The sequence below is a fragment of the Crassostrea angulata genome, chromosome 7, assembly GCF_025612915.1.
Source record: "Crassostrea angulata isolate pt1a10 chromosome 7, ASM2561291v2, whole genome shotgun sequence".
NCBI lineage: Eukaryota > Metazoa > Mollusca > Bivalvia > Ostreida > Ostreidae > Magallana > Magallana angulata.
Window position 1 is genome coordinate 59,658,886 of NC_069117.1, and position 106,187 is coordinate 59,765,072.

At 33.8% G+C, this 106,187-nt stretch overlaps 9 protein-coding genes and 2 pseudogenes across 10 annotated transcripts; 3 read left to right on the forward strand and 8 right to left on the reverse strand.

Moving 5' to 3' along the window:
* Positions 1-9,235: 9,235 nt before the first annotated feature.
* Positions 9,236-10,597, reverse strand: LOC128157495 (uncharacterized; annotated as a pseudogene).
* Positions 10,598-10,732: 135 nt separating this feature from the next.
* LOC128157494 (uncharacterized) lies at positions 10,733-27,808 on the forward strand. The gene is made up of 2 exons (XM_052820073.1): positions 10,733-11,159; positions 25,647-27,808. The coding sequence occupies exon 2, from the start codon at positions 25,662-25,664 to the stop codon at positions 27,654-27,656; it is 1,995 nt and encodes a 664-aa protein (XP_052676033.1). The 5' UTR covers positions 10,733-11,159; positions 25,647-25,661; the 3' UTR covers positions 27,657-27,808.
* On the reverse strand, positions 20,405-21,503 carry LOC128191419 (putative protein TPRXL). Its single transcript, XM_052863475.1, has 2 exons — positions 21,204-21,503; positions 20,405-20,677 (listed from the first exon to the last, which is right to left on the reverse strand). Exons 1-2 carry the CDS (start codon positions 21,501-21,503, stop codon positions 20,405-20,407), a joined length of 573 nt encoding a protein of 190 aa, XP_052719435.1.
* A 2,483-nt stretch (positions 27,809-30,291) lies between the features above and the next one.
* Positions 30,292-35,980, forward strand: LOC128157057 (outer dynein arm-docking complex subunit 3-like). The gene is made up of 12 exons (XM_052819412.1): positions 30,292-30,453; positions 31,140-31,261; positions 31,543-31,620; positions 31,978-32,157; positions 32,455-32,559; positions 32,708-32,956; positions 33,126-33,269; positions 33,388-33,548; positions 33,728-33,884; positions 34,104-34,259; positions 34,590-34,674; positions 35,529-35,980. The coding sequence occupies exons 1-12, from the start codon at positions 30,375-30,377 to the stop codon at positions 35,654-35,656; spliced, it is 1,644 nt and encodes a 547-aa protein (XP_052675372.1). The 5' UTR covers positions 30,292-30,374; the 3' UTR covers positions 35,657-35,980.
* A 950-nt stretch (positions 35,981-36,930) lies between these two features.
* Positions 36,931-47,162, reverse strand: LOC128193125 (rab-like protein 6). 2 transcript variants are annotated; one of them, XM_052866385.1, is made up of 16 exons: positions 46,986-47,162; positions 46,383-46,573; positions 46,149-46,255; positions 45,898-46,020; positions 45,498-45,589; positions 44,774-44,914; positions 44,539-44,644; positions 44,282-44,385; positions 43,928-44,052; positions 43,578-43,796; positions 43,086-43,239; positions 42,171-42,894; positions 40,886-40,903; positions 39,017-39,086; positions 38,708-38,787; positions 36,931-38,242 (listed from the first exon to the last, which is right to left on the reverse strand). In XM_052866385.1, the coding sequence occupies exons 2-16, from the start codon at positions 46,525-46,527 to the stop codon at positions 38,039-38,041; spliced, it is 2,412 nt and encodes an 803-aa protein (XP_052722345.1). In that variant the 5' UTR covers positions 46,528-46,573; positions 46,986-47,162; the 3' UTR covers positions 36,931-38,038. The 2 variants fall into 2 exon arrangements, with proteins under 2 accessions (XP_052722345.1, XP_052722346.1); XM_052866386.1 differs by lacking the exon at positions 40,886-40,903.
* Positions 47,163-49,182: 2,020 nt separating this feature from the next.
* LOC128193127 (uncharacterized) lies at positions 49,183-51,350 on the reverse strand. Its single transcript, XM_052866389.1, has 4 exons — positions 51,297-51,350; positions 50,811-50,944; positions 49,648-49,763; positions 49,183-49,450 (listed from the first exon to the last, which is right to left on the reverse strand). Exons 1-4 carry the CDS (start codon positions 51,312-51,314, stop codon positions 49,371-49,373), a joined length of 348 nt encoding a protein of 115 aa, XP_052722349.1. The 5' UTR covers positions 51,315-51,350; the 3' UTR covers positions 49,183-49,370.
* Positions 51,351-53,200: 1,850 nt separating this feature from the next.
* LOC128193126 (uncharacterized) lies at positions 53,201-62,725 on the forward strand. The gene is made up of 10 exons (XM_052866387.1): positions 53,201-53,500; positions 53,836-53,890; positions 53,978-54,100; positions 54,433-54,536; positions 56,117-56,201; positions 56,468-56,613; positions 57,062-57,109; positions 57,715-57,844; positions 59,626-59,748; positions 60,080-62,725. Exons 1-10 carry the CDS (start codon positions 53,336-53,338, stop codon positions 60,898-60,900), a joined length of 1,800 nt encoding a protein of 599 aa, XP_052722347.1. The 5' UTR covers positions 53,201-53,335; the 3' UTR covers positions 60,901-62,725.
* A 487-nt stretch (positions 62,726-63,212) lies between these two features.
* LOC128156551 (cell adhesion molecule 2-like) lies at positions 63,213-66,003 on the reverse strand. Its single transcript, XM_052818725.1, has 8 exons — positions 65,875-66,003; positions 65,430-65,765; positions 64,963-65,226; positions 64,610-64,876; positions 64,018-64,320; positions 63,647-63,742; positions 63,504-63,528; positions 63,213-63,359 (listed from the first exon to the last, which is right to left on the reverse strand). Exons 1-8 carry the CDS (start codon positions 65,936-65,938, stop codon positions 63,278-63,280), a joined length of 1,437 nt encoding a protein of 478 aa, XP_052674685.1. The 5' UTR covers positions 65,939-66,003; the 3' UTR covers positions 63,213-63,277.
* A 1,062-nt stretch (positions 66,004-67,065) lies between these two features.
* LOC128191420 (uncharacterized) lies at positions 67,066-67,910 on the reverse strand (annotated as a pseudogene).
* A 2,405-nt stretch (positions 67,911-70,315) lies between these two features.
* Positions 70,316-99,017, reverse strand: LOC128155769 (uncharacterized). The gene is made up of 14 exons (XM_052817620.1): positions 98,082-99,017; positions 87,093-87,207; positions 86,349-86,354; positions 83,940-84,042; positions 83,298-83,487; positions 83,018-83,173; positions 76,427-76,482; positions 75,116-75,208; positions 74,924-75,025; positions 74,630-74,819; positions 71,306-71,461; positions 71,131-71,216; positions 70,520-70,590; positions 70,316-70,415 (listed from the first exon to the last, which is right to left on the reverse strand). Exons 1-14 carry the CDS (start codon positions 98,965-98,967, stop codon positions 70,331-70,333), a joined length of 2,295 nt encoding a protein of 764 aa, XP_052673580.1. The 5' UTR covers positions 98,968-99,017; the 3' UTR covers positions 70,316-70,330.
* LOC128155768 (uncharacterized) lies at positions 91,855-93,537 on the reverse strand. Its single transcript, XM_052817619.1, has 2 exons — positions 93,397-93,537; positions 91,855-93,104 (listed from the first exon to the last, which is right to left on the reverse strand). Exon 2 carries the CDS (start codon positions 93,078-93,080, stop codon positions 92,190-92,192), a length of 891 nt encoding a protein of 296 aa, XP_052673579.1. The 5' UTR covers positions 93,081-93,104; positions 93,397-93,537; the 3' UTR covers positions 91,855-92,189.
* Positions 99,018-106,187: the final 7,170 nt, after the last annotated feature.

The following is a 106,187-nucleotide window of genomic DNA, read 5'->3' on the forward strand; positions in this document are numbered from 1 at the left end:
ATTCCTATTCAAAGCACCACTGCGAATGTCATTGTTATTTAAATTTAGATCACATGGTTTTATTTTTACAGATTCGCAGTCAAAATCGCAGGGAAAAAGTTCTTCGTGGTTATAGTCCTTTTTTCGAATCATGGTTCGTGTAATTGAAAAAAAGATTTTACTTTGTTAAATCTTCCTAGAATGAATAAGTGGAAAAAGAAGGAACCAACCAACACAAACGAGAAAAAGGAAAGAAAAACAGAGAGAGTATAACACCTTTATTTGAATATGTTAAGTTGCCTCTAGGGAACAATTTTGGATCCGCGCCTGACCTAGTCAAAGCATTAATTATGAAACAGACTATAATTTGTATACATAATGTTGCTTAAATTTTACACAATAAACTGAGGTTTAATTAATATTCAAGGGTATAAATTTTCGTGGATACATAGAACATCACAGTTTCAAGGAGACTTAAAGGGACTTGGACACGATTTGAGCTCAAAATTTAAAATTTTATTTTTCCAATTTTAATGTTTAAAATGGTTAATATGGGTACTTTTAATGCTTTGTCAAAAAATTTGAATGTTAAATATTGAGTCATTAGCAAGATACAGAGTTTGAAAATCTTTGTTTTGTAAATAAAGCCCGAGCTTTGTTATGGTTTACATTTGTGTTTTATTGGTAAAAGTCTCAATCAAATGTCATATTATATAAATAGTGCCTGTTTGGGAAGGTAACAGTTGAAATTGACACCCCGAGAAAACCATTGTCAACCGACGCGAAGCGGAGGTTGACAATGGTTTTCGAGGGGTGTCAATTTCAACTGTTATCCTCCCAAACAGGCACTATTTATTTTGTTATACTGAATGTCTTTTTTAAAAATTTTAAGAAAATTTTACTGCTTTTATATAGGAATAACGTGAATTCTACAGCGAACTGTACGCGCATAATTTTCGCGCATGTAATATTTTTTAATGTTACCCGTTGCCAAGTGCGTTGCTAACGCTGAGGGTAATAGCAAATATTATTAACTGCGTCTTAACCAATCAGATTTCAGTATTTAACATGAAAGTATAACAATATCTATTGTTATACTTTCATGTTAAATACTGAAATCTGATTGGCTAAGACGCAGTTAATAATATTTACTATTACCCTCAGCGTTAGCAACGCACTTGGCAACGGGTAACATTATATAATTAGTGCCTGTTTGGGAGGGTAACAGTTGAAATTGACACCCCGAGAAAACCATTGTCAACCGACGCGAAGCGGAGGTTGACAATGGTTTTCGAGGGGTGTCAATTTCAACTGTTATCCTCCCAAACAGGCACTATTTATTTTGTTATACTGAATGTCTTTTTTAAAATTTTTAAGAAAATTTTACTGCTTTTATATAGGAATAACGTGAATTCTACAGCGAACCGTACGCGCATAATTTTCGCGCATGTAACATTTTTTAATGTTACCCGTTGCCAAGTGCGTTGCTAACGCTGAGGGTAATAGTAAATATTATTAACTGCGTCTTAACCAATCAGATTTCAGTATTTAACATGAAAGTATAACAATAAAAAATGTTACATGCGCGAAAATTATGCGCGTACGGTTCGCTGTAGAATTCACGTTATTCCTATATAAAAGCAGTAAAATTTTCTTAAAAATTTTAAAAAAGACATTCAGTATAACAAAATAAATAGTGCCTGTTTGGGAGGATAACAGTTGAAATTGACACCCCTCGAAAACCATTGTCAACCTCCGCTTCGCGTCGGTTGACAATGGTTTTCTCGGGGTGTCAATTTCAACTGTTACCCTCCCAAACAGGCACTATTTATATATGAACACATTGAACTAGTTTACCTTGTTTCCCCACGAGTTATTTGCTAAAAACATGTTTATTCCATACTTTACATTATTTGTAAACAAATATAAGACTCGAGCTTTGTTTACATAACAATGTAAATTCTTACCCCTGTATCTCTCTTATAACATGACTCTTAACATTCAAATTTTAATCAATCATTCAAAATGAGCAAGTTACCAATTTTATACATAAAAAGGAAAAGGAAAATTAGTTTATTATTAGTTTTTTATTAGTTTTTATACAAATCAGACACATATGCTTGAAATAACATACTAGATGAATAAAACAACTTGGACTCGTCTTGAGGCAAGTCTCGTGAACTGTACTGCAGGCACCTCTGTATTTAATACAGACTTTACAATGATAAAGAAAACATTTCGAACATATTTTCAGAGATGTAAAGGGAAACTATTAAACGGTCGGAATGCTGTCCAATGAAATTTGGAGCTATTCAAGCCAATCTTATTTAAGAACAAAAAATTCAATTAAATAAAATAAATGATGCTTAGCCAATATCAGATTACTAGTATGAACTGTCTGTGACAATAGGGAAAGGTGTATCCTATACACTCATTAAGACTTTTAAGTGTTCATTCTGATAAATAGAATAACTTGAAAATTACGAAATAAAATTATGTGAAATTTTCAACTTTTCGTAACTGATATGTCTTTAAATTAATAATTTAAATTAATTTTGTGTATTTCTGCCCGTGTTCAATATGATTGACAATTTTAATGGGATTGATATAAGCCTTTAATGATAGTTTGGAAAGAACAAAACTTATTATGGCCAAAGTTATCATTTAAAAAAGTCGTTGGAATATTGATGTCCGCATTGTTTCCACGACACATTGCACTAATCCAATTTGCTGTTTATTTTTTACTCGTCTTTGTTTTTAAATATTAAGCTATCCAAAGGAACGTTATTTTGGTATCATTTTTCTCTTCCAATAGTGTAACCTCATTTCCATCGGCAATTTAAACAATCCAAAAGCCCTTAGCGAAATTAAACCAAACCGGAAGTGTATATGATACTAGTATTTAGCAAAGGTCAAGGTATTGGGTCTCAACCCAAGGTCACGGTCAATGCATTGTTCTTACCTATTTGAAAGTTCAGTGGAAATAGTCACCTCGACGACAAGACAAATAAATGTCCTTATTTCATATTGTTATTACATTATACTGGGTGAACACTTGAAGTTATGTTGAGTTCATACGTACATACGTAGGATGATTTCTAAGCGTCTGACCTGGATAGAGATGAAATAGTGAATACACCTCACTGCTTGTCTGGGCAAAAGAATCTAGGGTAAACCCTGGCTCAGGTAGCTGCAGGTCTGCCGCCTTGAAAAAATTCGGATGGACGACCTAGGAGCTACAGTGTCTCCAATTGTAAAAATCTGCAATTTTGAAAAAATGCTTTAGATTTTGGACCGATTAATCTTATTTTTGAACTCATTTATACAAATATTCGATTTCAAAAGATTCCTCAGACTTTTTACTACAACTATCATCACTGTACCTGCTCCTGATATATCCGCGGTCGGTTTGCGTGTTTAAGAGAAAGTCTGAGGCAAGTGATAACGATACATGTCTCTGTACTAAATTGGCTGAAGAATTTAATTATAATTTTTTCAACAGAATTCGTATAAAAATAAGAATAATCAGTCCAAAACTAGCGCAGTTTTGTGCGCCATAAATTGCAAATTTTTATTTTGGGAGGTACATAGCTCCCAGGTTGTCCATCCCAATTTTTTCAGACCGGGAGCTACAGACCTACAGCTAAGGCTAACGTTGCTGCATCTCATTCTCATGACAATTTGTTTAAATGATTCTGAAGAAAAATTGACATGTCAGAGAACATTTTGAATTGTTTTATAGATATACATATTTAATCGATTTTTTACTATCTTTCCATAATTAACCAATATGGCTTGGTTTAACCACAAAAAATACAAAAGGTAAACTGTAAGGTATAAAACGAAATTAATTTTACAGTTGGACAAATGATACAAAAATTGTTGAATCAAGAAAAGCATTTTGGGGGAAAATATTTTTAATACCATAATATTAAGAATGGAAAATCTATAAATATTGTTTTTTCTGACTTGTCATTAACAAGAGGCCTATCTATTTTGATCTATTTTGTTTTCAAAAAGGGTTGAATATCAATATTATTTTTATACGATGACCAATGATGGCCGAAAAGCACTGGTCAATTTCAAAATTAGTGTTATTTCTTATTACTTAGCGAATGTTTGTGCGCTAAACAAGAATAGCCAGATCGATCCCTGCACGTTTCCAATGAATGTTAGTGAAAATGCTATCTTAATTTTGGTTTCGCCATCCAATGGATCGGTCACACCGTTAAACATCTTAAAAATTATAGCGTATACTTATACAAAGTATACTGTTTCCTGTCTAGTGCAATATATACCGAAATCCACCTTCCTGTGTAAAATAAACTTAAATGATGTTAAACTGAGAGTACAGAAACGAGGCTTAATGGTAACATGTATATATATGAAAATCAGTGAAAATTTAAATTTTAGTAAGGGGTATTGTAAGCTAAATAAAGCTTATTAAGCTTGTATGGCAACCTTTTTTGTTCCTCAAAGTAAACTCGATCATCAAACGATGCACTAACGATGTATTTGCCCTTTAATGCTAATATGTTTCAAATTCTGACCGCTCAAAGGGTTAAGCCAATAATTATCACATTTTCACTTACAGATTCATAGGAAACGTGAACAGTAAGTGGAATTCACCTATGTGTTTTTATGTTTATTTCGTCCCTTAAAATATAAAGTATTAATATTTGTACTAAATATAGAAATAACAGTGAGAGAAACATTATCATTTCTATATAATAGACCAAACAAATATTTTTAGACGATTTAATAGCCCTCTAGGCCCCTCATTTGAAGTGTCAGCTCCTTTGCCTTGCATGATGTCAAATGAAAAATCTTGTAATACGGAAACATTTCGTATTATAAGTTGATCTAAATGGTGTTACCTAAAAAAGAATACTTTGGGGGCCGACCCTTTATCGCCTTTTTTAGGACGTTTCACAGATTAATAAAGGTTGTTTGCAACCAACCGGAAGACGTTGTAGATATTAAACTGAAAATAAAAAAAATTGTCATACAAATTTTAAGATAACGGTAGACATTGTTTGGATACATTTTGATATTTTTCAAAGATAAAGCAGCTTTTTAGCAAAACTCATAGAGTAAACCTCTCAAAAATTGGGTATCTCCAGATCGGTTGCATGCAGAAGATTTTAGATTTTCAGTTAATTGGGATGCAGGGTTAAAGATTTGTCTGATAATTGTATGTTCAAAATTTGATATGCTAAGGTATTGACAGTCCGATCTAAAAAAAATCGTGCTGATTTTTATGTTACATAAGATGTACCCGCTGAATGTATTGACAGATCAATATGTTATTTTAATGTTGGTATGGGAGACAATCGATGCATTGTGTGGGAACATCCTCAGAAAGTCAGTTTAATGATTAGTGTTTAAAAAGGTGTCCTTAGTAAAATAGCAGATAATACGCTTTATATTTTGTTTAAAATATAAAATTAAAAAACGTTAGTCAAATTTATAAATGACTGTTTTTTGCACATATGTGCAGATGGCTAAGATGAGGGTTTTTATGGTATTAATTTGTCATCGTTATCGTTTTTGGGGTTACGTTTTACTTTGACTTCATCGGAAAAAAGGTTTAAACCAACTTTAAAGCGAGCTCTGCTGTATGTACACTGTAGAGACATTTTTACCATACTTTAGGAAGTATCTATCAGAGAAGGGCGGACTGCGCCAATTTTATATGGAGACATCATAACATGTTTTACGATGCAACTGTTTGGGTGAGCGCAGCAGGACGGACTTGTATCATGGTCAACAATGTCACCCATTATCAATTGACGTAAGAGAATGGTTGAGAGAGAGAGAGAGAGAGAGAGAGAGAGAGAGAGAGAGAGAGAGAGTGTTTCTAAGTCTTAAAAAGATCTAACAAAATACATATATATTCTACAGATTTGCTCCACACCAAAACAGACCTTTACATTTGAGATAATTGATCAGTGTGATTGTCATTTGTAATTTGCATGTCTTTAATTTGATCAAATCTGTGAACGTTACATTTCATTTTTCTTTTGTTCCTTTTTTGTTTTCTGATTCTTTATTCGCTGGTTCATAGGTTTTGTTTTCTAATATACATGTAATAGTAATTTGTTTCTTTTTGCATGCTAAATATACGTTCTATTTATGCCCCCTCTCCCCAAACTTGTAGGTGTATAGTTTCCTTTTTTTATAAGGGTATATAGGAATCACCTTGTCCGTCTGTCCGTCCGTCTGTCCGTCTGTCTGTGCAATCGTGTCCAGTCCATATCTTTTTTATGGAGAAACCTTGGAAGTTCTTACTTCACACAAAGATTGCTTATGACCTAAGGGTGTGTCATGACCTTGACCCAAGGTCATTCGGGCAAGGCCAAGGTCACTGGCAAGAAAAATACAAAATTCGTGTCCATTCTATATATTTCGTATGGAGAATTATTGGAAGTTCTTACTTCACACAAAGATTGCTTATGACCTAAGGGTGTGTCATGACCTTGACCCAAGGTCATTTGGGCAAGGTCAAGGTCACTGGCAGGAAAAATACAAAATTTGTGTCCAGTCCATATCTTTTTATGGAGAGTTATTGGAAGTTCTTTATTCACACAAAGATTGCTAATGACTTCAGTGTGTTATGACCTTGACCCAAGGTCATTTGGTCAAGGTCAAGGTCACTGGCAGAAAAGTGCAAAATTTATGTCCTGTCCATATCGTTGTTATGGAGAAACATTGGAAGTTCTTAATTCACACAAAGATTGCTTATGACCTAAGGGTATGTCATGACCTTGATCCAAGGTCATTTGGGCAAGGTCAAGGTCGTTGGGGAAAATAGTGCAAAATTCGTGTCCGGTCATTATCTTTCTTATGGAGAAGCATTGAATGTTCTAACTTCACACAAATATTGCTTATGACCAACAGTTTTAAAAAAAAAGAGCAGTTGTTATTTATAGAAAATGGACGGTGAAATAGATTAATCCAATATTTTTTATAATTGGAAAAATACACGCAATATGATTTTTATCTTAGCGGGGGGTATCAATTGTGAGCTTGCTCACAGTACCTCTAGTTTTTAATTTAATGGCTTGACAATTTAAATATCTTTATAGATATTTAACTGTTTTATTTTTTCTCTCGTATAAAACTAAAAAATATTGAATTTATTCGCGGTTTATAAAAAAGCATAAACTGTCCCAAACCATTTTATATCGTATAAAACGAAAAAATATTGAATTCATTCCTTATAATTTAATTTTTTTCTATCAATTGTAGATAGAAACAGTCATTTAACATTTAAAATGACATCAAATTGTACAAAATTCAAACATAACGTCAGGCGGATTAATACATTTTTGACGTTAGTCTTACTATGACGTAGGCAACATTCTTTTTACAATATAAAATTATTTTTTAGCAAATCAAAAAGCGTGTTACAACCAGAATTAAATTATTTTCATTTAATACAAAATGACGAGACTGTAAGATTGATATTAATAATATGTTAGGTTTCTTCCCAACTTATACTAACTGTACTGGTATGTGCAAAATTAGCTTTGATCGATATGGCAATAGTGTATTGTGGTTTGGAGCAGATCGTGACCTTCCCTTTTCATCTAAGCGATACACTGGAAATGTTTTTATCGAACCGACCGAATCTTGTCAACTGATGCACCTTCATGCCATGTTTATCAGATCACGATGCAACAGCTGTGGCAAAACTAGAAACAGCTGTAAAACGTAAGATCTATCGATGGAAGAAAACTGTGTAAAAAAATGAAGTCAGAATTCAATGAATTAAAGAAAACTAGTTTTTTTAACAACTGTGATTTTTCATTGTCAAAAGAAGGAATATGGAACAACATAATTACCACACTCAACAACATCCTTGAATCATCCGTACATCCAAAGATGACAAGCAGCAGGTTTAAACAACAATGGATAAACCGTGATATTTGCCACTGAGAAAGAAGAAATATTTCAACAAGGCAAAATCAACGAAAAACTAGAACTTTTTTGTCTTCAACAAAAAGTAAGGGCTTTTCGACAGCCCCAGTATCCCCTTTTTATTTAAAAGGTCAAAAAAATATCTCTAATCTATTTCCAAATTTTCTGAACACCTTGGTATCCCCAGTTGCTTAGATAGGAATTCATGAGTAGTTAAATGTCAAAAGAAAGATAACTCCAGAACTTTACAAGAAGCTACACTTCTAATTTCCAGAGGAATATTTTCAAAAAATCATATTGAAGTAAGTATTCATCCCTCGGACACAAAACTTAGTATGCCTATAGTATTTATGCTCTACATTTTTACAGCAAAGGGAAATAACTCTTACTAATTTGTTTTTTTGAAATTTAAACAAGTGATGATCTTTAGGCCTTCCAAACCCCTATAAGGAGTCAAAAAGTGGCCCCTCGAACCATAAGTTTGTAATCTTTATTTAAAACAATAAACAGAAAAGATTTTGAAAATCGGAATAGAAATAAAAAAGTTACAGCAAAAGGGCTGTTTTGCAGATCCCTAAAGTTCCAAAATTATGTACCCAAAACCTTTTTCGGTCTGCGCATTGTTTGTGTCATTATACTAGTGAAATATTGTAATGTTAACTTGAAAACTTTTTGAGAAAACGTGGAACGCGTGATTTCAATTTAACATTGAAACTCCTATAGACAAATTATATCAATCCATAAAACCGGAAGTACTACATATTTTTTGTTAAGACTCTAAATGTATGCTAACTACTACTACGTTAACAATATTAAGGCGTCTTCTTAAATTTCTAAGGTCATTTGAATTTTTTTGTTTTTTATCCCCCCTTTTCTCAGGTTTGAGGTCAAATATCTTAAACACGATAAGATATAGAAAAACGTTTATACCGACAAATTTGTAAAACTTGACAAGATACATCTTATTCTAAAATTTGAATGCTCTAACTCAAAAAGTAAGTAAGATTTTGTGTTTCATTCAATTTTTAGTGATATCCTTGTAAAAACCGTAAGTAACGGAACCGGAAGTCTAAAACCTTACATACGCGTGTCATCAACAATTGCTTTAAGACAGTTGCATAATTGTTTCAATATGTCTTTCCGTTTTCAAAAAATCGCTGACACAAATCCTGTCGAGAATAATAATAAAAAAAAGACGAAAACAATAGGTCTTTTCGACCGAAAGTCGAAAAGCCCTAATTCGAAGGTCATAAGAAGATACCATTATCTAAGAGCCCAAACCAGAGATGCATGCAAGAAAAGATAAAATGAATATGAGTTGCGTCAAGCGAAAAGGGACCTTCGTGACAAAATTTTGGAAAATGGATTTTTGCTGGTTTATTAATAAGCACGTCTTTCTGAGTATTTTGATGCCAAATGTTTAATCAAATACTCAGTTTAAGACTAGATAAAATGCATTTGAAATGCACTAACTAATGCAAGATAACGTCACAAAAACGTTGCATAACGTCATAGAATATCAATGTCATTAGAACGTCATCAAAAATAAAACAACGGCATTTCTTGTCCTGAAGAAATATATTTCACTAAACTAATTGACATTTTCAAATGTTTAAAATGTTAGTATTCAATAAAACAAAATTAAAACGTGTTGGAAAACGAAAATAAATACACTTTCAATGTCATTAAATGAATCCTAACAATACATTATGTTTGCATTTAAAACCGTTCATTTTATCATCATCTTCATCACTCTTCAGCCTCTGGACAGGTAGTGTCCTTAAAAGGATCTCGTACAAAAGGACGAACAACACGGAACAGATAACGTTGCCTCTCTGAGGTCATCCCGCCGGGAGGTAAAATGTCGGGCATCACTGACCCTGTTGTTATGTCTTCCGGACTGATACTGGATTTCAGAAGCGTGATTTCTCGTCATCGGCGTGACTTTTGACGAACAGTTTTCCTGTATAAAAAAGAATAAATTTATTTCAGTACATGTACCTCTCACAGTGAATATACAGACATTATACATGTATTTTTTTACAATTTAATTGACTGTATTGATATTGATTAAAAAGAAATATATATAAACTTCAAGATACATAAATAGTCTGTCAATCCGATGGAATTATATGTTTTACATACATGTAACTAAATACATACCCGGTGATAATGATGGAAATCTAAAATGTAGCATTTTCCGGATGCCTTTCACATTTGTGAAGAACGTGCTGGTAAACGACTTCCAATCATACCACTCCCAGCTGTGTTCTCCAGCGTCGTTGGTGTAGGTAACGGGAGAGTTTGATCTGGCGCTTTTCCTAACCACCTCAACAAGACCGGAAAGGCTATCTACATCCGTCCTGTGGTACAGCCGCTTTATGTTAGCAAATCCGGCATCAACAAGACATCGGCCATTGTATGAAACCTGCATTGACAGCTGAATATCGTGATGCAAGCCCATGAGAGTTCGCCACATCAGATATCCCAGAACATATCTGTTTTTGTTTTCACCTAAAAAAAAATATTAATGTTTGATACCAAACGACAAATAATTTAGCATTGAATCCTTATTTTTTGAATGATGTGGTCTCATAACTGCAACGTTGTGTGCATACAAATTGAATAACGCGCGCTAGCGCGTTATGAAAATTTGGTTATTAACGGAAGAGTCGTTGGAACAGCCGAATTATGCTGACAAATATAGTGCACAGCGTTTTAAATTTTAATAACACAATTTATTTTTCCTTCTGTAATTTGATGAATTTATTTTGGTATACTAAGAAATTAATCAATTGAATTCATTCAAATCTTGAAAAATATTTACTTCCATGAAATATTAATCAGCCCACGTATAATATCAGGTCGTGATCCGGTTTAAAGTCGGAAGGAGAGTCAGTCATGTTCTGAAGGAAGACTGAATGTATACATACGCACCAGATTTAGTGATTGGGTCTTCTGTGTTATGCGTAAATTTCACCTAAATCAATCAATGCAATTTAATAGGAGGGAAGAAAGTAAATGTAAATATTACCGTATATCAGGTTTTTTTCCGCGTGTATCCAATTTCCGCTTTGTTCGCGACGATTTCTGAATCGCAGAAATTATATCAGCGTAAATTTGAAACAAAGTTTTGTTTTTATAATAAAGTTTTTTCTTTCCTTATGAGGTAAACAGGTATGTAAGAGTACAATGAACTGTTTTCATTAAGTTTATAGTAGAAATTGAAGGATCGGAGGACAAGCGGCAGATAACAGGTTTGTAAGCCTCGTAGTTTATTTAATAATTTGACAAGATAATTGTGATTTAGCTTCATTTCTTTTCTCGCATTCTTTACTGCATTGTGATACACCTGCAATGGATAAATAATGTCAAACAATAACATAGACAAATTTACAGAGAAATACAAAAACAGTGTTGATATATTATCAAAATGTTTAACTACCTGACGCTCTTTCTCCACCATTAACAAATGTTCAGTGAAAGCCTGCAGATGCTCCTGTTTTTCCTGTTGTCCAGCAGCTGTAGATATGTTGGCCCGATGATTCGCAAATTTTGGACAGATGTCGGAACGTGGAGTCATATACTTGATATGGGGACAGCAGTCTCTCCACAGAAGCTTAAATGTTGTAAGACCAACGTGGCGTTTGTTTGCTTCAGTACATGATGTGACGTAGGTTCAATGCAGAGATGACTTGTTACCAGATGACGGCAGAAAGATGTGAGGATGTCCTTGGTTTTTCACATTGGGCTGAGGGAGTCCAAACTCTTCTGCGTAATTCTGGATAAAGTCTATTGCATTTTTCAGGTCATCAAAGCAGAAAGCATTGCTAGGGCGTCTATTCTTGTTTTTGTGCGTTGTTGGTATGCACCCATTCTCGTTCATGTGGGACACAATATTCTTCACATATTTTGAACCAACACCATATGCAAAAATAAAAGACCCCCTGCAAATTTCCTTATTCCTGAAGAAGTATGTGTATCTCATCCTTTTTCTTTCCTTTCCTCTCTGTGTACAGCTATTCGAATTTCACCGAAATTTCCCCATGATTACCATGTCTCTTTCCTCTCTTGAAAGTTCTCTTAATGCCAAGATCGAGCTCTGGATATCATCTAACGGGACACTGTCTAAGCAATTTTTTCCACATGAACAAAATGTCAAAACCTTTTCTTTCAAACTCTGTATATCACTGTTTCCATTACATGATACGTTGTCGTCGTCTTCACTTTCAATCTCTTCGCTAAAGTCATCGCCATTACTTCGAGTAAAAAGGTCTATTCGTTCTCTTAAAACATCATCATGAACGAGGTTACTGTGTATTATGTCACCCGGGATTTTCTTTGTTTATCTGATGACAACTGAAATAATGACCAAGGCTTCTTTAATAAAGTTTACGTCGTTTATTCTTGAGTGTCCAGCAAAAAGTGACGCGCTGGGCACTGGATACAAAAATCAGCCTGGTCGAGGTAGGGTTCAACAAAGGGGTAATTATCAAAACAACAAAAACATATACAGATACATATACCCAATTACCTATCGGGGGCCTCTCACAGAAAAGATACCTAAAAGAGCAGGTCTAACAAAGAAACTTAATCCGATGAACTGACACTAATTGAGTCAAGAGGACATCAAACGAATTTGTTAATCGCATTGCGTGGCTTGGCGTAAAGGCTATTTGTTGATAAATAAAATGGAATTTAACGTGCAATCAAAATGTGTGAATATGTACCTAACTTCTTAACTTTTTGGCTTTAAGCTAAAATACGTGTTAATCATTATTCTGCGATAAAGAAAGGATTAACTTAGGGATTTTCTTGAAGATGTTAGATTAAAATTGCTGATTTTAAGATAGAAAGAAAAAATTATTTTTATATCAAATTTATTATAAAATATAGAAGAGGGTCGATTAGACCTGATGATAAGTCCCTCCTGGTTTGAAAAATCTTTGTCCTCAAAGATGAAAAAAAATAGGGATGTAAAAGTAAAAAAAAATAATGAGAGGTGGGTAATGTAATCACATATAAACAAAATCTAAGCTAAAGAACTATAACATTAAAGAAATAAATTGCATTAAAATATGTACAGAGGTAGGTATGAAATGACACACAGTATGAATACATGGGGAAGAAAAAAAAACCAAAAAAAGGAAAACATAGGCTTTGTACTCAACTTAGGAAGTGGACGACCAAGTGACATGATACAGAACATGGGAGTACAAAACAAAATATATTGTGGACAAAATACATGACATTAGTTAATACAAACCAAGCATATTTGGTACAATAACATGGTATTCTTGCACACTCCTTTCACACAAAGTAAGCTCTGCACTTCCAGATCTAATGCAGTGAATAAAATTTACTGTAGTAAACGAAAATATTGGTGGTGGGATAATAAAAAGTAAACTGTATATGGTTGAGCTAACAAATTTCGCAGTCTGTGAGCCTTAAGTGGTGAAATGAGAATGGTGGTGGGAATGTTGATGCGTTTGTTTGTATGGGTATTTTCAATAATTAAGTTGGGTGCATCTAATGAGAGGTTTGCCCAAATAAGGTATGTTCTGCGTATGTTGATGTGTTGGATGTCTTGTGGAGGTTGAATGTTCCAGTTGTCTGGACAGAGTGGGAGTGTTAGTAGTGGGATTAGGATGCAATCAGTTCCAGAAGGGAGTTCCATGTGAAGTGTAGTTTTGTGTGTTTGTTTGAATTTGTTCCATAGCCTGTGTGCATAGAAACAGATAAGTAAAGTAGTGAAAGCTGAAAGTGTAACATATGGCCATGGTGTCGTGAATGAAGTGTAGATGTTTTGAAGGATAGGTGATGGTGAGTCAGTGTTTGGACCATTATTGTAATAGGATATGAGGTTATGATGTGGGGTAGGGAAGGCTGAAGTTTGGTTAGGAATGTGGGTTACAGCAACAATAGCTGTTAATTTTCTAATTTTGAAGAAAGACCAAATACAGTATAGCATGCATAGTGTTGTTAACGCAGAAGCTACCATAGCAATTGTACCACTAGTATCAGGAAAAGAATCAACAGTGAAGTCAATTTGACCTGCTAACATGGATTCAGCAAAAGATTGAAATACAGTCTCGTCTTTCTTAGCTAATTTTGCCATTTTCTTTAAACTTAAAAGATGTTTCAGATCTGCAGCCAAATACTGAGAAAATGAATGATTAAAAATTTTCAATTTAGGAATTTTTAGATCAAGATATTGTTGGAATGTTGTATCGCCAAAGATTGTTGAATAAAATTTTGGATCAAAGAATTCTTGGATAAGAGCAAGGTTGACAGGGTGTAGCACAGTTATGGAATTAGAGATGTTTTGACATTGACCAATTCTAGGGGGTAGATATAAATCTCCTGAAGTAACTGAACACAAACATGGTAAATGCATTACACAAAATGGGCAACCTTTAATTATTCTTTGACCTGTTGAGCAATCGAGGGCGAGCATTGAAGTTTGATAAAAAAGGATACTAGAGGGAGATAATTCAATAATTGATGGTTTTATCTTGTTTGGAAAAAATCTGAAGTCACATAATTTGTATACAGAAGATTTTTGGTTGTTAAATAATGATGATATGCTGGTTGATGAGGCAGAGGAAGTAAGTGCGAGGTGAAAAGTGCAAAATTTGATTGATGTACCTTTGCAGTTTGGAATTTGATTTAGTAACATGTGTGAAGTGTTGGTTATCATGTGTTTGTGCAAAGTAAGTTGGGACATCTGCAAGTTGTGTGGCATGTGAAGTTGATGAATTGATGGGTAGAGGAAATGAGTAGACTCTGTACAAAAGAAGTGGTAGCTTAAATGGAGAGATTGGGATTTTTAAAGTCAAAAATAATGTAGAATGGGTCCTAGCATATAAAAAATCACCAAATGAAAAAAAATATAAGGGGTCTTTATGAATAATATTAAATTTGGGATATTTTTGGTCGATTATGTTTTGAATTTGATTTAAAGATGATTTAATAACATGCGGGGTAAGCAAAAAGGGAGATAACTTGCCTTTTATCAATTCATTAATGCTAATTTTGATGTGTTCTAATGCAAGGTTTAAAGTAGCTGTAGCATTTGTTTGTTTCAAAATTAACTGTTCTAAAAGAGCAAACTCATTTTCCACAGAATCTACAGAACGATGAAGTAGGTCAGTGAGGGCAACTGTGTCATCATGATTTTTCTTAATTGCATCCATAACATTGTTAAATCGAGCATCAACAGTAGAGATGAAAGAAGATAAATGTTTTTCTTGAACAGCCATAGCTTTAGCAATTTTAACATTGTTACGATAAGGAGTTGCATATGACGCTGTAAAGTATCAATATCGTCTGAAGTAGCAGTGCCAAAAAGAGATTTGGAGATTTGGCCGACAAAGTCAAATATTGCACGCTTAGATCTGGAAGAGCCAATGAATTGATTTCTATGGGGGATTTGGGATTGGGGTATAAGGGCGTGGACTTACCGGACAGTGGAATTGACACTTGCCATCGTTTGGGTTCTTAAAGTATTAAGTGTTTTAATAATATGTTTGCTGTACTTGCACTGTGGGGCGTTGTTACAGTACAGTTCTCGGTTTAAGTAAACTGCTTTCGGTTGTGGGATCTGGAATGTGTGGGCCCAGTATTCCTGTCCCAGGTAAAGTTGATGGGTTGGTTCAAAGAGGACTCCATAATTCAGTCTTTGGACTGCAGCAGCATCACCGGTGGACACAAAACAAAGGAGAGACAAAAGACTCATGATGAGGAAGACGTTGGATAGTCCAGGAGTACCTTTGGGAAGGAAGCAAGATTCAGGATTATGTTCTGTACACTTTGTTAGCACTTATAGGTAACATGTTTATGGCATGAGCTACATATAAAAATACTAACAATGGTCCATAACGAGTGGCTCAGGGAGCAGAGATAGAAATGGGATTATAGGAAAGGTTAGGTAAAGAGTCTTGGACTAGTCGATGTCAAATCTACTTGTTGAAGCAAGTCAGCCTTTTGTTCTTCTTTCGGGAAGTCCCTTTTTGTGTCTTGGTGATGTGAAACTTGCGTACCATAGAAGGAGGAAGAGTTTCCTCAAGTTCCCATGTTCGTTCCGCGTGTCCGAGCCATTTTACTCGGAACAGTTTCTTGCCTTTGTGAAATTTGTATCGTAGGAGTTTCTCGACAAAGAAGGTTTCACTCGAGTCATTGGTTTGGGTGGGGTTGGGTGTGTCTGCAGTTGGCGTTGTGGGCGTAGGGGTTGATTTGTCATCTAAAGTTAGATCCTCATCGAGTGCTGGATTTGGTTGACCAAAATTGGCTCTGACCGTGCATCTAAAGTTAGATTTTCATCCAGTGTATTTGGTTGAGACAAAGTTGGCTCAATCATGGTTGGGGGTTGTCCGGGATCTGCATCTTCAGGGGGCAGATGGTTATCAATGAAGGTTCAGTGGGGGGTGGGGGGTCGAGACTTGGTCGGTCATCTGGGTTTTCATACCTTTTAAGTCTGTTGACATGAATGAAGGATTTCAGCTCTTTGTGGTTGGAGCATCTTCACAATTTGTATGTGTTGTTAGGCCCAATAGCTGTTATGTAGAATGGGCCATCCCAAGGATTGTGAAGTTTGGGAGATAGACCTACTGGTACTTTTGTAGAATAGAGAAGTACGGACTGTCCAACACGTAAGTCTGGCACATCTGTAGATTTCTTGTCATACTGTTGCTTTTGCTTGATTTGTGCTTGATTTATGTTCTCTTTTGCTATATCCTTAACGATTTTCAAGTGGGACATAAGATCAGTCCATGAGATTTTGCATCTTTATTGAGACCATTTCTTGGAATGAGTAAGGTATCAAAGGGAAGATTCATTTCCTTTCCAAAGACAAGATGGTAAGGGGAAAAGTTTGAAGCTTGTGTACATGGGCTCATCCTTATGGCCATCATGACTCCTGGTAATAGCTTAGACCAATTGGTTTGTGTTGAGTTGACATAAGTTCTCAGACATTGGGCGATTGTGCTATTCATTCTCTCACAAGTTGAATTGGTTTGAGGATGATAGGAGCTAGTTAAGTGTCTTGTTACTTGGAAAATTTCACAAACAGCTGTGACAAGTTTACTAAGAAAGTTTTGTCCTCTATCGCTGACAATAACTTTTGGGGCACCATATCTAGCAAAGATTTCAGAAAACAGAACATTAGCAATTTCTTTTGAGTCTTGTGATTTTAAGGGAAAGGCCTCAGGAAATTTGCTGAATGAGTCGACAATTAACAATATGTACTTGTACCCTTCATTTGAAGTTGTAAGTGGACCAAGAATGTCCATGTGAAGGCAAACGAAAGTGTCCTCTACAGGCATATTGACTAAAGGGGCTCTATGAGGATTTGTGCTTTTCTTAGAATGTTGACAAGAATCGCAAGTACGAATGTAATCTGCTACATTTTGGTACATTTTGGGCCAGAAATACTTCAACTTGATTGCTCTGTAAGTTCTATCTAAACCAAGATGGGCTCCTCCCGCAATGCTGTCATGGTATGAACGAAGGACGTCATCCCGTAGACATCGTGGGACAGCTAGTTGTTTCAGGACGGGTTGTACTTGAGAAACTTTTTTAGAACGGGGCTCATAGAAATGAAAGAGAGTGCCATCTAACAAGACAAAGTGATTACTTTCTGAAATTAATTTATCTCTTTCCAGTTTTGTAGAAGGTACTGTGCCATTCGACAAATATGCGTACATCGCTGCAAAGTCTGGGCATTCACTTTGTAACTGTCCAACATCATCAACAGTAGAAATGGGACATACATGAGGTGTGTCTGACATAAGAACTTGTTGCTTTTCATTTTTGTAGAAAAATGTGACTTGATTATGTTCTTGAGAAGTTGATAGCGCAGAGATAGAAGTGCTCGGGATTACATCCTCTGGGTCAGGTGCATTTGCTGGTTGGTCAGGGTAAGTGCGTCTTGAAAGTGCATCGGCAACCTCATTTTTCTTTCCCTTTTTATGAACGACTTGAAAGTTGTAACTTTGAAGGAGAATGGACCAACGAGCTAAGCGGCCTGTGTCATGTTTGACTGATTGTAGCCACTTAAGAGCAGAGTGATCAGTGAAGACTGTAAAGGGTTTGTCAGCAAGATACACTTGATAAGTTTTGATACCCTCAACAATAGCTAAAAATTCTCGCTCTGATATAGTGTAATTTCGTTCAAATTTGTTAAGGGAGCGACCGCCGAAAGCTATGACCCTTTCAACACCATTGTCATCAAACTGTCCGAGAATGAAACCTAGTGCTGTACCTGAAGCATCAGTAGTAAGAACAAAAGGTTTTGAATTGTCAGGATAAGCTAAGACAGGTGGGGATGTTAGAGCTGTTTTTAATTGTTCAAAAGCAGCTTGACATTCTTCAGACCATTTGAACTTAACATCTTTCCGCAGCAGAGCAGTAAGGGGGCTAATGAGGGAGCTATAACCCTGGATAAACTTCCGATAATAATTGCAAAGACCAAGGAATGACCGAACATCTTTGGTAGACTTAGGGGTTGGGAAAGTTTTCACTGCATCTGTTTTTGCAACATCAGCTTTCACTCCAGCTTTTGTAATAACATGACCCAAATAGTGGACTTCCTTTAGGGCAAAGGAACATTTACTTGGTTTCAAAGTAAGTCCTGCAGATTCGAGGCGAGTAAAAATGTCATGAAGATGTTGTATGTGTTGTTGAAAGGAATTTGAGAAGACTAATATGTCATCAACATACACAAGACAAGTTTTCCAATTAAGACCTTTAAGGACTTGGGTCATGAGAGCTTGGAAACTAGCTGGGGCATTAACAAGACCAAAAGGCATTCTTTTCCACTGATAGATTCCTGTAGGGGCCACAAAGGCTGACTTATGAGCAGTTTCAGGGTCCATAGGAATCTGCCAGAAGCCTGATGCAAGATCTAAAGTAGAGAAAATATTGGCTTTAGAAATGCCGATAGTATCAAAGACATCTTCAAGTCTGGGGAGAGGAAAGGTGTGTTGTTTTGTTACAGCATTGAGTTTCCTGTAGTCAACAGCAAAACGAAGTTGTCCGTTCTTTTTCTTGACCATAACTACAGGGCTCTGCCACATGGAAGTTGATTCCTCTATAATGTCTGCATCTAACATTTCCTCCAGTTGTCGGTTTGTTTCTGCATTTACCTGTGGGGATTGGCGGTAAAAACGCTGACGAATTGGATGAGCATCACCTGTTTCAATTCTGTGTGGCTGAAGAGAACACTTATCCAATTCTTTGAGATCTGATGCAAAGACTGACCTATGTTTTTGGAGAAAAGCATGGAGAATTTGTTTTTGATCACCTGTTAAGTCCGAAGAGGATAGGTCAAAGGAGATAGGTTCCTTAATGTCCTGCTTTTCTGAAAGGGGTTTGGCACTAGTGGGGGTGTCAAGAGATACTACCATGTTTGAATTAATACAACAAGCTGATGCAACACATGTATCTGCTGAAAGAGTAACAGGGTCATCGGTTGGGTTGATGATCTGAATAAAATGAGTGTCATTGTTGATTGTGTCTATCAAGCATTTAGCACCAACAAGTCCAAGTTCTGGTAAGTCTGGTGATGGTTCAAGGAGAACTGATTGGTCATTGGGGAGGTTTGAAATGAACACCTCTACAGATGTAATTGACTTTGGATTGATTTTGATAGAATGGGACACACGGGCAATACCTGTGTTAATTTGAAGGGAAAGGACTTGCTCTGAAATGGGGTCTTTGAGAGAAAGAGTGTTTTGATTAACATCTAAGACAGCTTTGTTGAGTGTTAGAAAATCTAGTCCTAGAATGATGGGATGTTGAAATTTTTCAAAAACTTGGAAAGTGTGAGAAATAATACAATTTTCAAAAGAGACAGGTAGGGAAAAAGCACCAAGACTGTGGTGTTTCTCACCACCAACAGCCACAGCATCAGTTTCATCCATCGACTGTAGCTCGTTCCTATCTATACCTAATCTAGTTAAGACAGACGCTGCTACACAAGAGATACTTGCACCCGTGTCGACCAATGCTCTTATGGGATGTCCATAGATTTCAATGCTAACAGTATTTTTCATAATAGGCATGATCAAATTGACATTGCTGAATGATTTCTTACGTTTTGATTTGGTTTTGGGTTTTGGGGTAGGTTTTTGGTTAGATCTTGGGGGATGGTTAGGTTTGGAATCATTAGAATGGATATTCGAAGCATGCTTAGTATGAGCTGTTAGCAGGGATGAGTCATTGTTAGCTTGGTGCCTATCCTCAAGAAGGATAGGCGCGTGCCCCTAGTATGATGAGTTTTGGAAGGTGGGCTGGTTAGAGTGGTTGTTAGATTGCTGGTGGTTAGTTGTCACTTGTTGAGATGTATGTGGTGGTGTTGGATTTGTGCGACAGACTGAGGCAAAATGACACCAATTTCCGCAGTTGGAACATTTAACACTAAATGCAGGGCAAGCTGATCTGGAAAAACAGAACTTACCAAATCCGCTGCATGTCTTTCTCCCTCTCCTATTCATGGGTTGGTTCATCGGTTGAAACCATTGCTGCTGGGGCCAAGGTGAGGGTGGTACCATCCATTGGAAGGGTTGACCGGGTTGGTTGAACTGGGTGGGGTGGCTGAAGGACTGGTTTGGTTGGCTGAAGGACTGGGCGGGGTGGCTGAAGGTCTAAGCGGGGTTGCTGAAGGACTGGCCGGGTTGGTTCCAAGGTGCCTGGGCCTGGGGTGTTTGGGAGAAGGATTCACGTCCAGGGTTGTGTTGCTTCCTCTTTTGATTTTGGAATGGTCTCTCTTGTGTGGCTGTTAGAGCACTAATTTCACTCTTAAGTGTCTCCCTTATTGATGTGAGAGATTGAATGTCAAAGTCCTGTTTGTTGTCACATTCTAGTTCTTGTTTTGCCAGGTCAACAGCGTGACGTAATTCCTGGAAAGTTTTGGGCTCTTTCGAGATGACACATTTTTTTATAGTGTTGATTAATCCATTTGTTGTGAATTGGACTTTGTATATTTCTGGGAGGTCATGTCCCAAAGACGTTTTTCTGCTCTTGAGAGGTAGTCATTGGTTGACTCTCCAGGGTACTGTCTAAGTCCTAGAAGGGAATTTGTTTCCTTATTTGCAAAGCGACTTTTCAAGCAGTCTTTGAATGTTGTAAGATTGTTTTTCTGGGCTGGTGATAAGGTTTGGAGCCATGTGGCTGCTTGGCCTTCAAAATTACACCCTATGGCAAGGAGGGCTTCTGAATCGGAAACATTGTGGAATTTCTGCCAGTTTTCGAGTACAGTTATCCAAAGATGTACATTTTCACTGCCAATTAATTCCTGTGGCCATAATTCTATTTCTAATCTGGTGTTCTAGTGGTTGATGATCTGTTGATGATTGTGTTATGTGATCCTTAGGGATTTGCTCCTCATCTAAAGTTTCAATTTCTTGATCCTCTGATTCAGATGCTGGTGCTTCGGTTGTTGATTGGGGGTGTTGTTCCTCTGAATCAGATGGTGCTATTTCTAGTGTTGATTGGTAATGTTGTTCGTTTGACTTGGAGATTTGCACTTGTGGTGGTAATGTTTCGTCTTGATGCTGGTTCTCTGTTGATCGCAGGTAGTAGTTGATTTGCTTTGTCTTCATGTGGGATCTTGAGCCTTTCTCCACCAACTTGTCACCCGGGATTTTCTTTGATTATCTGGTGACAACTGAAATAATGACCAAGGCTTCTTTAATAAAGTTTACGTCGTTTATTCTTGAGTGTCCAGCAAAAAGTGACGCGCTGGGCACTGGATACAAAAATCAGCCTGGTCGAAGTAGGGTTCAACAAAGGGGTAATTATCAAAACAACAAAAACATATACAGATACATATACCCAATTACCTATCGGGGGCCTCTCACAGAAAAGATACCTAAAAGAGCAGGTCTAACAAAGAAACTTAATCCGATGAACTGACACTAATTGAGTCAAGAGGACATCAAAAGAATTTGTTAATCGCATTGCGTGGCTTGGCGTAAAGGCTATTTGTTGATAAATAAAATGGAATTTAACGTGCAATCAAAATGTGTGAATATGTACCTAACTTCTTAACTTTTTGGCTTTAAGCTAAAATACGTGTTAATCATTATTCTGCGATAAAGAAAGGATTAACTTAGGGATTTTCTTGAAGATGTTAGATTAAAATTGCTAATTTTAAGATAGAAAGAATAATTTATTCTTATATCAAATTTATTATGAAATATAGAAGAGGGTCGATTAGACCTGATGATAATTAACTCGTCCCTATCCGAATCGCTATCACTTTCTTCATCAGACGGTGCACTTGTCACTTGTCTATGACGAGGGAGGAACTCATCAATCAAGTTGTCTAAAGCCTGTTGATTTTAAAAAGTTTATTTAGTTTGTGTATTGAAAAATTAAATTAGGATAGTACCCTTTACATAATTCATCAGATTGCCATTAATCAACTGACAGCCCCCCTTTTTTATATATTCTTTGTATCAAAACAATAATATCTTCATAAGAATGAAAGTAAAGCAGTTAACTGATAACGGCATTAATAAGAAGAAAATAGTTGCAAAAGGGAATTTAACTTCTTCCACTGCTAACATGTTCACTATTCATCACGCTGCGACAAGGGCTCGATTCCGGTACCTCTGACATTAGAGATAAGACACATACCCCTACGCTTATGGGATCTTAGAAGTTAGGATAGTAAATATTGTACATATCTATCGAAAGGAATAGTTCATGATCGTTGTCATGACAAACTATTCCGCTATTAAATATATTATTTTAGCAAGAAGGGAAAATAAATATTTCATACCAAAACATTGCATTAATGACTAAGTCTATAGATGCCGCTAACAATTACTTAAGCTAAAGTGCGTTACATTACGTGTTGACAGTGCGTACTTTACTTCTTGATCAACATGCATTATTTAAATGACAGCAAAATGTCCACGATTTCTGCTGACAAAGCCTCTGAATGGAAGGAGCTATTACTTGCTATTTTATTGGAATTGCATTTGTTTGAAATGAGTAATGTTGCTTCTAACGATTTATGTACAGTAAGTTAACGTCTGACAACTATATAGGCGTATAATTATCATATAGGCCCTATACATGTATGCTGTATTTATGAAGTGTCATATAAAATAAATGCACATGTAATAAAAATAAATAAGTTACCTGTAAATCCATGAAAGTTGAATACAGCAGGATCGATGGTCACGCTTTTATTTACATTACATATAGATATGATACGATCTTTAACGTTGTGCGTTTTCTTCACCTTTTCCCGGTAAACAAGCAGACGAAAGGTCAAGTCTTTGCAGCGTTATTGTGACGTATTTATTCTATGTCACGAAGGTCCCTTTTCGCTTGACGCAACTCATATACTAGTATAAAGAACACAATTTCATCATACTGTACATCCAATCCAAAGCAACTCTGGGGATTCATCAACAACAAAAACGAGAATCGTGAAGGGATAGCAACATTAAAAGCAGGAGACAGACATATGCAGAAAATACATCTAAGACTACAATCCTTAAGAAGCAGTTTTCTTCGGTGTTCAGTTTTAATGAAACAGTGAACAACATTAAAATCCATGGGTCTAAAACACATCTTGCAATGAATTGTATAATATATCAGAGGCTGGTGTAAACATGCTAATTCAAAGTCTACAAACCCTTAAAGCCACTGGGGCTGACGGCATTCACGCATGGTTGCTGAGGTTTCTTTGGACGGACCTTGCTCTAGTTCTCACAATTTTCTTCCAGTTCCTCCAGGGGTCAATAAACCAAGGAGTCATCCCAAGGGAATGGACAATGGCAAATGTGGTACCAGCATACTAAAAGAAGGCAAAAACAAAGTAGAGAATTACAGGCCACTTTCACTCTATAACATGTAAGTTGCTTGAGACAAGGTAATTCTAACGGATGTAAAACATCGTCATAAGGCTTCAGAAAACAATGATCCTCTGATACCCAAGTTATTGTTGCTGTACAGAATCTTGCCAAGTCTTTTGACGACAAAAGCCAGGCGGACGTGATACTGTTGGATTTTTCTAAGACCTTTGATAAAGTTCCGCACACTATGCTGATGAACAAACTTCATCTCAATGAAATTCGGAAAAACCTATACAGTTGGATTAAAAACTTTCTGCGAGACCGGACACAAATAATAATCCTTGAGAATGGAAAACCTGAGTCAGACTTTAGACCCCTCTTGGCCGCTTATTTGAAGGACAAACCATTTTCCTTAATTCTAATGAAAGCTCTTGTTATTTCAAACATAATTTGTTGTGTTTAAAAACATGCTAATGAGAAATAACATTGAGACATTATTGCTTCTATAAAGTAAAACAAAACCTTTCACAGAAAAAAGTTATTAGAACACTTTGGAGCCCTCTCGACCCCTATTTTGAATGATCAACCCCTTTGTCTTGATGTCAAAAATTTAAGCTCTTGAAATTTTATACTAATTTTACAATTTCTTAAATAAGTGTTTAGAAATTATGTGCCATGTTGAGATATCAAGAAAGGATTGTTTTAGTAGCCGACCCTTTATCGTCTTATGAGGGCCTTTTAAACAAAATTATCATGATTGTTTATAGTTTACATGCGCAACTGAATAAGACAAAGCCAAAAGACGTTATAGATCTTAAACTAAACGAAAACTTGTCATACTTAGCATTCTAGATTATGGAAAACAGAACTTGGATAAATTTCGATTTATCGAGCTACAAAGCAGCCTTTGAAGCTAAAATCGAGGGAAACTCTCAAAAAGAGTTTAATATGTCTAAACACATTTACTAAAGTGCGGTTAGGTTCATACATTTGCGAGATATTTAAAAAAAACCTTCCGCATAGGGGAGTTGCATGCAGGAGATTTTAAATATTTAAGTCTTTTGCCGGAGTGTTATAGGTATGTCTGATGGTTGTGTGACAAATATTTGTCCTGCAAAGGACAGTTTAATCCCAAGAACCATGCTGATTTTTTGCAAAATTAAATGAACAAAATGGTTATTATGACAAATCAATATGTCATTTGATCATTGGTATAAGAGACAATCTATTACTAGTCTTTTGCAAAGGATTGCAGTGCATTGGGAAAATCCTGAGAAGGTTAGCTTTATGGTTTGTACTCCAAAATGTGTTGTAATTAAAACAGCAGAAGCTGTGGTTTAATAACTTAATTAAAATTTAAAATATAACTGCTTTAGTAAATCAAACTTTCTCATTCACCCTTTGTTCTCCGTATGTTTACGAAATAATGTTTAGAAAAAGATAATAAAATAAAACCACGTAAAATGACTAGTTAATATTTTAATTTCCAAGCCCTATTGAGCTTCATCGCTTTCTGTGCTTGACAGGAATGATCGAAAGTCTTATTTGCAATCTTTCGTCTCCCAGCCCTGAAAATGTGCATGCTATATCTTTCGAAATGACATTATCAACAAATAATTATCGATTTCTGATAAGGTTCAAAATATTATCAAACCAATAAAATTTCATGCAAATCAGTCGAGTCATTTCCAAGAAAACTTTTGCACAACTTTGGCTACAAGAGAAGAAGACGTATAGAAAAACGATAACGTCTTCTGTTAAAACGGGAGACCTTATATATAGTTATAATTCCTCTTTTCATGAGCAACCAGCATAACCAACTTCAATCAGTATTCATTGCCTGCATTTTGCCATTAAGGGTAAATAGATTTTTCGTCATATCTTTGTTATTTTTATTCTAATATTAGTCGTTATTACTTTTAATCTTTTCAGGACTAGGTTGTTGTCATGTACCTGTATTTGAGACATGGGGACTCGCTGGAGCTGCTGAAGGTGGTGCTGAAGGATGGGTACCGCCCAATGATAGACGACGTGGGAAATGATCTACAGCTAGAGCCCGCCATCTGGTTCAAGTCTCTTTTCATTGACGCCATCTTCATTGACGGCAATTGCCGCGAAGTTCGTGTTCGAATGGAACCAGGTGACAGCGTCAGAGAAGTATTGGTTTTTGAAGACTATGATTACAATGAGTTAGACCCAAAAGCTCAAGAACTATTTGAAGCTACAAGAGAGTTGTTAATCAGCATGGGAAGGAGAGAATTTAGCAAGAAACAATTTAAGACTGAATTGTTGCGGTTGCTCCATTGTTATATCATGCCATCTATCTTGCTAACAGTAGACGACATGTCTAATCTCCATAACGCCCTTGGCATAGTTGAAAAGCAACTCAAAAGCATTGAACAAACTATTGAGGAGAAAGGCGTGGATGTGCATTTAAAGGAATCCTCCTTGGCCAAAAAACGAAAGGAAATTCTTGAGAACGAAGATTTTACAAGTGAGACGTACATACTTTCATGCAATCCCAAATTTCTTCAAGAGTTCGAAAAACACATAGAAAAAGATGTCAAAGAAGCCTGCCATGTATTTGATGCCATCCAAAGAAAGGTAGATGAATTGAAACTGAGTAATTCTACGGCTGATGAACTTGGTCTGGTCCGAAAAGAACGAGATGCCTGTCATGAGAATTTGGTAAAGATTAAAACAATTCAGGAAACCATAAAACATGCAAAAAAGTCAAAACAGTTGTTAGAAGCCGATACTACGAACGACTGCCATCAGATTTACATTGAGATTAACGAACAGCTACAAGAAGAAATGGAAGAATTACATCGGCTCTGCTTGCATAAGGCCAAGATTTCCTCGGTTCGAGAGGCTATCAAACAAGCCTTAGATGACTTGAAGACAGATGGCCAGACTTTTGGTTGGCAGATGAAATATGATGGAACGGCCGAACACGATACTGACGTCATTGGGATGAACTGCAAGCCAAAGGCCTGGTACACGCTAGAGGAGACGATCTTTTCCATTTTCGCAGACATCACCAATGACGTCACAGATCGACATTTTCGTTTCTGTTCTGGTATACACGATAAAATTGCTGCAGTCTTGAAAGAAACTGAAGATCAAGCTTCCGGAGATATGATCGGGCACCGTACAATGGACATCCCTGAAGATGAAAAAAACGATCCAAGAAGACAAGAAACCGTTTTTCAGTCTCCTACAGATGCAATAAAACGAGAGGTGAATGATCATTTGTTGAGTATGGTTAAACTTCTTTCGCTAGCCATCTCTGAAAACAGCTTCCATGGAACCGCCAAATCAAACATAAGCGGAAAAATAGCTATTTACTATCATAATATCTTATGTCACAAAATCATGGAACCCTTAGAATCGTTGTATGATAAAACATATGGTAGAATATGTGTTAATGTGTTTAACAAAACCAAGGACATGTCTTTCGAGGAGCTAGGTATTGACGAACCGTGGATACGCTATCTGAATGACCCTTCCGCTTCCGTTAATGTCACAGGAGTCAAACGTCCGGAGGTCCAAGAAGGAGAAAGTCTGTACGACATTCTACAGCCTGGACTAGATTTGGTTCACACCCTTGTGAGGGAAACCACCATTACTGGGAAACTGAAGATGATCACCAAAACTTACCGCTTTGTTGGAAACCAAGTGTCTGCTCTGAAGTCTGCAGCCTCGCTTCAGGATTTTAAGAGCAGCCATGACGAACTTCTCACGTTACTTATCGTGTTGTTTACGTTCCTTGATGAACGGGATTTCAAACGCCTCTTTATTCAGATGTACTTGATGGAGGACTTCAAACCAGGGTGCATACTGGGGGGCGTTCATGACTTTTCACTGACCTACTTCTTCACAGCGTTTCGGTATTTTCAAGACAGACTACCAAGCAGGCATACAACATTGTACCAACGTTGAAAATATGTTGATTATGGTTAACGACGTTTAGTAACCAAAAAACAACTAACTTTATAAGACGTTGAAAAAAAAACGTGTTGAACTTAGACAAATATTGAACAAACCATGATTTATGAAAATGAAATACAGCTTTCTGATTTGTTTTTTTGTTTGTTTGTTTTTTTGGTAATGAATAAATCATTTGAATGGATTAAGACTGTATACACAGTGATCGAACTTTGTACTTCTAAAATTATATACTTAAAAAATTAAAACCAAAAGGCTTAGAGTTAATTTACAATTTATAAAATGCATGCTTGAAAACAAAATGCAAGTGAGCCCGGGTGCGTTAGCCAAGAGCCTCACACCTCTCCTCAAACTGCACTGCGTGACGTGAGCTGACCAATTCGTATCAAATTACTGGCGCGAACAAAACAAAGAAATAGAGTCCAGCTGTAGAAATCGAGACCACAATTTGAATTTGAATGTGTGTGTGAAGCACCACTTAGCCCATTTGTTTTTAAAAAGTAAAAATCATGAAAAAAGAAATATTGTTTTACAACATAGATTTACACCAACCGACAAATTCTCGCGTAAATACGAGGGCTGTCCAGAAAAAAATCGATCGTGGACAATCGCGTTCTTGTCATTTTAAATCATGGGTTTATACATGAACATACATAGTGTATACCGAAATGTTTGTCATAAAATTTGAAATCAAACCAGAGTGATTTTCAATGTTTTCCCTAAAATTAAACTACACTTTTACTGCATTAAAGGGTCGCGGAAAGTACGCACGACCCAGTGTAAAAGTTACCCACACTTCGTTATTGAGGTTAAAGATATAAATATTAACAATTTTTCTTAAACATGTTAAAACATCATAATCTTCAATTGTTAAGTAATTAGTAATGTACAATGTATGTCATTTTCATACGTCATTTGAAAACCGTTTCCAAGGATTTTAAAACCAATTGCGGCAAGAACATATTTTAAAAAACGCCAGAAAAAAGCGACGTCGGCCTACGGCACGGAACAACGCTACATCATAAAGTTATGTGCCAACTTGGGTTAAACGACGATAGAAACGAAATAAACGATAAAGGAATCAAGACAACATCGATATCGGAATATTTCAAAATTAATTCTCTCAAAAAAAAACACAAGCGATTTTCTGGTGGAGCGTGCAATTGTACCCTTTGACCAGACGGTGAATGCGGCATGACTCTCAGTAGGACTACGACGTTATAAAAAACGTCGTTATAGCTCAACGTCAGACTGGGCTGTGCGGCCTGCTTAGGCAATGTATATATAATGATAAATCCAATGTAAGAATGTACATTCCTCCGAATTTTATACATATACATTATTATAATCTATATTAAAATATTATGATACTTTCCTGAATATTGCGTGGTTATCTATAATATAAAAAACAATCGCCATGTGTCCACGAACTTTAAGGACAACCTTCGTATGCATGACGTTGCGTTTAAATATACGATAAAATTGCGACGTCTTGCTAAAAACGGAACAGTTTTCAGCGTGAATTTCATGATGTATATGTTTAAGCCACACATATAAGTTATATACCATTGGATTTGATAAATTCAAGGCTTTAGAAAATGTTTTGTGCTCTGCATATTTGAAACGCGGCAAATTTTGGCAAATAACGTCTCTTGTTCTTTGGACTTTATCATTGCAACAGTATACTAAAGTAAGTTGTCACTTCTTGCACTTTTTGATAACATTGATTTTTCTTTTTTTGATTTTTTTTTGCTTTTCAAGATTTCTGAGGATTAGTCTAGCCCCCCCCCCCCCTTTCAATTTGCTTCCGACGCCACTGTTACGGGTATATGGGAGGCATTTTAACTGTGGTGAATGCCTGTCCCGAGACAAAAACTAAGCAAAGTGTAGTAAAATTAATCGCATTTTTTTAGGTTTAAAGCTTGGTTATGTAAATGTCAACACTACGGTGTGTTAAAATATCCATTTTGTAAATGTCCGATATCATATATGCATTTGTCAACCCGTGCACGCACGGGTAAAAGTCTAGTTCTGAATCACGACGGTCATTTACATTTTGAAATTGGTCCCTGTTTCTTGAGTATCAGTAGTTGATAATATATTTTCTGTTCGGCATTATTTTTTATATGCTGCAAATTTATAAAAATTGTGTTCTGAGACGATTACCCGACATTACTGCTTTGAAGTCGCAAGACCCGAAAATGGATGAAAATGATTCGAAAGTGGGAAACCATGTTGAAATGCCTCTGTAAATCATTGTTTCCGGGATTTTATTTTCAAAAACAAAATGAATGCTTAATAACTCACAAAATGTTCTTTCAATATACATATAGTATAAAATTTAAATAGAACAGCTTTGCAAAAAATCAAAGAAACAGTCTGACGTGACCCGGAATTGGCGACTTCATTGTACTAGTCTACATTAAAATAACACGGTATTCAGTTGTTTTTACAGAATGTTTTCTTTTTTCTAACGTTACAAGATCATTTTGTATAACTTAATACCAAAATTTGATATGCCTAATTATAGTAAGGGTAGTGTCGGTTAAGATCACTGGTAACTCTAAAATGTCGGTATAAACCATAAAGGTGAAAGAGTAACCGTTCTTGTTTGATCGCGCATGCGTATATGACACGCACCTTGGATACGTACAAACACCATATTGACTGTCAACATTGTATTGAGTTAAATAAAACAAGGAGGTTTACAAGATGCCGTCCGGTGCAGGCTTGCTTCAGCGGCCTATTAATGAGCAAATTGATGAACTCAAGTCAAAGATCGCCCTCTTGGGTAAGTTGAAGCATAATGCTGATCTGAAATTAACAGGTTGGGCACAGTTACCCTATTGAGGAATAACAAAATGTGAATGTTAAAACGTTCAAAATCCTGCATTAGCGGAAATGTTTTTATTACTGAAAAGGGGAATGTATCCCATTTAACGTATTCATTTCTCAATAGAGTAACTGTGCCCAACCTGATTAACTCCGAAAGCCACCGGGTACCTCATACGTACAAGGGCCGTTCATAATGACTAACGTCCCTCCTAATACTAACATTATAGATATTTATTATACACAAGATACAAAATCCATCATAATACTGATTTCAACGGTTGGTATTATCAGCATTACTTAATGCTTAGTTTGAAATTTATACATATTAGCAATTAGGCTTAGATTGTTCATTTTTTTTTCAACTTTGAAAAATATAAGCTTTTTAACATAAGTGATTAGGAGATCTACTGATCTAATTTTCTGTTTAATAAAAATGGATAGACACCCCCCCCTCCTCCATTCAGTTGCTGATTAAAAATTGATTAAATAAGATGCATCATCCCAATATACAAAACATTTCTGCTCTTCCAATTTGAATAAATCCCATTTTGTATGATTAATTGAATAACTGTTTATAGAAAACACAATTCACAGAAGCCTTCTTTAGCTCCTAATTCTTTATCTAATATTATTTGTTTACAGAGGGTGATCGTAAGGCTTACTATGAGACGTCACAGTTTGCAATGAAAAAGAATAGGGAGACAATATTGAAGCTGAGAAAAGAGAACAAAGAAGTTCGCAAGAAGCTCAGTGACTCCCTGTCTGTAAGTACATGGTCTTTGTTTGACTGTATTAATTTTTATCCCTAGTTACAAATATATGAATATATATTTATATATATGAATTAATAAATATCAACTCATGTATGTTCATAAATAACAAGTTTTTTGTTGGTTTATTGAGCATTCCTAATAATTAATGATATCAATTTGTTATACATCTTGGATGCTTTTCTTTAGCATCAGGTACATTTTATTAGTGAATTAAGTTACAGTATGTATTTATATATAGCATACTTAAATGGTAAGAAACACTCTACTTGTAGCAAGATCAACATGTCATCAACAAAGCTTTCCAAGATCGCCCAGTGGAGAGAGCCTCCATGAAAAACAAGTCTGGCAGGGTAAGAGACCAACTTAAGTACCCCGTTTTGGACCCTCAAAGAGAGAGCTCTAGCATACATAATGTAGATCTCACAGGTCAAGACCAATTAAGTATTTCAAAATGTCATGCATACAGTGGAAATTATGGTGTGTATTGCAAAAAATTTGTTTATCTATTCTAATGTAGAAAAAGGAGAAAATGTCAAGTTTGTGTTTTTTAACTTGAAAAAGAAAAAAGATTTTTTTACCCTCTTCATTATACCAAACTTTTTTCCCTTGGCTGAATGTTTCATGAAAAAAAACCTAATTCGTAATTTCTTTTTGGACATGATTGTCAGCTCTCTATATTAAATATAATTTAAAATTAAAATTTCTAGCAAGCCATCACGGTGATGGATCACAAGGTCTGTGACACGATGAAGCGGCTCAACGCCCTCAAACACCAGACCGCCCAGAAACAGAAGAGGCTGGAGAAGTTACAGACGGAGTACCAGCAGATGGTGGACGACAGCTCCGAGGCCGTGGCCACGGACAAGGGCGAGTCCAAGGACGCGCAGGTCGGTCATCATCAAGTACAGTCAACCACTGTAGATTTATGTACTGAAGACTGAAGTTCTGTTATAAAATGTTATAAATACCTGTTCAGAAGTGAAAATGGTACTCCTAATTTTAACATTTACATATAAAAGAGGATACTGGAAAGATATTGTTAGCCCTTGGTTTTTTAAATGCGAATCATGTCATTATTTAATATTTTGAAAGTACTCATTATTTTACATGTGAAAATAGAACTTTTGTTCAATTTTGTTTTAATTGTCATTTTAATAACTGCATGTGTGTTTTCCTTTTTTCAGTCAATGCGGTATCTTGAGAACAGTTATGATAAAACTAAACTCAAGATTGATGAGGCCTCCCACTTGAAGAGAATTTATGAAGACATCAAGAGGAAACTGGAAGTTGTAAGTCAAGCTCATCATTGTTTAGAATGAAGTTCAAATGAAAATGTTGGAATTGGTATTATTCTACACTGTATAAAATTATATCTATCTGGCAATGACAATAAAGACATGATGGGAATGATTATCAATGGTGATCATATTTATTCAGGAGGCCGGAAACTTCCCCAGTATCCTGGATTGTATGGAGGCGGAGATCCGCAACACCAAGGCCGAGCTGAAGGAGTTACGGGCCATGCATGACGACGCCCACATCTCCAAGGAGGCCGCCCAGCAGGAGTTAGCCAAGCACGAGAAGGTTGTGTACACTGAGCGTAAACAGCGTGAGGTCGAGCTCCAGAAAATGAAGAAAGAAGCCGAGGAGAAGAAAATGCAGCATGAACGCATTGAGCGAAGAATTGTATGTAAAACAAAAATGTCTTCAGTTTTATTCACAAAAAGATTATAATCTAAAGGCACCATGACCTGTTGATAAGAAATATAACTCTCATTAAGATAGTAAATAACAACTATTTTATGAACACATTTGAAGAACTCATTGAAGTCATTTCTAATTATTGTGTCTTCAGGCCCAGCGTGGTTCAATCCAGCAGGATGAGCTCTCTCCCCAGGAGAAACAAGCGCTGCAGGGCGAGGAACAGCAGCAGAAAATCACCACCTACGAGGAGGCATTCAAACGTATCAAGGAGGCCACCGGCGTCTCAGACACCATGGTAAAGTTTACAGCAAAATTATTAAGCGCTTACTTTTCAGTATGTTCACTATCAAGGTTATACTAATATTTGCTGGAGAGTAGATCAGATTTTGAGAATAGTATTGTCTGCATAACAGGAAGTGGTGCGACGATTTGAGGGACAGGACGAAACGACCAAGCACCTGGAGGCGCTACAGAAGGACAACGAGAAACAGATCACACGGCTGAAGGAAGACAAGGAGAAACTCCAGATGGAGTTTGAGGAGATGAAGTACACTGGCGATGCCAAACTCTCAAGGTCAGTACACAGGTCATGCCAGACTCTCAAGGTCAATACACAGGTCATGCCAAACTCTCAAGGTCATACATTGCTTTTTCACAAAGTCCTGATAGTTCCTTGAAAATTATCAATGGAATAGGTCGATTTGCAATACATGTATTTGTGCATGACTGCATGTGCTTGTTTTGTTTTGTTAGTGGAGAGAGAATGCTTGAGGAATTCCAGAGTCATCTTCAGAAGGAGGAGGACAGAAGATCTCATGCTGAGGATAACCTTAACCGCAACAGTAACATCATGGTGTCAGTGAAGGCCGGAGTGGAGCACCTGTCTGACAAACTTCACCACCTCAAAGCTGTAAGTTTAAATCATTTTCGTGTGTATATATGTAAATTTTATTCCAAAAAATCATTTTAGACATGCAGTATTGAAATAAGTTTTCATACTATTGTTTTTGTTATTATTTACAAATGTAAGTTTAAATAACACTTTTATATATAATTATGCTTGTACATGTATTAATTTAACATGCTACCTTTGAGGTATATGACTCAATTTTGCTTTTATTCGATGCAGAGTAAAGGACACGTTCCCACAGCACAGATCGCCCCGACCTCGGACGAGTACGTCCTGGATCAGCTGTCGACGTGCGAGGAGAAGCTGCTGAAATTACTGGAGGAACTGGACGGCAAGGAGCTCCAGGAGATAATGAAACAGATGGAGGAGGAAGAGGTAGGGGCTATTGAACCCACTGTAGGCATTTCATATACACTACTGTGGGAAGTATATAGACACTCCTATAGGCGATCCTGTGACTATAAGTACATGTATTTAGACACTCCTTTGAGGACCTTGTAGACACTTTTTCGGATATTCCATGAGGTGAATTTGTTCACACTGAGAAATTTCTAGACATTCCATAAAGGATTTTTAAGACACTTTTATGGGGAGTTTTTATAGACTACTCCTTTAGGAAATTAAAGACAATTAATCCTGTATTCAATTAAGGACAATTTTGTCAGCTTCGGTGAATCAATAACCGTTGTATGTGTTATTTTACAGTTCCATGCTAGTATAGAGGGAAAGCTTCCACAATACAACACGCGTATCAAGCTCCCCACCACACAAAGGGACATGGTTTATGATGGTAAGAATATTTCACAGTCCACTGAAATGCTAATGTTTTCTCTTTCTTATTAATACTGAATTTGACTAACAGATTTTAGTTTTTCCCCTATAAGAATATGCTTTCACTTTGTATGGAGTGCGTAAGTGATTACAAAATTCACGGATCATATTCACCACTTGATTCCAGAATGGGTTCAAGAACACGATAATTGGTTACATATGACACACAGAGGCAAAATTCACTCTTTGATATTGTTTATCTGTCAAATATCATTTGTCTGATTTCAGATGATTTTCCTGTCATTTCAGTGCATAAAAATTAAATTTCAAAAACATTTTGAAATCTTGGATGTACCTACTTCAAATTATTGATATTAATTAATCTTAGACATCTGAAATCAAATATAAAATATTTAAATTATTTAAAAGTTGGAAATTAAGTAATGTACGTGTCTAAACTGATGATTTAATTATTGTTTGCATAAAAACTGCATGTACTTTTCATACCAGTTCACACAAACATATCCTAAAAATGTAAGAAAGTATGTATGTCACATACTGGTCAATTTCTCACTGCATGCATGGTTGGATAAACATCACTTATATATGTATCTGCTTCGTATTGAATTCATGTTATGTCAACTGAATAATAATATTTTTATTTTTAAATTGGTTTAAAATCGGTATATTCCTGACAATTAGCATTTCACATGCTTCAGTATATGTGTATGATTTTATTGATTCCATGCATCTATAACATTTCATTTTATTTCAAGTGATTTCTTTTACAAATGATATAACATTATAAAGCTGTTTAAACCTCCACATGATGTTGCTTTGATTTATTTAATGATTAAGTCGACGATATTTTAGATGACGAGGACAGCGGTGATGATGATACTGACGTACCCAATCGTAATGCAATCAAGAAACAGTCACAATTTATCGTGGACTCTAAAACCAAACGACGTACCACCAAGAAAAAGAAGAAGACCAAATAAAAAGATGACGGGACTCCAAAACGAGACTTATTAGATCGATCAGTCAGACATTATCTCCTCTCCCCAGGTCCGATGCCCTAATCCATCATCTATATACTGACAGTGCTCCAGCGGTGTAAATATGTAATCAGCTTCACTGACATTTGGAATCTATAAACTACCTAAATTTAAAATTTGTGTTTTGTTACGAGCTGGGAGAGCTGTTCGACTGCCTGAAATATGACTTGATCATGAATTAAATCCGTGTTATGATGTTAATCCTTTTATTTCTTTGTTCTGGTTATTTATAAAATTATGTATAATAAATATTTAAATTTAAAATAATGATTTTTCAGAGTCTTATTTATCTTTGTTACATTGCTACAAGATGTGGAGGTGCATGTTATAGCGTGTAGTACATTAGTGTACCAAATGACAAACAACATGGAAATAGCAAAACTGTTCACGGTTAATTCAGTATACCTATCATAACTGACCATTTTTAGATGTGCCCAGCCACCCAATAAGACCATTATCCACAATATACACTGTAGTCCCACATTAAGAGGGCTCCACAGTAATGGCCATTTTTAGACTGTATCAATTTCCTTTACATAAAGAGCTAAATATAGAAAATACACAAATTTAACAGAATATGATGTATGAATTTACTCTTAACTAAATAATAGTTCATAGCTAAACAAACCATAACTTATAATAATTTTACAAAGATCTGATGGTTATTTTATTGACCACCCAACCTCCCTAAAATCGGTACAGCACTGCCGATTACAAGGACCCACTGCCGATTACTAGGACCCACTGCCGATTACTAGGACCCACTGCCGATCACTAGGACCCACTGCCGATCACTAGGACCCACTGCCGATTACTAGGACCAAGGCTTTTGGTGGTGGATCACATGTAGCATCATATTACAGGTATCCGAGTCAATCAAAAGTATCACCAACTGGGTCTTCATATTATGTTGACATTGATGTGGTTTAGATCCACAAATATCAAGTAATCTTCATCAATTAATCTGTTGGCTAACAAGTAATAACTACTGTTTGTCACATCAGGGAGACAATTAAGTCCTACACAAGGATCTCCACTGCTGTCGGACAAGCGGCTGGGTTTAGGTGTGATCTGTCAATTGTCCTCAACATCTTTCAGGAACCTGGTCCAAGCAACTAACATGGAAAAGTAATAATAATTATGTGTATGATTGGTACTGTCTGAAATATCCCTGACTAACACGTCATCATGTCCATAAATATAACAAAGACATTAGCTTCATTTAATTCATATTTTTTATTGAATAACATTTGAATACAATGTATTTTGTTTAATTCATTCACAGTACCTCATCAATAAATAGCGCATACACTTTGTGGCATGATTTTGCTTGAAAATCCTATAACCTATGATAATAAATAATGTAGCTTTGTATACAGTGGTCAGAAAATTTGAAAACTGTAGAACTACTGTAAATGTCAGCAGTGCACACAGAATTTCAATCTCCAAGACCTCAAATACATGAGGATATGTGTGTGCACACGTATAGACTGAAATATTGAAACATACATGTACATACATGGACAAAGAATGCAATGCTAGGCACGGTACAAGAACTGAGACAAACACACATACAGAAAAAAACATCTAAAAACTTATTTTTTATCGTTCAAAACTTCATGATGCAAGATCCGCGTAATGCCTAAAATCCTGATATCAAAATCTATGAGACATATTGATCTATGCCTTGAACACAACAACAAAATAAAAATATTCATAACAAATATGTTTTTAAAGATAAACAAAATGAAACTGATTAAAATAAAAGTCACACATCCTTTTTGATATCACTATTAGTTCACTGTTTGGACATTCCGAACTTTACACAATACAATACTATGATTTTATACATGTTTACATTTATAACAAATCTGCATTGCAAAAAACAATTTTCAAAAATCCCTACACACACACAAACACAAAAAATGGTAAAACAGAAAAAGTGGTCACAAATTTTCAGAATGATTGAATCTCTACAGTCTTAAAGAGGAATTTGTAAAATCGAAATGGAAGTTGGACACATGAGAAGAATTAAAGCAGTCTGTATGAGTGAGTCACTAACCACTGCAATGAAAAGCAATGAACAAAGTTGAATTTTTTGCTGCATAATTAAAATTAGAGTCATTGCATTGTTAGGAATCAGAAAGTTGCATGTACATGAATGATGTCTTGTACTGCAAGCCCCTGATACGGTGTGTGTGTGGGTGGTAGGAAAGCTGCACTGGTTGTAAAGCAGGTTGTTTATTTTCATCATTACACGTCCCTCATTGACTAGTCATAGTAACGTTATCCGTCTCCGAGACCCTCCATTCATTGCCTCTCTGTCTACAGAGACTCGTACCCCCCACCGTCATTCAGAAACGCCTCCAGCTCGTTCCGACCCTCGTCGTCTACAGCTGATTCCTTCTTCTTTTTCTTCTTTTTTTCTTTCTTTCCTGACTCCCCTCCCCCCTTGTCAGGTTTTTCTTTCTTACTTCCATCTTTATCTCTTGAGCTTTTCTCCTTTTTCTTTTTTGTCCCACTCTCATCCTGATCAAAACATTTAAACATATTAAGTTTTCAAGAAAAACATTTTTTTTTGCTATGGAATACAATAAATTCAATTATCTTGATAAAATGTACAGTAGGGCCATCCTTTAAAAAATGTTTGTTTGGAATTGCCGCCTGTGGGGGGGGGGGGGGGGGGGGGGGGAGGGGGAGGGGGTTTCAGACCAGGAGGGAGGGAGGGAGGGATTTTTTTAAAATTATTACTTCAATGAGGCAGGAGGCAATTCCACACAAAAACAATGTTAAATTTGGACTTCAGAAGAAGTCTGAAATTCTTTTTAAATCAGCATAAGTATAGTTAAATGTACATGAAAGTGTCTAGCATATTATGTAAAGCCACACCTTTCAAACCAATAGGTGAGTTTGAGGGCATAATGTGTTTTCAAAATATTTCATTTCTACAGCAAATTTTGATTTTGGAATGGTGGGTGTAGGTTACTAAACTACCTTGTCCTTTTTCTTCTTTTTCTTCTTCTTCACCTCTTCTTCTGGGTTCTCAATGGCAGATGTTTTACTGGAAGATTTCTCTGTATAATGATCAATACAGGCAGTCATTTTTTGGTTTTGTGAAAGGCAGGTCATAAATTATCAACAGCTAAACAAAAAATACACAAGATTAATTTTGCTACTCAATCTGTTGAACTTATCAACAGAAATATGAAAACCAAGTCTAGCTACACCATTCCTTTTGTAACAATTACCCCCCCCCCTTTCCAGAGCTAGCAAGTATGGCACATCACACTGAATAATACTCACTTGATTTGGAATGACTAGGAATAACTTGTGGCTCCGGACTTGAGGACAATTCGTCATCTTTGATACCAGCCTGAAAAAAAAACCCCAAAAATCTTATTTGGCAAGCAATGTTACTGCATCAATGCTACTCATTCCCATTGAGTGAAACATTAGATTTACGATGAGAACCATGTTCTAAGGACTTGAGTTCAAATCCTTTGTATAAATGTAATACTAACATCGAAATATGGCCAAATCTGTTATACATGATAGGATGAAAAGATCAAACCTACATCTAGGATGTAATTTGAGGGATTGAGCATTGATGGGTAATGTTTTTCTTGATTCGCATGGTCATAAATATAAGCGTTGTAAAGCACATCACATATGGCATTCACACAAACTTTCAGACATTTTCTTATAATATGAGCTAATGCATCAGTCAGTGTTTTCACTTTGATGACAATATTAATTTCTTTTGCGGACAATGTCATGGTTATTCAAGGGGTATGGTCACGATTTTGGTCAAATTCTAGGCACCTATATTCCTTTTTTTATTATTTAAAATGCTTTAGAAATGTATTTCTAATGATCAAATGAAATTTGAGAGTCATTTGTGGAGTTATAAGCAAGATACAGGGCTGACAATTCTTTGTCATGTAAACAAGGCTCGTGCCCTGTTTTCGTTTACATAGGTTCAATTTACCAGTAAAAAAATTCTTTTTTAACCTGATTTGTCTATCTTCTTATTCATTCTAAGCATAATTAAAGAGTTCCTGATGTTTAACACATTCATTTTAGGTCTAAAACTGAAATTTTCACTTTAACATTTAAAATGTAAACAAACACTTTGTTTACATAGCAAAGAATTTCAAGCTCTGTAACTCGCTTAAAACTCAATGAATAACACTCAAATTTCGGTTGCCTATTGAAAATGCATTACTGAAGCATTGTAAATATTAAAATCGTAAAAAAAAAACCTGACCAAAATCGTGACCATGCGCCTTTAAAATACACATTAAAGGTTAATATTTCATCCAGAATATAATGCCATTACAGTTCATTCAAACTAATGTTCTTCTGAAACTTGAGTTTTTGGTGTGACCTTGAAAAAAAAATCTAGAGCCTACCCCACCACCATACTCTGTCACTACAGGTCACGACCTATATAACTGTCTGATACAACTAGTGCCTCATTCATATCAACCATTACTGTGGAATCAGTAGATTTCTAGGAGGCTCAATTTTGGTGGAATTTGTGGGTACCTTTCATCCACAAATTTACATCCTCCAAGAATTACTAAATTCTGATTATTAAGTCATATTTCTTGTTAAGATGTACGATAAAACACGAAATTACGTCTCTATGAACCTGTAAAATTTAAACAATCCACGAAAATTGGCCCCCATGAATTTAAATGATTCCACAGTATTATACTAATCAATGCACCTCTACAAGAGAGTTATTAAGATTATCGAGATTTGACACATTTATTTGTGGACATAGACTGGCCACAATTCAGATAAAATGCAGATGAAAATTGATTCAAATAAACCCTTCTGATAGATCTTTCAACGAAAATAAGATAGGGTAAAACCCAATTAGGTATTGAGCATGTAATAATGCATAGTTTCTCTGCGAAGCTTAGAAAGTACAAATATGAATGTCTTCAAAGCTTGAGCTTACTGTAACTTGGGTTGTGTTTAAATGCATGCAATGGAGATATCAGTGTACTGTCTTCCAATTTCATATGCATTGCAATTTCAAATTCATACTGAGGAATAACCAACAAACTTCTCTGAATACTTTTTCCCTGGAAGACAGTACACTTGTCAGTAATACATGGGGTTTCTGGTAAAAAGTGTTAAGTGTAATGGAGCCATTCTTACCACATCATCAGCTCCACCCTAGAAACAAACACATACTTGTATATCCGTAAACTGTTACCGGTCAAAGGGGAGGGGGCAATATTATTCATTACAATCAAACAATTCATAGGAACTTATTATCTAACGTAATGACAAAAACAATTTTTAAGTTCTTTCACTTACTGTCCAGTGAGTTAAAAAGAAAAAATAAACATGGCTAATTAACAATTTCAAACATTGGCTACATATATCTAGGTATTTGTCATAGATCTTAATCATGCAAATTTGCAGTGATACATATTACATATACATATTGTTCATTGCAATTAGGCCTAACAAAAAAATAGGTTTGTTTCCGCTTTCAGGCTGAAGAAATTAGGGTCGGTAGGTCGGCTTTTTTTTTTTTTTTTATCTTTTTTTTTTCTCTCCATATATATGTTCAATTGTGCATATTAAACCATTTATCTATTAAACTGGGTAAGATAAAAAAAAAAAACAAGTATTTGTTGTCATTGTTTTTAAAAATGATCTGATGAACTTTTTCCCTGGCTGGTGGGAACATTTCTCGAGCTCAACTGGCACGACATGTGCTGCCATTTGTAAATAACAAACATCTACACAACACTGATGACATTTAAATAGGTTCTATAAGCGTTTTTTACGACTTAAATTTAGAGGACACAATAAATTTTTAATTGGATAAAAACGAAATTTTAACAAAAAACGGATAAAAACGGAAATTTACGAAAAAACTCGAAAAAAATTTTGGGTCGGCGGGTTTAAGTTAGGGTCGGTCGGGAAAGCGGAAACAAACCTATTTTTTTGTTAGGCCTTATCATGCACTTTAATATATAAGAAAATTGTAATAATATGTATTGAAGGTTTTTTTGGCATGCATGAATTCATGTAATTAGGTTTTAAATGTTTTTCTACCTAGTATTAACCAAACTTATGTCAATGGTTTGGCTGACAAGTAATCAGTCAAGTTTGATCCTAAACACATAACGAACTGCTGTGTTGGGCACTGTCTTGATCTCTAACAAACTGGCCAGAGTCGGTCTAGATTGTATTATGATAACTATTAATTCCTTATATTGCACGAGTACTTAATTCCACGATCTTGCTGGTTTGTATAAAACCATGAGAATATAAAATTGCAAACATGGAACTTTTGTCCTTATTTTTTAAACCAGTTCTCAACTTTCAGAAAATAATGGCGATATTTTAAAATCCACAAAGTGTGCTTCTCGTGATTTTACACAGTTATTAATTCATTGCGTTTAATTAGGAATCTACAGTGTCCTACCTTGGTCTCCAGCTGGTCCAGCCAATCAGAGAGCCCGGCCTGCTCTGTGTTGCTGACCACCAACTCCTCCTCGCTCACGTCCTCGTCAGCAAGAATCACCACCGGCGTCGCAGTGTCCCCCTCTACAGATGATCCCTCACTGTCCGCTCTCACTCTGGTGGCCCCCTGGTTACTCTGACTGGTTCCCTCCTCTGTGTCATCATCACTGGAACACGAGCCAGGAACCTTGACTTCCCAAGAGCTGACTTCCGTCTTTTTAAGCACACTCGTATCATTGGAATCATCTTCCACACCTTTACCACCTGAGACTGTGTCTGTCTCACCTGTCTTTGTTTGAGTATCATCACAGACTACCGTACTTAATGCCTTTTCTGATTTACTTTGACTTGACTGGTCAGTGCTTTTACCAGTCTGTTGTGTGACCGATCCACTGTCATTATCATCACTAGACAAGTCAAAGTCTTGAGCAACAATAACAGATGGCTTCATATCCTCATCACTGTCAGATACGTCCTCATCATTCTGCTTCACAGCAGGTCTTTTTTCATCTTCATCACTTAAGAGTTCCACAGATTTGGCAGAAATGATTTTTGTTTTTTCGTCATCACTTGAGAGATCTATGTCGTCAGCGATGGCGGCTCTGGATTGGCTGGGAATGTAGTCATCATCTGAGTCAAGGTCATCTTGAAACCCTGCCACCATCGGATTTCCTGTTGATTCTTCACTGATAATAGGAATTTCATAACATATATTAATGGAAAATTTCTCTTTGAGCTGCCTTTGATAGGAGTATCCTTATATAATTCTTATTTTTCTTATTCTCATAGAAACTTTCTTTTGAATTTTTTTCTCATTATAAAGATTATAGGACTGATTGTCCTCATATACACCAATGAAATTGATAATTCACCCCACCTGTCGCTGTCCGAGTTGACCTCTGTCTTCCCAGAATCCTTCACTTCCTTTGCATCTTCCAGAAAGCTCTTGTCGATGACTCCTCCGTCTGGAACGAAATCTTCCACGCTCGTGACGGCTTCCACCGGGACACTGGGTACAGCCGATTCTGGCTCTAAACAGGTAGCAAAATTCTCTTAATAAAACATAGACGTATTCAACATACTACTAAGTCAATGAATAAAAATGGGCAATTTTAAGATATACTGTAGACCCCCTTTTTTAAACAATGACTTATTTCAAGATTTACTGAGGATAAACTGGTTAGAAATGACTTAATTTGGCAATAAAGATCAAAATAATCAGGAAAATAATGTACCAAAGATAATTGAGAACTGGTTTGCATCAAAAATTATTCGCGACAATGACACTCTCATGATAGTTACAAAAATGTCTCGCACAAGAATAAAATTTGGTTTACAGTTCTGTAGTTATTGGGCAAACAGAACTAACCAGATTCTGCCTTCTTGGAAGCTGTTGAATCTTTGCTCTTGAAAAGCCTTGAGAAGAAGCCTGATTTCTGTTCTGTCGGCTGATTGGCTGGTTCTGCTGGTGTATGTGTTTCTGTTGGGACAGGCGGCCCTGCCCCTACAGGGGTACTACCCACAGAGGCTGATTCTTTTGGAGACACAGTAGATTTCTGGAGGGAAGGCATGGACAAGGATTTTGGCACTGTTAATTTAAAATAAATATGTATCAACAATGGTTGACAAAGTAGTTGGTGTGCAGAAATACATGTACTTAATTTCATATCTAAACATGTAATTTTTGATGGATGTATATATTCATGTACATGTATGTACCTGGAATCTCGGTGTTTGTATCCGGACAGCTGGTCACTCCCTGTCGTAGAGTGGTGCCATCTGTGGCTGATTTGGACAACTCCTCCTGCTGCTGTTGTCTTTTGTTACAAATACTATCAATGAACCTGTAATGGAAAAATCAAAGTTATTTCTAAGTACTGTAAATATACCCCTAATGGCATTTATGTATGTAGACTTAGAAATACTCTTACATCATACACAGTTCATATGCAAGGGTTTAAGGTCTCTATACCTTATTTCTATCAAAGTTTTTATAATTATACGAATGATGAAACATCTGACCCACTGACCGACTAACACAGCAGAGACCTACTGACCCAATAACTGACTTACACATCGTAGTTCTGTTCCTCCGATTCCTCGTGGATGTCTAGTTCCTCCAGCGTGGACTCCATGTCTAGGACGTTGATCTCTAACTGCTTCATCAGTGTCTCTCTCTGTCAACAACACACACAGTAAACGACCTTGCACAGTTTAATGAGAGTCGAAAAATTATGTCTTTTTCAATGTGAATTTTAGCATTTAGCATGGGACCGAGGAAAAGATTTCATATGTTGCTTTGAATTTGTCTGTACCCACCAGCTTCTTACCTGGAGGTTAAGAAATGGAAGATTAAAGAACTTGTGGAGATACTTGAGGCCGAATCCATTCCTCATTGATGACTCAGCATATCGAATAATGGCTGACCCAGCAGGCCTGTAAAAAAACAGCATCCATATAATTATAAAGGAAGGTTAGGAGACATCTAACAGTTGCATATAATGATAATTCTAAGATGAATCAATAATAAATATATTCTATTCATTCTCTGAGCTCAAACTTTACCTGTCGTAGTGCATGCAGAAGTATTTGGCCTTATCCTCCATCACGGTCCGGTGGTGCCCCATATCTCGGTGGTTCCCAAGGACCAGGACCGGTAGGTGAGGGGGGATCTTCTCCATCTCATTCTCTACATAGGTGAATGTCCTAAAACAACACAAGGTCAGAAGGTCGTGACTCTATTGATTTGTACAACCACTCTGTGTGTTACATATTGTATACGATGTTATATGGCCCATTACCATTGTTTTGTACAACCACTCTGTGTGTTATATATGTTATATGGCCCCTAACCATTGTTTTGTACAACCACTCTGTGTGTTATATATGTTATATGGCCCCTAACCATTGTTTTGTACAGCATCTCTGTGTGTTATATATGATGTTATATGGCCCATTACCATTGCTTTTTACAGCATCTCTGTGTGTTATATATGATGTTATATGGCCCATTACCATTGTTTTGTACAGCATCTCTGTGTGTTATATATGTTATATGGCCACTAACCATTGTTTTGTACAGCATCTCTGTGTGTTATATATGATGTTATATTGCCCCTAACCATTGTTTTGTACAACCACTCTGTGTGTTATATATATGATGTTATATGGCCCATTACCATTGTTTTGTACAGCATCTCTGTGTGTTATATACGATGTTATATGGCCCCTTACCAGTGCTTTGTACAGCCACTCTGTGTGTTATATACGATGTTATATGCCCCCTTACCATTGTTTTGTAATGTCATACATCAGGATGACACCATGAGTTCCTTTGTACACATCAATAAACTCAGCATCCAGGCTTGGCTCATCCACCTCCTGGAAGAAAAAAAACAGTCAATCAATAAAAATAACATGACCTGATTAAATGACATCTAATTTGTACTTCTAATATTTCCTAACAGGTATAAAAATTATTTCAAATCAACAGCAATTTTTGAAAAAATCACAGGGAAATGAGCTTGGTTGTAACATTATGAAATCTTCCTGAAAGCCCTAGGCAGTATTTGATCCAGTGACCAACCAAAATCATAGTTCAGTGCTATTGTGAAGACACAGCACTCTCAATATAAATCTGTATGTACAGTTGTACTGAACACCTCTTCATTCGAGCATTTATGTCGTACCTCTTTATTACTAAGCTTTAGTCCGTCTAGTTTCTTCTTTTTCTTCCCTTTGTCCACTACATCCCATACCTCCACTTTAACAATGTCATCTGTTGTTTTGTAGTTCCACTGTATGCAGCAAGCCTGATTTCAGTAAAATATCAAAGTAATAACTCTTTGTGTTATTCATAGAATGTTGTAAAAAAAAAAAAAAAAAAAGACATTAATAAATGTAAAATACTGCAAAGGATCTTTTTACTCAGATAACAAACCTGGATTTCTTCAGTAGGAATGTATTCTTCATGAAACTTTTGTCCTTGTAATCGATAAAATAAGCAAGTTTTGCCAACTGTTCTATCACCACGAATCACAATTTTCACTGCAACAAAAGAATTATACACTGTGAAACTTAATCACACAACATGTATAGAGATGTCAACATTAAGAGAGCTCCTAAATTTCTCATTTTACTCCATCCCTTTTCACAACATGTGTTTAACACTCACTGTTGTATTGTACTCCTTTGGCAAACTTCCTCTGCAGCTGAGCTCCCATGAGATGCATCCCTGAGGGGGTGTTTCCTTTGGCGGGAGCCCCTTTTGCCCCTTCCGGGCCATTGGTATTCCCCAGTAACTTTCTGAACAGAGACATCCTGTCTCAAATTTCAGCTGAAATTCTCAGCAAATATCCGTGATCACTGAAAATAAACAACACTGTAATTTTAATTCCATTTATCTGTCTTCGTGGGTTACACCAGAGACAGACATAACATGTTATTTATGTCTCTGGTTACACTTATGCCCCAAATTACAAGATTATCATATATCAATTCTTCAATCCAATTATTGATCATGTAAATCCTTAAGGGAATAAAAATAATTAAACGCATCAATCAGTCAATAGAATCATAATGAAATACGAACGATTAAAAAATCCTGCAGATCAACAGAATTATATAATCATCCTGCTATTCAAAGGCAGAATAACACGAAAGGCAAATCTGTTCCATGAACATGATGAACATTATTCTGATTTTTAGCAAACAATAGATGACTAAGGATTGAGGAAACTCGAGATTGCCATGTAAATCATTTACAAAAAACAAATACCTGTCAATTTAGATAGCATTTTGATTCCTCATAAACAAGTCATATGTGAGTAAGTATTTCTCCTGTTTAAATGTGTCCTTAAGATCGCAATCTCAAGAGAAATAAGAAATCTGGTAGGTTGGCCGATGGTGACCCACCAGTCTGAAGTTTGTTGCATCCCGATCCCGATGCTCAAAGTTGACATCTGCCCTACTTCATCAAGAACGTCATACACGCACCTGATTATATATTTTGTCAAAAGAAAACCAATAAATTTGATCTTTAGCGATACACTAACTTATCTCACTTCTGTTTTGTTTTGTGTATGAAATGCAATTTAATTTCAATTTACTTAATTGTTAAATTCATTTATTGACAATTTACTATGTAGGACTGAATATATAGTCCATATATATACATATATGCCCATTTTGATAACAAAAAAAAAACCCAAAACAAAACAAAAAACAAAAACAAAAACAAAAAACATAAACAAAATAACTACAAAAACATGGACTAAAATATACGAGGTTACAACAACGAGACAAACAAAATCTAAAATACTGAAAATACATTCACATAATTACAAGAAGTTATCGTAGTTTTCTGTTTTTTAAGTTTCCTTTTTAAAAGAAACAATACTGGTATCCCTCTAGATAGCGGTTGTTGGGGTTGTCACTAGTAATTAATTAATGTGTTCGCATTTAATATACTATTGTGCTTCCATCTGTATTGATCATGTTTTGAACAACATTATTTCTCATCTTCAATAATGTGACACTTATACAAGATTAGCCGATGATATAGACATTTTTCTTCCTTTCAGTTTGGCAGGGTTTGGAATATGTTCTAGTTTCAATTACAATGGACGGGCACTGTCCTTAACATTTAAAACTTGAAAACGATAGTTTTATGTAATTTTTCAATTTGTTTTCATTTGTTTACAAGGTTGCTATAAAAAGATAATTTTCCCGAGTATGATTTCCTTACATTTAATTTTTCCGTTTTTCTTGTAGTAATGTACATGTATCTTGTTTTGGTAATGCTGTTTCTCATGATTGTGGGAAAGACATCTAAAGCATTGACATTTAATTTTATATAGTAAAATTGAAGACAGTGTGTTCGATGCGTGCTATAACACTCGGAAACCGAGGCCAGCACATTATAGGAAGAAGAAGAACCTTCTATGCCAAGATACTCTGGAGTTCAAGTAATTAATCTTCTTTAAATGCAGATACGTCTTTTATAATATTTAAACACATATATATTTTGAGCATGAATAGTGCAAAGGAAACGCCAATTCACATAAAACAGAATTAAATATAATAAGTGTAATTGAAATGCAGCATTCCTTTGCGGGACGGTGAATATAGTTTCCGATCGATGCCGGGTCAAACCTGACGGAGACCTCTCCCTATCGGAATATCCCAACAATGTAATGGAATAAATTGTATGTACTAAATATTAGATAATTGCGTAGAAACGTCAAAGTTCCAAACATCCCAGAATATCATCCTAATTATATCGGTGAGATTTAATGAAAATTTAATGAATTTTCAGTAGATATTCCACAGGCACGTACTTGTAACATTGTTTTCCCAATTGGGATAGCCCTTTATCCATACTGACGAATGTATCTTGACAAGACAAGGGAAAAAGCTGAAAGACAAAAAAAAAAACCTCAAACTTTGCAAAACCTCAATTTCTAAAACAGGGGTAGTAGGAGGATCGTTTCATGAGTACGAAATATCAATACCTTCAAAACTGGAACTTTCTTTAAAATGTTTCTACACGCAAGAAAAAAGTCCTTTGCCCAAAAAGAATGTGGGAGGGGCACCTGCAGGCCTAACATTGTCCCCCTATATATACGTTGTTGTCACGTGCTTATTCCATTCAATTCCCAGAATTCATTAGCCGGAAATATCCAGTCATTGTCTTTTATATTAAATAATAATTCGTAAATACTAGCACATAGAGGCGAGTATGTAAATTTTGTTTCATTTTTCTTTTCCGATTTTTGTTTTGTTTGGCAATAAAGACGATTACCTTGTCAAAAAGTCTTTATCTGATAAAATGATGTAATATATTGTGTTATATAATGCCCCTACCTATTGAAATTCAACTACATGTATATGACAATAGATTGAAACAGTGTATAAGAAAATATGTACGCAATAAATTTTCACTGGAAAAATGTAGGAGAGAAATAAAAATGAGATCAGTTTTGGGTATTTGTTTTTATTATGAATGTTAATACATGTATCTACCGGTACAAGTTTTCCAAACAATAAATGCAACAACTATAGCTAAATACAGTATTTTTCTTCTCAAAATGTTGTTGTACAAACAAGCCCACACAATGGCTATTTCTTGGCCCATCATCTTCTATATGTACAAGCTACTCCGTCAATCAACATCCATTCCTTGGCCCTTTGATTTCTTTTTTCTTTTCTGTTTACCACTGGATGGTTCCTGTACCATGTCAACTGTTAATGAAATAAATCAACAATTAGAGCTTAAAATTAATCAAATTAATCATTCCAGAAGCGAATTGAAAGTTGGGGGGGGGGGGGGGGCTAGACTAATCAAAAATCTTGACAAGCAACAAATAAAATAAAAAAGCAACCCCCCCCCAAAAAAAAACCCAAAAGTTTAAACACATATATATATCTATCTTTTTTACCATCATCCGTTTGTGGCTCTGCCTCCAACTCTGCTGTCTTCTGATGGCGAAGTCGTTTTATCACCTTTCTTTTTCTCTTTCCACTGACGTTGATCTTGGCACTCTTTGTATGGATCCTGTTTATTAAAATAGTTTAAACAAAATAAACATAGAAAATAGTAAAACATTATGCCAAGAAACAGTAATACATTTACACTCAGATATAAAAATAGTAGAATACTGACTACAAAAATAAAAAGCCATTCTCTACTAGAGATGGGACAATCCACCGATGCACCGGTGCATCATGGTATTTATTTTGACGATATTTGGATCGATACATTTACCATTAAAACACCGATACCTAAGGAAACTTTTTTTCATTTTCCAAAAACATCCGAGCTTCATATATCGGCTATTTCTAGTCTGCGGGCCTAATATGAAAGTACAAAGATGGCGGAAAACCTCATAAAGTTGTCAAAACTGTTAGGAAGCTAAATCTGGAGTGTGGACAACTTTTGGATTACTTGTTTATGAAAAAGTAGTGTATATGAGATTAAGTAATTTGTAAATTGTGCAACGCTCATTTTAAATATATCAAAATAACTTTCGACATGCAGTAATACATCGACAGATTGAATAAATTTTTAACCCTTATTCATGTTTTAATTTAGTTGCAATGTATTGTGATATGTAGCGTATCGCATCTCATGTATCGTGATATGTACCGAATCGGCTAAGTACAGAATCGTCCCAGCCCTATTCTCTTCAGAGGAATCGTAAGACACAATCAAAAAACAGTTTCATATCAGGAATAATCAATAATGCCATGTTATGTTAAAACAATCCATCAACTTTAACCAAAGAAAATAACTCCATGTTGCTCAATAAATATCTTTTATTTATTTTAGGAATGATCTATTGTTTTCTTCAGACAGCAAACATACCCTTATTGATAATATCAGAAGGAGTAACCTCTATGTGATCACTGCTAATTTGGAGTTAGACACCTTGTGTTATTATTGAATGTGTAGTATAGGAAAAACGTTCCCACAGAAACCAGCGGATGTGTTAGGTATAAGAAAATCAGCAAAAATCGACAGGAGTCAGACTGAGAGGGAACAATATGCTACAGAGTATACCTTAATCGGCCTGGTTATTACCATTGTGTGTATACGACTTACTTGACATGTTTCCTCTGTTTCTCACTCAGAAACTCTGTGCCAGGAATACTCTCCACAGCCGGTCTCTCTTTCTTCTTCTTTGTAACCACTGCATGCCGTTTTGCTTTAGCTCTTACAGCTGTAGTTTTCTTGGTCTGAAAGATGAAATGGTCACATTACTAAATGTGTTTAAAAATTAAATTATCATTTTAATGATTACTTTGAGAGTTTTATATAATGGTTGCAAATATTTTACTATTGAATTTTATATCAACATAAAGCAATGTTCACAGTGAAATTAGTTAATGGATAATTCTTTTGTCACGAAAATGAAGATGATAAAAATTCCAAGACTTCCATTCCACTCCTACACAGAGTTAAGTTCTTGCTTTACGAAACCTTATTTTAAAAAAATCATTCTTAATCTCTAAATGTAACAATTTACTTTAACTTCAACAATGTCGGTTAAAAAAACCCATCAAAATGATCATTTTGAGCAATGTTTACCCTCCATGTGGCCTTCATTTCAAACCAGAAACAGAATGAGCGTGATAAATAGAAGTCGTCATGGCAGAATTAAAATATCCGGATCCACAAGTATGTCAATTTATTCTTTTATCCTACCTTTATATGTTATTTAAAACAAGACTTATTTTCTCAAAGGTCTTCCTAATTTTATTTATTGTTTTTTTGTCAGCTTTTGGAGAATGTATGGTGGTTGATTAATGCTAATACACATTGCCATTTTTGACAAAGGTGAAAATAGTTTTTTTTTTCAATTATAACACAGCGATAATTCTTTAAGAGCTCTTCTGACGTTTATTCTTTTATTTTTTTTTATAATACAATAATTCCCTGTACTATGATAAGAACATTGTACAATATTAGCCCTGTTGTTATCATTATGGTACAGGGAATAATATTATAACAGGAAATATTTTTGGGAGTTGATTTTAATCAACTCTCCTATGCAGTTACCCTGGCAAACCAAAAATGAAACAATTTTTGGACCTAAGCACAAAACATCACCGCTGACAAGACGTATTTCTTGGAAAAAAAATTCGATGTAATGTATGCTGGAACATTGTTTTTCAAGGAAACTTATCTATAAACACTTTGAAAATAGTAAGATTTTATATAATATGCATATGAACAATTTATATATTGTTGTAGTCTCATGTATTCCTACGCCTGAGTTTAATGAGTTTAATACAGTCTTGTTCAACCAAACGCTCGGCTGTCTCCGTAAATCTCCGACAAGCAGAGAGGCTCTCTTGCTTGTCTGAGATTAACGGAGAAAGCCGAGCGTATAGTTGAACGAGACTGTATTAAGAGTTCGATGTCAATAGTGCTTGGATCCATACAATTTTTAGAATTGTTTTGATTACTAATACATAGTTTGAAATCTATCTTTAAGTATTACACATGATTCATATGGGGTTTCTCGAAATTCTTGCCGGAAAAGTTTAATAATTTATATGATAAAAAAAGTGCGTAATTCAAAACAGACTAGAAACTTATAGTAATTGCCATGCAAGATTAGTTGATTTTTTAAATAAATGATAATCGATAAAATCAACTCCAGTCAGTACTTCAGTACTTTGATTTTCCTTTGGCGTTTTAATTTGCTCTTCTCTATATCTTTTGAAACATGCTAAATAATCGTACTTTGGATTGTTTATAAGATTAGAAATAAAAATAACCATTGGCTGGGTATAAATATTTCAATATAATGCCAAACAGCATAATAAAAATCAAGATTTTGTCAAAATCGGTCAAGGGGTTATTTTTAAAAACGATTCTTTGAAAATTTCATTTAAATTTATGATTTGTCCATACGTATCTAACAGAATAATGATTGGAATAACATACGTGCATTATTTTTTCTGTTCTTTTTCTTTTTCTTTTTTTATGGGGGGGGGGGGGGGGGATTGGGTGGATATGAAAACAATTTCCGTACCGATATGATTATAGAATTATAACCCGGGAGATTTTAACAATAAAATTTTATTAAATTTAAAAACCAGAAACATATTTATTTGCGTTTGCAGTAATACTGCTGATAATGCCTGATATACAATACAATGCAATACCAGTAGTGGTATAAGTGGTCATAAATTGCGAATAGTCCGTTATTCAAGCATACCAGTGACAGTTCAACTTTTCCATGTATCAAGATATAGAGAAATGAAATCAAGATGTTTTTTTTTTTATTTCAAACTGATATCAACTTACATGTAATTTGTCACTACGAACATATCTCGGCTTGACGTATATATATCTTTCACAGAGTATTACCCTCATTCCAGCGTTAATCCCCGACCTACAACGGTTCCTAAAGTGTAAACAAAGTTGCCTAAAATATAGCTTTTTGATAACTTTTTTTTATATTTAATATACCTTCTACACGTACTTGTAAATTTAATCGAAGGTTATCGAGAACTCGTGATTCCAAAGAACCCATATATCCTCAAATCATCACTGCTTACGTCATAGTGGATTCAGAGTTTTAGGGGATTAGTGATTTATTGGACAAATAATCACACATGGCAATGCTTTGTCCAGTATTTAAACCAATCCGGCGAGAAATAGGGATACAGAGTGTGGAGTCATACATTACGATGAATTGGCGCCGGGTCTTGATCGTCTGGGAACTAATTTTAAGCCTCAGTGTCGTCTGTTACGGATGCCGGGTAAAGTTTGTGAACAAGGTGAGTACATTTTAACGTGTCAGATTTGGTCATTGCTTAGTCTTTTTTATCTCCTTTTTAAAAGAGTAACAAATAAAACATTCTTTCATGCAAAAATCCGCGACACAAATTTTACCACAACCCACCATGCGTTTTAAAGATGAATAGAATTTAGCAAAAGCATTGAAATGTATACACACACTTCTTTTTTGTTTCTTATATTTTCTCACAAGGGCATAGATTGTATACTAGTCATTCATGCAACACTCAATCCGCCACAAAAATGAACCATTCAAACACAAACCATATGCTGTATAAAAAGTATATGTTCAAATGAATCACGAAATTTATTTTAGGAGAAACCATCAGAATTCTGTGAAACATGCAAGAAAGAAGCCTACGAAATTGGAGGTAAGCTGGGAATTCTTTGAGTTCACACATTGATGCTGAGACCTGTATGTGTACCTATGTATCTGTACATGATGTTTTCCTCTTCAGTTTGCGATAAGGCGACAGGACGTCCTCAGCGGTTCCGTAACCTGACCGTATGGAGGTCAAAGGCCGTAGTGCCGACCAACAACGTTGTAGACAACACGACAGAGATAGAGGTGGACATTTCCGGTAAGTTTGTAGTCTAAGCCTAGTCATTAGTCAAGTTTGTAGTCAGCCAGATTCCGGCTAGGTTTGGTTAGCTGGGGTATTTGGACGACATTACCGCTTGCCCCATGTAGAGTACTAAACTTGTAACATGATTATACGTATATTTTGCTTTACGTGAAATTTCATGTAAGCATTGTCTAAATCCAAATATTGAATCAAATCGAATTCCACTGTCATCAACTTACCTAAAGTCAATTCTTTCTGAACCTTTCTTTTAAAGAATTGAATAGAGCACAGAGTTGAGGGACCGGAAGTTGCCTTGTCTCACATCGCTCTGTAATATTTGATTTTAGGGGAATACAGTCCAATGGTTCGTGGCTACCTCTTGATCTTTATGCTGGACGACGGAAAGATGATGTGTAGATCTGTCATGTTTCCCGAATGCAAGAAGCCGTTGGTAGGGATTTCAATCAACTTAATTAATATATGAAAAATAGTCAGGTAGTCATATTGAATGTGAAATATGAATAATGCAACTTCTTAATTATATTCCATATGCCAATACACAGTTAAAACGCTTTTCCGATAAAAATTGCTTTGTAATGCTAGAAACGGATAAGACAAAGAAATCCAATCCAGTTTTCTATACAATGGCCCTACTAGTATAAAGTTTTAAGTTAACAGGATGAATCTCTGTCATTCAGTCAACTGAATGATAACTGAATGGTCTGGAAAGGTGACTGAATAGCATAGCTATGCCATTCAGTCACCTTTCAGTAATCATTCAGTCACCTTTCAGTAATCATTCAGTCACCTTTCAGTAATCATACCTTTCAGTAATCATTCAGTCACCTTTCAGTAATCATTCAGTCACCTTTCAGTAATCATTCAGCCACCTTTCAGTAATCATTCAGTCACCTTTCAGTAATCATTCAGTCACCTTTCAGTTATCATTCAGTCACCTTTCAGTAATCATTCAGTCACCTTTCAGTAATCATTCAGCCACCTTTCAGTAATCATTCAGTCACCTTTCAGTAATCATTCAGTCACCTTTCAGTAATCATTCAGTCACCTTTCAGTAATCATTCAGCCACCTTTCAGTTATCATTCAGTCACCTTTCAGTAATCATTCAGCCATCTTTCAGTAATCATTCAGTCACCTTTCAGTAATCATTCAGTCACCTTTCAGTAATCATTCAGTTATCATTCAGCCACCTTTCAGTAATCATTCAGTCACCTTTCAGTTGAAATAGCACAGGTTCATCCTGTGACGTTTGTAAAAATTAATGTTGTTCTTGGGAGGGAGGACGGTCAATTTTCTTATAACATTTTATAATTAGATACTTTAGCTTCTTTCTTTCTTCCTGTCATATTATTTATATTCCGATATTTTTTTCTGTATGCTTTCTCAGAATTATCAGATTATAGTTGCTTTACGTTGTATAGTTTGACACGTTCATTCTTACCGGCTTCCTTTTCTCTGTCCGTCATTGGTGAACCTATCTCAACTCATCCACATTATTTTCATCACTGTAGTAATTGTAAGTCACGGTTTTCAATAAGTCCTTTTTATGATGAAGCAAAGTAGTCTATATCAATGTTCTTATGCAAAATATTTGCACCAGTCTATTTAAGCAATAAACAACTGTTTTATGTTATAATGTGTTTGGAGATTATGCACCACAATGCGTTTTTATACACTTTACAATTCAATCGTTTAATGGTGTTTGTTTCCTATGTGTTTACGGCTAGAGACATTTCTTATTTAGCCTTGTCTCTGGATCTCTGTATGTATCACTATAGTGTCTAATAGAGAATAAAAGATACCACTGATGTTCACTGATAAATTCACTTTTACGCAAACCTTCATTCAATGTTTTTAAATATGGCATTTAGACCGTAATTTATGAAATAGTCACTCATTCTTTAGGTACTCTTTGATATAGAGTCCTTTTTCCTCTAACTTTCAATTTGAAATTCTTTCCGGTGTTGTAGTAGTCGTTCGTTGCATTTGGTTTAATGCAATCTCACTTGTAGGCCTCTTTCTCTCTGGCTATTGACGGGATCGCTTCAATGGTCCCAGAGATGCACCAGCTAATGAGTGACCCGGCCGTAACACACGGTTGTATTTTAAACTACAGTATTTTTTCAAGTTTTAAAATAATATTTTGCTTTCTGATATCCTGCATTGATGCTTAACAGGATACAAAATGTTCAAGATAAAACTTTAAATAAACAATTTTGTATGTTTATGCCTAATTTTAATATGACTTTATCTAATATGAATACCAATATGATATCCATGACGAGAACACGCTTTAATATCTGGCTCCTTTTCATTGGAGAGCACCTATAACTTATATTTGGTTATTATACTTTGATTTACAGATTGGATCAGTGACGTCATAATCAGTAGATCCAATTCGTCTTACCTGAAGGTCACATTTGACGTCAAAAGTCGAAATGTCAAATGGTACGCAGTTGAATTGTGGGATAGCCTTAACAATTTAATAAAAAGCGAGAGAACGGGAAAGGTATACACAGGGGATATTAGTCAAATCACTCAACGCAGATTTCTTTTGTTTAAACTAAGCGGACAATTGTTTCATGTTGATTGATTTTGTGCTAGATATGAAAAATAAATGGTAACCACACATGTTTAAACATTCTTTGGTTCCTGGTCGTTCAAATATTGCACTTTGTATTTAATACAGAATAATTCATTAACATGAAGTGTTCATAAAACACACAGGATTGCAAATTAATTTGATAAAAATTCATCCAAAATCTGTCCAAATGCGTGTGTAACTAATACATTGCTTGATAGGGGACTGGTTTTTATTTATGCTATCTGAAAATTATTTGCTCAAGATAAAGAGATTTTGAATTAAAGGTAAACTGAGTGATCAGCATTGTAAATTAATATTATTTTACCTCTTAACGTCATTTGACTTCTAAGCGTAATGAATGATTTGCTTCCAGAATTACGTAATCTTCAGGAACATAACAGCGGGGACCTATTACACCGTGGTATGTAGCAATTTCAAACCAAAGAATATCTAACAATCAGTGTAAGGCTGTAATCTGGCCAACCAGACACGATTGGAAACATTTATGACGTTTTTTGAGGTTGTCACTATCGCAAAGAACGCGCAAGTGGTCCCATAAATTTTAAACTATTAAATTCTGAAATTATACGGTTGAAGTTAAATTAATATTGATGTATTAGTATTTAAGCAGTACTGAACCTGAGATTATTGTTATAACTCTTCATATCTCTCCAAGTGTTCTCGGTCTTCAAACTAAGTACGTCCTCTAAATTTAATTAAAACTCTTCAGTTAATATGTTTGGTATTTGAATAGTGTATAAATTCAACACAGCTTTTGTAAACATCTTCTCAGTCATGTTCTGGTCCGTATACATGTATCTGTATCTGTTTGTTATTGATGTATGCAAATATTTTTTTAACTCGTTAATTGGTGATACCCTGCGTCCTATAAAATAGATATATAATTGTAATATTCTGCTTAACTAAAAGCGATTAGAATAATTTAAAGAAATGAAAATAGAAATTTGTAGAACAAGAAAAAAACTGTTCTTGATATAGTAGCCTCTTTATGCATTCGTGATGTAGGTTCGAATTCTTGAAATGGTGGAAGGGAGCCCGAGTCCATGTGGACGTGACGTCACAGATAGAAGGCAGCCAATCAGCTGTACCGATAAACGCTCCAAATTGTTTGAATTTCCTCTGAGGAAAACGGCAGGTGAAAGAAAAGCATAAAATTCCTACACTTCAAAGTTCATGTCAAAGTTGCAAATATAAGTCTTTGAATAATGGAAGGTACGAGGGTCAATCAAAAAATACGAAGACTTTTGTCATAGCTATGTAACTTAACGTCATATCATTACTAAATTTGGTAGACATAATTTAGCAACAGTTTCAAACAGTTTCCAAGAAAAAAGTTAATAAATTCCTTTATTTCTAAGAATTATTTAGAATCTAATCCTGCAAAAATGAGGTTACGGCGCACGGTCAAAATTTGTGTTATGTCAACAATAATTCATATAATGTTGAAAGTAATATCTCTATAAATTGGGCTTAAAAACAAATGATATTGAAACCTCAAATTAAGTTTTGTCTTGGTATTCAAAGTTCCAAACAATGACAGATTTGTCGAACAGATATTAGTAACTAAAGACAGATAGTCCTCTTTAAAATTGACTAAAATCATCGACGTCGCCGGACGTCACGGCGCAACGAGAGGTACAAACAAAATGGATTTAACCCAGGAAAAAGCCGACGCAAGCTGTGAAAATGCTAAATGGTGCAAAAAATAAGTCAACAATTATTTGCAAGTTTGTGTTTAACTGTAATAAATTTTGTGGGGGTGGTGATAATTGTATTTTGAATATAAAACAGTCCGAAAGAGAGTAGAATATCTGTAAATATTTGGTAAAAAAAAAAAGTAACGTCAACCGACTTCTAGGGTTATCCTTGCTGTAAACTAAGAGATACACGGTTATAGTCTGTCATAAGATATTTTTGCCGCATATTTTCTTAAATTATTCAATATTTATAAATACCTCTTGGTTCAGACGATGTTCATTCAATAGTATGAAAAAATCCCAAGAATTCCCCTTTGAAACGCCCCCTCTAGCTTGTCGGGTATCAGTACACGGCTAAAAATAAAAAGTCTACGAGGTTTTTCCATTGCCAAGGAGATGAAGACGCCCGGATGATAACGTTGAAAAATTGCGCGAGGTGTCCCGAGTATTTCCGAATGGAGAAAAGATGTCAACATTCCCCATTATAAATCTCCGTAGGAAATCTGTTTTCGTTCATGTGAATTTTTACGAGGGAAAAATGATAATGTGTGAATGAAGTTATCTTGGGAATTTTCCCTTTCATCGATTTTAATTGCACTTCAGTCACAGGTATGTGTATTTTTATTAAAAATCGTTCAAATATGCAGCATAAATATCTTGGGACAGACTATAGAAAATGAAAACTTTGAAGAACTAACTTATGATTCTCGAACAGATGTGTGCAAGTTAGATGTTAAGTGGTTCAGTGCCATTTTAAATTGTAAGGAGAAAGGCACAAGAGACTAAGCGTGATATGAAGATGAGGTATATCTATAACCTGTGCGTGTTTAATTTTGACGTCGTGTTTTGAACGTTACCGTGCGCCGTGGTGACAAAACATGTTGTTTTTAAAAAGGGGTAACAAAAATACCGTTTCATCAAATGGACTAAAACTTCGTATATCAATAACATTAGTGTTGGTGCACAGATTAATCTTTTAAGTATGACTCTCTTTAAAAATATATGATAGACAGCCACATTGTCTTCGTATTTTTTGATTGACCCTCGTACATCCTCATTGCTTTGACGGATGAAGAAAGTCTCATTTCTCTTTTTGAATAACAGTATTTTTGATTGCATATAGCCGTGGCAAACTGATACCCTACATAAGCTCTAGTAAATAAGTGTCCCCCATTTTTCTTGTTTGCTTAAAACATTCCCTTTGTTTTTACTGTTGAAGACATCAATCAAAACACATCAGATGACACATACCTGATCTTGTCTATTAGCCTTGCCTTTGGAGGAATTGTTGCTGTGATTGGGATTTCAGTTTTAGTCAATACCATTAGGAAGCGTGGATGCAGTATGTACAATGTTTTATATATATGAAACCATTTTCATATCTCTACCACTGTAAAAAATACATCTTTTCACATAACTTTCTGATTTCCTACTGCCGCAAGAAAAACTGTACAAATTTTGAAAAAGAACAACTCCTTTGTAACGAGGTCGGGGTTGTTTTGTTCTTAAATCTAATGAATGTTGAGCCACCATTCAAATCAGTTTCGTTTTAGAATTGATACGTCACAATTCATGTAGATTTAGAAAAATGATGTTTCTTCTTTTTCAGAGAATGTATGGGTAATCTTCATTTCAGGTGTGGGATTTTTAAAATTGTTATCCCTTATTTTCAGAGAGAATGTTACAAAGGAAACGATCGTCATCGGTTTCATTAACGATTATTGCAACAAAATGCTTTCCCTCCAAAACTATTAGAAAGTTAGAAAAAACAATCAGCGCAGAACTTAATATCAAATGCAAGAAATTATGCTTGTCACGACGGAACATTGTCCCAATTAACCAAATCTCAGCTGATATTGTGGTAGTGATTCTTTCAAGGAATAGTTTAGATCACATGTTAGCCCTATTCGAGAAACCAGATAAATTTAGCGAGAAAATTATAGTTTTTGCTAACGCCGATAATACAGAATACAAAGCATCGGTATTGCCTAGATATCCAACATTCGACATCAGCTATGACTGTGATAGGCTCATTAAATATCTTTCAATTAGCATGACATCTAAGAACCACGCATGTATGAAAAAGGAAGATGTGCCATCTGAGTTGTACGGACCGTGGTCGAATCGAGGTACAAGTGATTTATCTTTCCCAGATAAGGACAGAGAAAAGTCGATCGATGTTAACTCCATATCATATGCAATCGAAAGTGTTTCCCAAACCATCCCTCCGATAACACTGGCTAGGACCCCAGTTCCTTGTTATATTTACACCAGTCACTCTGACCTCGGCGACTCTGAGGTGTCCACCATATTTTCTGGTCGTTCCTGGTTTCTTCCTCCGGATAAAGACTCGGACGTGGACTCTGCTTACGTCACACAAAGTGAGTGCATGAAGCAAATTAATGATTCGTACGATGCCTCCAGGCGGACCAGGAGAAATAATCCCGGCTCACTAGATGTAGAAGCAGTGAGTCTGGGGGAACGCAGCGTGTAGGGATCTAACAAGGGATTCAACAAGAATCATATACAGATACATATAGACTTACAAATCACTTCGATATATCAGTTGTATTCGAGACATCAGTGTTCGAGATATCGAAGTTCAACTGTACAAGTATAAACAATATTATTGTTACTTGTCTTGTTTTTTTGTGTGTTTTTTTTGTGTGTTTGTTTTGTTTTGTTTTTGTTTTTTGTTTTATGGGGGATTTGTGGTAACTGTACATGAATTTGTTTATGAATAAGAATATATACGCATTGAGGTATATATAGGTCTGGAAGAGACAAAGGTATAAAGTATAAGGATTGAGGAAAAATACTTTTTATTGAGTCATTGGAAATCTTAAGGGCCTTATTTCGCCAAATTGCCAAAGTTAGATGCATTTTGAACAATCTTATTTTTTCAGTTTTTGACATGATCACGTACATGAAATTTCGTTGACGATTTTAGGCTTGTAAAGGGTAACAAAACGTGCGTAATATCTCTAATGTAAAGATTGTGGACATGATGAGGTTTGTAATTAGCTAGAGAGCATTTTCAAAATTTTCATCAAAAATAATCTTGAACATCTAGACAATCAATCTTTTTAAATACTAACTTTTATTTACTTTATTAATGGGGAATTTTTTCGGGTAATCTGTCATATGACAAATGCCTTTGTTTCTTTTCACTTTAGTTTTCAGTAAATGTGCAAATAAATTGAGGAAAATATTATACTCTTTTTGCATAATTTACGATATTGATAATTAGATGTTCGTGTAACATGGTTTAACAATATTTGTGTTATTTTATTTGTCAGTTTATCAGTTCCTTGTTGTATATATAGTTTTTGTATATATATTTTATTGTACAACAACTTTTTCAAAGAACTATTACAGCACTGTTTTCAAGTCCTTCTTTTTTGCAGTAATCTTTATATAAATCACTTTATTGATTCAGATAGTTTGTTTATTTTACATATATTAACTAAATCAAGGGATATAATATGGTGTTTATAGTATGATTATATTAGGATAATAAGCATATTATACACATTAAGATTTTGTTATACGTTATTCAAAATGTTTTGATATACATTGTGTATATATGATATAAATTTATCATTTCTTTTGTGTAACTGTATAAACGGAACATTAAAATATGTCATCCAAGGTCGTTACGACCGACAGAAACCTACATAACTGGCATTCTGTAACTTTGCCAAAAAGGAAATAAATGAATCATTGTCAAATTTTAAGTTGAAATCATTGTATAAAGTCGAAAGTTTAATTACTTTATTTCGTAGGAAAGATAAGAAAGATAGGATCTATGTGTTACATTCATATATTGCATCATGTAAATGTAGTGTATGTGATTTTATAACTTCAATTTTGTCCATCAAATGGATAGAAATATATAATGAACAAGAGTTCTTTTGATCATATTTAAAAGGGCTTGAAGTTCGTGGCCATTTTTAGTGTTTATTGATCTCCCTGAAAAGAAGAGGTCTTTATGAATATCTAAGAAAATGTTTAAAGTTCAAATTGTATGAAGTTTTCTTTGCTAAATAAAAGTTTATAGCTGAAAAAAGTATATCTAAAAATTTTGATTATATATGATGGGTAACTTGTTGACCACCTAGCCTCAATTATTATCAATTGTTTAAAAAAATTTATTATCTTAATTTTTGAAATGAACAGTTTGTTAATAGCAGTAATGAAGATAACAATCAAACTTATACAATGATTAAATGTAATATGCCGTGAATTTCTCATGACAATTTGGTTAAGTTTATTTGCAAAATTATAATTTTTCATTAAGTCTGTCATGACAAAAGTTATGCTATATAAAATTTGGTCATTCATATTTTGTGGTAAAATGGACATGTATAAGCAGGCTGATATTGAAGCAGAGGTCGTCTTGTACAAACGTAAGATTGCAATTTACTCTTTGTTCTGGTAAAATGAATTCAAGACTTATAATCTATCATAAATTATGTTGTTATACTTTCATGTTAAATACTGAAATCTGATTGGTTAAGACGCAGTTCATAATCCGTTCTATTACCCTCAGCGTTAGCAACGCACTTAGCAACGGGTAACATTAAAAAATGTAACATGCGCGAAAATTATGCGCGTACGGTTCGATGTAGATTTCACGTTATTCCTATATAAAAGCAGTAAAATTTTCTTAAAAATTAAGACATTCAGTATAACAAAATAAATAGTGCCTGTTTGGGAGGATAACAGTTGAAATTGACACCCCTCGAAAACCATTGTCAACCTCCGCTTCGCGTCGGTTGACAATGGTTTTCAATGGTTTTAATGATTATCATAACAGCACAGTTGGCAGTAACTGTTTGACCTATCAAATAATTCAACTCATCTTGTTTTTAAGAAACTGTTATTTCCTGATATTGATGCACATCTGATAGCTTCATAGATTCGGCTTCATAGTTTGTGTCCTTCTTAGATCTGAAAAGTTCAATGATATACAAAAAGGGTTAAAAAAAAGAAAAGAAATTTTATGTTAGTTTTAAAACATCTGACATTAATCGATACATACTATACTTATTATTGATTTTTTTAAAATAAAGATGAAATACAACAATTGATTACCTGGGTGACTTAGTTGTGTTTCCATCTGCACAAATTTGAGTTAGATTTTATTTTAGAAATCAATTAATCTTTCATACATAAATAAGTGATAAACTTAATTGTTGAGAATAATTGAAAATGACATAAATAAAAACCCTGTTCACCTTTTGTCTGTGATTGTCGATAAATCAAATAGATATTGGCAGCAACAGACAAAAATAGAAGGACACCGAAGGTTACCCCTAGGGCCACAGCTAGCCCTGATGAACCAAGAAAAAACAAAGTCCACCCATGGTTAAAACCAGTATAATCATATACTCTTGAAATTTCATTAATATTTGTTGAATATCAATTGTCTGTGATTTCGTTATATTTTGTTCATACACAAAAACGAAATGTTCATAGAAATAAAATGCATGTATTCAATACCATATAGCACTGATAGAATAGTTGGCCACGAAATTACGTTTCCTTGAAATTGTCATTTTATCAATAATACCACAGAAGGTACAGCTTTCTCACTTTGACAACCTACCTCTCTTTTTGATTTGACACGAGACAGTCGTGGAGCTGACGGATCCGTACCGGTTCACAGACACCACTCGGAACAAGTACCTGCTGTCTGGGGACAAGTGGTTCACCCTCACCGAATACACGTCTTCCTCTGTCGTGTTCACAGCGTCTGTTGCTGCGTTATAGAAGGGCCCATTAATTGCATCTGAAGCCCATTGTACAAAGGATGTTTGCTCCACAGAACCAGACGTTGATGTTGCCCATATAATATCGGCATGGTCGTAGCAGCAAACTGCTTTAATGAACTTTGGGGAAAGAGGCACAACTAGCAATTTAAATAAACATCTGTTTAAATTTATTCCAATTTCGAATATTATGAATTATTTTGATTGAATAATTCATGAATCTATAAGATTTTTTTAATGTAAGAAAAATACATAAAAGAATAAAAATATTATACATGTACATGTATATTATTTCAAAATAATTATGACTAGAGCGAAATCTACTTCCCACTTCAAGCACCATGTCATGAAGGAGATTCAAATGTATGATTTTCAATTTCTAAAAATTAGAAATCACCATACTATATGCATTTTAAATCTTGAACTCACAGAGAACATTGATGGCAACTGAAGCAACATTCGACCACCCAACACTGTTTCTGGCGCTACACTGCAGAGTATTGTTGCCCCTCAGTGAAACTCTATCAATACTTAAATACGATTCTCTTCCAACAATTTCAGGATTTCCTGGCACCGACCAGAGGTATTCCAGAATTACTACAGGGTTTGCCTTTACAACTTCACAGTTGACTTTTACTTTCCCGCCAATATTAACATTCAGGACTTTGGGAGATGCAATCCTGGTAACGGGTTTGTCTATTCGTGATTTAGAAAAAAACATTAATCTTTAAAAATTGTAATCGTGTAAATACATAAATTCAACAACTTGGAATAAAACATACAGAGAATATTCAGGACTGTAGCTGTAGTGAGCGAGTTGTTATTGTTGGTCGCCCGGCAACGTAATATTTTTGCGTCATCATTCTTGTCAGCCATCAGTTCCAATTTTTGGTTGGTCCCATTAACTTCAGTTTCCCCGATAAACCATTGGATGATGGGGGCGGGGTAGGCATCACTATTTACAGAGCACGTAACCAACGTCCTTGTGCCTTCTGCCAAGGTTAACGGATTTTTGTTTGGTGAAAGAGACAAGTTCCGAACAAATACTTAAAATGAAAAAAAAAATTCAAAACTGCTAAAACTGTACCCATTCAAAATCAATGGAAATGTTATTGTTTATGGATTTAACTGACTTAGATATATTTCAAAATTTATGAAAGTTTTTATTGAAAAGTTTATTCTTAGGTTTTCATATTCATTAATGCTTGTAGGAATTACCAGTCTCTAAAAAAAACTTTCATAAAATTACCTGCAATTTTGAGTTGTACAACCTTGCTTTTGTAACTTTCATCCCCGAAGTAACCACATCGCCAGTCTGAGCTTTCTTCGTATTTCGTCATGCTTGCAGGAGGAATTGATAGAGAAAATACATTTTCGGAGACACAGTGAAGCTCATACCTTGAACTTTGAGGATTAGAAAGACATGTACCGTCAGAATTCCATCCAACAGTTCCAACAAGGATACTGTTCCTTGTAAATTTAACAACAGTATACTTTTGGTCTACTGGTGTAAAAATGGAGCACGTCCACGAATATGCCTTTCCTAGTATTGCTGCTGGAAGTGAACTAGTTAGGTTATATTGTCCTGGAATTAAAATTTCACGAAAAATATTAACTCTGTAAAGATAACTTTTTTGTCGTCAGCAATGATTGAAATGATAAAATGATTAGCTATTGTATGATCCACGTCTTACCTACAGAGCTGTTGTATGCGCTCAATATCATTAAGAGTATAAAAAGCAATCCGATGTTATCCATATTTATATTTCAGAAAGATATAAACATTATTAAATACATTTTACAATTTGTGATTCAACGATTTAAAAAAAATGTCCTGGTCTGTCTAAGAGTTTAAAGCGTTATAACTCCAAATTCAACCTTTGCTCTTGATGCAATGTGTTACGGACGTCAGTATGATTATACATGAATCTCATTATGATAAAAAGTATATCCGCTCCAAGGGTAAAACACTCCAAGTCAAAGCAATTAACTCAGAGCCCACGATAAAATTCTAAAAATTTGAATGCTTTCCTTGGGACTTGAAATTAAAAAAAAAATGGAATATTTAAAAAAACAATTCAATAAGAAAACAGCTCTTTTACGACGGCTAGGTATTTGTGAATTAAAATTTAATATTTCCCTCAGATTAAAATAGATGTAGCATATTGTACAGATACCCGTATTGATTCTTTGTTCTTTCATGGTTTGATACTCTGTCATTTTTTATCACTTAGACATGACGATATTGATGTTTATTGTAATTGTTTATTTCCCGTTCCGTAATAACCTTGTCAAAGGTTTTAAAATCGACAGGTGCATATTTTTTATTCATTCATATTATATATCAATCAAAAATACTTTATTCATCTGAGAATAAATAACGGTTGAAAATGTCCAATTCATTGATTTGGTTTAATTGTAACAAAAAATAATCATTCTTGTTGAGCTTTTTTATCGCTGGATATAAATTTATCCCATGATTATCACACATCAGGCTCTATCAGTGGTGATTATATTAATGCACATGCACTTTTAAGTTGCACAAAAGTATAACTTACCAGTGTCACCATAAATCAGTGAACATAAAGTTTAAATGACCATCAATTCGAAACTTAATTTTACCAATAACAAATTATTGTGAAAAATATACTATATTCCTTTTTTTACTTATTCAATTCACATGTGATATTTATCAGCTCTTTTAAACTTAAAGAAAAATATCAAAAACATCCAAGTATGTCATAACTTTCATGTCATCATGCTTTTGTTCAGTATAATCATTATAATTAAGAACACTAGACACCTTGTTCATTGGTCTCATTGTTGCAAACCCGGACAGGAAAATAGTACATATAATAGTCTGTATAATTTCTTTAAATTGAACGTTAACCCCCGTGATGTTTGGGTGGTCTGGATGGGATGTACATCTGGGTCTTGGTGTAACTGGGAACTGGGCAGTAAGTCGGTAAACCGATTGTTTTTAACTGGGGACCCCGGCCATTTGGTCAGGGTTTCCAACTGAGTTTGTGTTGTTTCCATAAGTTGCCTCTCTTTTGACGCAACAAAGAAACCCGTATCGGTGACTTTGTCCAGACTCTAGCAAGTGTGTATCTTGAGCTGTAGAAGTCTTCGGCCGGGACTGTCATCCATGTAGCCAAGCTCTTCAAACATTGGTTTGACGTTGTCGATTCCGTTTTGGATCAAGTTGTTGTGGTCTGTCACCAGTGCTCTTATTGCGTCCATCGGTAGGTTGAAGTCTCCACTAATCAACAACTCAGTTTCCGTCTGCAATGCTAGATACTGCGCCAACAGCACGATTTGTCTCCCGTTTTTATAAAAGACTTGTGGACCTTTTTCTACTGTCAGTTTCCAATGCCATGCTACGCAGTTGAACATTTTGACGACCGAATTTGTAGGAGCTAGTGAGTATACGTCTACCATTTGAGCCAGGACTTTGTCAACATCACAGCAAGTTGAATGGTGTTGATTGGACTTTCAGGCGCGAGGAGTCGTGAAGAAGGACCGTCTTGTTGTGGGCGTGATCCAGAAACTCCTGTGAGCTGGTCTGAGTTATTGTATCTGGATCACGCTTGTCTCCAGGGAGAAACATGTTATCGTTTTCAACTATGTCTTGTAGATTTGCACTACGGAAATCCTTAAAGAACACCCCTTTCCGACCCGATACGTTCTTGCTCAGTATTCTTAAAACTTTATTCGTGTCCCATGGCCAATTTTTTTTTTACCGAAGTTTGAAAAGATTTTTAACAGTAAGTTTTCTAGACGATTTTGTAATTAAATATGATATTACTTTAAGAATAGATTTGCATAATCTATTTTTTTTTCATTCTGAATTTTTCTTCATTCTAAGCATAGTGAACGTCAACTTTCATATTTAATTTATTGATTAAAGTGACATTTTAGCGATTTTGACTCACAATTTTTAATTTCTTTTTACTTTATCATTTCTGAGACAAAAACGTCAGATTAAAGGGGGAATACAGACCTTAGAATTCTTTGTTACATAATTAAAACTCTAGCCACGTTTTGTGTACTAATACATGTGTAACTAAATGCGCTTTTAAAGAATCACCATATTTTTAAAGTTATGAATCGTGAAAAACAAAAATATTTACCTGAAACAATAATCTTTTTATAAAATGGGGTTTTCATAAAAAGAATCAAAACTAGGTTGGTTTACACGTCGTTTTGCGTTAAGTTACCGATATAATTACCGTAGTTTTAATTTTCTGAACATATTTGTTACATTTGACTATAGGAGTTCGAAACAAGTATAAATATATTACTATTTATAGAATGAACGATCTTTACTTAATTTGAAGATGATGTTCAATATGTCTTATTAAATCTTATGATTAAAAGCCATAATAAATTTACTCTTTGGAAATTAATTACAAGTTGACAGCTGTCCAATCGCTTTATGTTTTTCATGATAAGATATTGTTTACTTTGATATCATTAAGAAAGATAAGTAAGGTACATAATCAGCCCGGTGACAACTTTTCATTGCAAAATTCACTCGTTGAAAAAAATATCTTAAGAAATCGATAATGTATTGTAAGCAATTTGGTTCGAGATGAACACCTTATTGATACAAATGTAAATACTGTCAGTAGATGAGAGCTTTGTAAAACACACAACTAAGAAAAATTTGGTTAATATGCCCACATAAAACTCTGTCTAACATGCTCATTCAAAAATGTCTTCAGCGTTATGATTTCTGTGGAACGATAATAATGAACATGGTTCTTTGATAATTCGTTTAAAAAACCAAACAAACAAACAAACAAAAAACTACAACAAAACAGCCCACAAAATCAAATTCAAGGAAATGAGAATTCAAAAATTCAACTGGTCCATTGTAATGTTCCCCTAATAAAGGTAATAATTTTTTACGATGTGTTCCGCAGAAAAAATATACATGTATTTTGCAGCGGTTTGTTAAGGTTGTTCGAGACACCACCCTAATGTGACGTATTTCCGATCCAAATAAACAATAAAATCAAGTATTGATTTATAGTTTTTTTCTTTCCTTATATTATTAACTAACAGCGTAGCGCAATTGTTTAGAGCATAAACTATGAATCTGTAAGTCATTGCAAAATTTAAGATATATGGCATATTTTCAAAATTGAACAACACCCAATGGAAATTTAACTGATCCCGACTTGAATGATAGAAAATTGAAAAACATTTAACAATTTCACCCAAAAACTAGGATGTTTGGTTGTAATGTGGTTTGTAAATTAGAAGAACAATTAAAACTTTAATTGATTTCTTTAATATATGAAGAAATATTGTTGATTTTCAATTAATAATTTAAAAAGTGATTGCCTTATATTTCTTCTCCATAAGACACGTCTTTTTAAAAGATTTTCTCCATAGGTTTGAAAAATATGAACAACAGATTTTATTTACATAATTTTATATCAAAAAATTGTTTATTAGATATTTATTATTTACATTTATTCACATCAGAATTTAACTTTTACAGTGCGTTACTTGCAAACAAAACAGATTTCCATCTTTTCGTAAAACTACGAAAAATTCGTATAAAAAGATTCAGGACATATACCCTTCTTTGAACAACGCAATCTTGCTTCAGAAATGATACTCTAACGATCCATAAAATAAAAGTTTGGTGTAACATGCCACCTTAAACTATTTTTGATACTGTGAAATTTGAAAATTCTAAAACAGTGAAAGTATTTCGTCTTTTGTGTTCTTTTATCCACATCAATATTGACAGGTGTCCCATACCACCTTAATTGGTATTCATTCAAAAGTCGGATGTTTTAAAATGTTCAAAAATGTTAAAAACACACTTTCTGAACAAACACAAAATACAAATATCATCGAACAAATATAACACATCGATAATAACTATGAATGCACACACGATGTTTTTATAAAAACCGTTTAAACTTTTATAAAGAAAACTTTACTACCACCCCCCCCCCAAAAAAAAAAAAACTAAAACAAAACAAAAAACAAGCAAACAAACAAAAAACCCCAATGAATTAATATTATTGTAATAGTCCATATTTCTTCTTTTATACAAAGGGTTTCTTAACCTTTACAAACTTGTTGCTGAACTGATCAGAGAAAGACACAATAAAGTTTAGTAGATCCTTATGTTGACTTCCAGTTTTTTCCCTGCTTGGACATCTCAAGTTGTAACTTGTACGATGCAGCTACCTCTGGTTTGCGTGGATCACTATCATTAAGTACAAAAATTATAAACGAATGGTATCAAATTGGTGGAAATATGATAATTTTTTATCTCATATCGTATATGCCTCATTTGTAAAACAGCCATACCACAGTATTAAATCATATTGATCTTTGTATCCGAATCTGTAGTTGCTTTTATTTCCATTTGGCCATCTCACCTGCTCACATAAACAATTGTAAAAAATATTGACCATATCAACCTGGTGAATGGAATTTGTTACAAGAAGTGGATAAATGTTTTAATAATTTTGTTGACTGAATCTTATAGAAAATGAAATTGATGTAAACTGCAACAAATTATGAATCATAAGTCTTTTTCGTGTTCAAATATTTACATTCTTAGTGTACCCTTTTCAAAATTAAATATGTACTATAAATCGTTACACATACATTTTCTTTAAAAGTTTTATAGTCCAAATCATTAACCAAAATTCTGTGAGACAATTTGATGTTTCTTTAGAAGTGTAGAAAAATTTTCGAACATTGAATTTACATTTGATTTTGGGAAAAAGGAGCATTAATTATTTTTTTTATGATAAACATTAGTAAACGTGTTCTACACCCAGTTTTGACTTCTTAACATATCCTTCTCTTATACAGTACAATACAGTAGAAACTTTTTTCGAACATTGAATTTACTTTTGGTTTTGTAAAAAAGGTACATTATTTTTTTTTATGATAAACATTAGACTTCTCACATATACTTCTCCTCTGGATTTTATCCGGTACACAGTTCCAATACTGTCTTCGCTACCATTTTGATTGCCCCATTGCCAGTCAGGTCCTGGAGAAAACTTATTTTGAGTCATTTAAGCAATGAAAAACAAACAATGACTTTTAAAAAACTGGGACAGTAACGAATTTTTTCCGTACCTTTGCACACTAGACACCCAATCGCTATTTGTTGATTTTCTGGAATATTTCTGGGCTCATTACACACTTGAAGATCATAGTTTTCCGAAATTCCATTGTGTCCGAATCGATATGAAAATTGTTTACCATTGTCCCATTCAACATTTAACCAGCCGACTAAAATGTATACCGTTAAATTGAGTTATTTTGATAGAAGGTTACAAAATCCTGTTACTGTTAAACACAAACGTTCAAGTCATACATAAGTTGATTAACGTTCCAGTTAAGACACCCATATCCATCCCAAACCAAATAGAAATAAAACGTACTAAAAAAACCTTAACAAAACTGGTGGTCCGAACACGGCATATTGGTATTCATTTTGAAGACTTTCTTAGAGTAAAACTTCAAAAATAAAAGTTATATAGAAATCCCATGTCATCTTCCACAACTTTATTTATTTTCAATTTCCATTTTATTTCTGACATACTCAAATAGAAGGAATGAACCTTAATCATGTTTGATAAAAGTGCTATTTGTATCTAATTTTGATCACTTTTTAATGGAGGCGTTTGCAAGAATACAGCACGTTTAAGAAGGTATTGCCATTTCAGTTTTAATTAAAATACTTCAATAAGTAGAGAAAGAAAGCGTATGAGCCTAGCATCAGCATATTTTGACCACATTATGTAAATAGTTACATGTAACTAGCTCTATTATTTCAAAACAGTGCAATGGCATTGCATCTCTCAATTATATCTCTATTTATTGTTTACATTATGTTAAGGCTTATGCCTTTTACCTACCTTGCTACATTTAAAAGTTTAGCTAATGATTTTATATTAATAATCTAATTAGACTTTGACTCGTGCGTGCACGGGTTAACATTGCATATCGGACGTTTACGAAATAGGTACATCGACACACCTTATTATTGACATTAACATAACAAAGCTATACGCCTACAATATTGCTATCATTTTCACTACACTTTCCTTAGTTTTAATAATCTAACTGTATCTCGGGAAAGCCCCTCACCACAGTTAGAATGCCTCCTTTATACCCGTAATGTGGCAGAAAAGTGCAGAATCGCTCCAGAAAGTAAATGAAGTTGCCTTGAAAATAATAGTCAAATTCATCACAACAAACCTTTTTGAGACGGCAAATACCTTTCAACTAAAAATTTTAATCCATAGAATGGAAGAATTCAACACCTTTTCACCAACGTACACGTATTTTCTTTGTAAAACTGAGTCCGTAGGACATTATTCATTTTTTCGATAAAACATATTCTATCTTCACTCTCCTAACAAATATATTGTTACTTTTTTGCATGTAATCAAATATTTTTTGTCATCACGGAGACCAAAGTAAGTACTTAGTTAAAATGTATATTTGTTATTTTATACTTTCTCTCATAAGAAATCATTAATATATATGAACAGAATATATAGTAAAAGTCCAATGAAAATTTACCCGTATTTGTATTATTATTTCTGAATTATTTATTATTTGTATTTGTATTATTTATTCATGCAGATGTGATATTGTGGAAACAAATACTAAAGATCCCGTTAGCGTTAATGTATTACGCAAGCGCAAGATTTTAAAATCCAAAAAATCCAGGTGATTTCCGGGATTTTTTGAGGAATTTCGTTGATTATTAATTAGTGAAACTTAACTGAGAAAAAATAAAAACAAATTGGTAATCTTCCAAGTACCAATGATGTTTGAAATATATAAAACAAAAGACAGTATTCTTCCGATTTCTCTGTATTAAAGACCAACTATTCGAGTCTATTATTTTAATATAGTAGTATAAATATGTATTTTCCTTCAGACTGTTCTTCAATATCGCCTATTCACAGTTAAACCACCCCTTAAACATTCTACATGTAACCCCTTTGCATGAGGAACTACTTGTATGAAGAATTATGCCTGTGAAATGATAAAAAATATATATGACCGTATAATTTTATCACTTAACATTTTATCTTCACCTACATATTTTTCATTGAAATGACACCAAAATATAGCATAAGTAATCTGAAACATTCTGTAGTAGTATAGTATGCCTCTTTTGACATTAGTTCACAAATTGAACACTAATTAATCGTTTAATCTTATTTTCTATAAAGAAAAGGTTTCGATATTGTTTTCTATTGTTCTTTCATCAACTTTGACTTCTATCTTAACCCAACCCCCAACCCCCCCCCCCCCCCAACTTAGGGTCCCTTCCTAACGCCTGGCAGTCATGATTTCTATCATATATAGGGAATCCAGATAAAGTATTGATATTACAGACTATTTTAGTAAATTTTCGTTAATCCATCCTATTTTCATTCTTTCCTAATTATATCTCTTGGAAGAAGTCTTCCTTTTTATTATATTTAAAACAAATAAATTATTATTGTGACTAATATTGATACAATCACCCGGAAAGTAAGATTATTCATATTTTGAATTTACAAAGTAAAATTAGAAAAAAAATCAATCCAACTCCAAATCCAAATTCCGACAATGTCCTTCCTGGGCATAATTATTAATTATGAACCTACAGTGCAAAGAACTGCTTACGCTAACGCCCGTTTCCCGCCTACATTTTACATCCAGATATTGCGGAATTTAAGTAAGATAATCAAAAACAAAGATATCTATTAAAAAGTATAATCAATTCATAATTGATTTATATCAAAAATAAAATTTGTAGTTGAATTAAGAATTTTTTAACAAACGTTTTACTTACGCGAGGGGGAGGGGTCTAGTGTCTAAAATTTCTTTATTCAAATCGGTCACTGTTGAGTTAGGAGATTAAGCGGTCCTAATAATCACATGAAAACGTTCAATATTAAAGTAAATTTTCATTTTAATTCATATTTGTTAATTAATATCCCCCCCCCCTCGTTGAAACAACAAACCCTTTAGTGCGAATATGCTAAATAACAATATACAAAAACCCTCAAAAGGAATTTTTGTCTTACAGAGAGGGTTTGGGGGGGATCTGTTTTTTTAAATCCGTTTTCCGTTATTTACTATTATGGAATTAGCTATTTTAACCGAATATACAATGTTATATCTCTGTATTTGACCGAATCATTGATATTTTATGTATATATAAATGTATCATAAAAAATAAATTTAATTAGACAATTATAAATAATTGACCTTTTAGCTAGGCGACTAGACAATGCTTACCGTTCGCAGTTCTTACAATGTATATTTGAACGATTTGTTTTACCAGCATTTTTGGATATAGATGTGATTTCAACAAATGCTTTTGAAGAACAACTTCTAATCAAAAAATTGTTTATTTTATATTTGTGAAATGAAAAAAGGCAAAAACACCTTCTTCTGAATGTCCTGTCACTGTTCCAACACCATAGTCATCCTGGTTTTCATAATTCCAGTGTCTTCCTCTTCTTACTCTCGTACCAGCACAAGGCATATCCGAATATCGTTCTTTAAATCTGTCTTCTGAAACGTCATTATCATCTCCATATACTTCTCTTTCATTCAAAATTTCACATACTTGATTCTAAAACAAAGAGGGATTGCAGAGAGAAAATATTTCTATGCTTCATATAAATCATTAGTTAAATGGGTTATAATTCGTCCAATACATTTTTACTTCGAACTTACAATGTCATCTTCACTTCCACCAAACTTTGAACATTCACCTTTCACGATTGTTTCTGTGATAGTCTCGTCGGGAAACCTTCTGAGAAGACTACCAGCAACATACTACAATAAAATACACAACCAAAAATGGCTTTTTCGCTTTTAGAGAAAAATAGATCGCGTTTTATTATAACACAAATTTGAATTTCTTACAAAACAGAGAGATAATCTTGCGTATTGACGAGCATCCGTCCATCCAATGAGTCGACCCCCTCTTGCGGCTAAAGCTAATTCTCCTAATAGGCACTTGGATTTTAAAGAGGTAACATTGATATGATTATTTAAATTAATCAAAGAGTTGCGACTTTTGCCTTTATGCATTTTATCAGAATCAATGATTCATATACTTATCTAATATGTAACGACTATTTAGCAATAAATTCTGCCGCTTCATTATCAAACTTAGGCTTTGATATTAATGAATCACTATTTGATTTTTAAAAAATGCTTCAAGTCGGTTTCGCGTAAATAAGGATAGTTTTAAAAAGACTTAACATATAATGACTAGTTTGAAATTCAACGTTTCTTACACAATTTGGACTTTTACCAACTGGAATGAATGTGAAAGGGTTCATTTTCCCTTGATGTTCAACCAACCGCAATAGTCTGTTAAAAGTCTAAATCAATGAAAACATTGTCAAACTTACAATACAAGCTTAATTAAGATCGATAAATACTATTTTAACTCTAGATCAGGAATATTTATCGTTTCACTCCTAACAGGTAGACATTAAAACATAGGGGAAAAGTCCTTAGTTAACTTGGTTGTCGCAATACACTTACTGTAATGAATTTTAGTTTATAAAGTTTGTTTTAAAAAATCAATGCAGGTCACAATTAATCTCGCTTTGCAGTTTTAATTTTGCAATATTTCATCTTTTTTTTCTAACCATCTTGGTTATTTTTAAAGTAAAAATACTTATTTTGATCTCTATTGATGAATTAGAAAATACTCTTGAAGCGCATGCCTCAGTATCTTTTGTTGTCTCTAAAGTTTCAATAGGACTTGACATATCTAGATTTGTAGGGTTCCCGTCAGAAATCACCACGACTCTGCCTCGGATATAGAGAGGATCTATAAATGCCGTATGTCCTACGATGATAGGAATATTTTACAAAGAAATACAGTGCGATATTGTGTACAAATATATTTCAATCAGGCTGTTGTTTTTTTTATTCAATACCTCCTCCAAATTTTATGCATGCATATGATAAAATGATTCCTGCTTCTAAAGGCGATGGTCCTTCATATTCGATGTTATCTATTTGAGGTAAAAGAAACAAATTTAGATGAAGGTCATAAATTTGAAGCGATGGTAAAAGTTATCATCCAGTACTAAATTCTACGTAGAATATAATAACAATTTAATGTTATGTTAAGGAATGGCGACTTAATAGCGTTTACTTACCAAGGCATTTTTTGATAGAATAATAATTGTGTGAAAAATAATGAAGAAATTTCACTTCCTTTCCACATCCTATGACAGCGACGTTTTCATCCAAATGCAAAGATTCGTATTCTGAAGAATAAAATATATTTGTTTATGTTTATGTTGTTTATGAGGTGCATAAAAGTAAGTTGCAAAGCTGTTTGTCATTTAAATTAATCGGTGTTTGTGTGCCCTGCTGTTGATTGAACTCTAACAAAATATAAATTATGTAAAAATGAGCAAGCAAATAACAAGATGTGTCAATTAGGAATATAAACAACAAATATTTATTTTACGCTCCGAGTAGATGAATATGTTCATCTAAATTATCTAAACAATTACAAAAAGGCTATACCTAAAATGAATTCTAAATTTTTAGGAAATTATAATGACTAAACACAAATGTGGAACATTCAGATAAGGGAAGACTATTTGTAAATGTAGAGAGATTTTAAATAGATAAGAAATTTCATTCTGCGAAACTATGTTTTCTAGGAGTTTTGATATCATGAACTAATGTAGTGACATGTAAATTATATTCAACATGGACGGAAATTATGTATGTTTTATATTGAAAAACCAGGAAAAGTTTGAGCCAAAAGGATAGTTTACCGTTTAAGATAGCTGACATGGCCATTTTCATCTGTCGACCTCCCTCTCCCGCCATGCTTTCTGATGTATCCAGTATAAAAACGGAACAGATTCCTTTTCCATGTTGACGTTTTCTCTGAATATCTTTTAAATAATGGTTCAACCAAACGTTTAGAGGAAATCAAATTATAATGACAATAATGATCGTCTAAAGGGTGATTGAAAGCTAACTGAGAGTAGAATTAACAATGATACTACGTTATTTAGCCTTTTTGAAGAAATTTAAAGAATATTTCTGTAACTGAAAAGCACCAACTTGCAAAAAATTCTCCCAGTGAATGATTTTAAACTTTATGAACTTGACGAATAATATGCATATCCCATACATACTTTCAATTGCTTCCTCATGAGCTCTCTTTATCCAAACAGCCTCTGCCAGGCGAGTTTCCATAATTCGAATCTTTTAAACGGTTAAGTAGAATTTTGAAAAAATTTCAGATTTATCAAGGAGTATGTTTTTCAGATAAATGAAATAAATAAATCTCTATGTCCGTATGCTATATTGGGATTTGTATTCAAATTTCCTGCTTAGCTAAACTTGAGGAAAGTAAAAACATTAAAATTTTTAAAAATGATTTAAATATTAACAGCTGAAGGTAAATTTCATTTAAATTTTATATGTTTTGAATAGTCACACTTTTAGAAGAATGTCAATCAACAATATTTGGATTCGAGTGAATACTGGAACATATACTCTCTGCAATAATTTGAGCTTCTTGCAGAAAACGTATTTTTACGGAATTTATCATACGTGACACAGTATCTTTTACATTTGATGTTTAAATATAACACTTGATAATAGAGTTATTATTATTTGTATTGGGGATTCTCGAGTGGGTTTCAAGACTTGTTATTTCATTAAAAAAGAAACAAGTTGGTCAGGCATTTGTGTCAAATTTTTATTGTAAGTTTTACATACATGTAGTTAAAAAAAAAAGAACTTCACAATAAAGTGATAGATTAAACATTATGGTTGGAGAAACACCTTATCAATAAATATATTAAATCAAAGTACTAAAAGTACTGATAGGCGGAGGCATAATTTCGGAGGAAATTAAATTAATGACAATATATGATTTTTTTTATTTAATGAAAAAACGGCGCGCTTACCGCTTATCATGTTAGAATACTCCCGACGCGGTTTAGTATTATGGCAATTTGAGGTCGCAAGGATATTTTTCAGGTTGACATCAGAGTCAGGTAGATAATATTAAAATAATCTCTTACAATGTTCTCTTATTTTAACCTTATAAGATTGTTATATTACTACTTAAAGGTGCTTATTATTTACAAAAAAGAAGGAGGAAATTATTTTGCATCACAAAACAACATGGGAAACTGTACATCTGTTCGTGTGTATATTTAGTTTAAGTCGATATTATTTCCTGTGTTTAGTGATTTGCAAACCAAAGGTAGAAAACGACATGTCCTAGAGGTTTTCAAATCTGTACAAGACAAAAGATAACGTCTAAATTGCAAACTACTTCGTCTAACGGTACAACCCCTCCCCCCTTTCTATCTTACAGAAGGGGTTTCTTGATTAATGAGTGTCGTCGATCCAGATATTATCTTATTATGATCGTTATGAGAGAGAGAGAGAGAGAGAGAGAGAGAGAGAGAGAGAGAGAGTTTTAGGCGTAATATTGCGTTCATTCATTTGAAATATACAAATATTAAACATATGTATATTCATAAAATTAGTATCCACAAAAGAATATAGTACATTGTGATTGAATCCAGCATGCAGTTTCAGTCCGAGTCCACGTGTTACCCCTGTTAATCAAATCAACGCGCGATGTACACCACGTGTTCCTTCCAAGATAAGGGAACATGTTTCGTTCTTATAGTTTTCATTTCAAGTAAGGAGATCAAAGAAGTATACCTAACAAAAAAGTATTTTACACTGTTTGTGAGGTTTGATTTCAAGAAAAGAGAAAGGCAGCATGCTTAACAATGAAGTATTCTACACGGTTTGTGCTGTTTGATTTAAAGATTGATATACTGTGGTTTCATCAATATTCGTTGAATACCAATTTTTGTGGATTTCGTTTTTAAGTTTATCCATGAAATTAAATGTTCATTGAAGCGCAGTTTCTACTATGAATTTGTATTGAAAGGATCATTGGCCACGAATTTACGTATCCTTGAACATGAGACTTTCACTTTATCCACGAAAATTGATACCCTTGAATATTAATGAAACCACAGTACTGTGTTTGTGAAGTTTAATTCGTATACTTCTTTTTTCTTAGCAGAAATCTCTCTCTCCCTCTATGGCTATTGTTTGCATCATATAAACGATTTTTGTCAATTCTATCTATTTTTTTCACGCGCGATGCTCTTATCGGCTTGTAAAAACATTCATTGAATCTCATAATTATTCATTATATCGTCCACCGCTAGATGGTGCTTAAGGAATCCTCATTATTTGACGTCACGGGCAAGACAATCACAATACAGCAAAACTCGGATATAACGAACACGGATATAGCGAATTTACGCCTAATAATGAATTATTATTCGTGTCCCGGTAAATTTCTTATATAAACCTAAAGAAAATTGTTGTATATAACGAACACGGCTATAACGAATTTACGGCTATAACGAAGTAATTTTAAGACCCCCGCTGGCAAAATTTTAACGTATTTATATCATTTTTATAATGAATTTCTTCCATTTCATTGAAGAAACATGCAAATTTAAGATGCATATATTAAATACGAATATTCAAATAGTATACGGATTTTTTTTAAAAAATTGAAATGAAATGGTTATATTTACATTTTTTGTAAATTACGGTAAAACTAATTTTATAATTTACGATAGCTTAGAAAACTGTTAGCCGTTAAAACCCTTAATTATTTTATAACGCATTCGCTATAATAGTTTTTACGAATTCGTTATAAACGTATTGCGAATTAAGGCTATAACGAAGTTTTTTCTATGGTCCCTTGAAATTCGTTATAAACGAGTTTTGCTGTATATGGAGGCTGTTATACAGCCTCCGTCTAATAATGACTTGAAAATGATAAAATAAGAGCATTATGTGAAGTATTCTACTCGGAATATTTTGATAAAATGCCCATACAAAGCAACAACGAGCCTGCACAAAATATAATGCCTTTATCAAGGAATTATTAGAATCTGCTGTTTCTTGATTTCAATTGGTTTCAGTGATAACCTAAATCAACAATATTACGTTTTCAAATATATTTGAACCAGAATAATAAAAATGTATTGTCACAATTTAAGCTGAAAATGTGTTCTATTGTTTTTCAAATTAATTGCTGCCAATGCTTTGCTTAAGACATTTGAATGGGTCACTATATCTTTATTATCAGTTGTCGATTTAACATTAAAAAAATTGCACAGACAAGTATTGTGCCATGATTTTGATAACATGGTCTGTATATTCAAGTTGGTAAAAAAAATAGTTTTAATTAAAATAATACTATTTGCAAGCCATCGATAACTACAAATTTATTTAGTAATCTAAAGGTAAACAAAACAATTACACAAGGCTTATTTACGTTAAAAATAGTTATATTATTTTACAAGTTTCCTATCTATTTCTTAAGCAAACCGATTGTAATTCACATCGCTAGAGATAATGACAGTGCTGAAATCTGCACGATCCAGTTCTAAGCAGTTAATCGGTTTGTCGAAACCTTGAGCATTTTTACAAAAATTACGGACTGCATGGAATAATCATGATGGTGTCAGACTCAAATTTCCATATATGACGATTTGTCTGTTTCTTTTATATAACGTACTGATGTACATTATTGATTATCACCAATAATTTAGTTACTTTCATGAAAATTTTATTATAAATTAAATAATTTATCAAACGAAAAATGTATATAAAAATAATTTTATCTCTTTGATTCTTGCAGGTAGCTATTATTGCCGAAAAAATACAAAACTAAAGAAAGATTTATTGTTTAAATAAATACTGCTTCTCAATTTAAAAATGACAACAGACAAAAAAATTTTTGTTAAAGATTGGGAATACTTTCGTTAACATTGTTATCTAAAAAGGAAACAGCTATAATTAAATCGTTCATATTGTGTTTACGCCAAATTAAATTGTTCAATCCTGCCCGAAGTCGAAGGGTTTTTTGGGTTTTTTTTTTTAGATTTTTTCAGACGACAATATTAGATGTTTCAGATTTTTCATTGGTTGAACTATCCCTTTTAAAATCATTCAATATTCTATGTAAATAAATTTCAATAAAACTAAAACATAAGCAGCTGTGCATACTGAACATTTTTAAAGATGTCTCACATAACATACGAGTTTACATTAACACGAGTTCACATAAATATACGTGTACACTTTCCTTAAAGTTCAAATTTAATAGGCAATCAACAGTTGACACAATGTGCTTAAACTTACAAATCGAGAAACTTACAGCACTAGTCAATTTGATATCAAATTCATTTTAAGCAATTCTCTTATATTGTTCTTAATGATAAATGACAAAAACAAACCGTCAACCATCTCAAAAATCCATAAAACGAAATACAAATTCAAAGCAGATCAACACGGACCTCCAAATAGATAGAGGTAGGATCAGGTATCTAGGAGGAGTGAGAATGTGCTCTTTTTCGTAATCGGGAACCCCCCCCCCCCCGAAAAGTCCGTAGACAATTGGGTGATTAATTATGGATTTAGCAATTAGTATGAAAAACGTCAGTAAGCATGCGACCCAGTGGAAGATTGTATTTGCTGACAAGGTCGTTGTATCAACCATAGAACTTAAATGATTTACATCACATTTTCAAATTCAATTTAGCGGTATCATTTTTAATGACCACCAAGTAGACTGTATTATTAACACGACTCATTTCTTATTTTGCAGACATTTTGGATTTTTCCTTCAGGTACGTTTCAAGTTGTAACTTGTAAGATGCTTTTACCTCTGGATCTCTTGGGTCACTATCGGCGGTTAAAACAAAAAAAAACTATTCAATATCATTTGTCAATTTTAAAGTAACAAAAATAACTATTATACCATATTTACTGTCTACTGACAAATAGCCTTACCACATTATTAAATCATATCTATCTTTGTATCCGAATCTATAATTACTTTTTGTACCATTCGGCCATCTCACCTGCTCATAAAGATAAAATACAAGAGAAAAAGAATTAAATGCTTAGTTGACGAGATAACGCCACATTCAAAGACACATGTAGTGATATATTTGTTGGCTGTATCAAATTGATACATCCAAGATGTCTTTGTGCAATATCACTTAACGGAGCAACGGTGGATTTCGTGACGAAGATACAATTAAATATTACCGGAGCTTTACCACATAAAGTGCAGCCCAATCACATCAAACTAATCATGGCAGTTAAATGTAATTAATACAAATAATGATATTATTTATTTCAAACTTGTGTAAAAAGAGCATCAATAATTGTTTTTATATTGAACAAATAATGAGCGTGTTCTACACTCAGTTTTGACTTCTTACATATACTTCTCCTCTGGGTTTTATCCGGTACACAGTCCCAATACTGTCTTCGCTACCATTTTGATTACCCCATTGCCAGTGAGGTCCTGTAGAAAAGACCAAATATTTTTTTAAATATTCTCATGCAATTATTTTTTTAGAGCTTTTTTGCTGTTAAAATCTGCTAGTATGATAAGTCTGCATATAACATAAACTTTCATGATAAATAAGATTTGAAAACATCATTAACTTTTGTCAAAGGAAATATGTCTCTTTTAAGGAATATATAGCAAATCAATTTTTGTACAGGATGACAATAATTCAATTTAGCTTCAACTAAGGCTTCTTAACGGCCTTTTCTAAAACAAATATGGCTAACAGAAATTCAAAAACCATGATAATTTTGTCATTTTAGTAGAAAAGAACATTATAGTATAAAAAAACAACATGAAAAACGCAGCTCATATTGCTTTAAGTAAACTTAGTTTGTGTCTGATTTCTTCACTACCTTTGCGAACAAGACACCCAATCGCTATTTCTTGGTTTTCTGGAATATTTCGTGGCTCATTACACATCTGGATATCATATTCTTCTAGATCTCCATCATATCCAAACTGATATGAAAACTGACTACCATTGTCCCATTCAACAAATAACCATCCGACTAGAATATTTTAAAACGATGGTTATCTTTAGACAGCTCTATATGAAAAATACTTGTTGGCGTATATAGATGTATAAAATAAGTTGTGAAACAAGATTGATTACATAGAGATAAATTGATACACCTCGTTTGCAATGTCCTATCACTGTTCCAACACCATAGCCATCCTGGTTTTCATAATTCCAGTGTCTACCTCTTCTTACTCTTGTGCCAGCACATGGCATATCCAAATATCGTTCTTTAAAACTGTCAAAAAAAATGTCATCGATATCTCCATATACTTCTTCTTCATTCAAAATTTCGCGTATTTGATTCTGAAACAAAGATTGATCAGGTAAAATATTTCTATTCTTCACATAAATCATTAGTTCAAAGGGTTATTATTTGTAAAATATTTCGCAAATTCTATTTTTAAAACGAAGTTAATGATATTGAAAAAAGTGTTTATGCTTAGCAATAATTAATGGTTGCATATTTTATATTTTTTGTTCATAATAATGGGTATGTTTGATTAAACTTACAATATCTTCCCCTCCCCCGCCATAACTTGAACATTCACGTCTCACAATTGCTTCTGTTATTTTCTCACTGGGAAACATTCTAAGAAGTTTACCTGCAACTTTCTACAATACAATGTAAAACACAAAATTAGATTTTAGCTTTTTTGTTTTAAAAGTTATCACACAGTCATTGTACATAATTTTAGAAATTATCTTTAAAATAAAAAGATTGTCTGTTCTTTTGGCAAGTTTGATTTATTTCTTACAAAATAGAGAGACAATCTTGCGTATTGGCGGGCATCCTTCCAACCAATAAGTCGACCCCCTCTTGCTGCCAAAGCTAGTTCTCCTAGTAGGCACTTGAATATCGTAGAGATACATGATTTTTTTGTGTATTATATATTATTTTAAAGAGTTAATGATTTATACTTCCATACATGCGTAGTAAAACGTCATCTTGACTACAAATATTGGATAAGTCAAAAAAGTTTTCAAACTGTTTTATGTTCTTTATAACGTTATATCAAACTAATGAATCAATAGCGATCAATAGAGTTATTAGTATTTATGCTTCTTACGAAGGCTTCTAAGAGAAATAGCTATAGATTCTATTCAAATTTATATACGATTTTAGACAATGGTTATGCTTAGTATGTGTATACGTGTGACAATGGACATTGCAGTAGATTTCTCGTCGATTAAGTCATGAAAAATGATGTACAAATTTTTATTTACAAAACAAACGACACAAAAATATTGCGTTATTTCGCCGTCGAGGCGAAGATAATTGTATCCTGACCTCGCATTTTTAATAGATATTAAATAGGAGTAATGTTCTGACAAACCAAATACATGTATTAACGTTGTTAACAATCGATGCATGACATGCGGGTTGAAGAAACCCAAATATTTGGGAGAAACTAAACGGTTACCTTTCCTAAACATTCCCATTACGCATTTTTTTTGCCCAGAAAGAAATAATTTTTATTTACTTTGAATATTTCTAACCTTTGAAGGGAGATTAATTCTGCATGTGTAAAGTTGCGAAAGTTTTTAATTATGTAAGATATTGGTTTGTATAGAGAATCATTTCATATTGTGATATCAAAAAATAGGACCATGCAGCTTTAACTTGATTAAGATGAGTTATTAGAAAATGCTACTCACATAATTTGGATCTTTACCAACAGGAATAAACGTAAAAGGATTTAATTGTCCTTGATTTTCAATAATACGCCGAAGTCTATGAAAAGTCTGTGATAAGACATTGTCATTATATTGCAAAAATATTAGTATATCTCCAAAAGATGGATATTTCTTTTCTTAACGTTTGTCTTTAACATTAATATTGAATTAATATAATTGCATGATATTATTACTTAAAATGTTTGTTACTGACTGACTACAGAAATATATCGGGTTCATAAATCTCATAGACGACGAGGCGAAAGCGGGCTGTTTCTGTAATTAGTCAGTAACAAACCTATTAAATGTTTTGTTTTTCCAGGTCTACCGGTATCAAGAGAGATATTTATTCACACAAAGCGACGACCTTCCGAAATCCATGATAAAGTAAAAAAAGGCCTTACAACTCGTCCTATTTTACACAATCAAACTCTTCATTTTCACTTTTCAAACACTCTTTGAAAATTTTCATTGCACCCTTATTTACAATGTTTTGTTGTTTTTCAATTTTGAATGTTATGTTTCTTTCCTCCGCAGATATTTGAAAAAATATTGACGCAGCTAATTTAGTCTTCTCCAGACCCCGCCGTCACCAACTTTCCTTAAGTCAATACACAGCCTCAAGTCTGAGTCTTTACCTCAAGTCTATGCACTTTTCTTTTAAGGATTTGGGGTGAGGATTAAGTTGAGTGATTTGAAAATTTTGGTGGTGATGCGGCCAAAAATGATAATGTGATGTCATTTCAAAAGGTAACTACACTCTTATTTTAAAGTAATTCTAAAAGACAACTACTTCAAATATTTTAATATCTTACAGATTACTGTTTCTGTATTAATTATAATGAAATGTGAAGATGAGTATGCAAAGCGTCAACCATATTGCAGAATCCTTATATTAATCAGACGGACATGGGCATTTAATTATGGGAAAACAAATATAAATGTTTTAAATCTGAAATACTTTAATTTGATGCAACGCCACCTATTCCAATGGTACTATTGGAATAATTCGCATATTCATTGTGTAACAAAAATTCGCCTGTACCATATACCAATATTGCAATGTACAATACATTTGATGAATTCAGTGAATTATGAACTATTCAATGCGCTTGCCCCAGTATCAGTTGTCGTCTCTGATGTCTCAATGAAACTGGACATTTCTAGATCCGTGGGGTTCCCATCAGAAATCACCACGACTCTTGCTCGAATGTGGAGAGGATGTATAATTGCCGTGTGTCCTACAATAACAAGGATGTTTTACAACTAGATATTTTTTTTGGTTGCAACACCTTATTTGATGGGCTTAAGAAATTAATTTATTAATGTGTAACTTAACTTGCCTCACAAGACGACGCGTGTGTAGACATCAGTCTGCTTGAGGTTATATCTAACTTTTGCATAATTTAATGTCTTTTTTTTTTAAAATGTATCTTATTTATCTGAACATAACGTATATAAAAAATTAAGATATAAGAAATAAATACAATGTAAACCTATATCATAGCTGCAAAAGAAATGCAGAAATCTTTTTGTAAAAATTGTAGAAAATACGTAGAAATAAAATAAATTCCCAAAATACAGATATCAGATTTTAGATTTAATGTTTATATGATTAATTATGGACATTGTTTCCAGGCACATGTACCTCCTCCAAACTTAATGCATGAATATGATAAAATGATTCCTGCTTCTAACGGTGATGGTCCGTCACAATGGATCTTATCTGTTGATAAAAAAATGTCATCATATTCCAAGTATTATTATTTTAAAAGTTAAAACGAAGTTCCCATTCCATCTAAAGTGTAAAATGGTATCTCGCTTCAATTGCAATTGGAACAAATAAAAGCTCACAATATTTTGTCATGAAACCAAACCTCATGTCATGTTGTAAATTATTTGAAAAGCGTTTCATTAAATTTTAAGAAAACTATTGTCTACAAAAGGAGTGCTGAATAAAAAATATAAAAAAAACCGAATGTGACAAACACTAGAAAATATTCATTCTTGTTCATATCAAACTAGGAAATGGCAAACAATTATTGAATCAGAACGTTAAACCATTGTAAACAAACGCAAGGCACGAACCTTGTTTACATAACAAAGAGGAGTGAGCTGTATCTTGATTGACATTGTCTTAATTAAGCATTAGGAACAACTTTGGAACGCATCGTAAATATCAAAAATTGAAAATTAAGTCAGATATATTCAGATAAAATTTTGACCTAAATGACATACCAATGCATTGCTTGATAGAATAATAATTGTTTGAATAATAATGAAGAAATTTCACTTCTTTTCCACATCCTATGACAGCGATGTTGTCATCTAAATGCAAGGACTCGTATTCTAAAAAGAAATATAAAGAGGTTATTTGTTGACATAATAAGGTACCAAAATATTGCATAGCTTTTGATTATACAAACTTTCCTGTACATTTAGGCTACTAGTATTTAATTTCTTACGCTCTTTTGATTGTGATGTATTAAAATCAATAAAATGATTTAGAAATATGTGATGGCAAAAGTCAATATGTGTAACAAAATTAATTTTAACTACTTATGTATCCAATAGTTAATTTCTAACTTAAAACTGCCTTCACATTTGTATTATGACCGAATAGAAAAGCACAATTCCCGATAACTCGGAATAAACAACTATAACTGTTCTCCGTATTATTTAATTTAGACGAGTTTCTCTGTGACTAAAGAATAATGATATGCAAAGCCAAGATCATATTAAAGATTTTGTCGTGGGTTTAGTTAGTTTTTATTATCACCATCAAATGATAAAACAAAGCTTTTAAAAACAAAACATGAAATTATAAAGAAAGAAAAATAAGTTATATCTTCTGGAAATTCTTTTAAATACTATTAGGTATATATATATATATATATATATATATATATATATATATATATATATATATATATATATATATATATATGCTCATTATGATAAAACATTGACTTTGATTGTATAACCTAAGCCGAAAGTCCTGATCAATCCTTGGATCATAAGAAACCTTTTCGTAAAGTTTAAGCCTCCTGTGTTTTTCTTTCATATATTTAGACTTAACAAGGACAGAGGTACGGTCAGACAGAATAAACAAAATCAGAAAGACGGACATAAAAACAAAAGGACAATATCAATTAATATACCTTTTTATACTTAATTCTTGGAAAAAAGTTATTATTAACTAATGTATAAATATGTAAATCATTATCAAGGGTTATTACACCAACATGAAATGAACAGGAAATATCTTTTTTTTTCTAATCAGGAAATTATTTCTATAAAAATGGAACTGTTAGCTTGAAGATATTGTACCGTTTAAAATATCTAAAAAGGCTGTCTTCATTTGTCGGACTCCCTCCCCTGTCATGCTCTCCGATGTATCCAATATGAAGACTGAACAGATTCCATCTCCTTGTTGATATTTTCTTTTAATATCTTCAAAGTATCAATTGATCAAGATAAAAAAGTGAACATTTTTAATTTACAATAATGAATGAAAATTTGATGAAGATGTTAACAAAAAACGTTCCTTTTCAGTTAGACCTTAAAGGTCTTTTCAATGTAACAGAGGTAAAAATGCACTAAATAGCGTTATAGCCTTATATTGTAATTCAAACAAAAAGTTCTTAGCTTCATAATAATTATATCGAGTAAGTTTAATACGCACTTTCATTGGCTTCCTCGTACGCTCTCTGTATCCAAATAGCCTCTGCAGGCCGAGTTTCCATATTTTCCAACCTTAACTGTTCATTCTAGTTTGTTTGGGTGAAACATTTACAGTTTCGTGAGATACATATATGAATCATGGACAGAAATGAGACAAAAATATTTTAGTGTCCTTATGCCATGTGTGTCATTTCCTGCTTTGTCTATTTTGAGGATAGTCAATGTTTGCAGATTAAAATGATGTGAATATCATTTATGGTAGAGAATTACAGTTTTCACTTTAATCATATATTTGAAAAGTTACATAATATAATTTCAATATGCATTATCATCATTTGGTTATTAACTATAAAAAACAGAAATTGATAGAAATACTTCAGCCAATTCAAAGTAGCCAATACACTGTCAAAAGACTCTAAGTATAATACATTTGTTTTTACTATATGAATTTTACTGAAAACTCTGATTATGTTTCAGCCACTATGCAATCTGTTTAAGAAACCAGCAAACCAGAAAATCGAAATCAACCTTAGCCATAATAGAATCAACTATTTTTTCTTCGTTTTAGAAATTCGTATATCATTTGCAGTGTAATGAGAAAAATGATAATTTTTACAATTTATAACGTAAATTAGATTTCTGCCAGATGTTAATGATTTGTAATGGCTGATTACTGATGGAAAATCAATTTGCATAAAATTTCAGAAACTCTATAAAAATTAGTTCTTTTAAATTTCGAAAAAGAGATTTAATAATGAAGGATTTAGATGTAATGACCACACGTTTTAAATGCATTTTTTGGGTTTGTTCCCTTTTGCTGCTACTTTCTACAAAACATTGTACGGGGTTATTTACTGCTAATATTATAAATCATTTTAGCCACAATTCTAAGATCAGATAATCTGATCGACTCCAATGCCATGAACAAATTTAAGAAGATACTTGGTATGTGGATTTTTTAAATAATAAATTTATTCACTTAATCTCTTTTTCAGTCGTTAATTTGATCTAAAATAGGATAAAATAAAAAAAAATTGGACATGCTAACGTTTCAGTCATCTCTTTTGATGTCATAAACATTTATATTTCTTCAGGTATATTTTTTAAATATTTTATTAGATTTAAATAAATCCAAATATTTAATAAAATGCAAAGAAGTGCATGATATTTTGAAACATGAAGATACACTGGCGCAATAATTTTTAAATATTTGAATTTGTTTCTATGTGTCTATATTCAAGTAACAATAATTAAAGGTGTAGCTGTGATGTTAAAACGTTCAACAAAGCTATCAATGTATCAGGAATTCGTTTTAAAGAAAATTAATTTAAACATGGGCAATGTTTCAATGGTTCCTACTTCAATAATTTATATCATCAGATGTTATTATTCTTAAGTGTGAAAAAGCAAAACTTGATAGCGATAAAAAACGAACTGTTTGCAAGATTTAAGTGGGGCCACTAGAAAATGGTGTTTCTTCTTCACCCCATCGGTGGAGTTTCACACAACCAAAGCTGATGCTAATATAGTTGTAAAAGGAAAATGTTGTAGTTACTCCCCCAATATATCAGTTGACCAACCTAATTAAAGTGGAGATAAACGGTATGTTCTTAATCAAGGTACAAGGACGGACAAAAAAAAATCCAAAACAAAGCATATACATATTCTATATGAACAGCAAATGACGGAGAAGTGTGCTCTTTAAAGTAAAATTGGAAATGCTTATGGGAATTGCTTACTATATTTTTATTTACATCCTTTTTAGGCACGTAGAATCGTTTTTGAAAGTGATGTGGGTCAGACTAACCAAATATCTGAGTTCTGGGGAGGGGGAAGTTCCTTCAATAGCTAGATGCTAAGTTTTGAAAATCGCATGATAGAAGGATATATTTCTCTTCTATTGAAGAGGAAATGAATTTTTGATGAAAGTTCTTTTGTTTCGGAGAAAATCATAAACTAGTACTTACATCTATATTTAAAAAAAAACCTGCGAGCTAATTAACTATCTTTAATTTTCTTTCAACTAATGTTTAAAACAAATTAAGTCACCTATCGTTACCACTTTCATAATATTGCAAACCACGACCCAATATATTATTCATTATCATTGATTTGGTCAGTAACTGTATGCCAATCATTGATTGATTTTATTTCTTAAATATGTTATCATTCAAATATATGTAATTGGTTGGGTTTTTTTCTTCAAAAAAGCAATCATCATTGGAGGCAAAAAATACGGAAAACGATCGCGTTGAGTTCCAAATTCCTAATTTTATTTCTTCACCTGTCATAATTGTTTTTCAATTGGAACTAGACTCGATGCAAAGAACATGAACGTCTAATTTCATGTCCTCTTAAGAAGGAAGTTAAAGTTTTAAAGCATGCGATAAATTGTCAACAAAATTGTATGAGACAATTAATAATCTTATCATTTCAGAATTTTGAATTCGACACCTTCAAAATTAAGTCTCTTCGTTTTATTCGTTTTAGATCCTGGTTTAATATGATTTTTTAGGAAAAAGGCTCGTGATAAAAGTTTTATTTCTATACCTCTCCATCACAAAATGTTTAACTTTCTATATAACAGGGCCCAATAAGGATGCAGGTATCAAAAATTTGAAACATCTAGAGTTTTATTTTTAAATACATTTGTTTTTCAATATACAGCTAGAGTACCATATAGCACATCATCATGTGATATCCGAAATGCAACGCATATGTGTCGGTATTTTTCTTTTGTCTCTAGATGGTTTTCTTTTTTGTTGTCTAGATATGTGATATGAAGGATTTCATAGGGCATGGCCAGATTTAGTATTTTGGAGATTTATTTCTAAATCTTAATGTTAACAACACATCTTTGAGGCATTTTAAATAGTTCACCAAAATTTGAGTGTCGGTTGTCGAGTTTTACACGAGGTATATAGCTCACAATAATTTGCTGTAGGTAAGCAATTTTCGGATGGTCATATTTTTGTTTATATTTTGAATGTCGAAACGAAAACTCCAAATAAGACTTTAAAAAGAATGTCAAAAAACCCACTAGAATCTATTTTTGTTCAAAACGAACTAGCATGCTGGAAAATCATTTTGAAAAAGAACTTTATCGGTATATTGAACCAAAGTAAACAAAATATGGTACAACCCTTTTTAATATAACAAAGATTTTTGAGTAATGTATCTTGCTTATAACTTTACAACTGTCACTGAAATTTTGGTTGATCATTTGAAAGGCATTGTAAACACTAAAAATAGAAAAATATTACATGTATTGACCGAAATCGTGATCTTTACAAACAGGAGAAGACACAATAAAAAAATTCATACTTTTTATTAGAAATTATCATGACAAACATGAAACATTGTTTAAAAATAATTATTTTACAATCCGAAACAATGAAAGTGATGAAAACTGAAACTGAGAAACATTTCAAGAAGATAAAAACATTTAACAATAGTTTTATAATGAAGCTCATATCCTTTCTAAAAATACTAATGATAATCTCACGGATGTTAACTTAATTGTTCTTATATGCTATACGAAACTGCTCTGATTATATAACAACTTTAAACACTGAATTGGTGCGTATAAGCCTGTTACATAAAAATATTTACAAGACTTATAGTTTTCGTTCTTTTTTGCTTCGCACTTAACCCCCATGATTTTTTGGTGGTCTGGGTGGAATATACATTTCTGTTTTGGTGTAGGTGGGCTCCGGGCGGTAAGTCGGAGTGCTCGTGCTCGTTTTTAATTGGAGACCCGCAGATCGATAGGTCAAGCTTTCCAATTTGGCATATTTGGTTTCCCTCAGTTGCATCTCTTTTGAGGCCACGAAGAAGTTGCAGTCGCTGATTTTCTCCTGACACTTGCAAGTGTGTACTTTGAGCTGTCGAAGTCTTCGTACCGGTCTGTGTATGTTTTCGGTCATGCAATCCATGTAACCAAGTTGCTGAAACAATGGCTTGATGCTATCAATCCCTGCTTCAACCATTTTATTGTGCTCTGTTATCAGCCCCATAATCGTATCCATCGGTAAATTAAAGTCCCCTCCAATTAAAACCTCAGTTCCAGTAAACCAAGCTAGGAATTGTGCATACATCATGAACTGCTTTCCGTTTTCATAGATGACCTGTGAACCTCTTTCTTCCATTGTCAATTCCCAATGCCAAGACACGCAGATAAACTGTTTAACGATTTGGGATGCAGGCGCTGGTGAACAAACATCGACCATAGGTGAGAGGACTTTGTCAAAATCACAGTTTGGTATTTTGATATCTGGTCCTGTTGGTTGTTGGCGGATCCTCAGGCGTGTGGAGTCGTACAGAAGGACTGTTTCGTTGTTAGTCGGGTCCAGTAGCTGCTGGTAGCTGGTCTGAGTGAATGTGTCCCCAGGATTGTCTCCAGGGAGAAACATTATATCGGGCCTCTCGTTTTCAACCAGGTTGCGTAATTTATCTTTGCTGTAGTCATTGTACATTCTTCCTTTACGGCCCGAGGCGTTCATGCTGATTATATTTAATACATCTGTGTCATACCCCATGTTTGGTTTTTTTTCCGTTAAACTCTAAAATTTAAGAAATGCTTGAATAAGTCTAAAATTATTCCTTATAATAAAAATACATGATAAATGTATTAATTTGATACTTTTAAAGAAAACAGATTGATCGAAAAATATTCTAAAGACAAGAGGAAACGATCTTTAAAAGCTTCCTCAGAATTAGTTCTTTTAATACATACAGTTCCAAAATTCTAACTGTTCTTAATCATGGTAAAATAAAAGTAAAAATTATTTTAGGGGAAACAATTACTGACGCAGAAAAATTTCATTAAATACTTCGTAGCTTTTATGCACTTACCTCTCTAATTTTTTAATCCAAGTGTTAATATCAGGGGTAGGGAGCTCTTTTATACACGGTGAAATAAACCATAAAGTGTTAATATCAGGGGTAGGGAGCTCTTTTATACACGGTGAAATAATATAAGCTCTAAAAATAAAACTACTTCATTTGTATAAATAGATATGGGAAAATGGCTTTATTAAAAATATAGAAAATTTCATTGGAAGTTCAATGTTTGGGTAGTTGAAATTAAGTCAATAAGTGTACGCTTCTATAATTTCACTATCTTTACAATACGTTTTCTTATTTTCATTTATTATTTTTTCATATATATTTCTATACAAAATGCTTCTGATTAATACGCCGTTTTTCAAAAATTGCATTTTTCGTAGAAAATAAATCGAAACTATGTTTATCTATAGGTGCATTATCTGCATGTAGTGGCAATACAATGTTAACGTTTCTATTTTGTTGTTTAAATGGAAACCATGTTTCAATTCAGTAAGTACTGAATTTTATATATAATTTTCCTTGTCTCACTAAATTAAATGAGGTAAGATATTCTTGTTTTGGGGGAAACAGATTTTGGCACAGATCCAGATTTAAGTGTTTGAGGGTCGATCATGTAGAAAATGTTGCAGGGTGTCTGGGGAATGCCTGACTTCCAAAGACTGTCAATTTGATACAAGAATATCTGAAATTCTTCCATTATTAAGAGGGCTGAAAAGTCGTATCAATTGTAAACTTTATCATAAAGCTAAAATAATAGACATTCTGCTGTAGGCCTACTAAAACCAGTTTTGGTTTTGAAATAACCTTGTCAAAAGTTTTTTTTGATGGTTAATATTTTGACAAACCAGCCGCCTTAAGCCTTTATACCATTATCACAAATAGAAATGTATCGTAACAAAATGGTATTGAAAACTTTATTAATAATGAGTTTTAGATTGTTTTTTAAAGAAATTTTTAGATAAGAGATTACATTACATCTTATTGCCATTCTCACTCCGACATTCAGCTGTTGCAAAGACGAGAAATTTTTGCATGCATTTATTATATGTAAAAGTACACATATTTTCTTTCAGAAAGCAAACAAATCTAAATATGTTTATCCATTGTCCATTAATTAGGCCAATGCATGTCCACGTATCTAAAATAAATACAACGCACTATCATAAATGCTATTAATAGATGGAGATTTCCCCGGGGAAACTCTGTTCTTTTTTTTTGTTAGTGCATAGAAGATTCCAAAATAAACAAATCTTTAGGTAGATCTACACTTATAATAGCTTGTTATTTGTTGAAACAGTTTGCAATCAGTTGGCTAACTTATTGCAAAGTTATTTATATCCATGATGCGCATTTCTATGGTCAAATTTATTCTATTCATCCGTCATCAAATCAGAATACGTGTATATTCATTTCGAATATTATTTGAAATCATATTCATTCATCAGCGCAATAATTTTTTTTAAACATTCATTTTTATTTATGAATTACATTTCTTTTTCTTTTTTTAGGGGGGGGGGGGGGGGGGGCGGGGTGGCTTTGTGGCTTGTATTGAACATACATGATGTTGTTAAAAAGATTTGGCATGCATGTTGATAGCTCTGAATAGGCAACGGGCTTCTCGTGTTACTATTTTCTATTAAGAATCAATAATCAATATTATCAAAATGTTTAGATATATATCTTCTTGAAACGTACGATGTTATTTAATTTTCAAAAAAAAAATGGTTTTTTTGTAGAAATAAAACCGAAATTAATGTTTTTACACCTTATTTCTGTTTGAGTTGAGCAATTTTAATTTCTGTGATAAAAAAAAAAACGTTTTAGTAATCTACGTGTAATGCAAGATTTAAATGAGGTTGATATTGCATAGCAAATAAAGTAGTGCAAGGCAAAATGCGTGCGCAAATAGTAAAATTTGCCTAATGCCTCATATGGACACAATAGTAATCGGCCGAACCGATCACAAAAAGGAATTTTTATTAACTGCACCCCACCCTCAAAACAATTATAAATGATTTTTTTCTAATATAACACCAAAAACAAGGCATGAAATTTGTTGACATACCAAATAAATTAAGAGCCATTTATCTTGCTTGTATAACTCGACAAATGATATCCAAATTTTGATCAGGAATTAGGTTCAGAATTCTATACATTAGCAAGAGACCAATAGGCCTAAACGGTCACCTGAGTACCATTACCCACATATGCATATAATGAAGTGTCATTCGTGGGTAGAAAAACATACTATTATAATAACGACCACATCCCTGCCAGAAATCTTTCAAAAAGAACTATGAAACGTTTTAGCAAAAGAAGATTATAATAGAGTGCATGACCTGATATTGAAAAGGTGCTAGACTCCGATTGTAAATAATTTTCCTATATCTGTGAACTTTTAAGATATGTTTTAATGCTTATATGTTGTCATAGATAAACTAAAACAAGGTGGTTAGTACACGTATTTATTTTAAACCTCCCATTACCCATCACCAGGAGCTGACAGAAGTCTCCCTGCATTCGGCAAGGGAACTCTTTCCAAATGTTTTCACAATATCTTAACTTTGATAGAGAGTTTAATTTTTTCTCTTTTTTAAATATGTGATTTGACTCATTTTTTTTTCATTGAAATTCCTAATCAGAATAAAATGATAAGACAATACATCACCATCCCAGCCAAAACTCTTGCCTTAGATAGATAGATAGATTCATTGTGCATGCCTCACTATCAGTCGTTGTCGATACAGTTTCCATGGAACCGAACATTTCTAGACCTTTAGGGTTCCCATCAGAATCACCACTACTCTTGCTCGGATGTTGAGAGGATGAATAACTGCTGTATGACCTGCAATTACAAGAATACTTGACGAAGAAGATCAAAGGCCGTTCATGCTTAAGCTTTTTATATGGGTATTGTTTTATGATACCTCCTCCAAACTTAACGCATGAATATGACAGAATGATTCCTGCTTCTAAAGGGGATGGTCCTTTACAATGGATGTTATCAGTTTGAAGATAATGGGAACATTAAAATTACATGGTTTCTAAAGAAAAGGCAAATGTAACCTTTCAACCCAAGTTCCACCAGTTATATCACATCTTTAAACAATCATAATTGTTTACGAATAAACATTGATAGGAATTGAAAGGAAATTGTCAAATTTAACGTACCATTTCTTATAATTTCATTGCTCCGTCAAGCTGTTTCGTGTGTTAACCAAAATTTGAGTGCCATTTATGGAGTTAAAATTGTCAAGCTACTGACAAACAAGTTGATAAAACAGGACTATCAACAGTCTCGTTTGAAGTCATCTTTTCGTAAGTTCTATGGTCGATACAACGACCTTGTCAGCAAATACAATCTTCCACTGGGTCGCATGCTGACTGACGTTTTTCATACTAATTGTTAGACCATAATTGATCACTTAATTGTCTACAGACTTTTTTGTTTTCACCGATTACGAAAAAGAGCACACTTCGGGTGTGACCGGTTAGCAGAGGATGCTTAATCCTCCTAGGCACCTGATCCTACCTCTATTTTTTTAGAGGTCCGTGTTGATCTGCTTTGAATTTGTATTTCGTTTTATGGATTTTTCAGATGGTTGACAGTTTGTTATTGTCATTGTTCAGAAGAAAATTATTGAAACATGGGCAATTGTCCATGGTTCGTATAACTGGCATTAATATCTTAAGATGTACGTATTCTTAATTGTGACAAAAACTTTGTAGAGATAAAAAGGGAATCTGTTTTAAAGACTGAACCGTGAGTACTAGAAAGTGTTTCTCTTTTTTTAATGGGTTGATTTCCACAGTACCAAAGATGTTGGGTTGCTAAAATAGTAGTAAAGGGAATTCTTATATGTGTGGGTGCTAAATGTTTATCTTTTAAGTTTATGAAAACAAAGTGTTTAAACTAATTAAATAACCCATTGTTACCAATTTTATTATATTGCAAACAATTGGTTAATTATGTTTCTTACATATATTATCATTGAAAGATATATTATCGGGGGGTATTCTTATATTAAAAATGCAATCGTTCTTGGAGGCAGAAAACTATCGCTTCGAATTCTAAAAACCTTAATTTGTCTTGGAACCATCTTAAAATTATCATCAAAACTGTATGAGTCAATTAATAATTCAATCATTTCAGAATTGAGAATTCGAAACTTTAAAAAAAAATCTTTTTTTTTTTACTTTGGAGCCAGTGTTAAATACGATTTTTTTTTGAAAAAGCCAATGTTAGAGGAAATATTTATCTACCCCTCCTCCAAAAAAGAAATCAATCTTAATTTATCACAGGGTCCAATTAGGATAAAGGTATAAAAAAATACAAACATGTACAGTTTTATCGTTTTTAAATGGATTATGCTCAATTTACTGAGTATATAACGTACCACATCATCCTATGATAACAAAAAAGCAACACAGATGTGTGGGTGATATTTCTGTTTGTTATCTAGATATGTCATGTAAAAGATTTCAGAAAAAAGAAAAATAAATTGCATGATTTTTATTAAAAGGAAGAAAACTTCACAACAAAACAAAAACATTTCATAACAATAACTTAGATGAAAAGTTTTGAAAGGATAAAACAAATAACGAGAAATTGCTAATAAAACATATTTTTATAACAAATGATATTGATAATCTCATGGATCGTTGTATTTTTACTTGGCTTCGTATTTAACCCCCGTGATGTTTGGGTGGTCTTGATGGGATGTACATCTGGGTCTTGGTGTAGGTGGGTTCTGGACAGTAGGTAGGAACTCGGGTACTTGTGTTTAATTGGAGACCTGCGGAGCGATAGGCCAGGCTTTCTAACTTGGTGTGCCTGGTTTCCATCAGTTGCATTTCTTTGGACGCCACGAAGAAGCTGATGTCGGTGTTCTTCTCCTGATTGTTACAGGTGTGCAATTTCAGCTGGCGAAGTCTGCGTTCTGGTCTGTGTATGTTTTCGGTCATGCAGTCCATGTAACCAAGTTGCTGAAAATATGGTTTGATGCTGTCAATCCCATCTTGAACCATTCGGTTGTGCTCTGTGATCATTTCCTTAATCTTGTCCATTGGTAGATTAAAGTCACCACCAATCAAAACTTCAGTTCCGGTGTACCAAGCCAGGAATTGCGCAAACATCATGAACTGTTTTCCGTTTTCATAGATGACTTTTGTCCCTCTTTCTACTGTCAGTTGCCAATGCCATGATACGCAGATGAACTGTTTTACTACTTGGGATGCAGGTGCTGGTGAACAAATGTCCACCATAGGTGACAAGACTTTGTCAACATCGAAGTTTGGAATTTTGAACTGTTGACCTGTCGGTTGTTGTCGGATCCTCAGGCGCGTGGAGTCGTACAAAAGGACTGTTTCGTTGTTAGTCGGGTCCATTAGCTGCTGGTAGCTGGTCTGAGTAAACGTGTCTTCACCGGGGCTGTCTCCAGGGAGAAACATGATATCAGGTCTCTCGTTTTCTACCAGGTTGCGTAAATTATCTCTCCGGAAGTCATTGTACATTCTCCCCTTCCGGCCTGAGGCGTTCATGCTGACTATTCTTAAAACGTCTGTGTCGTACCCCATGATTTTTTTTTTATAAACTCTGAAACAAACAAAACAGCCTTGATTGAGTCTGAAATTATTTGATACTAGTACTTTTGAAAGAAACAAATTGATCCAAAAATACTCTAAAAACAAAAGACGATCTGAAAACGATCTTAAAATAAACGATTTAATTTTTTATGTGATGAATTTACCTTATTATAATTTCAAAGAAGGTTAAAAAGTTTAAATTAGTTGATTGGATCAATAACTTAACATTTTTTGTCTAAAGCAATGTTTTTACATGGAAGTGAATATCATGGTCGATACATAACCAATTTTTATATAAAGACCACCTTTTACATAGATTATATTATTGAAATATTAAAAAATAAATACTTTTTTATTTTGTTTTGTAAGATTTCTTGCAATAGTATTACGTCATTGTTTATAAAAACAGCTCCTTATTTAGTTTTTAGGTAATTAAATAATATCCAAGCATCTATATTACTTTTAAGTTTACATAATAATGTATGAATATATTATGATAACAATATAAATTTAAATATTATATTAATCATGTATATGATAAACAACTACTAATAGAGAAAATACTGAGTTGATGTGATGCACTTACCTCTCTTATTCTTAGTCAGAATATGCCAATATCAGGTGGGAGGCGGCTCTTTATACACGGTCATATTACATGGGATCCAAAAATAGAATTACTGATTTGTGGAAATTTTCTTTTTTAAAAATATAATGAATTTCATTCGTAGTTCAGTGTTTGGGATGTTGGGACTTTTTGTATCAATAAGATAACGTTAGTGAAATATCCAAAAATAAAACCGCTAATTATAGAAATGGAAAATTTCTTCGTAAAAATATAAATACTTTTGTTGGTAGTGAACTGTTTGGGAAGTTGTGACTATTTGTAACGTTATATATTATATTTAATTTGTGAATATGTGCAATTTTCAACAATTTTATTTTTGCCTTCAAAAACGATATTCTTGATAATAGGTACATGCTTTTATCAATCTCTTATTCAAACTACATTTTCTCTTGTTCGTTTATCTTGTCTTTCAATATATATACCCATATAATCAATGCGACGTTTTTCAAAAATTGTGTTTTCGTAGAAATAAAATCGAAACTAGACATGTCTGTACATTATCTACTTACAGAGACCATTTTAACTTGTCTTATGTGTTGTTTGAATGGACATCAAATATATGTTTCACTTCAGTGAGTACAGCATAATTATAAATATTTGTTGATTCTTCCATTGAAATAATTGAAGTGGTAATGTGTTATTCTTTACCTGCATAAAATCAAAATAGTGAGGTCAAAATTTTTTAAAAACTATTCCAGAATAGTTTGAGTACAAAGTACACAAAATGTGTCATGATGAAGACTTGAGAGTTTCTGGGTCAATCATGCAGTCTTAGACGTGGTTTGGAACCGTAGTTGTATACATAAAAGGAAAACATAGACCGAGGCTCGTCCAGGGAATCGGCAGATTGACAGAAAAACGTTCTGTTATATTCGGATAATAAAGCGGATTCCGGATCCCTCCCCCCCCCGGAATTCTGATTTATTTAATAATTTTAAAGAGTCTAAAGTTATAGTTTATTTGTCTTCACTTACTTTAATAATTTTGGGTGGTGTTTTTGCGTTAATTAAAGCAATTTACAAAACTCAGCAATGAGGCAATGCAGATATTACAAGATGTATTTTCAAATAGGTATGGGCATTGTCATCTATACATGCAGTCCGATTTCATTGGAGTAAATGAATTCCTGCATACAGCGAAGACTAAGGAATCGTCCAGTGCATGCGTTGGACGACTACAGAGTCTCTCAGTACAGGCATTGGATGACTACAGAGTCTCTCGATGCAGGCATTTGACCATTGTAGAGTGGTGTTATGTCTGCATTGGACGACTGAAAAGCCATCCAATACCTACATTGACCTACTGTGATGTCATCCAGTGCCTGCGTTGGCCTACTGTGATGTCATCCAGTGCCTGCATTGGCCTACTGTGATGTCATTCAATGTAGGAATTGGCCTATTGTGAAGTCTTTCAATGTCTTTATTGGCTCTAGAATGTACTAGCGAATGCATCAATTGGTTCATGTGGTTTCATTCTGTAAAGTCATCAAGTTCCTTTACATACACTCTTAAACTACCTGCATTGGCTCTTCTATCAAATAATATTCATAAATTTCACGGTCATTCATATTCTGAGTTTGTCACATCGGTAAAGACTACTATTCAACTGCAATATCCAATATCACCAATTCTTCTTCGCCCTACAACTATAGTCCTGCTGGACACGTCATTACTGGTGATGTTAATTTAGTTAACAACGATGACCTAAAATTACTTATTATGAAAGGACTAAAATGTAGGGAGCCTAGATCCTTCACATGTCGTCGTAATTTTATACATATCATGAATTCTGTTGAAGATTTCGCCAAGCGATGGGCAAAATCTAAAAAAGAAGAACTGGATACTTTGTCAGAGTGGGTTAAAAGCATCAGATGTATATTAAAACCTCGTATTAAACGACTGAGAGGTCACATGAAAACCATCTATCCTTCTGTTTTCAATAAAGCAGAAGTGAGAAAAGAACTAGACAAATCAGTATGTACTGGTCCCTGCTGATAAGGCAAGTAACAACTATGCCTTTGTTTGTAAGGCACATTATATTGATTGCATTTTCAAATAACTAGGATTTGATTCTACACATGGTATACCTACTTACACCCATAGCAGCCTTTCCAAGCAGGAAATACTTCAAAATCATAAATCTGTAATGAATATCTTTAATATCCCCAATAATACTTTGGATTTGATTTTTGAATGAATGAATTTGATTTACCTTATTTGTACTGGATTCCAAAGTTTCACAAAAGTCCTTACAAACAGAGATATATAGCAGGTTCCAGTAAATGTTCTACCAAACCTCTCTCTTTACTCCTTACTAAAATTCTTACAGTAGTGAAGGAAAAACTTCAAGAGTACTGCACAACAATATACTCCAGAAGTGGTGTGAATCAGATGTGGATATTAAAACCCTCTAAAGAATTATTAGAAACTTTGAGGTCACAAAATCTAACCAATATCAATAGCATCAAAACGTACGATATTTCAACACTTTATACAACCATTCCCCATGACATTCCCCATGACAAATTAAAATCTAGGCTTTTTGATATCATCGACAGTTGTTTTCCAATTAAAATGGAAGTCGTAAAAATGCTTGGAAATCTAGAAAATATTTTTGTTTAAAACCATTCTGATTGCACACGCAAGTACTCTGAAGTTGACATTAATAAAATGCTTGAGTTTCTGATAGACAACATCTGTGTAGTTTTTGGAAACAATCTGTTTGAATTCCCATGGGTACCAATTGTGACCCATTGTTAGTAGATCTATTTTTGTATTCTTATGAAGCAAAATTATATTCAAAAACTTGTACGTGAAAAAAATTAATCACTCGCTGTGGCCTTCAACTCAACATTCAGGTATATCGAAGACGTATTATCAATTAACAATTGTTATTTCCATTCTAACGTCGACTCGATATATCCCAGTGAACTTGAAATAAAAGATACCACTGAGTCTGCGTCATCTGTTTCATATTTGGATATTTTACTGGACATAGACACTGATGGTAACCTAACAACAAAACTTTATGATAAACGCGATGACTTCAGTTTTTCTATAGTCAACTTTCCTTACTTATGTAGCAATATACCTTCATCACCTGCATATGGTGTTTTGTCTCTCAGTTGATTCGATACGCAAGGACATGCTCTTCTTATGAACAGTTTCTAAGACGAAGCAAGCTACTGACAAACAAGTTGATAAAACAGGACTATCAACAGTTTCGTTTGAAGTCATTTTTCGTAAGTTCTATGGTCAATACAACCACCTTGTCAGCAAATACAATCTTCCACTTGGTCGCATGCTGACTGACGTTTTCCATTACTAATTGTTAGACCATGATTAATCACCTAATTGTCTACGGATTTTTCCGATTTTTTCCCCGATTACGACAAAGAGCACACGGCGGGTGTGACCGGTAATCAGAGGATGCTCACTCCTCCTAGGCACCTGATCCTACATCTATCTATTTGGAGGTCCGTGTTGCTCTCCTTTGAATTTGTATTTCGTTAAATGGATTTTTAAGATGGTTCACGGTTTGTTATTGTCATTTGTAATCAAAATATAAGCTAATTGCAACTGGAATTCAGAAAATATATAAATGTACATGCATTTGATATTTAATCTGCGTTTGAATTGAAATGTTAATTGAGGGATTTTGTGAAAGTGTAAATTAAAATATAATGTATGTATTAGGCCAGTTTGTGGTTGCAAGCAAGTTTCATTCTAAATTGACGAAAGTTAATTAAAGTAAATTTTCATCATAGTAAGTTATATAAATACCCTTATATTAGCTTATTGTTTGTTGCTTAATTTTGCAATGCATATATTTTTTGGGGGGAGGGCACTATGGCATGTTATGCTCAAATTCATTTAATCAAAAATGAGCATTTAATCATTTATTTAAACTATCAAAACAAAGTTTTACAAAAAATGTTAGTCTTTTGTCCATGCCCATAATATATTTTATTTCTTTTTTATGTTGTGATCTGCTGAAAAAGTTGCTCTTTACAAGTAAGACACAGTAAAAAACAAATCAGCAATATTTCCATAAAGCTTGGACATACATGTATGTCTACTTTAAATAGAAACCTTTAGTGAATTATAACATTATTCGATTTTTAAAAATAAGATTTTTTGAAGAAACTAATTCGAAGTTATTCATGCATTTACACCTTTTGTGTGAACAGTGAAATTTTAATGTTCTAATTTTGAAATCATATTTGTACTATTCTGCTTCGTAGTTAATCATTTTTAAAATTCTCTAAATAATAAATCAAATATCAAAATTAGTTCAAGAACAAAGCACAGAAAAGGTGAAACGAATCCAAACTTTAACGTTTACGACTGCATCATTGGATTGTGTCTCGGAATAGCCGGAGTACTGTTTAAGTAGAGTTGTGTCTCATTGATTAGACAGATGTCAACATAGTATTGGTTGAATAGTAGGTCAATACCGTTAAGATATTTATTTGCCTGTGTTCTTAATAATTCTGTAGAAACAGAAAGTCATGGACGGGAATAGTATTTAAATGTCGAAATATTAACCCTCTCCAGTTATGTCAATATTATTTATTGGAAAACACATTCTGTATTTGAAAGTACACATACATATCTAACGTCCATTAATTAGGGCAATACATACATATCATGTGTTCATTTATCTAAAGCTACACAATAGAATACTATTAATAAATATGGAGTTTTTGATGGCATTCCATTCTATTTTTGACTTTTTGGATGCAATCCAACTCATAAAAATTCAGTAATATTTGAATTACTTTACATATTATTCACTCAAAATAGTATATTGTTTGTTGCAGCAGTTTGCAATACGTTTATTACCTTATTTCACGTTATTTTTCTTTTGTAAGAGTTTTCTATAAGTTAATCTGTTCTATTTACTTAACAAAAAATTTGAAATTAGTCACATACACTGTAATAATATAATCTACTCTAAAATTGATGAACTCTTCCATTAATTCAAATATATTTTTACTACCAATTATAATCTTTTCTGAACAAACTAAAAAACTTTAATTTCACACCTTGACACAAGATGTTATAAAACCGTCAAAATGGTGATAGTTTATCACAGCATCATAATTTAGAGAAGGATTTAATACATTTCACAAATTTTCTTTTGAGAAATGTTCCTAGTACTAGTATTCTGGGAGCAATAATTTGAGAAACATATTAAAACACTTGTAATACTTGATCAAAATATAAATTTTAAACCAAAACAACACGATTAATATTTCTGACCGAAGGACTATTATAATTTGCATATTGCCATAAAGGGATCAAAATTCATTTTTTTAAAAATCAGATATCCAAAGACTAATATTCTAAAAGGGTTTTTTCACATTTTTAGAATTTGGAAATAATTTTACGAAGGTATTATGTACTTATAAAGATGCATTTTTAGAATTTTGAAATAATTTCAATAAGGTATTATGCACTTATGAAGATGCATTCGGAATAAATGTAATAAATTTATTAAGTAATTAGAATAACAATTTGACATAGAAAGCTTTACAATCTTATATTCTTGTATGCTTATATTCCTCTTGTTTATCTATACACTTAAATGCTTTGTCCATGTTTTGATACGGTAATAATGAACCGAATGGCAGGTTACATTTTAGCACACCTGAATATTTGGATAAGAGCCAAAGCCATGTTCTCTTAAACATACAAATTACCAGCAAACTTTCAGAAAATGTTTTCTTTCTGTGCAATATGAAGGAAAATGTAGTACGTGACACGGTTTTCAAAAAACAAATTTCTGCGAATTCTTCTTTCATTTTTCATTTCGAAAGTTAGAATACAGAATACAGTAGATTTGTTCATGAATGTTTTCAAGCTAGTTTTATCTACAAATGAGAAAAGGCTTATGTTCAAAATGCATATGCCAGATGAGTGGGGGGGGGGGGGGGGTAATTTAAAGCTGTAATTCTATTTTTGACGTAATGTACTCATCAACAACTTTCCGAGAATTCACCGATGAAGATTGGAGACTTATGTTCTCGATGATTCATTATCTTCTCTGCAACTTACATGTTTAAAGTTGCATAGCAGGTCCCGAATCATCAAAGACATTGGTTTCGAACATATCCATCAGTTAAATACTGGGTGTTGGAATTTCCTAATCATATCAAGAGCAGCAAGAGAATTAGTTGTGCCAAGCATCATAAAGCATCGGATTCATACAAGTTAAATAATATTATATCAAATAATACATATTCAAAGATCATCAAATAGCAGTATCTGTCATTGCATGAATTTATAGATAAAAAATCTATTTATAAACGTGGAATTTCTGGGATTTTATTTTTATAACCTCAATTTGGTTTTTCAGGAAACACATTTTCTTATCTCAATAGATCTAGAACATTCCGAGCTGGCATTTATTCAGAATTCATAAATTCAGAACAATTTGCAACCCCCTCCAAAAATAAACCGTTACCTAGTCTATTTTAAGCAGGTGCTATTTTTAAAGAATGAAATGTTATTACATAAAACTACGGCCGTGCAATCAACAAGTTGCTTAGAAAATCAAATGAAATGCAACAAATAACAATTTT

Excerpts from the sequence above, each read along its gene's own strand:
- LOC128157057 (XM_052819412.1), top strand. The coding sequence starts at position 30,375 with ATGCCGTCCGGTGCAGGCTTGCTTCAGCGGCCTATTAATGAGCAAATT. Across the intron at positions 33,270-33,387 it reads CCGGCGTCTCAGACACCATG|GAAGTGGTGCGACGATTTGA; the intron begins GTAAAGTTTACA and ends TCTGCATAACAG. Across the intron at positions 33,885-34,103 it reads AACTTCACCACCTCAAAGCT|AGTAAAGGACACGTTCCCAC; the intron begins GTAAGTTTAAAT and ends TATTCGATGCAG.
- LOC128193127 (XM_052866389.1), bottom strand. Across the intron at positions 49,764-50,810 it reads AAACAGAGGAAACATGTCAA|GATCCATACAAAGAGTGCCA; the intron begins GTAAGTCGTATA and ends TTTAATAAACAG. Across the intron at positions 49,451-49,647 it reads AGAGCCACAAACGGATGATG|TTGACATGGTACAGGAACCA; the intron begins GTAAAAAAGATA and ends TTTCATTAACAG.
- LOC128155768 (XM_052817619.1), bottom strand. The coding sequence starts at position 93,080 with ATGGGGTATGACACAGATGTATTAAATATAATCAGCATGAACGCCTCG.
- LOC128157494 (XM_052820073.1), top strand. The coding sequence starts at position 25,662 with ATGTACCTGTATTTGAGACATGGGGACTCGCTGGAGCTGCTGAAGGTG.
- LOC128193126 (XM_052866387.1), top strand. The coding sequence starts at position 53,336 with ATGGCAATGCTTTGTCCAGTATTTAAACCAATCCGGCGAGAAATAGGG. Across the intron at positions 56,614-57,061 it reads AAAGCGAGAGAACGGGAAAG|AATTACGTAATCTTCAGGAA; the intron begins GTATACACAGGG and ends ATTTGCTTCCAG. Across the intron at positions 57,845-59,625 it reads TCCTCTGAGGAAAACGGCAG|ACATCAATCAAAACACATCA; the intron begins GTGAAAGAAAAG and ends TTACTGTTGAAG.
- LOC128193125 (XM_052866385.1), bottom strand. The coding sequence starts at position 46,527 with ATGTCTCTGTTCAGAAAGTTACTGGGGAATACCAATGGCCCGGAAGGG. Across the intron at positions 46,021-46,148 it reads TTCCTACTGAAGAAATCCAG|GCTTGCTGCATACAGTGGAA; the intron begins GTTTGTTATCTG and ends TACTGAAATCAG. Across the intron at positions 44,645-44,773 it reads TTCTGCATGCACTACGACAG|GCCTGCTGGGTCAGCCATTA; the intron begins GTAAAGTTTGAG and ends GTTTTTTTACAG.
- LOC128156551 (XM_052818725.1), bottom strand. The coding sequence starts at position 65,938 with ATGGATAACATCGGATTGCTTTTTATACTCTTAATGATATTGAGCGCA. Across the intron at positions 65,766-65,874 it reads CGCATACAACAGCTCTGTAG|GACAATATAACCTAACTAGT; the intron begins GTAAGACGTGGA and ends TTTTAATTCCAG. Across the intron at positions 64,877-64,962 it reads TACAGTCCTGAATATTCTCT|ACAAACCCGTTACCAGGATT; the intron begins GTATGTTTTATT and ends AATCACGAATAG.
- LOC128155769 (XM_052817620.1), bottom strand. The coding sequence starts at position 98,967 with ATGGGGTACGACACAGACGTTTTAAGAATAGTCAGCATGAACGCCTCA. Across the intron at positions 75,026-75,115 it reads CAAGATTATCTCTCTGTTTT|TATGTTGCTGGTAGTCTTCT; the intron begins GTAAGAAATTCA and ends ATTTTATTGTAG. Across the intron at positions 71,217-71,305 it reads TGGGTGTCTAGTGTGCAAAG|GACCTGACTGGCAATGGGGC; the intron begins GTACGGAAAAAA and ends AGTTTTCTCCAG.
- LOC128191419 (XM_052863475.1), bottom strand. The coding sequence starts at position 21,503 with ATGAAGACAAAGCAAATCAACTACTACCTGCGATCAACAGAGAACCAG. Across the intron at positions 20,678-21,203 it reads AGATTAGAAATAGAATTATG|CCACACAAGAGAGACCATTC; the intron begins GCCACAGGAATT and ends GTGCTCTAACAG.